This window comes from Nycticebus coucang, chromosome 13 (genome assembly GCF_027406575.1).
Source record: "Nycticebus coucang isolate mNycCou1 chromosome 13, mNycCou1.pri, whole genome shotgun sequence".
Lineage (NCBI taxonomy): Eukaryota > Metazoa > Chordata > Mammalia > Primates > Lorisidae > Nycticebus > Nycticebus coucang.
Window position 1 is genome coordinate 66142155 of NC_069792.1, and position 144179 is coordinate 66286333.

A 144179-nucleotide genomic window follows, 5' to 3' on the forward strand; every position below is an offset into this window, starting at 1 on the left:
CAAGTGTTGGGAAAGATGTGAAGAAACTGGAACTCAATATATTATTAGTGAGAATATAAAATGGGGCACCCAGGTATCCAAAAGAACTGAGAACAACTATACAAGCAAAATCTTGAACATTAATGTGCATGGCAGCACTATTCACAATAGCCAAAAGAGCAAAACAATCCAAATGCCCAAACTGAAAAAAAATTGATAAACAAAATGTACTATACAAATACAAAGGAGTATTATTCAGCCATAGAAAGGAGTGAAGTGATGACACATTCTTTTGGCATGTATAAATCTTGAAAATATTACATTAAGTGAAAGAAGCCAGACACTAAAGACTTTACATTATATAATTACATTTATGTGAAATACACAGAGGCGGCAAATTCATAGAGCTAGAAAGCAGATTAGTGGTTGCTAGGGGTTGGGGGTGGGGAAGGAATGGGAAAAATTGGTCATTAGGAATGAGGTTTCCTTTTGGAGCTATGAAAATATTCTGGAACCATGTAGTAGTGATGGTTACTCAACTTTGTGAATGCACTAAATGTCAATGAATTGTGCACACTCCAAAGTGGCTTAAATGGCAAATTTATGTTATGTGTATTATCCACAATAAAAAGAAGCTTTTTATTGGAATAGTATTATGGGCTTTGGTGATAACCACAGGAATAAAAGAACAGACTTGAGAAATGTCAAAGCAAAATAAAAAGACTTCCAACTAGATGTGGGAAAATGGACTAGAAGGAGAATCAAATATCACTCTAAGATTTTAATGCTGGGACACTGGGAGAAAAAGTAGGGAAGTCAGGAAGAGAAAATTTAGAGGTAAGATGGTGGCTTTGAACATGCTGAGTTTGCACCATCAACAGAACATTCTAGCAGAGCTGCCCAACAGGCAGATGGACATGAATATTTGCACATCTTTAGCACCGAAATAATAGTTAAAGCCAGGAGAAATGAGCAAATTGCAAACAAAGAAAATGAAGACAAATGCAAGAGAAAGAAAATTGCACATTAAGGAAGCTTAGTGGACAGAAGTAAAGAAATCCAAGGAGTAAAATATCACTAAAGTCAATGATGTAGGAATTTCGATACTAGATACTGTACAAATGTTGAAGAGGTTGAAGACGGAGGCAACTACCGGTACGCGTTACAGCTGGCTGGTGTCTGCTGATGAAAGCTGACTGTGCATATCTCTTCCCAACTTCACATTCAGTAGCATTACATTGGTGGCTTCAAATAATGGACAGCAAGGGGAATAGTCACACTGTAGAAACCAGAAATAAACAAACACTATACACTAATTGTTAAATCCCACCAACGGCCGACTATTAAATGTTTACCAACACACCACTGGACAACACCGTTGCTTTGTTGATTAGCAGGCCTCTGGCATTTGATGAGTAAACAGACAAATAAATGAATGGCCTCGTCTACTCTATAATAAAAATTTCTAGGCCTGAATAATCCGTACTAGTTGCTTTCTTCACTGTTGCCACCAACCTGCAGCAGAATATATGAATCACACTGACTCAAATTCATTATGGATTCACCGTGTCCAACTTCATCACGTCACTCTTTACCACCAGAAGACATTCCACAGTAGCAATTCTAGTCTGTTCCTTGAATTTATAATTGCTTCTCCTAATCTAGGGCTTCTCAGCCTTAGCTGTATATTAAATAACAATCACTTGGGGGAAGTGGAGAAGGCATTTCTAATTATAACTCAAAATCTAGAAGTCATTAAAGAGAAGTGTGATCAACCAACTATGCCAATGACATAAAAATAAATTCTGCAAGGTGAAAAAGATCACAAGAAAACCTGAAATACAAAAGAAAAACTGTCACAATATTTGCAACTCATATTGCAGCCCCAGGGCTCATCTCTCTTATTTGTAAAGAGCTCCAGAAATAAAGAAACCAAACAGAAAAAATGAGCAAAAAACATGTAAAGATAGTTTTTAGACATATATGAACTAGAGGGTGGAAAATAAATGGTACAAAAATTCAGAGTCCTGCCACCTCAGTGAAGTTTCTAGAAGGTTATTAATCTGAAGTATGTCGATATATATTCTTCAAGGTAAAAGGTAGATCGTCGTACCTTTTGCTACCTACCATGAAAAAAAGGCCTAACACTTGCTAGGTTTTCATGGATTTTAGAGAAAATACATAGACATCTGAGTGTGCTATTTCAACCCATGTGTCCAGTCACCCCTAGAGCTGCCAGTTTTGGGTGAGAACCGGAGCAAGAGGAGTTTCTGAAGCAAATTCAGGTCACAGTACAAGATGTACTACCAATGGGTACTTATGATACAATAATAATTGTGTTTATGGCAATAGGGATGTTGAATGACAACACTGGCAAGCCCCAGTAAGAGAATCAGACAGGACCTGTAGAATTTGGGGAGAAAACTATTTCATCCTCTGAAGATAACTATTTTTCTTTTGAGAAACAGTATCTAGTTTGCACGGAGCCTTGGTAGAGACATCAGATGACCATGTGGTCTGGGTTTCCTATCACGGCCTGAGCGGCATTAAACCTACCCAACATAAGGTTGGGTGTGTGCAGCAGCAATCTATCATTAATTGAAAATGGTATATGAGAAAGGGAGCTTGTGAAGGTCCAGAAGATTTAATTCAGAAGCATGAGAAGTTGGCTCAGATTCTTTCAAAACCAACTTCTTTTTTTCTTCCCCCTATGGTCTAGGCCTGTGGCATCCTGGGGTGTTCCTTACAAAAGTTACTGAAGAAAAAACTTAGGGCTTAGTTTACAGATAGGTTTGTATATGATGATACCAGCCTGAAGTGCTGATAAAAGTCCAAAGCTGTGCACTATAGACCCACTCACAGAGGACCATTAAGGATGATGGTGAAGAAAATTTTCCCACTGGAGAGAAACTCAATCAAGCAGTAGATTTAACTGTTCTCTAAGCCTGCAGTGGTAGGTGGTCAGAGTATCATACTGTACTAATTCACTTAAAACATAACTTTATCTCAGTTTCTGTGGGTCAAGGGTCTGAGTACAGGTTATCTGAGTCCTCTGCTCAGGGTGTCACCAGGCTGACATCAAAGTGTTGGGTGGGCTGTGATTTCATCTGAGACTTAAGATCCTATTCCCAGATCGTATGGTTGTTAGCTAGGTTCAGCTCCCTGCAGCTGCAAGATTAAGCTCTCCATTTTCTCACTGTCAATTGAGGACTGCTCTCAGCTCCACCTAGAGGCTACCCTCAAGTCCTTGTCACATGGCCCCTACTCTCATAACAGGGCTGTTTTTCTTCCAGACCAGCAAAACTCTTCTGCTTTTAAAAGACTTGCCTGATTAGGTCATACCCACCCAGGATAATTTCCTTCTGGATTAGTCAACTGATTAGGAACCTTAATTATACCTGCAAAATCCCTTTTGCCTTACAGCATAATCATGGAGATGATGTTTACAGGTCTCAACCACATTAAGGGGAAATTATATACAGGGTAAATACAACAGGGGTAAGGAATCACGTGGTCCATCTGAGAATTCTGCCTATCATAGACCATCACCTTTTTACACTTCTTGGCTGTACTGATTGATCCCAGTTTCCAAGGGAAATTGGTTTGCTGCTGCAGTGGAAGCAAGGACTAAGTTTGGAACCTAGAAGACCTCTGAGGTGACTCTTAGTATTTCTATGTCCAACAGTAACCAGAAACCACAGGAGCCAGAGAAAGGCAAGATTGAGGATTCAGACCTTTCAGGAAGGAAGGTTTGGATCACTGCACAAGGTAAATAACAGCTGAGATTCTGGCTATGGGAAAGGAAACATGGAATAGGTAGTTGGAGGTGAAAGCTATAGATATCAACTATGACCTTGTGTGACCAATTACAGAAACAAAGACAGTAGTAACTATGCATATTTTCTCTTTGCTTGTTATATGCATGTATTTCTATTTTCCTCTCCTTTCTATTTTTATTTCATATAAAATGAAATATAGGGTGCTGCCTGTGGCTCAGTGAGTAGGGTGCTGATCCCATATACCGAGGATGGCGGGTTCCAACCAGCCCCGGCCAATCTGCAACAAAAAAATATCTGGGTGTTGTGGTGGGCTCCTGTACTTCCAGCTCCTCGGGAGGCTGAGGACTGCCTAAGCCCAAGAGCTGGAGGTTGCTGTGAACTGTGATGCCACAGCACTCTACCGAGAGTGACAAAGTGAGACTCTGTCTCCAAAAAAAAATATATATATAAAAAAAAAAATGAAATATACAAGTTGTTGAAGGTCAACTTCACAATTTAGTTAACAGAATAATAGGTGTGCAATGGCTGAATTTGAGAATACAGCCAGCCATGGATTGATTCAGTGACTGCTGAGACTTTGTGTCTTCTCATTTTGGGAAAAGGAAAAAACTTCACTTATCAGCAGGTAACTATCTTGTCAGACTGAAATATAGTTAGTTGCTTTGCTGTGCATGAGTTTGAATGTGTGTAGGAGTGTGCATGTGCAAGCTGAGTAGTCAAAGGGACTGGTTGGGCCCCTTTTATCAATAGGTTTATTACCTGTCAGCTCCAAATTTATCCTTTAGTATCCACTCTGTAATAAAGAACTGGATGATAGCAACTCTTCTTTAGAATGAATGTATTAAGTAGAAGATGCTAGAGGGACATTGCAGAAAGAAGTTTCCTGTCCTGGTTTCAGTGTGTTAAAATTTGCTTTGTCTTGCCCCTGCTGCCTGGTCTATTCATGGTGTGTCTATCTTGTGGTGCTTAACGCAGTCTACCTGGCAGTCCCAACCCAGGCCGCCTGGTGTCCACCTTGCTGCAGCCCTTTTTGGATGGATCCCTCCTTGCTTCCTGCCTGTGGCAGTGCCCCAACTCCCTCTGCACAACCACCCATCAGCCTCAGCTTTCCCTTTTCCGTACAGCAGTGTTCTTCAACCTTTTTTTTTTTTTTAATCTCATGGCACTCTTGAGCCTAGTTAATCTTCCATGGCACACTTAAATTATGTTGATCAAAATAAAGACTAAAAAAAGAACATACTTACTGTGCTTTGAACTTCAAAAATAATTTAATAAATGATCTTTAAAATTTTTCATGGCACACCCTATTGAAAAATCACTGCCTTATAGGTTCCCAACACCCTTTCAATGTGAACAAAGACTGCCCCTGGCTTTTCATTTGCAGAAACATCCTAACTCCCCATGTAAGAGATAATTCTAAACCAGCTCTGGCCCTGGAAAGCCAACAAACTTCCTCACCATCCAGTGGTCTGCAACCACAACTTTTCCAATGAAGTCTGAATTCCAGGGGAGACTCTCTTTCAAGACTGTCCATCTTTGGGTACTCTCTCTCAGCCTTAGAGCACCATTTGGAGTTCTCTTAACATATTTATATTATTCTATCATAGCATAGCAATTCTTTAAACTTCACCTGTTTAAATTACTGTGTGTTCTGTCTCCCAGTAGGACCTAAGATTGACAGAGGATTGATTCTACTTGATTGATAAATCTGGTATAAAGAAGCAAGCATGAGTAGCACTTGTTTTCCCCTCCTCTCTCTTCAGGAGTAAGCTGCCTTGCCAGGCATAGTACACACACCTGTTAATCCCAACTACTCATGAGGCAGAGGCAAATTCAAGCCCACCAGGGCAAAAGCAAGACCTATCTCCAACAAAGACAAAAAGAAAGAAACAAACAAAGACTTGAAAGTCACTCTTATTGGACCAACTTAAGTAACCGCACCAATTCCAAACCATTCTTTATGAACACAGATGGCGCATTCAGATTGGTTCTGCATTTCTGGGGCAGGTGAGGCTGATCCCATCTAAATCACAAAGCTGAGCACGGAGGGAGAGGGTAGGTTCCCCAAAGAAATCCAGGCTACTACTCCAAGAAAGAAGAGAAATGGTCACTGGGCATCCAGTAAGAGGTATTCATTGCACATATTTCTAGAGTCTATTTCCTACTTACTCCTTTAGAAAGAAATTTAAGACTTTATCCCAAAACTTTGCACATTTTCTGCATATTACCTAACACATTTTTTTTTCTTTTTTTTTTTTTTGTAGAGACAGTCTCACCCTATGGCCCTCGGTAGAGTGCCGTGGCCTCACACAGCTCACAGCAACCTCCAACTCCTGGGCTTAAGCAATTCTCTTGCCTCAGCCTCCCGAGTAGCTGGGACTACAGACGCCCGCCACAACGCCCGGCTATTTTTTGGTTGCAGTTTGGCCGGAGCCGAGTTTGAACCCGCCACCCTCGGTATATGGGCCAACAGGCGCCGCCCTACCTAACACATTTTTAGAAAACAAAGTAAGTAAGTTATTTCACAGTATTTCTTTTACCTTCCTTTTTTTTTTTTTTTTGAGACAAGAGTCTCACTTGGGTAGCGTGCCATGGCATCTTAGATCACAGCAACCTCAAACTCTTTGGACTCAAGGGATCCTCTTGCCTCAGCCTCCACCCAGCTATTTTTAGAGACGGGGTCTTACACTTGTTCAGGCTATTCCTGAACTCCTGAGCTAAGGCAATCCATCCGCCTTGGCCTCCCAGAGTGCTAGGATTATAGGCATGAGCCACTACGCCTGGCCTAGTATTTTTGTTTTGATATTATTGTCTCACTAAGGAAAACTTGCTATGAAAGTGGTAATAATATGTGCTTTATCTGGAAGATTTTATTCAATAAAATGTCCACATTCAAAGAAAATCCTAACTCTGATAACTCAAACTCAAGCATACTTTTTAGTTGACATCCCTTTTGTAGTGTGGTGTTTAAAAAGTGTAACTTCCTAAGAATACTGTCAGACTATAAAAATCACTAAATGTCACAGCCTTCTTTTCACAAGGCATGGCACCATCATTATCTTTGATCATGTTCTCTGGTGCACAGCTCTACCAATTCACAAATTTTTGTTCTGGGTTTTTTTTTTGGGGGGTGGGGTGGGGGGAAGCTTGTATCTTTAAGAGTTCTCCTGGCTCGGTGCCTGTGGCTCAAGCAGCTAAGGCGTCAGCCACATACACCTGAGCTGGTGGGTTGGCATCCAGACCAAGCCTGCAAAACAACAATGACGGCTGCAACCAAAAAAAATAGCTGGGCGTTGTGGTGGGTGCCTGTAGTCCCAGCTACTTGGGAGGCAGAGGCAGGAGAATCGCTTGAGTGCAGGAGTTGGAGGTTGCCGTGAGCTGTGATGCCATGGCACTCTACCCAGGGCGACAGCTTGAGGCTCTGTCTCAAAAAAAAAAAGAGTTCTCCTTATAGTTCTAGTTTTCCTTTTGCCAACCTCCCCCACTTCCACCACTTCCTAGACTTGCAGTACTTTTTCAAGCTAAAGTTCTTTACCTTTCTTTCATCTGCCAAAATCCAGGAATGAAATGAATACTTATAGTTGCCCTACCTCCTAAGCTGCCTGCAATCTGTCTTCAGCCTCTATAATTTGAATCTGCTTAAAGTTATCAATGGCATCAATCTTCATCCTACTGAAATATTTACATGGTTGATAACAACCTGTTGTTTGAGTTTGCTCTTCTTATCTGATTGTCTTCCTCTGTTACCCCTAAGAAGCAGCCATGTCTCTCTGTTCTAATCACTCTCCCTTCTACCCAGTAAAACCCAGACAAGTTTTGAAAGGCTCTGAGAGTTCTCATGTTCTGGCCCCGATCCTGCAGCTCTCTCATCTATTTCCATTCCATCCATTCATTCATTACCAGGTTGACTGACAAAGTCACTGCAGCACAGGTCGCCTGTGCTTTCTTTTTTTCCATGGTCCCCTCAAGATTCCCTTTGGAATCTCTTCTTTCAATACCCAGCTTAAATGTTTTTCCCTCCATGAACTCTGCTCTAGTTCCTCCCAAGCTATAAATCACTACTTCAAATTCCATCAGCCAGGTCCAAGTTACCATTAGCTCTTGACTAGACTTTTTAACAAAAGATTCTTAACTAGCATCTCTGCTTCCCGCCTGTTCCCTAATTGTTTCTCCATACAAATTACCAGAACATCTAAACTCCGCATTATGGCCTTTCAGGCCTGACAGGACATGACTTTTGCTAATATTTGACCCAGGAGCTGTGCTAAACTCGTTATTTAAATTAATTCATTTAATCCTCTCAATAACCCTACCACTATGTACTTTTAATATTCTCATTTGCAGCAGATGCTGTTGGGTGACTCACCCAGTCAGATCCCTTTTATAGAGCTAGCACCCCTACCCTAGCTGCTCTAGGGTTGGTTGCTAATAGCTTACACTTCCCCTTATTTAGACTACCCTTGGCTAAGGAGAGGCACCTAGACACTCAGCTAGCCCTTCTTCTCCCCAGGCCAGCAGTCAATGACTTCACAAGGTGAGAACCTAATGGCCCAGCCCCCTGACCTCTGGGCAGGAAAACTACTCTAATCCAATTATTCTGAGAATGTCCTATGGGGTCAGCCCCAGGAGGCATTACTCTTCAAACTCTTCCTATTGGTGCCTTTCTTGTTTTTCAAACTCAACAGATTTCTCCTAAAAGCACTCCCTTAACCGTTTGTCCAATAATCCCCATCTTAGAGATTGCTATAGAGGAATTGCACTGATACTATTTTACAGATGAAAAACTTTAACTCAAAGAGAAGAAAAATGATGTCTCAGGTGGGAAAGCTGAAATTTGAAGCCAGGCAGTCTTTCCCACCAGACTGGAGTGGCCACTTCTTCAATTTCCTCTCCCCCCTCACTCACCCCCTCCAGCCAAGTTAATTCCTGCTCCAGGGCCTTTGTTCTCCCTATTCTCTCCGCCTAGAATGTTTCTTCTATCTCATAGTGGCTTGCTTCCTCACTTCTTTCAAAATATTTCAAATATGCCCTCCTCAAAGAGACTTTTCCTGACCCAAGTAGGAAACTCTTCCTCACCTAAGATAGCAACGTTATCCCCAACTCTGCTTTAGTTTTGTTTATAGCATTTAACACCTGAAACTATTAATATGCATTTATTCTTCTGTCACTCACACCAAAATGAAAATTCCCTGAGGGCAGAAATGCCTGGCTCATTTTGTGCCATATCCTCAATGCCTGGTAACATATTTGGCATACAGCAGAAGTTCAGTTTCTCAAAGAGTAAAGTGAGTTCTCTTTCCTCAGAATTTACAGGGCTTTGTAAATGTACAGACAGAATTTACAGAAGCTTTCTTGAATGTTTTTAATACAGAACTGCAGTTATTTAATGCATAGTTATTTATTATGCAAGGACAATAATTATGTTTTATTAATTTGGGAGTATAGAAAAGGCATTCAAATAATGGTACTATCTCTAAAATTCCAAATATTAACAGCAATTTGTCTTTATGTATGGGAATTAATATCAGGATTTCATTTGAATTATAGTATAATACAGAAGTATGAAAAAAATACATCATATTTAATATATAAAGCCTTCCTGGGCAGCGCCTGTGGCTCAAAGGAGTAGGGCGCTGGCCCCATATACCGGAGGCAGCGGATTCAAACCCGGCCCCGGCCCAAAAAAAAAATACATATATAAAATACATATATATATGTATGTATGTATGTATAAAGCCTTCCTATGCATGTTACAAGATATAGTAAATAAAATTAGGTATTTATTATTTCGTCTTTATTTTAAAAACAATGCCATTTGCAAAATATAAAAAAAAGACTATTTTCAAAGACCTACTTAAATACGGCCTTGAAAACCATGTTTTATTTACACTAAGTAGATGATAATTTAACAGTACTCATAGATGTGTATGATAAATAAAAATACTAGTATTATTCTGGCATCCCCTTGGGGTAGGCCTGTAAATTTATAGATATCTACAATTTCTCTTGAAAGTGAAATCAACAATGGTCATTAATGTAATTTGCCTTTTAATCTGAATTTGGGCAACCAATGTACATTTATCATTTATTTGGAATCTAGGCCCACATGTGTGAAAATTTAAGTAGAAAGTAAAGTCTCTCATTTCTAGTTTGTCAGCAAACAAATCCCAAACATTCAAGCATCTCTAAAAGGTAATCTATTTAGCATCTTCAATAAATGATTTATAGACATGTATGTTAAATAAAGGCCAATATAGCTGGATTCTAGAAGTCCAGATTTTAAAAATTTAAAGTATACTAAGTACTACCTCTCCCTCCCCCCCAAAAAACTGGATTCAGGATTACATTTTAAATTATGGAAGTTCCTGAAAAAAAATTTAACAATAATGATAATAGATGTCACATTTCTCAGAGAAGTACTTAACTTCTCAAGTTTCTGTAATTAGTGCATCCCAATCAAATTAAAACTAAAGCACATTTAAGTCATTTTTTTCTCACTAAAAACTCTCAATTCTAAAATGGTCTGGAGGAGCAACATCTTATCTAGTAAATCCTGAAAGTTTAATTTACCCTGGAAACAGACAACGCATTTCTTGTAAGAAGCTATTTTCTTGCTATTGCACAAAGGTTAATTTTAAAGCCAACTTGGGCAAATAAGTTCAGAAAAAGTAGCATATTCATCTAATCCATTTAGCAAATGTTACAAGTCAACTTCTAGTTGAATAATGAAATGAAGAGATTTGTGAAACTACACTTGATGTCAGTTTTGGCATTGGGTTGATGGCAGTCATTTCAGGCAGAGGTATCCAAGTCCCATATACATGGGGAAGGCAAAAAGCAGAAAAACATCGTGAAGCCTTGGCAGTTCTTAGACTTCTAACAATTATGGACTAATTTTGATTATAAGCCATGTTACTATGCAGCATTCTTCAGAGTTTACACCTTAAACATAAAAAACCTTGTGGCCACCTTGAGCAGATACATTGGAATTATTTTCTTTTAGCTTACTTTCTCTTTTCTCTCAGGTCAAGTAAAAAATGTGAGACATTTTCATATACCACAAAGGTAATACAGCAGGCAGGAGTCACTCTAATCAAATTGGGGGCAATTCCTTTGTAAAATCCACCGATGCCTTCTTTCCTGTAGAGAGAAAAACAGATATATGCTTAATTTCCTAACAGCTAGCTTGAAAACACAAAAGTTTAACTGACATAAGACATAGAGCAAGCAATCAGTACTTCGCTGATTTAATTCTAGGTTTTCAGTGTCCTAAAAAATGTAGTTTATTAGTTATTTGCAGGGGCTTATGTTCCTTTTATGGACTGAGGAAGAAGAAAGGGTAGGAACATCTGAAAATTGAACTAAATAGTGCTTTAAATTAATCATCTTTCAAATGCTTTTAAATGTATGACATATAAGAGTTTTAACTGATTTAATAGAGGGATTGAAAATGCCTAGTTAGGTAGGCACAGTTGTTTATGTCTGTAATCCCAGCACTTTGGGAGGCTGAGGTGGGAGGATCACTTGAAGCCAGCAGTTTGAACCAGCCTAAGCCACAGAGTGAGACGCTGTCTCTAAAAAAAAAAAAAAAAAAAAAAAATTGAAGGTAGCTGGACAAGGGGGTGTATGCCTATAGTCCCACCTACTCGGGAGGCTAAGATTGAGAGGATAACTTGAGCCCAGGAGTTTGAGCCAAGTGAGTTGTGCTTGCACCACTGCATTCCAGCCTGTGCAACAGAGTGAGATCCTGTCTCTAAAAATAAACTGAAATAAAAATTTTATTGCGTATATAAATGCTTGACAACACTAAATAAAGCACACACACAAAAAAACTTTTATTTTCTTAATGCCTAGAATAGGGATACCATTTAGAAATTTGTCTTTTAGGTTCTCATTAAATATTGAATTAAATCTAGATTTAAACATTCTAAATATTCTGCTTTGGCCTTTAAGAATTAAAGGGAAATATGATGATGTCTACCTATAGTAGTTTAGTCTCATATTGAAGAACAAGCACCTCTTCCATATATAGAAACAAATATTTGCAAAAGTTACGGTGTTAATAGCAGGTGTAGGGCCTTCTCACATGTAATAAACTAGGTTTATACTTCTTATATTCAATGCCATTCAAGTATTTTATAACCTATATTTTGTTTAATTTTTCAAAACATTTTCACATCTCATTGAATTTTATAACAACTTTTTTAGCCCAGAGAGTCTTATTTTACAAATGATGGAGTTAAGCCTCAGACAGATTATGTCCATGGTCATAATTGAGGAAATGAGAAAGCAGGAACCACCAGCCATATTTTTGCCACAGCAAACAGGATAGTCTAATATACTTGACGCACCTTACCAGAGCAATTTTGATATATCGCATGCTCTCACCTCCATGTCTTTGCGATAACATCCATTACGCCATTGTAACACATGTGTTGATCCTGAAGACGAGCTCTCACAACTTGATATGGGTATGTTGCTGCTACAGCAAATATTTTGGATAGTGCTGCAACAGATATATATTCTACTGTACTCTGAAATGACAACACAAAATATTTATATTTTTCTTTAGATAAGATTTCTTTAAAACTGTAGAAGTAAAAATTATATGGAAAAACCATTTAAATGGATTTTTAAGGGATTCTATTTTTAACATTTGTGTGGCTTTTGCTTGTGAAATAGTTACTTACTTAGTGGCAGTCAGTACTCATCATCATAGCAATACTACCTACCAACATAGGAATGACAAAATTTCTACCTATTAAATGTACATAACAGTAAATAACATTTTTACAAGAATCATCTTACCAACTGTGCTTCTGGTAATCTATTGATATGCTGGTTATACTTCAACTTCAACAGTTCATATGCCATAAACTGAAGGGCACCATGGGATGTTCCAAACAGCCCAGGAATAAATCCCTACAAGGGAATGGTTATATGGTTTAGATTTTCATAATAGGTTTTCTGTAAATAATATATATATATATATATATATATGTATGGAAGAACTGGAGTGTGAATGGGAGATTAAATTCTGGAAAGCCAAGAACATAAAGTTTACAGTAATTCAATAGACTGAGCATAGGTATTCTCAAAGAATAAGGCAAGAAGTGATGAAAAAGAACACAGAATTACATGATACATTTTGAAAGTTTCTGCCCATATGTCAATAATCCATAACACCAAAACCTATCACACAATTCTTAGAAAACAAACTAAAATTCCATGTACCTAATTTTGATTTTAAACTATGCATGCCGAAAAAATTGTCATGGAGATAAACAAGAGGTGGGAATGGAAAGTGAAGAAGGGGGAAATAAAGAGAAAAGGAGTTATAAAATCAGAAAACATATATGTTGTTGCTACGAGGAAGAAAATGATACTCGACTAAAGTTTTAAATAGTTGTCACACCTGTCACTATCATGATGCTACATCTTACGGTAATGAAAGAAAACAGCTTCAAGTACTATAAACTAGATTTCAGTTTTCATTAAACTGTTTTGTACTAAGTTCGGCTTCTTTTTTGAATTTTCTTTCTTTCTTTCTTTCTTTTTTTTTTTTTTGGAGGCGGAGTCTCACTTTATTGCCCTTGGTACAGTGCCGTGGCGTCAGAGCTCACAGCAACCCCCAACTCCTAGGCTAACGCGATTCTCCTGCCTCAGCCTCCAGAGTAGCTGGGACTACAGGCACATGCCACAATGCCCGGCTATTTGAATTTTCATTGAGTCAATGGAAATTACTATTTTTAGTTATTCAAAATATATTGATAATGACTTGTTACCTTATACAATCCACGTACACCTTCATATTTATATATTTTCACAAGTGTATCAAACATTCCTTTATATTGCTGCTGTGGGGAATTAACAACACCATCATACTGTAACATCAGGCGAGTTTTTGTTACCCATAATGGGTTTGTAATGCAGAGGGTCATGGCTCCTAAAACAAGATTTAAATAAGATTACCCAGCATACAGGTACTTTCTCACAGTAATCCAAATTAAGAACTGTCTATTTATATAAAGAATAAGATTACACAGGGCCTGTATCTGAAACAGCATTTTTAGACAGTATTTCTTTAAAAATAAAAAAGTAAAAATTATATAGAAAAAACATTTAAGTAGATCTGTAAAAAGTTCTATATTATTTGCCTTTTTTCTTTGAATACTCGAGTTTAAACTTATCTAACCATATTAATCAGTTATTACATGGAATTTATTAGAAAGCAGATATTCTTATTAAAGTACAATTTGAGTTTTAAAATTATACAATTTAGTGGCCATTTTTGATTGGCTCATGTATGTATACTATCCAGAAGGAAAAACAAAGTTAGTCTTTTTAGTCCTATTTTGATACCTGTAACGTATTTTATATTTCATACATTCTCTTACCAGCTTCAGCAGCTGAGATAAGGTATTCTGTTGCCTCTAAACGTTCAGCTCTTCCCTCAGTCTTATATGATTTGATTGCATTGTAACTAAAAGAATTAAAAATAAGCAGTTTAATTTGAATAGGTGTCATAAAGCAGTGAAGTCTATTTTAAAGTGTGCATAACGACAGTACCACACAAGTAAAAGAAAACGCCAAAGGCACACGCAAAAATGAGAACTTTTTCAAGAATAGAAATGAGTCACTGAAAGATCATACTGTTCCCTCCCTCCAAATGTACGTGGCTAGAAACACATATGTAAAATGTTTTAATCAATTAATAAGAAAAGACAGGAAAACTGGGAAGAAGGAAGTGTGGAGGGGTGGTGCAGAGAACGAGGCAGAAAAGGCAAAAAAAAACCAACCTAACACATACGTGCTTAACCCCTGTGTTCACATACTACAGCTGGCTTCCTATCTTTTTATAGCTAAAAGAGATAAACCTGTGATGAATTTTTCTTAATGGGCTAACTAATAAGGACTGTTAAGTGGTGCACAAATAATCATAATAAAAAACACAGAGTCACACAGATTCAGAAGCTATGCTCGAGATCCAGAAGTCTTTGTATAAACACGGGAGGTGGTACTGAGCTAGGTGTGAGGGATAGTTTCAACAGGGAAAGAGAAGAACATGGGTAAAAGTAATGAGCGTGTATGGGAAGATGGAAAATTGAGTCACACATGAGCAATAGACAGGGTTTTACTCATCAGAAAATAGCTGCCAAATGCTTCTGGACAGGAAGTCAAATTAGCCTATTTTCTCTAACACTAAATCCACTTTCCCCTTAGAAGAAGACTTCAGTTGAATAAATCTTTTCAAACTTTACCAATACCATTCTAATATGTAAGAAGTAAACTCCTTTATTATACAAAATTCTTCACATAACCTTATATTCATATGGCATATCCTTAGAAACTCTCTTGGAGGGGCGGCGCCTGTGGCTCAGTGAGTAGGGCACCGGCCCCATATGCCGAGGGTGGCGGGTTCAAACCCAGCCCTGGCCAAACTGTAACAAAAAAATAGTCGGGCGTTGTGGCGGGCACCTGTAGTCCCAGCTGCTCGGGAGACTGAGGCAAGAGAATCGTGTAAGCCCAAGAGTTAGAGGTTGCTATGAGCCGTGTGACGCCACGGCACTCTACCCGAGGGCGGTACAGTGAGACTCTGTCTCTACCAAAAAAAGAAAAAAAAGAAACTCTCTTGCAAAATCTATTCAACTGAAATTCATAAAGCATTTTGCATATAAAGCATATATCTGTATATACACAAAACAAAAATATGTGTGTTGTAAATGTAGTTTCACCCATTTAAGTATGTTTTAGGACTGAAAATAATAAAATATGTAACAACACTAAGTCTGAATTTTATTTTGCTTTTACTTAAAAGTTTCTTTTTATACTTCTTTATTGCCCTTGGTAGAGTGCTGTGCCATCACAGCTCACAGCAACCTCCAGCTCCTGGGCTTAGGCGATCTCTTGCCTCAGCCTCCTCAGTAGCTGGGACCACAGGCGCCTGCCATAACGCCCGGCTATTTTTTGTTGCAGTTTGGCTGGGGCCGAGTTTGAACCTACCACCCTCAGTATATGGGGTTGGCGCCCTACTCACTGAGCCACAGGTGCCGCCCAAGATATTTTAAGACTGGTTTGGATACTGCATAAACTTAAAGGAGACTGAGTAAGATACATGACACAAGTGTGCTAGGTATTGGTTTTCCTAAAAATGCTATTGGTTAAAACAAAAGCTTCCCTATTCATGGCTTCAGTTTCAAATATCAGAGGCCTGCTCAGAGCAGCCCAGGCTCCTCCAATGCAGTGCCGTGATGCTTTGTGACATGCTCTCATACACTCAGTGAGCTGAATGGGCCTCCCTTAGACACTTGCTGTAGCTTCTTCAGGAGGCAAGAGTAGTTATGTCAAATGGGGTGATGAAATCTGACAGGGGAAGGAGAAAAGACATGAATGAGCTAGGAAGATGATGGTAGGTCAGGTAAAACAAAAGAAGCAATATGGTTCAAACCTTTTCAGCCATACCCTGGTTTTTGCTTTCTGTTCTCCATAGGGATATCTCTTGTGGTACATATTCACAGGAGAACTCCAAGGTCTGTCTTCTCCTGCTTTTCCAACTTCATTATTCATGAAATATATTTTTGTAAGCCATCTCAAATATTTTGAGAATCTGCTTGAGGATTAATAAGTAACTATCTAGTGATACTTTAGCATTCATAAAATTTTCTATTTTGGAGGCACTCTGGAACTAATCTCTATAAATGGAGAAAATGACTTATTTATTTAAACAATCTTCCTTTATCAAAACTGGATACCAAAGAGAACTGAAATTCATAGGATTCATTTTAGGCAACAATTTCAGGTTCCTCCAGTCTCTACAATACTTTACAAAGCTACTAATAAATAACAAACCAGCTGATACAACTTTTTTTAATCTATTTTGACTGTTAGAAATGCTCAAGAATATGTACTTATATGCAAAAACACCTCAAAAATAAATACCGAAGTGGCTCTACAATTTCATTAATAATTATCTGGGACTCTTTTTTTAATAAGTGAGTGTTCAGTTTACAAAAGTAATCAGTTAAACATTTCACCTTCCTTAATTCATCTCATAGAAATGGCTTCTGTAAAACTATTTCGCCATTTCATCCCTTCACCTTTTCCCAATTAACAATTTTCTTCAAGACCAAATGCTTCTGATAATAGCTGATGAGAAATGAAACCAATAAGCCATTTTGCTCTTTCTGATCCTTCCAATTCAGAGAAAAGACTCATCTTGTTTCATCATCTGATATGTAAAAATCACTAAAAACAAAAATTCCTTTTTACTTACTATTATAAAATCTCCCAGTTGTACTCACAAGAAAAAGTAGAGTCCCCAGGATAAGCCTGCACCCCAGACATTTGGAGTTACTCCTTGATAAAGTCCCCGTAGTCCATTAAGTTTCCAAATGGTAGTCAAGCAATGCAAAATTCCTTTATATTTCGGTCTCAGTTCCAACCCATCACTCACTGTATTAAAGGATACACAAAGTTAGGTTGAGAACGAAGTTCTAGTTCTGAACCACCTATAAGCATAGATTTCACACTATCAGTTATACAAAGGAAATAAACTCAGAAAACCCTTTTTAGGCAGAGAAAATTATTTTCCAGGATTACTTAATACTTTGAATTAATATACTCATGAATTAATCCAAGTTTTATTGAGGGCATACTGGACACCCAAGTAATATTTTAGGAAGTGTTAGATTAGCTCTTAAATAATCCAAGTCTCTTAGGTAAACAGTTTCAACACTTAAGTTTTATCTTAGTTTCAAGATTGAGGATTCCAATGTTCAAAAATATTACTCAAAAATAAACTAGCCAGGAGTTCAATGACATCAGAAATGCTGGCAAGACGATACATGAGCAGACCCAGTTCTCTGTCCCCTTGCCACTGTTTCATGACATACAATAGAGCCTGGTAAAGAATAACCACTGATTGTTTAACATGCCAGGCAAAGGGGGAAAAGTCGATTTCTTTCATCATTAACTTGCCAATGTTACAGCATGAAGTGAGATTAAAGTACACTAGGTTTGGCCAGGTGAGGTGGCTCACCCTTATTCTTCTAGCACTCTGGGAGGCTGAGGCAGGAGTATCAATTGAGCTCAGGAGTCATTTAATTTTCTAAGTAGAGTATTAAACATTTTAGAAACAGCAAAAATGATTAGGAACATTCAGAAGAGAAAGATTTATATCTAGACAGGTGAAACAGTTGGTGCTGTTCCCATGGCAGCAGCATGGCTCCTGGCCCCGTCGGGGTGTGGGAGGTAGAAACAGCACTGGGGACTGGGTATAGCTGAAGTACCAGACTGGTGGAGGGAAGAGATGTAAGGCAATTAAGCTGGGAAGAAAGGCAAAGGCCTACTGTGGACTGAACTGTCTCTCTCCAAAATTCTTATGTTGAAGTACCAACTCTCAATGTGACCATCTGCAAACAAGGCTTTTAAAGTAATACAGGTCAAATGAGGGCCTAGATCAGATAGGACTGATGTGCTTATAAGAAGAGGAAGAGACATCAGGAGAACACAAGCACAGAGAAAAGGCCATCTGTAAGCCAAGGGGAGAGGTCGTGTTAGAAACCAACTCTATCAGCACCTTTATTTTAGACTTCCCAACTCCTAGAACTGGGAAAATAAATTTCGTATATTTAACGCGCACTGTCTATGGTGTTTTGTTATGGCAAGACTAATTGCGAAGGTTCTTGAGAAATCACACCTAAGTTTGGCTATGATCTCAAAGCCTCAAATTTCTCAAACTTGGGTCCAAGTATATGTAAGATAATCAAATATGTGCGTAAGAAAGGAAATTCAGGTGGCCCCAAGGAGAATGACTTTGGAGGTGGAAACCTGAAAGGAAGAAACAGTAACCATTGAGATGAAGAGGACTTAAACTTGGACCTCCCCAGGCTGAAATTAAAATAGCTCTCTAGGCTGGGTGTTCACACCTGTAATCCTATCACTTTGGGAGGCTGAGGCAGGATTGGTTGAGGCCACAAGTTCGAGACCAACCTGAGCAAGAATGAGACCCTGTTTGGTCAAAAAATAGTTCCAGGTACTTGGCAGGCTGAGGCAGGAGAACTGCGTGAGCCCAGGAGTTTGAGGGTGCAATGAGCTATGATGATACACCAATGAACTCTAACCCAGGCAACAGAGGGAGACCCAGTCTAGGGGAAAAAATGCTTTATAAATAAAATACAACGACTTCTGGGGGGTCTAAATGACCTCATAATTATCCTAAAAACATTTTCCACTAAAGAATTAGTATGCAGATCTAAGTAACTTTCAAATAACTTGTTCCAACAGTCTGTAATAGGACTAAATGATGCTTGGTGTATGGGAGGGAGCCAAGACAAAGGATGCTAACTTGAAATTCATTGTCAAGGAAAGACAACAAAAACTTCTTTAAAAATCACCACCTAGCACTATCACACTAATATAACCAGCTTCGTTTTTTACCCCTCCTTTCATCTGTTACAACTGAAGCATTTGTTTCTCTTAATTTTAATCCCCTCTACCTATGCTCTACATTGGTATTTTTAAAACCACCGATGAGTCAAGAAATAGATTCAGCACATTGCTAGTATCATTTCTTAAAAAAACTAGAGTAGAAATACATAAATTACATCATAAGTATTAAGGATAAATACTGTTTCCTGAAACTCGTGTTTTCATAATGTAAATATGTATATACCCTGGATGGCAAAGTTAAAATTTATTTCCTATAAGGGTTCTGGTCAAAAAAGCTTCTGTTCCCTTAGTCCAGTGATTCTCAATCTTCCTAATGCTGCAACCCTTTAATACAGTTGGATGGCAACCCAAAGGTTGAGAATTGCTGCCCTTAGTCTCCTTTCTCCCCACTTTAGAAACCTCACTGATATTTTCCAGCCCCCCATCTCCAATCTCTCCCTTGCTTTCAGCTATTTCCCATTAGAATTTCAATAGGCTTAATCTCTCTCACATATTTCTCTCCTCCTTGATCCCAGTGCCTCCCTGCGGGTTAAACTTCTGCAATGAGACAACCCAACAATCTCAGCAGGAGTTTCTCTCCATTGCAAGCTGAGCCTAACCCATAACTTTGAGGGCTCTAGGTAAGGACTTCCAAGTACACTTTGGGATTCTTCTTTCTTACTAACTCCTTATTGGCACCTGACATTGTTTGCCTACTAAAGCACTCTCTTCTTTTTAACCCCACACTTTCCTATTTTGCTTTTTATTTTTGCCACAAAATTTCTTTGACCAGCTCTTCCTCTACTCATTCCTTAAATGTTGGTTTTTATAGGCACTCTTTCACCCCAACTGGGGTGGTCTCTCAACCACTAGCAGGCTTCAATTGCCATTCCTGTGCTAGGGTTTCTTCATTTCCAGTCCTGATCTCATTCCTATCAACCAGACCCATGGCATAGTTGTGTCAATCTGGCCACTTAATTGATTTTCTGGAATAATTATTTTCATCTCTAGGATTTTAATTTACTCATTAGCTAGACCCAACTACCTATTCATGGTTTGGTTTGAAACCCAATTATAACAATTACTGGGAGACCCTGAGTAAGTCTCTTAATTACTCTGTGCCTGAGTTTTCTCATCCATAAAACAGGAAAAATAATAAAACCAATCTCTAAAAATTACAAAAGATTAAATGAAACAATACATATAAAACCCTTAGAATCATGCCTGGCATATTGCAAGCATTCACTAATCATTAGTTTATTTATGCCATTGGGTCTTGGAATACCATACAAATATAACACAATACTTTACTGTATGTTATTCTCACTGAATTTTACATTTTGGTTCCTTGATTAATTTTTCAGATGTAGTTACACTCTCTTTTCTTTCTACATTCTGCATACAAATTCACACTTAACTTTAACTCGTAGATTATTAGGTTTTTGGGTTACTTTAGAAAATTAGTCTTTTTATACCTCATTTGTCATTCTTCTTTGTTGAGGCTGGCTCTCTCTTACTCTTAAAGATTTAAAATTACCTCCTAAAGTAAGAAGAGACCTCACTGATTACCTAATCCAACCTTTCCACCCAAGACAAGAATATCCTCTGAGCTCTGTCACCCAATCACTTCCAGTCATCACCAATTTCATTCTGAGCACCATCACTTTGCCAGGATAAAAGTGCTTCCCTCTAATTTTCACTCAACCTATGTCTGACTTCAGGATCAACTCACATGGAAGTTCTCAAAATATCTTTTTTCCCTACTCCAAGTTAAATTAGTTCCTCTAGAATGACTAGTTCCTCTAGTCATTCCTCATATGAAATAATTTCTAAATCTTTCTACCCACTCTGGACACTTCTGAGTTACAATTCACTCTTGCACTCACTGAAAAATTCCAAGTTTGGTTTAACAGTACATGTGCTCAGGACTAAACCTTCCCCTACTCTCATGACTAGATATTACTATTACAAAATCCTGCTTTGAACTACTAGATCTTTAATTTAGGCCTCCCATTCAGTTTCGATCCCCTTACCTGTCACCTTTACTCTACTAGTCTCCCAATACTCTCCCCAGTTCATCAATACAACCAATCTTCTCAGGTACCATCCCTTTCCTCAGGCATGATCTGCTTCACAGCACTCCTTAAATTTACCAAGCCAACCACACTACTCCTTGATGATCATGGCCCTGTCTTCTGCCCCCAGACAAAGGCTGCTTAAGAGACATCAACTCACACAGGCCTATACCTGCAGCCAAGTCTAAAATTCTTCTCTTCATGTTTAAGACACTAGATAACAGGGATTCATAAAAGTAGTATGGTGAGTAGTTAAGTGCCAGAGGATTTTAAAATTACACTGCCTGGGTTCAAATCCCACATCCATGTTTATAAACTGGGACTTGGGTAAGTTAGTCAATTTCTGTCATTTGTATCCCCATTTGTATAGTAGGGATCATAAATTCACAAGGATAGCAAATGAAATATTTCATCTAAGTTCTTAGCTCATTGCCCCTGCTCCTAGTAAATGCTCAATAAAGGTTACTTGTTCCCAGTGTTCATAATTATTATTCGTGCATGCATCATAAACTTCATGAAATCATATGCCTTTGTGGTGTTGTTCCTAGGGATAATTAATCATAATTTTCAATAATTTTCCTTCATGGAGTGGTTTCTTGCCTCCTCTCTGGGCATCAAATACTAGTCCTTCAAATACTAAGTCTATAGAGAACCTCAAGATCTAATCTACTGTGTAACCTTTACAGATACATATGACCATAAGCAATCTATAATTTTCTTGAAGTCTATCTATACTTATATTTTGTATTTGGATTTATTCCACTTTGCTCTTGATTTTATGTTATCTGGAATTGCCTTTTATATGACTAAGTCTCAAGCCTACAGTTAGATTGTAAGTTTCCCGAGTGAAAGACCTTTATTACTAGATACTTCTGTAGCCCATACAGGAGTCTACAAATATTGAGAACATACATCAAGTGAATTGAATAGACTTATCTAAGATAAACCATTTCTAGAGATTTAATTCTCAAGGCAGTACTTGTAATCATAATGGAAATGCCACCACAAAAGTTTCCAAATAAAGTTAATCAAATATCATCTTTGTAAGCTGTGGTGGCACATGCCTGTAATCCTAGCACTTTGGAAGACTGAAGCAGGTGGATTGCTTGAGCTCAGGAGTTCAAGACAGACCCCCACCTCTAAAAAAAACAAAACAAAACAAACTAGCTGGGCATTGTTGTGGGCGTCTGGAGTCCATGATACTTGGGAGGCTGGGGCAAGAGGATCTCTTGAGGCCGAGAGTTTGAGGTTGGTGTGACCCAGGACATCATGGTACTCTACCAAGGGTGACAGAGTGAGAGTCCGTCTCAAAATAATAATAATATTAATAATAATAATAATAATAACAACAGTAGTAATAAGCATCTTTGAAACTTTCCAGACGTTAGTGTTGAGTTGAGTCCTTTAAGTTAACGTACTTATTTCAGTCAATGTGCTTAAAACGGTATTTAGATTCTAACCACCTATTCCTTCACAGGACTTAGTACCACACTATAAATACCAAAAACCCAAGGAAACCTTTATGAAAACTATTCCAAACCTAATTACTTGCAACCATCCGCTGAGGATTAGGCACCAACCCAAGCACCTGCATTTTGCTTTCTGTGGGGCAGCCAAACACGTGGCTACCCTAAGATTTCAAAGTACCTCCTAGGTGAAGAATTTGCACGTGTTAGGCCTAAATCCTAAAATGTGATAATCCTTTCAGGCTTTTAATCTCACTTACACCAATGACATTTTTTTCTCATACTTTCTACCCACAGGCGCCAACCCTTCGTCTTGGGGAGCGGAGCGGGAAAGACCGTGGCCGGACCCTCTGACCAAGTCCCCTCCTTTCTCGAATCTAGTTTCAGATGAGCCAGGGCAGACAGCATCTCCTTCAAAGCGCTCCTCCTTTATAGTACGGAAAAAGCAAAGGAGACCAAGGCCTCTTTGGGGGTCTTTACCGCCTACTTTGGGCTGACAGTGAAAGGAAGCAGCCCGTTATCCAGGCAGGCTCTTACCGGCGAAGCGGATCTTCACCAGGTCGAGCGGGTGCAGCGCGAGGTTGGACAATACCCCTCCACTCACGCCCGCTACCAGGTTCTCATACCGGACATGGCGGAAGACTGTGCTCCACGCCGACGACCCGGACGCCGACTGGCCCTGGCCCGTCATAGGCTCTGGGGTCGCCGACACCACGGCGCCGAGGGCCGCGGAGGTGGGACGAGATGCAGTAGCCGCCACCGTGGCGACGATCGCCGCCCAGGAGCTGGAACCGCAGGGCGCGAGCTCACTTCCGGGACGGGCAATAAGACCTGGGCGCCGGGGCGAAGCCGAGGGACCCTGGCACAGAAGGGGTGTGACAGGGTTGGGGGCGCAGCGCGAAGGAAGCCGGTTGCCCGCCTCTGCCAATATTCTGCCCTGCCCTGCCCCGCCCACCACTGCTGCCGGCTCAGACCAAAAGACATGGAAGCGAACCCACGCCGAGGATCCGCCTTCTGCCAACCTTTGCACGCAGAACTAGGGAACGCCTCCGGGCGACTGCCGCTCCGTGGGTCACGTGACAGGAAGCAGTCTGAGAGAGGCGGAAGTCGCATGTGCGGAGGGAGGCGGCGGGGTACCTACCGAAGCTGAGGGAGAGGATTGTGGAGTCAGGGAGGAGGAGTAGCCAAGATGAAGGTGAAGATGCTGAGCCGGAATCCGGACAGCTATGTCCGCGAAACCAAGTTGGACTTACAGAGAGGTAGGGCAACTTGGTATGGGGAAAGGGACGCCTTCCGTAAGTCTTTCGGTCTGGCCTGGACTCCACGGAGAAAGTCGGCGGAGAGTCTCCTTGTCCTGTCTGGTTTTTCCCATTTTCCATTGGCCAAGGCAAACTTTGCGAGGTAGGGTCATCGCGGAACTGGGTAGCAGGTAACGAACGTCTCTTCCACCTTCCCCCTTCCAGCTGCTGCTCTTGGACTGTCCTCAGGTTTTCCTGTGGGAATATGAAACTTGAATGAGCCCTTTTGAAGGGGTTGAAGGGTTAAAAGGTTAAATAGACTTTTTAAACCATCCTGCTGTTGTAACTTTTGGCCACTTTACTACTTCATATTACGTACTTTCGTATGTGAGAAGAGATAAAGGTAAAACTTAAAGCCATCACTTTTCTCTTATTAACTGTTGTGGAGAAATTCGGCGGGAGAATGCTTAAAATAAAATTAATGAGTTTTATTCTTCCTTACTGGTCTGTTTTCCCCCTTAACTTAATGATCATTTATGAATTATAGTTAGTGATACCTAAATGACAAGGGACCAATCGTGTGTGAACAGAACAGGTGCCAAAAGCCTTACAGCAGGAATAAACTAAAGCAAAGAGAGATTGCCGATGTCATCAAAGTTTGAGCGAGGGGTAAGGATACAAGATGAGGCCGAAACAGTATTTCACTATTCTGTGTTACAGAGTATCAACGTATATATATATGAGCACTACTACAAAGTAAATATATGATCTCTGCTCACAGGGTGTTTACAGGCTAAGTAACAAGGCCTGTTTCTAAAAGGCAAATTAAATTTGTTACTTGGCCCTGACATCATTCCTAATCCTTGAACCTCTGGTCCCATCTTCCTCTCCATCTTCACCTGTCACTTATTTTCCCCTAAGTAACTTACCATTCATCCTTGCCAACTTAAAGTGCATTTCAAGCATTCTCTCCCAGGCTTCCTTAGGCACAGACCCTTACCCAGTTTAGCACTTTCTCTGGCAAGATTTCACTGAACATTTAATCTCTCCCACATTTATCATTTGCATGCCCCCCCACACCAGCACCCTTCTTCTGTGCTTCCATCACATATTTTTATACTTTTATCAGAGTGTTTATCACATTGTCCTGTGATTATTATTTTGATTAACATTATTTTCCATCAGAAAGTTTAGCTTGGGCAGCGCCTGTGGCTCAGTCGGTGGGGCGCCGGCCCCATATACCGAGGGCGGCGGGTTCAAACCCGGCCCCGGCCAAACTGCAACAACAACAAAAAAAAATAGCCGGGCGTTGTGGCGCGCGCCTGTAGTCCCAGCTGCTCGGGAGGCTGAGGCAAGAGAATCGCTTAAGCCCAGGAGTTGAAGGTTGCTGTGAGCTGTGTGAGGCCACGGCACTCTACCGAGGGACATAAAGTGAGACTCTGTCTCTACAAAAAAAAAAAAAAAAGAAAGTTTAGCTTGCGGAGACAAGGAACCATGTTCGTGTGTGTAATGTGTTTAGACAACACATGGCACATACTAGTTGCTTTATAAATGTCTGAATGAAGGAATGAGTTGGGTGACGTTCAGTGTTAGAAGGTTATTATCCAATTTTGTTAATATGATCTCTTTTCTACCACGTCTCCCTAGTTCATTGTACATTCTGATGTAAATTTTAATAGATAGCAAAATAGAAAAATAGAGGTTTGGGAGTTCTGTGTAACATGAAATTAGGAAGACATTTGTTTTCCTCCTTTATTCCTTTTTTTATTTTGTATGTTATTTCCTTGTAAATTTTGTGCAGTGTTCAATTGGTGGGATGGGCACCCAAGAATCTGGTAATTCTGATGCAGCTGGTTAACGTACAGATGTTGAGAGCACCTTATGTAAATATATGCCATGGATTTATTAGCTGTGATATCCTCAGTGCTTGTGGTATATGGCAGGTACTTCACCAATATTTGTTGAATGTTTGCTATTGGCTGGATGTGTGAATTTAGAGTGGACCTGATTATAGTGATCTGAAAAACTTTATAGAAGATGTAAGATTTAAACAGTCTTTTTAAAGGTTACATAAGGTATAGATAAGGTGAAAGTTGCGGTACGTTCTTGGTGGAAGAAAGGGCATATATAGGGACTCAAAAAGTGAAAAAGGGGCAAGGCAAACCATTTTGGCTAAAGCTGAGTTTCAAAAAGAACTTGAAGCTGAAGAGTTAGGTTGGGATTAGATTGTGGAAGACCACAAAGGAGCTTGAACTTTATTCCTTAAATCAGAGGTCTCTAAAATGGGTGTGCTGGGCTAGCCATTGTAATGTGGGAAAAACAATTAGAACTTCAATTTATATTGCTTATCTTAAAAAATAAATTAATATTTTTTATATGATGCTTTGACACTGACATTCTCATTTTAGCATGTTAGTAACATGCTATACGTGTTAATTCAAGTGTCCTAAGGATAAAATGAAGGATTGACAGAGGTGCACTTCCTTCCACCTTCAGAATATTGCAGCACATTATAGTTTACATTTATTGAAGAATTATATTATCTTAAATAATAATATCTTTATAAATTTGTAAAGTAATGGAGAGGACCAAAAAAGTCATTTTTCTTGTGAAAGTTCCTTGGTTATGTCATGGCAAAGTTCTTAGAAGAGTTGTGGAACATAAGAGTGAATTAAACATTTTTAAAATTTGCCAAACTTCTGTGGCTATGAATATTAACTAAGAGCTTTTGGTTTTGATTTTTTCTTTTTTTAGAAAAAATAAAGCACATAATCTGCTTCTTCAAAGTCCATTTTAATGATGAGTGAGGAAGTGATTGCTAAAGAGATTGTTTTAAAAATGTATGCTTGGAAATGTTTCTATCATTTAAAAAATTTTTGTATTATTTAAAAATAATGATAAAAGTGTCAGTTATAAAAATTCATATTTGCCTATCTGAAAAGATTTAGAAACAGAATGGTTTACCTTATGTTTTATTTACTGTTAAAATTGTTAAATACCAATTTTAATTGTAGGAATAGACATTGACATCAGAGTAGATGGAACTTTTCTAGTCATAACATCAAAAATAATCTTTGCAAAATTGGTGCATGGGACTAAAAATAAAACATTAAATATAGTTTAGTATGGATTATCTGTTTGACTCTGCTTATCTTTGTGAAGTAGAAACAGTCCTCACTTTGCACAGTGCCATAGTAACTGAACCAATCCCACTCTTTTAGAGGTTCATAGTGACTGAAGTCACATCCGTTACCACAGAATTGTGCAAAGCAAGGAATTTATTCCAGTATGCATGTGATCCTGTTGACATAGTACCATGCAAAAGTGAGTACTGCCTAAATCTTTATCAGGAGCCATTAAAACCAAAAGTTTAATTAAACTGAAATTAGAACTTTTGAATATCTCTAACACAGTGTTAAGTCAAGATTTTTTTTTTTTAAGGCATCTTTAATTACATATTCTCCATAAATACATGGTTAATGTATTATGGGGCAGTGACCTGCTCAAAAATCTCTGTTACTAATGGGGCACATAATCAAAAGAATTTGAAGACTGCTACTATAAAGGAGCCTTTGAAAGTTTTGAGCATGAGAATGACAATGTAAAACTGTGTTTTAGGACGACTGATCTGATGATAGTGTAAACTGCCACAAATTGAATAGGTATAGTGTTACAGTAGTTCAGGTACAAAGTATTAAAGTCCAAAACTAAGTTACTACGCATAGGGAGAGAAAAGGGAAGAAGGAATACGTATTTCTAAGAGAAGATGAATAAACTTTTGAGTTTTCTTAGTTGGGAATGTGGAAGATGGAATATAAGTAAAGGACCTAAATGTGCACTTTATTGAATGTTAGGTATAATACCATTAACAGGGAGTCAGGAAGAAAAGACTACAGGGTGAAGTCATGGGGTAAGAAGATGCATTTACTTTTATATATACATTGAGGGTTGTTTTTTTTTTTTATTTTTAGGCATGTAGACTCATCTCCTAAGCATAATTATTAACTGAGATAATGTGTTTAGGGCAGCATATCAGAATAGTTAAAAACATAGATTCTGGAGCCACATTGCCCTGGTTTGAATTCTGGGTCCATCAATGGGCAAGTTATTTAACAGAGGTTAAGTAACCTGTGCCTCAGTGAGATAGTAATAGAACTTAACATATATGGTGCTGAGGAGATTAAATGATTAACATAAGGTGTTATATTAATGACACCTGTGAACTCCGTGTGTTTTTTAAGTAAATAAACATGGAAAGTGCTCAATAAATAGTAGCTATATACAGTGCAATCATAATTACAACCTTGTGTGCCTATCAGTACACTACTTAACCAGAGATTAATAGTGTTCCCTGCCACACAAGGAACCTAGAGTTCGGTTGAGCAAACATTCACCATGCTTTTGTTTTGGGCCCAACACTGTTATAGACATAAGATATACAAATGAAAAATATATTAGAAGCCCTGCCTATGTGAAAACTTACAACCTGGTTAAAGAGTATAGTAGGACATACACAAGAAAAAGCTATTAGGGTCTAATTATTTTGCAAGATGTATGGATGTATGCATTCCATGAGTTCCCAGTAATTTCAGAAAGCTTCATGGACAGCATGTCCTCTACTTCTGTATTTTTCAAAGCTCTAGGTATAAACAATGTCCTTAACTAAATGTTTATTGAATAGTAAATCGGGTGATTAGCTGAGGAAGACTGCAGGAAATATTAAATGTGAATTATTAAGAGGAATCATTCTTATTTCAGTTCCAAGAAACTATGATCCTACCTTACATCCTTTTGAGGTCTCACGAGAATATGTAAGAGCTTTAAATGCTACCAAACTGGAACGGGTATTTGCAAAACCATTCCTTGCTTCCCTGGATGGTCACCGAGATGGAGTCAATTGCTTGGCAAAGCATCCAAAGAGCCTGGCTACTGTCCTTTCTGGGGCATGTGATGGAGAGGCAAGTGTCATTCTAAACATTGATATTTTGAACTAAAAATTATTATATTACAAATATTTTCCTTCAGTTTTTTAGTTACTGAAGGTTTTGCTTTGATTTCAATTTAATTCTCAAGACTAAATTTTGTTTGAAATATTAAGTTCAGTAGTTTCTTATCTAAATCTAAGAAATAATTAATGTAGTAGCTTAAGTGCCATAGTAACTGAACCAATCCCACTCTTTTAGAGGTTCACAGTGACTGAAGTCACAGCTTAAGGTTCAATTTGCCAGTAAATAAAATACTAAATCATGTTTAAAGTTAAAATATTAAGGCTAAGTTTCTTTCACAGAGGATGTCACAACAGTTTCCCACTCTGGCAAGGAAAAGTTTTGAAACTCTTTAAGCTAGAATTGACTACTTGACAGATTTCTGCTTGTTTATATACTTACCCATATGCATTGCCTTATTTTCATCCAAAGGATTTTGGTTTTAGCTGCCTAGTAGAATGATTCATAGCCTTTTCAATGTTAATTTTTTTTTTTTTTTCAAACGTGGTACTCCTATGTCTGAACATTTTACATTTATAGTTCACTGAACTTTCCTGGTATGGTTTATCATAGGTTAGAATTTGGAACCTCACTAAACAAAAATGTATCCGTACAATACAAGCACATGAAGGTTTTGTAAGAGGAATATGTACTCGCTTTTGTGGGACTTCTTTTTTTACTGTAAGTATAATGCCATTAAGTTTTAAATCATTAAATTTTGTCAACATGTATAAGAATGATCTAATTTAATAAATTATTTTCAGGTTTATTTATTTGTTTCAAGGCCCTTTTGGAGTTTCACAATGCAAAATAGCTTATTAAATCTTGAAAAGCTCTAGTTTTCTTTATTTAATCCAGCCTTCCTCGTGCTTTGACTTTTTATGAATAATTACTTAATTACTGAACATTATTCAACTATTATAGAACATTATTGAACTAATAATGTTCAGTAGAACTCAGTGTTCTAGTGAACACTAAAAAGTGGGATTAATGGAAGGTCAAGCTACAAAGGTCGTTTGGCTTACTCTGGAGGATTTTAAGTGCTAAGGTGAGTAATTTGTACTTCATTTGTAAGAAATCGTTGAAGTTTTGTTTTGGGGGAATAAGATATACAGAACATAAACCTTACCATTTAACTGTTTTAAGTACACATTTTTGGCATTAAGTACATTCACGTTGTGCAGCCATCACCACCAGCCATCTCTAGAACATTTTGTCCTCTGAAACTAAAATTATATTCATTAAACAATAACTCCTCATTCCCCTCAGTCTCATTCCCCTCACTTCCCTCAAGAGGTTCCAGTCTTGACTTCAGTAGTTCAGGACCAGCCTGAGCAAGAGCGAGACCCCATCTCTAAACATACTCAGGTATTGTGGCAGGCACCTATAGTCCCATCTACTCAAGAGGCTAAGGCAAGAGGATCACTTGAGCGCAAGAGTTTGACACTGCTATGAGCTATGATGAAGCTATGGCACTACCCAAGGTGGCAAAATGAGACTATCTCTAAACAAACAAACAACAACAACAACAAAAGAACAGGTTGCCTAGGTGCAAGAGCTAGTTTACAAGGAAATAATAAAGGAAAAAAGATGACAGCTGGGGAACCTTTGTTGAAAGATTGTCATATGAAAAAGGAAATAGACTAATCTGCTACTCCATTAAGGAGAATTAGAAATAGGTGTTAATATTCAAAGATTTGATTTGGGTGTAAAGAAAAACTTATTTGCTATCAAAAAAACAGAATAGGTTTTAGCATTTAGCTACTTTTCACTAAAAGGGTGCAGACAAGCTATATGATCACTTTCGCTATATGTTGTAGAAGAAATTGGGTGGTAAGTTGGAACATACAACAACCAAGGGTTCTTCCAGTTGGTCATTCTTCTGGATATATTGATTAATGTCCCAGCCAGAGGGTTTACTATATTTTTTTAAATGCTTAAAATAAATAAAGGTTGATTTGCAATATTATCCACAGTGGCCAAGTTTGGGCAATCAACCTAAGTGTTCAGCAATAGATGAATGGATAAAGAAAACGTGGTATATATACACTATAGAACACTATTCAGCCTTTTAGTAAAAAAGAAATCCTTTCATTTGGATGAAACTGAAAGACAGACACAGAAAGACAAATACTTTGAGATCTCACTTTTATATAGAATTGAAAGAGGCAAACTTGTAGAGACAGAGTATAATGGTGGTTAGCTGGGGCTTTGCAGGAGGATTGGAGAAATCCTCAAAAGGTAGCAAAATTTCAGGTAGACAGGAAGAATAAGTTCAGGAGATCTATTGCACAATGTGGTGATTAAAGCTAATAACAATGTACTATATTCTTGGAAATTGCCAGGAGAGTAGATTAAATTTAGTTCTCACCACAAAAAAATGGTAAGTATGTGAGGTAATGGGTATGTTAATTGGCTTGATTTAGTCATTCCACAATGTACATGTATATCAAAACATGTTATATCAAAACAAAATACCATAAATACGTACAATTTTTTTGGTTAAAAAGTTATATAGTTAAAATTTTAAAAATGAATTAAGTCTGAAAATGTTTTTTTTTTTTTTTTGTTTTGTTTTTTTTTTTTTTTTGTGGTTTTTGGCCGGGGCTGGGTTTGAACCCGCCACCTCTGGCATATGGGACCGGCGCCCTACTCCTTGAGCCACAGGCACCGCCCTAGTCTGAAAATGTTTTATATTCACTATTTGTTTTTCCCTTTTTAAAAGTAACGCTTGGTTTATCAGAGATAAGACAGGTGAAAACTACTTGGTGTAATTTTAATACTTAATGTTTTTTTAAAAATGTAGATGTTGCAAAATGTAGCTTGCATTTCCTAAATTTTATGGTGTCTAGGATAATCCCAGTTTCTGTTTTTGTTTTTTTTTTGGGAGTGGGGGTGAGACAGCATCTCCGTCTGCTGCCCAGGCTAGAGTACCACAGCAACCTCAAACTCCTGAGGTCAAAGGATCCTCCTCCCTCAGCCTCTTAAGTAGCTGGAACTACAGGTACCTGCCACAATGCCCAGCTAATTTTTTTTTTATTTTTAGTAGAGATAGGGTCTCTTTCTGTTCAGGCTGGTCTCAAATTCCTGAGCTCAAGAGATCCTTCCGCGTTGGCCTCCCAGAATGTTAAGATCACTGGTGTGAGCCACTGCGCAGGCTCTGTGGCTCAGTGAGTAGGGTGCTGGCCCCATATACCGAGGGAGGTGAGTTCAAACCCAACCCCAGCCAAAACTGCAACAATAAAAAAAAAAAAAAAAAAGATAATCCCAATTTGTAATAACCAACAGGCCCTTCTTTAGTTTAGCCAGCCTGAAAATGATGTTGTTCTAGCCAGACTCATACTCTCCTTTGGCTACTCATTTATACAAAATGTTAAACTTTTCTCAAGGTTGATGGTCAGATCAGTTGTTTGTAAGGAAGTTTATTCTTGAGTTTGCAGACACTATTTATCAGAAACTTGGTTGAGAGATACTGTCCCAAGGGAAGAGGTGCTCAGGACACAGTTTATCCTGTTTTTGTATAAATGCTGAAATATCTCATTATGTGAATCCAGGTCAGCTAAGACCTGGGTACCCAGATTGTATCTTACTAGCTCCAGCAGAATCAAGTTTCTAGAATTGAGTTTTAGTACAGTACTAGGAGCTCAGGTTGTTAATAAAATGTAGCTCATTGTTAATAATACTTTTTGCTTATTATAAGGATGTTAAGGATTCTATTGATTAGCATCCTCAACAAAAGAAATTCCTATCTAATCTTAGTACTAAACTAACACTTCTCTACTAAATCCTTTCTTCTAATAGCTTATCTATTCTAATCTCATGAGCACTATAAAGCATTTGGCAGGAAGTGTTTCCCTTTTTGAATTTGCCACAAGAAAAGAACTAAATTCATAGTCCTTCCATACATAGATATGTGTCTTTGCTAATATTTGTATTAAAAGTGGATATAGAGGGACTTTGCCTAACAGTTGCAATCAGGTAAGCTGGCTTATTGTACCCTCAATGAATCCCCAACAATAAAAAAAAAAAAAAAAGTGGATATGGATTTCTATTTAATATAGAAATGTCAAGTTAAAATTAGCAATTTGGTATATATATGTACTAGATTTATGATTATTTTATGTTATCAACCCCAAACCACATTATATTATACATTCTGTTCTGCAGTTTATTTCACATGGTGCCTTGAATATGCTTGCCAAATACTCATGTCTAAATTACCATAGTTTGTTGCTTCTCCTTGATTTGAGCTAATCTGCCAACAGTTCTACTCATCATTGCTTTACGATCTGTGCACCTGTCAGCACAATGAGAAGTCGTAGGTAGTTGTCTTTACTAACGCTGTGAAAATAGTTTTAACCTTGTGGGCCCCCAAAAAAGTCCTCAGGGTTCTCCAAAGGCCTGTAGTTTGTGATTTGAAAACCACTGACTTTAATAACTCTTTCTGGAGTTCTGTGTCATGCAGAGAAGTACTTTGTCTGTTCTCTAGTATTTTCATGTTATTTAATTTTTTACATTGAAAACTGGAGTTTTATTTTCATGTAAGAAAGACATCACATTGGCTCAAACATTTTAAATAAATAACCTGATAATACAATACCATTTTATTATGATCCATTTTTCTCCCTAGTTTGAAATGCCATCCTTATAATATGCATGACCTAACTTTGCTTCTTTTGTTTCTTCTTTTGTTCTACTTATACTGTTTTAAATTTTATGTACTTTATGTATTTGTCACTAATCTTTACTATAACAAGGTGAGATATAAGTGCATCATTAAATGTTGGGAGAATATATGGTATATGTAAGATTTTTTAGCAGATGCTTATAATTTGATATATATGTTAGCACGTTTTAATTTATAAGTTATTTGCTGTCATCATAATAAAACAAATATTTCTAGGTCGGTGATGACAAAACTGTGAAGCAGTGGAAAATGGATGCCCCAGGCTATGGAGAAGAGGAAGAGCCATTGCATACAATATTAGGAAAGGTATAAAATACATTGACTCATACTTTGCCTCTTAAAATTCTTCTCTTGTATAGGAAATTATTTTCATAGTTATAATTTCCAAAAAAAAATATGTAAGTAATAAAAGACTTTAGGCTGTAATCATTGACAACATTTAAGAAATATTTAAGGCAATGAGGGGCTTTCAAAGCTAAAGAATTTTAACAGTTTTTGGTGTTCTATGCTTTTAGCTAGAGAATGCAATGAAACATTCCTTATAGCAAGGCCATGAAGGAAAATCTGTAAGGTAGAAATTCAGAAAAAATATTTCAGCTTCTTCCTGGTTTATATCATCTTACACAAAACTCAGAACTTTTGAAAGAATCCTTTAGGAAATGAAGAAATGTAATAATATGATGCTTCTTATATAAATCTTATTTACATTTCTGTGAATTTTTTCTGTAAATCAGATGATATGATTTAGTTATAGCTTAAGTATAATTCAGAGCATTTAGCCTATTCATGTTTTATATTACTTACATTTTTATATTAGACAAAATTCTAAAGTTAGATTTAATCTTAAACATGCATTTAAAAAATCACTTTGTCATTTTAGATTATGGTTAGCATATATTTAGGCATATACACAGAGGGTGCCCCAAAAATGTATACACATTTTAAGAAAGGAAAAGACTATATTAAAATTGTAATATTCGAGTCATGTTTGACTTCTACAATTATAAGAGATACAAAATACAGCATTCAAGGTAATGAATGTTACTGGTATATATTGAATATTACAATTTTTTAATACAGTCTTTTTCTTTCTTTAAATATGTATACATTTTTTTGGTACCCTTTGTATATATTTAGAATGAAATTCCCCAAAATTGGTTTCATTCTTATAAAAGGTCTTATCTCCTTATGGTACTGTTTCCCCTTTAAATAAGGGCTTCAAAGTAGTTTTATGGTGAACAGGGGTTTTCTCTTAAAAAAAGGAAGAAAAGTTTAAATAAATATATTTAAAACATTATTCTGCAGATTTGAAATAGTAATGAAAAAACCTATCATAACAATCTCTTTACTTTTAAAGACAGTGTATACTGGAATTGATCATCACTGGAAAGAAGCTGTTTTTGTCACATGTGGACAGCAAGTAGACATTTGGGATGAGCAAAGAACCAGTCCAATATGTTCAATGACCTGGGGATTTGACAGTATAAGTAGTGTTAAATTTAACCCAATTGAGGTAATATTTCTTTTTAAAATGTGTTCTGCTTATTGTTTGTGTACTGTTTAATAATCCCTGTTTAAGAAACTTTTGAATGTGTGACATAAGAATTTTCTAAATTTAATAGTATTTCGTCAGTTTTCCAGATTGTATCTGAGTTCTCTTACCCTTGGTTGAAACTCAACTTGTCTACTTGTGTTTAGTCTCAGATATAAGCACCATTAGAGGAGGAGTGTGTGCATGTGCTCATGGAGGTGGAATCCAAGCAAATATAGAACTATTGAACTTTACTTATACTCATGCCTTCAACACTCACGTTCCACATGCTATATCGTTGTACATTTAGGAAGACATTAATTTTTCTTAACCATCTTGGAGGTCAGAGGAAGCAACATTGAACATGGTTTTGTCTACTTATAATTGATAAGGATATCAGTGCTTCATAATAACATGTATGATTATTTTACTGCCTGACAATTAGTTAAGAGTTGTGTTTTTCTGTGCTCAGTAGTCTGAATTGTGATTTCTAGTTCCTTCTAGATCTAAGGAAAGAGTTGGAGATTGGCCCCTACTATTGTCTACTAAGGTCTGGACTTAAGAATTGAGGCTGCCCCAAAGACTAAGCCTCCTGCCTGGACTCCAGATCTTTCTCTAAGCTTTCTCTGAGTTTATAACAATAAATGAATCCATTATCCAGAAGTCTGAAAAGAGTTGCCTTTTCCTGCAGAAAGAAAATGAAGTCACTGCATGTATGAGCAGATTTTAGAAGTTTATCAGGAGGCTGTCATTTTATGTTTTTTTTTTTTTTTTTTTTTTTTTGTAGAGACAGAGTCTCACTGTACCGCCCTCGGGTAGAGTGCCGTGGCGTCACACGGCTCACAGCAACCTCTTAACTCTTGGGCTTACGCGATTCTCCTGCCTCAGCCTCCCGAGCAGCTGGGACTACAGGCGCCCGCCACAACGCCCGGCTATTTTTTGGTTGCAGTTTGGCCGGGGCTGGGTTTGAACCCACCACCCTCGGCATATGGGGCTGGCGCCCTACTCACTGAGCCACAGGCGCCGCCCCATTTTATGTTTTATAAAAGAAAATCCTAATATGCCAATTTTATACTTTCAGAGATCAAACCTGATAAAAGGAGGAAAGGAAAGGTAAAGTCTAGGTAGCAGGGTATAAAAAGTTTATATGATGAAGATGAAGTGCTTCATTGCGATATGAGCTTGGCCTTGAGGTATTTCTAAGAAGTCAGATAATCAGAGGACACTATTCCTGCTGCCAGTGTGTACCTACATACTCACTTCTTGGAGTGGCTGCAGGTCTACGATAGGGGTTGACAGGCTACACACTGTGAGCTAAATGTGGCCCACTGCCTGTTTTTATAAATAAAGTTCTAGTGGAATATAGCTAAACTCTTATCTATAGCTGTTTTTGCTGTATAATGGCAGAGCCAAGTAATTACTACACAGAACCTAAAATACTTACTCTCTGGCCCTTTACAGAAAGGTTTTTGGTATTTTGTTTGCTTTTTGAGACAGGATCTTGCTCTATCACCCATGCTGGAATGCAGTGATTTCATCATAGCTCACTGCAACCTCAGACTCCTAGCTCAAGTGATCCTCCTGACTTGGTTTCCTAAGTAGGTGAGACAAGCATGTGCCATCTTACCCAGCTAACTTTTTTAGTTTCTGTAGGGACAGATCCTCACTGTTTGCCTAGACTGTCTCGAACCTGGGGCCTCAACTAATCCTCCTGCCTTGGCCTCCCAATGGTGAGATTATATGTGTAAGCCACCATGCCTAGCCCAAGACAAGGTTTTGATCCCTGGTCTGGAGTGTCTGTCTCTATTATATCTTCCTAATTTCATCCTCCATCTCCTTTCTCCGTGTTCTCCATGGCTGTGGTAAGGTGTGGCCTACAGGGACAAGCCAGCTTTGCAGAGCAGAACTAAGGTGACACTGAGCAGAAGCAGACTACAAACATGAGCCACTTACAGGAACATTGTACGTCCTACTTTGTGTGGAGCTAAGGCAAAATTCTATTTCCTGCCAGTGTGCCTTTGCTGGCCATGTACAAGTCACAGTTCTTCTCTATATTTGTTTATCTTTAACATGAGATTTATTATCTCTCCTTGTGTATTTCATAAGTTTGTAGTGAGTATAAAAGTTGATAATATTTGTGAATATTTCTTAAAAGACCTATACAAATTTAAGATGGTGATATTATTACTGTAAAAAAAAGAAAGAAAAGAAAACCCAGGCAGATATTGATTCCTACTTTTTTAAGACACCAGCAACATCTTCTGTGTCTCTACTTTGGCTTACACTATGCCAGAAGAGCTGATGACCAATTCAAAAATCAAAATTAATTGCTATTTTCAAACTTGCTTGTGTAACAGCTGTATTTGTTGAGTTGTGGGTATTATTATTATTATTACCCTTATGAGCTGACATAGTGGTAAAAGCAAATGGTGTTCATGTCTTTTATCCAGTATTAAACTTAATGGAAAGAACATGTTGCTGTGAACAAGTGTAGTGTATTTGTCTCTTCCAATCATTAGTAATTAATTTTCTGTTAAAATATTGAAGCCTAGAATTCTGTTAAAGCCAAAAGTTTATGCTGGCCATTGCCATATTTTATAGTGTGAAAGTTGGCATTTGGTCTAGGTAGGAGTTTTGGCTTTGCTTAGATCAAAGTCTTTGTTTTTAGAAATAGAACGTGGTCAGCCCCTGGAGTGACATAATCAGAAGCCAAGAATGGTTGAGAGGCATCACTGGGGAAGTCTCAGAGTCAACAATTAAGACAGCAGGCTTTCAGAAAGGCCTACTATTGTGATGGTAACATTAGCTTTATTTGAACTGTGTATAGGCAGCAGTAGGAGTTAGCTAGCTATGCAGCTATTTAGTAAATAATTCTTCTTCTTCCTCCTATACTTGCAATAAGAAGTAATAGCAGGCAGAAGCCAAGAGTTGTGAAGGTCAGGAACTATGAGTTAGGAGAAATGGTGCTGTAAAGAGTGGGATTCAGGGATCCACTGGATGGTAGAGGGCTTATCTTTGCTTAATGCTGAGGGTTATGTAAGTACCTCACACATGTATAACTGACTTAGAAATACATTAAATATTTGCAACACCTTAAAACAGCTGGCCAAAGACAGGCCTGATTTATGCAGAATTAACATATGTAAGGAAATGTTTAACTATTAAGCAATAAATCTGTGTAATTAGAAACTGTTGTCACACGGATATTAACTTTTAAATGACATTACATAGTGTCCAGTTGCATCAAAATTGACACTCTCACATTATAATGTATATTGTTACAAATCTTTGGAAAATACTGCCCTAAATATCAGAAACTATAAAATTATTCATACCCTGTGATTCAGTAGGGTAAAAATTTTATCGTAAGAAAATAATTCAGAACAAGAGCTAAGTGTATGAAAATGTTTATTGAAGTATTGCTTCCATAGTAAAAAACTGGAAGCAAGTCTAAGTTGGAGAATGGATAAAGTAGTTTTATTATAAATTAAAAGACAGTTATCTATACACTATCATCACTAACATCTAAAACACATGCATGGGGATTTAACAGGGTAAAAACTTGACTAAGGTTGCTGGGATTATGGATTATTGTACCCTCTTTTTTTTTTTTTTTTATTGTACCCTCTTAAAAATGGACTTTAATGGTACAACTGTTGTTTAACATAAATATTAAGAGTAATTAAATCATTTGTTCACTGAATGAATATGGTTTGAATATGAATATGGTATACTTATTTTTAGACATTTCTTTTGGGAAGCTGTGCTTCTGACAGGAATATAGTACTATATGATATGAGACAATCTACTCCTCTGAAAAAGGTGAGTTTCAGTTTTGTAATTTGCCTTACACAATTGGTAATACATTCCTCTATAAATCAAGTGCCTAAAAATATGGATCAAATGTTTTTTCAGAATTAAAGATCTTTTTCTCATAGGATATTTTTTTGACCAAAGTAATGATGATAACATTCTCTCAGCTCTCCTTGCTCTTTAGTGACTGAATTTTCACTAGGTATTGTATCCTTGTCATCTTTGTGTCCACATGATGCTGGTAAATTTTAGGCATCTAATTAGTACTTTGCGTTAGAAGTTCTTAAATGAATGGTATTGTGTCCACTACTTAACAATGTAATAATTCTTCAGGCCCTGTGATTATTATATGGCATATATAGTATTTTATTCCAGAAAATTTTAGAACTCATTCACATAACCAGCTTTGTTTAGTTACATGTTGATGGATACTAGTTTGACATTTTGTTTAGAGAAGCACTGTCCTGTTCAAGGTAACAGATTTCCCAACAGTTCTAAAGTGGCCATTCTAGGACTTACATATCAAAGCTAAATCAAGCTAACTTTCAAGAGGGAGAGAAATACTATCTATAGGTAAAGAGAGGAGTGCTGTTTTAGGTAAAAGAGTATAAAGTTAATTCAAGGGCACAGAAAGCGTCAGATATTCATGTACCACCGGTTCATTGTCTGATAGTTCACATATAAAAGAAATGCTTTTAATGCTTGCTTTGTTATTCCTAAATCATTTTATAGCCTGTAATAAACTCAGAAATATTAGAAGTAGAGTACATTCATTAAAGTTTGGAATAGATAAATATGATTATCTTTCCAAAGTACCACTTTAATCATTTCATTCATTCATGTGATGTAATGGGAAGATCCTATATAAACTTAGGTCTTAGACTTTAAACAGATAACATAATCTATTTTTCTCCAGTAAAATGGTGATGGTAGTAACTACCGTGCAGCATATTGGTGAGAATAAAACATGATTCTTTAAGCATTTAGCAGAGTGCTGGCATGAAGTACTATTTTAATAAATCGTAATCTGTGCCTTACCACCTCCACTTCCCCTCCTCTGCTTCTCAGCTTTGATGGTGCTCTATTACTTTTGGGTTGAAGAAAAGATCTATAGCCTGGCTTTGAAAGCCCTCCAAAATCTGGTTCCAGTTGGAAGTACATTTATTTATTTCATTCAGTAAGACAACATTTAATTGGGTTTATTACATGCAGGTTGCTTGATTGATGGAGAGATTATTAGATATTGCTACTTTCCGTTGTATCTTTGTTCTGTCCACTAGACCAATGATCCCCAACCTTTTTGGGACCAGTTTTCATGGAAGATAATTTTTCTACAGACTGTGGGGAGTGAGGATGGGGATGAGTTTGGGGATGATTCAAAAATAAGTGTACAACTCAGCATATTGCAGAATCAGTGGGAGTTCTGAGCTTGTTTTTCTATAACTAGACAGTCTCATTTGGGGGTTATGGGACAGAGTGACAGCTGAAGCTTCAATCGCTCTCCTGCCCATCCCCTCCCACTGTGCAACCTCCCACTGTGCAGCCAGATCCTAACAGGCCGTGGACTGGTACTGGTCTACAGCCTGGGGGTTGGGATCGTAGTACTAGATTATCAGTGTTTCTTCTATCTTTTCTCTCTTAAATATAGTCATTCTCAGTCAGGGATTGTACTCCCCAGCCAGGGCAGTTTGGGGAATGTAAGAGGGTAATTTAGTATGAAGGTACCTGAGAGGCTAACCATCCTACAGTGGACAGTCGCACACAAAATAAAGTATTAACTCTGCCTAAAATGCCAGTAGTGTTTCTTAAATTACTGGTCCTTCACCGGTCATTCCAAATCATGTTTGTCTTCTTTTCTACTTTAATCCTAAACTTACCATTAATTTTATCCCTAGTTTGATACTTAGTCATTTATAACTTTATTGTTTATATTTCAAATTTTCTTACATATATCTTATTTTGCTGACCAAACGACAAGTTGTTTGTGGTCCAGGGACCAGGAATTAAGCATTTTTCTATTTTTTTCTATTTCTCATTCTTGTATGTATGTATACAGGAAACACAGATTGTGCAGTACTAGGATCTGATAGTCGTTACTAAATATTGCGTAAGTCAGTGAAAAAGAAAAGAAAGGGAGTAAGAAATTAACCCATTTTAGAGATAATTCATTTTATGGCAGTTTCATAGTATATGCTTCCTTTCTCAGGTTATCTTAGATATGAGAACAAATACAATCTGTTGGAACCCTATGGAAGCTTTCATTTTTACTGCAGCAAATGAAGATTACAAGTAAGTTTCCCTCTTTTAAAAACTTATCTCTGTCAGGAATGGCTTAATTGTGTAAGTCTTACTTATAAAATATATATCACTAGATAAGGTATACTTATTGATATATAAGTTAAAAAAAACCGTCATTTGTTTAGCTTAAAGTAGTTTTCAAAATTGGAGAAGAACTTCTTAGAAAAGTACTTATTTTCACAATTTTCAGAATGATGTAAACCAGGAACAGTAAATGACAACCAGTGGGCCAAATCTTGTCTACTGCATGTTTTTTTTTTTTATTGTTGGGGATTCATTGAGGGTCTACTGCATGTTTTTATAAAGTTTTATTTAAATATTGCCACACTCATTTATTTATATATTGGATGTGGCTGCTTTTGTGCTGTGATGCCTGAGTTAAATAGTTGCAACAGAGCCCTTACAGCCCATTTGGCCAAAAATATTTACTATTTGGCCCTTTACAGAAGAAGTTGGCTAATCTCTGGGGTAAATCTTACAAACAATGGCTGAACATATGTGTTTTAATGGAAATGAAAGTGCCTGCCATTATTGTGGCTTTTCAGATAGTTGATACTCATGTAGACATGTTAGCAATTATCACTGTTGCTTCAGTAAGACAAAAGGAAAATTATGGCTATATTTTTAGTATCCTTATAAGTTGGGCAGGACATGTATATTATCCCCTTTGTAAGATATTGAATCAGGGAGATTAATCTATAGTGAGGAGACAGCATCTTATTCATCTTTATTTTAATCCAAAGTGTTTATTATAGTACTATGCAGATGGCATAGTCTTAATATATGTTCTTTTGAGAAGGCAGAAATTTATTGGTGGATTGAACTTTAGATCTGTATTTAATTTCTGTGTTCTGCTATATAGATCCGATAGCATAAATAGTAGTGGTAGTACCTCATGAAAGCATTTATTACATAATGTTTTAGTGGTACCAACTAAAACCATTTCTTATGGTTTTCTGTACTAAAAAGAAGCTCAATTGGACTCTGGTTAACTAGCAATACTATACCACATTAATTGAAGCCCTTTTTGGCCTTTATTGATTGATCTTTTGAAATTAAATAGCATTTAATTCCAGGTAAAGGCAATAAAAGAAAAGATAAGAGTAACATAGCATTATTGTGATCAACCTTACTAGGTTTCTAAAGTATATTCTGTTCAGCTATTTTAGCAAGATAACTTTTATCAGAGTGTCCCTGAAATTTCTCATTTCTTGCTTTGGGAATAATTATGTATGGCACCTGAGCATATACCTTGTAAGAAGTCACTTTTAGAATACTGTATTGCTCTAAATTAAAAATGATCTTGCTTTGGTATCCCCTTTTTATATTTGTAAATGTTTTCTTTCTTTTATTGACCTTTAAATATTTTAATCATTCTGAATCAGAAATCCAAGTTCAAGTCTAGGCCAACAAGTAATTACTGTCAAAGGTGGGCAAGTCATTTAAGGTAACTCTGTGCTAAGGATTTGTCATCTGTAAGATAAAATGGTTAGAATAGATGATCTCTAATGAATCCTATACCTTGAAATTTTATTTACTTAAAATTTCCATCCAAATGAATCAATTTGCTTTGAATTTGAATACCTAATTTTTTCCCTATGTAAAAATAAAGCAATTTACTAAAAACAAATATGCTAAAATAAAACAAACCTGGTTAAGAACCACTGCTCTGGGCAGGGACTATAAAGCAGTTGTCATTATATCTTACCGCCAATAATGTTAACCTTGATCATTTGTTTAAAGAGGTGTCTACCAGGTATGTCCACTATAATTAGTTATAATTTTTACATATCTTAGGAGAGATACTTTGAAACTGTGTAGAAACCCTCTTTCTCCTCAAACTTCCACTCATTAATTTTAGCATTTTGAAGTATTTTGATGTTAGGAAAATAACTTCAAAAGGATGTTAATATCCTTAATGAATATTACAAGAAACTTTATTCTCAGAAATATGAAAATCTGAAGGAAATTGACCAGTACTTGGAAGCACTTCGCCTTCCAAGACTTAGCCAGAATCAAGTGGAAATGTTGAACATGCCAGTATCAAATTCTGAAATAGCATCAACCATACGAGATCTCCCTAAAAAGGAAAGCCCAGGACCAGATGGCTTCATGTCAGAATTCTACCAAACCTTTAAAGAGGAACTAGTACCTATACTACTCAACCTGTTCAAACATGTAGAAAAAGAAGGAAGACTACCCAACACATTCTGTGAAGCAAACATCACCCTGATCCCCAAACCAGGAAGAGACCCAACAAGAAAAGAAAATCATAGACCAATATCACTAATGAATATAGATGCAAAAATATTCAACAAGATCCTAACAAACAGAATCCAGCAACACATCAAACAAATTATACATCATGACCAAGTCGGTTTTATTCCAGGGTCTCAAGGCTGGTTTAACATATGTAAATCTATAAGTATAATTCAGCACATAAACAAATTAAAAAACAAAGAACATATGATTCTCTCAGTTGACGCAGAAAAAGCTTTTGATAATATCCAGCATCCCTTCTTGATCAGAACACTTAAGAAAATTGGTATAGAAGGGACATTTCTTAAACTGATAGAAGCCATCTACAGCAAACCCACAGCCAATATCGTATTGAATGGAGTTAAATTGAAATCATTTCCACTCAGATCAGGAACTAAACAAGGCTGTCCATTGTCTCCATTGCTCTTTAACATTGTGATGGAAGTTTTAGCCATCGCAAGTAGGGAAGAAAAGGCAATCAAGGATATCCATATAGGGTCAGAAGAGACCAAACTTTTGCTCTTCGCAGATGATATGATTGTATATCTGGAAAACACCAGGAATTCTACTACAAAACTTTTAGAAGTGATCAAGGAATACAGCAGCATCTCAGGTTACAAAATCAACATTCATAAATCAGTAGCCTTTATATATACCAACAATAGTCAAGCTGAAAAAACAGTTAAGGACTCTATTCTGTTCACAGTAGTGCCAAAGAAGATGAAATATTTGGGAGTATATCTAACAAAAGACGTGAAAGATCTCTATAAAGAGAACTATGAAACTCTTAAGAAAAGAAATAGCTGAAAACGTCAACAAATGGAAAAACATACCATGCTCATGGCTGGGAAGAATCAACATTGTTAAAATGTCCATACTACCCAAAGCAATATACAATTTTAATGCAATACCTATTAAAGCTCCACTGTCATACTTTAAAGATCTTGAAAAAATAATACTTTGTTTTATATGGAATCAGAAAAAAACTCGAATAGCCAAGACATTACTCAGAAATAAAAACAGAGCAGGAGGAATTATGCTACCAGACCTCAGACTATACTATAAATCAATAGTGATCAAAACAGCATGGTACTGGCACAAAAACAGAGAAGTAGATGTCTGAATAGAGAACCAAGAGATGAATCCAGCTACTTACCATTGTCTGATTTTTGACAAGCCAATTAAAAACATTCAGTGGGGAAAAGATTCCCTATTTAACAAATGGTGCTGGGTGAACTGGCTGACAACCTGTACAAGACTGAAACTGGACCCACACCTTTCACCATTAACTAAGATAGATTCTCACTGGATTAAAGATTTAAACTTAAGACATGAGACTATAAAAATACTAGAAGAGAGTGCAGGGAAAACCCTTGAAGAAATCAAGGGTTTTGGGCAAGTATTTTATGAAGAGGACCCCCTGGGCAATTGAAGCAGCTTCAAAAATACACTACTGTGACCTGATCAAACTAAAAAGCTTCTGCATAGCCAAGAACACAGTAAGTAAAGCAAGCAGACAGCCCTCAGAATGGGAGAAGATATTTGCAGGTTATGTCTCCAACAAAGGTTTAATAACCAGAATCCACAGAGAAGCATATAAGCAAGAGAAGAACAAGTGATCCCATTGCAGGCTGGGCAAGGTACTTGAAGAGAAACTTCTCTGAAGAAGACAGGTGCACGGCCTACAGACATATGAAAAAATGCTCATCATCTTTAATCATCAGAGATATGCAAATCAAAACTACCTTGAGATGCTGTCTAACTCCAGTAAGATTAGCCCATATCACAAAATCCCAAGACCAGAGATGTTGGCATGGATGTGGAGAAAAGGGAACACTTCTGTACTGCTAGTGGGAATGCAAATTAATACATTCCTTTTGGAAAGATGTTTGGAGAACACTTAGAGATCTAAAAATAGACCTGCCATTCAATCCTATAATTCCTCTACTAGGTATATAACCAGAAGACCAACAATCACATTACAACAAGATATTTGTACCAGAATGTCTATTGCAGCCCAATTCACAATTGCTTTTTTTTTTGTAGAGACAGAGTCTCACTGTACCGCCCTTGGTAGAGTGCTGTGGCGTCACACGGCTCACAGCAACCTCTAAGTCTTGGGCTTACGCCATTCTCTTGCCTCAGCTTCCCGAGCAGCTGGGACTACAGGCGCCCGCCACAACGCCCGGCTATTTTTTGGTTGCAGTTTGGCCGGGGCTGGGTTTGAACCCGCCACCCTCGGTATATGGGGCTGGCGCCCTACTCACTGAGCCACAGGCGCCGCCCCCAATTCACAATTGCTAAGTCATGGAAAAAGCCCAAGTGCCCATCAGTCCACGAATGGATTAATAAATTGTGGTATATGTACACCATGGAATATTATGCAGTCTTAAAGAAAGATGGAGACTTTACCTCTTTCATGTTTACATGGATGGAGCTGGAACATATTCTTCTTAGTGAAGTATCTCAAGAATGGAAGAAAAAGTATCCAATGTACTCAGCCCTACTATGAAACTGATTTTTGGCTTTCATATGAAAGCTATAACCCAATTATAAACTAAGAATTTGGGGAATGGGGAGAGGGAAGGGAGGGAAGGGGGAGGATGGGCGGAGGGAGGGTGATAGGTAGGATTACACCTGCGGTGCATCTTACAAGGGTACCTGTGAAACCTAGTAAATGTAGACTATAACTCTCACAACACAATAACTAAGAAAATGCCAGGAAGGCTATATTAACCAGTGTGATGAAAATGTGTCAAACTGTTTATAAAACCAATGTATGGTGCCCCATGATCGCATTGATGTACACAGCTATGATTTAAAATTAATTAAAAAAAGAAAAAAATTATCATACCAAAAAAAATAAGAAAGGATGTTAATAATGTTGATGATAATGTTATATTTCTCTGTCCATTGTTCATTTTGGATCATTTGGAGCACTATGTTGTTAGCTGTTAGAGAAGAATTTTAAATCTTGAAACTCACAAAAATTGTTTTTACCAATTGTGCATAAAGTATAGTTTTCTAATTTTGTTATACCCCTTGAATAGGAATATAAATTAATACAACTCTGTTGGAAGTGATTTGGCTGCTTAAATCAAGCCTTAAAATACTTGTGCCTTTGGACTTTTTGTTTTTAAGAGACAGGTTCTCACTGGGTCATCCAGGCTTATGTTTCCCAAGCTAGTCTCAAACTCCTGGCCTCAAGTGATCCTCCTTGTCTCAACCTCCCAAAGTGTTGGGATTACAGGCATGAAGCACCCAACCAAAAATGCTTAAACCTTTGGACTTAACTATCCTACTTGTAGGAATCTGTCCAGATTTAATTGAATCTATACCATTTAATTCAAGAGTGAATATCAAAAATTCAAGTATCCAGATTTTATTTAATCATCGTTTATAATAATGAAATGTTGGAAACTGTATTAAAGAATAGGGAAATAAATTTTTTGAACTCATTTAAATATGAAGCCATTAAAATCTTTTGAGGGATTATTTAATGATATAGGTAAGTGCTTATAATATACTATATAAAATCAGAATATAAAAAATTATGTAGTATTATTTCAGTTTTATTAAAAGTATGTATTTAAATAGCATGGTGAAAACATCTTTGAAGAATTACACTGTTAACTGACTTTCTCTAGCAATTGAATTAAAGGTAATTTTTGTACTTTTTTGAAATTTCCACATTTTCTATAATGAGATTTATATTTATAAGGATGAAAGAGTGTGTGCGAGAGAGAGTGTAATCTTAGGAATAATAAAAACTTGATATTTTCCTATCCTTCACCTGCCTGTGTACAGAGTTGATGTTTATTTAGATGTTTATTCAGCGTTATTGAGCTACTGGGTCTTATTTTCACAAGTATCTTTTGGTATTACATGTGACTTTTTTCTAGAAATTTGTATTGATTGTATACAATTCTTTTGTATGTAAAATTCTTGTGCAGTTTATATACTTTCGATATGCGTGCACTGGACACTCCTATGATGGTTCATATGGATCATGTATCTGCAGTGCTTGATGTGGATTACTCTCCCACTGGGAAGGAGTTTGTGTCTGCTAGTTTTGATAAATCTATTCGAATCTTTCCTGTGGACAAGAGTCGAAGCAGGTATGTGACTTATAAGCCATTTACAATCATGTGTCAATAATGGGGGTACATTCTGAGAAATGGGTTGATAGGCAAATTTGTTGTATGTGAACATCATGGAGTGTACTTACACAAACCTAGATAGTATGTAGCCTGCTACACATGTAGGCTTATGGTATAGTCTACTGTTCCTGACTATGAAACTGTATAGCATAATTGCTGTGCTGAACACTGTAGCAATTGTAACACTTGGTATTTGTGTATGTAAACATAGAAAAGGTACAGTAAAAGTATTGTTACAATTTTATGAGAACACTATTGTATATGTCATCATTATTAACTGAAATATATTTATATGATGTATGATTATAGTTTTGTTTGATTTTTCTTTGTCCTGATCATTATTTATCTTTTCTGAGACAGTGACTCATTACGTGTGTATAATGGGAACTCATGCCCAGGGCATTGTTATTTGGAAATACTGATTTTCACTGTATCATGTATATGTCTGGGCAAAGTATTTGCCTACAGGAGGTTTCTTTCATTGAACAGGATATTTATATAATTTGTTGTTGTGAAATCTCGATGTTTGCTTTACAGCAGGGCCTTTTTATTAGAATATTTTTTAATGTTTCATAATAAACTTTAGAAAATTTTTAACTTGATAATGAAAAGGTTGATAAACTTTTTGCCCTCTTACAGTTTAAGAAAATGATAATACTTAGTATTTGTTATTTTTTTATTCAAGTCCAACTTTGTGCAGCAAGGCAAAAATAAAAAAGAGAAAAAAACAAGTTTTCAATTGTAATGACTATTCTCCCTCAGTTAGTTCCATTTTAGTGGGTATATATGCTGTGGTTGATTGGGAGGTGGAAGATTTGAATACTTAATCTGTTTCATAGTTTCATTTGTGTGTCTTTCATTCTGTAAGGACACTGGGTGTGACTCTAGTGTTTAAGATTTGTGTTGTTTCATATACTTTGGTCCTCTAATACTATGTTACTAAATATAGTATATATTTATACATCTATGTTTTATTCCATTATATCATGTGTTTCTTATTGAGGTAGTTTATAGAAAACCATAGCAGGATGGTGCCTGTGGCTCAGTGAATAGGGCACCAGCCCCATATACCAGAGGTGGTGGGTTCAAACCTGGCCCTGGCCAAAAACTGCAAAACAAAAAAACCATAGCATTTTAAGGGTTTTGGAAGGGTAATTTGGTACTCAATTTTTTGCTTTACATGCTGACTTTAAATCCTAACTCCTGTGTAAGATACAGCCTCCTTTTTAGTGTGGTATGGTTTACAAAACACTTTCATTATTTCTTAGTAAAGCCTTAAATATGTTTCTAGAAGCATTCATAAAGCAAGGAAGTTAAAGTAATTTATTAAGATTATGCTAATTAAAGGATTATTTATGGTCATAACCAATCTTATCTAACTCTTTGGTGGTTTTAGTTGTAATATTCATCTTTCTCTAATTTAAGGAAGTCATATTGATTCCTAATCATTGTATCATCATTGATTGCCAGCAGGTAATTGTCATCATCATTGTTTATCTGAATACAAAGGTCCTTGCATCAAAAACATACTGACAGGAGTGTTCTGATGTCTTTGATCTTTATTTCATTATTTCTGTTGTAGAACTCCTGATGTTTATTCCTTTGTGGCTGTAGCTTTCTTTGGAACTGCCTTGATATTCTTCCAGTTGTCATAGTTTATTCGAATCATCGGTAAACTTAAGGAAAGGCTAATAGTTTCTTTTCTTCTCACACCTCTGGAAAATACTAAGAATCAAGAGAATGTAGCCCTCTGTTATTTCTTGACACCAGAACTTCTGAAGGTGGTAGAACAGTACTTTTCTAATAACTTGGTGCCTAAGCAGACACAAAGAATAGAAAGAGAATAAAGAAAAAAGAAAAGAAATGGGAATGTGCAGGTACCTATGATTTCACGGGGTCAGCAGCTGAGTTCAGGCTGAATTATTCCAAAGCTGGTGTGAACAACTGAATGCAGGACCAACTAGAAAGCTCTGGTTGTTCCATAATTGTATAGAAGAGTTCTTACATTTTATGTTCGGGGAATTGTGTCCTGGTGTCATATATAGGGTTTGCAGCACAGGCTTAGTGTTACTTCCTGTTTGTTCAGATATAAATGGTATTCCCTCTGACCTTTGCCTTCATCTGCTTTGTAGCTAGTTCTAGTTTGTTTCCATGGGGTTTTTCCTGTTACTTATTGTTACAAACATCAATTAATCCGTGCTTGATTGAAAACAATGTAATTTAAACATTTGTACCGTCATATTAATCTGAAATTAGAAAAAAAGAAAATTACTAAAAAACCCACCGTGCTTGGGCAGTGCTTTGAATAATCTGTATTTTTAAAATATTTCCTTTGAAAAAATCTTAAAAGGGTTAAAGTATATTTTTAAAGTAAATTTTTATTACATTTTTAAAAACTACCATTAAATCAATATTTGAAAGTAGGCTCCTATGGGGGTTTCATTCAATATTTATTAAGCAAACAAGTAAATCATTAGCATGTATGTGAGAAAGACTGTGCATATAAAGAATTTAAGTTTTTAAAATGTATTTATCTCCTATAGTATAACTTTTAGTGAACGGTAGAAATTTAGCATATATGCAAACACAAACATATCTAGAACGCTGCATAGTTGACCATTAAAGAGGATTCTAAGTTGGTTAAGTAACTATCAATTGGATTTGCCTGGTCTACTGCAGGAACAGGTTATTTTTCATAGTTATGGAAGCCTGGCTGGAATCCTTACATTTAAACTCATATTGCTTTGGGGAAAGGAGCCTCTTAAGAATGTGGATATTGTAAGAACTGAGTCTTTAAAGGGAAGCATTGATAAGGAGAAGAAAGTATGTGTTTCCTCTAGTTTTTATTTTAATAGGATGTTCTTTCTAATCATTCTGTTCCTTTTAAAAATAAATCTTATGGTTTATTTAAGTGTTTAAAGCATATTTGTCAGAAACAATGTAAAACACCAGTTTTGTGAGTATACTTTCAAGATGTTTTATAGATATGAATTATATATGTTTTAGTCAGCTTGTATGGATTTTCTTTTACTGTGTATAGTTTCTTGAGCCTATTTCCTTTCTCTCATGGAGTCTACATTTTTTTTCTATTTTCACTAATCGCATGACAGCCTAGATATTTTGAATCATTTAATCCAGGTGCAAAAAATTTATTTCTCCAGAAATTTCATCTGCTTAATTTTTCTAACCTTGTCTTTCACTTGCTTTTTAGTGCTTTTCTTAACACTTCCCAATATAGTATCTTCTGTGAATTCACTTAGCATGTTCACAGCCTTTCCAAATAGGTATGATGTTTGACATCTTCATTTATTAAATGATTCTTACCTCAACTTATCAGACACTTCTGTGCCCTTCCTTTCTTTTCACACATAAAAGTCATCTACTCTCACATCAATTAATTAAGCTTTTTAAACAGTTTGACCAAAACAAAATTCAGACATTAGGAATAACATATCAGGATGTAATCTTTGAAGGCTATTGTGTTTATTTTATTTTCCAGTAAACTGAAGGGGTTAGTGTACTGATCTGAATTGATTTGGGGGTGAGGGAAGGAGCTGCTTAAAAGCAAGCCATTTCTTATTTCCACAAAGGTGCTCCAGTTTTAACATTATATTTTATTTGCATTTTATGCTTTTAGTTATTTTATGAACTTTTCTATACATCTGGTTTTGCTTAGTTCATTTATATTTATTTCTCTTACTGAGGGCAGGAATTTAATTCCCCAGCCCTTAACATGGAACCTTGCTAGTGGGTTCAATAAAAATACACAGAAATGGATTTGAATTTCCCTCTGATACTGCCTTAGTACTAAAAAATTTTCTATCCTGATAATTTAAATAGACAGTTGTTAGTTAAGGAAAATCTGTACTAAAATCCAAAGGGTTTTAACTTAATTCCTCTCCTATAGGGAAGTCTACCACACAAAGAGAATGCAACATGTTATTTGTGTAAAATGGACTTCTGACAGCAAGTATATTATGTGTGGATCTGATGAAATGAACATTCGTCTGTGGAAAGCCAATGCTTCTGAAAAATTGGGTGTGGTAAGAACCCATTTTCGTTCATTGTCATAAAGCTAGTTTCTAATTTTATTGGCTATCATATTATAAAAATTTCTTTGAAGTACTTTTAGGTATTTTGATCAAATTGACATTGATGTGATAAAAAGAAATAAATTAGCAACAAAACAGGCAAGGCTGTCTGATAATGATTTGTTTCGTGTCAAGAGTGTCTCCAGAGTGCCTTTGTTAATTCATATGTTTGATAATATATGATCTCGCCTTCTTGGTTCTTTGTTTTCCTTGAGGAAGGGACAGAAGAGGTAGGAACGAGAACTTAGAACCTGCTCATCTCTTCTGTTGAAGGAACAGTCATCAGGTAGATGAAATGCTGCAAGTCCCTGTGAGGTCTTTTATTATCAAAGACACACTGAAATACTTAATGAATACTTAAATAAAAAATAAGTACAGGAAGCTTCAAACTCAGTGGCTATAGGCACCGAGCCAGCAGTTCTCGGTTAAGTTTAATGATTGCTAAGTACTGCATTATGCCTAGGTTCATTATTAAATGTTCCTGTAACATCCTTAACATTTGTTAGACAAAGGCTAGTTCTTATGGAATCAGTCGATTTTAATACATTTCAAAATTTTCTGTTTCACTGGTTATTTTTATCTTCCCAAAATTTAAGTGATTGTTTCAGGTGCTTCCCTATGTTACTTACACCTAGGGAAGGTCCAACTCAGTGGTCCACACAGCCCCCCTCCTTCAGCACCGCTGGTTCCCACTTGGTGGCATCTAATCTGCATGGTGGGTGTGATGTCTGAAGGAAATTTGGTGCTTACAGAGCTAATGTTACTAATATAATTTTGTACAAGGCAGAATTGCCTTGGCAGTTTTGGTTGACTGTCATGGAAATTTAGTTTTGGGGGGGAAAGGGTGCTTTCTAGCTTTGTTCTACTGAAGCAAAACAATACACTATTCATTAAGATACCAAAATGCCTATTTTCAGCTTACATCACGAGAGAAAGCAGCCAAGAATTATAATCAGAAGTTGAAGGAGAAGTTTCGACATCATCCCCATATAAAACGTATAGCTCGTCATCGACACCTACCAAAATCTATCTACAGCCAGATTCAGGAACAGCGCATCATGAAAGAAGCGCGTCGACGAAAGTATGTTTTGAGACATTTGATTCTATCTCAGTACTCTTTTCTGACTTCCCTTCTCGAAACCTGACCACAAACAGACAAAAAACTGCCATTGAAGGGAGTAGTTTGTGCACATTAGAGATCTGTTTGACGACTTCTCCAGGGGAGTTTTTTTCTCCCACTTTTCCCAGTATAGGGGGAAACAGTGATCACCTGAGACTGAGAATTTCTGTTACCTGTTTTTGAGAATATATTTAAAGGACAAACAATGACAATGAATTATCACTTATGCTCATATTTAAAAACTATTGTAAATAGATAATGTTTAAAAATGATTTTCAGTGTAGCTGGAGGTAAAAGATACTATGCATTTTCCAAGTTAAAGAATGCAAAGAACTTGTTCAGTAGTATCCGTTTCTTTAGTAAAAATTTTTCTAATATGCTTTATCATAACATTCAACATCTAACATTTTGGATTTAGAGCAGAGTACCCCCACCACCATTTCCTTTGTGGAATATCCTTCTGTTTGAAACACTTGAATTTCTGCATGAAATGCTAAGACAGGTCTTTTAAAAAATTTCTTCAATTAGATATTAAAATGACTTATTTTGCTACCTTTGGATAGATGTGAATCACTTTTATAAAAACTGCCAGGTTTTTAAAGTTACTAACGGACACTCAGATAAGAAGAAATTAATTAAATTTGATTTCTAGTTACTACCCACTTTTTACCTAGACTCATTGTGAAAATGTATTTTGCAATAGGTTTGTTTTCCCAGTAAAAGAAAATGCTTTGATTTTTCTGAGAAAGTTTTCTTTGGTTAAGATGATTTCTTATATTTTGCTTATATTTTGTGTATTTTATTTATTTCTAGGGAAATGAATCGTCTTAAACACAGCAAACCTGGATCTGTACCAGTTGTGTCAGAGAAGAAGAAACATGTAGTGGCAGTTGTAAAATAATATTTGATATTCCTAATAATTCTGATATATAATTATCTGTTACTTTTGATTTTGATAACTCTACAAATAAAAGTACTAGGTTTGGTTTTATTACAGACATTTTAGTTACATGTGTAGAGCTTTATTGTTGCTCATTTTACCTATGCTGAAAAATTATCCTGAAAGGTAGCTTAGTTGATAAGACTGTTTTATCCTTAATATGCTTTCTTCTTTCATCGAAGAATACAACATTTGCAACTAATTTATATTTTCCTGTTAGAAATTACAGATGTTTTCTGTCTTATCTATTATTATAGACACTGTACATTTGAAGACCAAACATTTTTTGTAATATCTTTAATATTACTTTGGATAATGATTGCAAAAATGTTTCTTTCTATGATGCCACATAACATTTAGAACTGTCAGAACTTTCTTTAATTGAATTTATTTCTAGTGCTTTATTTATATTTTAAGTAAAGAAGAGATGTGAAAATCCAAAGAAAAGAATGTGTTGTTTAATATTATAGTCATCCAATGCAGTGCCTGTGGCTCAAAGTAGTAGGGCGCCGGCCCCTATACCAGAGGTGGCAGGTTCAAACCTGGCCCCGGCCAAAAAAAAAAAAAAAAAAGAATATAGTCATTTTCTGTTTCCATGGGTGATTGGTTTCAGGACCTCCATAAATACCAAAATGCAAGGATGCTTAAGTTCTTGATATAAATGCCAAAACTATTCACATACTTCCATATACTTTAAATCATGTTGAAAGTACTGAAATAGTTGTATTGTTTAGGGAATAATGACCAAAAGAGTCTGTGTGTATTCAGTATAGATACAATTTCTTTTTTCCAAATGTTTTTGGTCCACCTTTGGTTAAATCCATGAATGAGGAACCCAGAGGTACAGGTACAGAGGGCTGACTGTACATAATATTTGTAGTAAAAATGTAAAGTGTTCTTAGAAACAATAAAGATTAAAATCTGGAGAGTGGGAGGAGGATGGAGTCAAGATAGAGTACACAGGAGATTTCAACTACTTTGGTAACATTTTATTTCCTCTTTTTTTTTTAAGACAGAGTCTCACTTTGTCACCCTCAGTAGAATGCTGTGGTGTCATAGCTCTTGGCCTCCAGTGATTCTCTTGCCTCAGCCTTCCAAGTAGCTGGGACTATAGGTGCCCACCACAACACTCAGTTATTTTTAGAGACAAAGTCTTGCTCTGGATCAGGCTGGTCTGTCAACTCTTGAGCTCAGGCACTCCACCCACCTCTACCTCCCAGAGCGCTAGGATTACAGGCGTGAAGGCGTGAAACACCGTGCCCAGCCTTGGGTGGATTTTTTTAAAAAATGGATTTGGGGCTCACTTCCTGTCTCCCATCATGGCATAGGATCAAGGTGAAAAGGACACCCCCATGCAGGAACTTTGTATCCACAAGCTCTGCCCCAACATCTGTGTAGGGGAGAGTAGAGACAGACTGACGCTGGCAGCCACAGTGTTGGAGCAGCTCCCAGGCCAGACCCCTGTATTTTCCAAAGCTAGATATACTGTCAGATCCTTTGATATCAGGAGAAATGAGAATATTGTGGTCCACAGCACAGTCAGAGGGGCCAAGGCAGAAGAAATCCTGGAGAAAGGTCTGAAGGTATGAGAGTATCAATTAAGAAGATAACTTCTCAGATACTGGAAACTTTGGCTTTGGGATCCAGGAGCACATGGATCTGGGTATCAAATATGATCCAAACATTGGTACCTACAGCCTGGACTTCCATGTGGTGCTCAGTAGGCCAGGTTTCAGAATTACAGATAAGAAGCACAGGACAGGCTGCATTGGGGTCAAACACAGAATCAGCAAAGAGGAGGCCCATGCACTGGTTCCAGCTGAAGTTGATGAGATCATACTTCCTGGCAAATAAATTCCCATGTTTATCCAAAAGACCAATAAAAATGTTTTCAGTGAAAAATAAAATGGATTTGGGGGTAGCATAATTTGAATTGGAAGTAAATTCCTGGAGTCTAATGTGAGATGATACATCAAAAATATGATGATACATCATATTTATACATCATATTTTTCTTAAGACTGTTAGGTGATCAACTGTCCGTCTTTTAATTCTAATGATCAAATTACTTGATTTTTAAGGTGAACCAGTTCTCCTTTGCCCCTGCATTGCTGCTAGTTTGGGTATAGTTTCAAAGAAAATATGCAAATACTGATCCATAACATGAGCATCTACATCAGTTTGAGTCCTTCAAGAAGCAGAGGCCTAGGTGGCATTGGATGTGAGAGACTTATTGGAGAGAATCACTTAGGAAGGAGAAAAGGGGAGGGGGAGTAGGTAGGGAGAGCCTTCAGACTGTACTGTAGGGCTAACACCTGTGATAAGAGAGCCAAGGAAGGAGAGTTGGGCAGGAAGAATCTGACTTCAATGCAATTCTAGAAAAGTTTGGTCCAGGCTGATAGGGAGTCCTGAAGCCATTGTACAAGGATGGACCAGCAGTAATGTGCTCAGTGACAATGAGCAGCCGTGGGCCCTTGTAGTGAAAGCAGTGGTGAATCTGGAGGGGTAGCAGTCATTCTCTTGACAGCACCCTGAGCAGGGCGCTCTTTGCACCACACAAGTTCACCTTGCACGTTTGGGGAGCACCTATTCATGATATCCATGTAGGCCTTTTAGAAGGTACCAGTTAGTCATCTGATCAATAGCCCTTTGAAGGGCCACAAGAGATACTCATCATCTTCTTTGTCTTCCACTGCAGATTTTGAGCAGTTTATGATTAGGTGGAGAGATACCCTGTAGGAAAGCTGTTTCATTAGCTAGCAATGTGACCTTTACAGGCACTGAGAGTGAGCCTAACAAAAAAGCTTACAGCCTTTCCCTGCATAGTCAATTGTAGTTACTACGGCCAATTTTTAGTGATTTACAAAGTGGAGAAGAAATTTACTTTTTTTTTTCCTTCCTCTTTCACCACTTGACTCTAATCTTCCTCTCTTTCTATATTTTCTGCTCATTTTGCTTGGTCTAAAATCTGTTTGTACCTTAACCCAGTGAATTCTCAATGTATACAGCACCCCCAAAATAAAACAATCATAGGATGGTTATTTACCTGACATCTTATCAGGGCATTTGGTTGCACTGCCTTGAAAAGCAGTACTACCTGCTGAGTCACTGGCACTACCTCCTGCTACAACCTGTGGTTGCCATAGTGACATTTCAGTGACACAATAGAACCTGACTGGTTTAAGACATGAGCAATTTTCTATAATTCAGGCCTTTTACTCATCTAGAAATGGAAGCATGATTTTGACCATTTTCAAATGTAACTTTGCCAGTCAAAATCTCACAATAAAATGCACAGATGTGTTTTAAGTACTGAGGTTGTTAGGGCAGAACCTAAAGAAGGATATAAGGATGGTGGCAATGTGAAAAGGTTATTTAAGGAAATAAACGTAAGTAGATATGAAGGATTTATCATAGCCCCTCGGAAGAAAAGTTGTATCAAACACCTTGCTTTTCTGTCTTGCCACTTGGTCCCTGTTTTGACCCTTTGATGGAACCAGAGAAAGCAGACTGCTATTCAATCTATTCTTTTATAATCCCCATTCATCATCTTATTTTCAGAAAAAAGGGAAAGGAAAAGATTTAAGGACTATCGTGGGTAAGATGGAATAATCAGGAAACCAAGACATCTTAACTTTTGAGAACTTCCACAGTCTGCTTGGATGTTTGAGCAATTAATTCAAAACTGGTTGCAACCCAGCAAACATTGGTGATTCATACAGAGCCTTAAAGTCCTGTATTAGAAAGTAGGATGACAGGGATTCTGCAATATAATGGGTTGGTGATTTTCCGTTTTTTAGTATCATTGTACTCCTCATAGTGTTAATGGTACATACACTTTATTCTTTTTACATTTTAAAATAAACACGTAAGTTGGTTCTGATCCCTTCCTTTAAAGTTATTAATTAGCTAGGGTTGAGTCAAGGCCAAGAACTCTTTCACTGAACCTGTGAATAAATGAGTGATTTATTGAATGCGCATTTTTTCATTTAGTTAACTTGTATTGAGTCCTAGCTATGTGTATATATTAAGTCAAAGGCAGTACCAGCATCATGCATGGGTCTTTCACAAGCACTGAAGCCAATGTCTGGAAATGAAATTATTTTGCTCCAACACCCAAATTTTAGCTCCTTTATTTCCGATCTCTGAATGTTACACCACCTACAGAGATACACAAGATAGAAACCTGGGTGTAGAGGTATAAGTTTTATTAAATCAATAATACTAGTAATAATAACTGGTGTTTATTGAATACTCACTGCATGCAAATGCTTTGCACACTTATGTTAATTCTCATAAGAACCCTCAAAGGCAGGCCCTATTATAATCCATATTTAGTCTCTGTACTCTGCAATCTATAAAAGATTCTAAAAGAGTTCAGCCTCAAAGGAAATAAACATGAAACAAGTAATTAAAGTATATTATGATGTCTTAGCGGGATACTACAGTAGCACCCAAGAGGAAAAGCCTGACTTCCTGCTAGGGAATGAAGCAGCCCTTTGGAAGTGAACAGCATTTATCAAACACCATTTGATTCTAGAATATTACATGAGTGAGTAGAAATTCAGTGGGGCTGTTTGCAAAACAAATGTTTGATCCCTCATTTAGGTATGGCATTTTTAATAAACCATTTCAGCAATGCTGTATTATCACAAACATATTAATCTAGGACAAATAGTATACAGTCTTTCCTCAGTGTACATGGGGGATTAGTTCCAGGACCCCCGTACACACACCAAAATCTTCATATACTCAAGTTCCCACAGCCACCCCTACAAAACCCATGTATAAAAAAAGTTGGGTGCTTGTTGAAACAAGTAGATTGACAACTACCGGCCCACATGACAGAAAAACAATTCAAGAACGGGGGGAAGGGGTTCAGTAAGTTCTCATCTAACAGGTACAATGTAGGAGTATGTGGCGTACCTCCTTGGTGAAGGACTCAACTACAACTTGGACTTTACCTTACAAATGCAAATAATGTAACCTAATTGTATGTACCCTTCTTTATATTAATACGAATTTTATTAATAATAGAAGAAAGAGAGAAAGGAAAGACAGGGAAGGAAGGAAGGGAGGGAGGGAAGGAGAGAAAGGAAGAAAAAGAGAAAAGGAAGGAAAGAGAAAAAGGAAAGGAGGAAGTTCAGCCCTCAGTTACTGGGGTTTTGCATTCTGCATATACCATATTTTTGATCTGCGTATAAGTGGACCTGTATTGTTCAAGGGTCAACTATTTAGGCTTGGGCTAATACTCACTAGAGTGATAAGAGAGTTATAGGATGTAGGTTTCATTAGGGCACTAAAGACTAATTGATAAGAAAGCACCAAATATATCTCTAGGGGTCTTAGGGCCGAAAGCAGAAAGGGCTGAAAGTGTTAGGCAGAAATGAAGGTGGGTGTGAGAAGTGGAGTCACTAACCCAGGACTGAGTGTGCTGCAAATCCCAGGGGATGGATGGACCCACAAGGTCAGCCAGCAGCCGCAGCAGCAGCAGCAGGAACCAGGCTTCCAGCAGGTGCACCATGCTCGTGCTTACACAAAGGAGCAGAGAGAAAACTAACAGCAAAAAAAAGAGAGAGAGAGAGACAACATCCCTTCTGATCTTGTACCCTGTAATTTACCCAAGCAAAGGAGAAAATCAGTTTTACTTGAGGGCCAGCTTTAAAAATAAGCCTGAATGATATGATTCTCTCTTCTGCCCCCACTAAATAAAACATTTTTACTCCAACTAAACATAAAGATTAAAAATACAATTGTTGATTGAGATAATACATTGATTTAAACACATTATATGTTTTTTTGTTTGTTTTTGTTTTGGGTTTTTTTAATAACTATTTTCTTTTTTATTAAATCATAAATTTGTACATTGATGCATTAATGGGGTTCAGGGTACTGTGTTTTTGTTTTTGATGTGGAGTCTTAACTTTGTTGCCCAGGCTAGAGTGCTATAGTGTCAGCCTAGCTCACAGCAACTTCAGACTCTTGGGCTTAAGCGATCCTCCCGCCTCAGCCTCCCATAGCCAGACTACAAGCACCCACCACAACACCTAGCTAATTTTTCTATTTGTAGTAGAGATGAGGGCTTGCTCTTGCTCAGGCTGGTCTTGAACTCTTGAGCTCAAGTGATCCTCCTGCCTTAGTCCCCAGAGTGCTAGGATTACAGGTATTGAGCCACTGCACCCAGCCCACATTATAATTTTGTTATGGACTGATGACCATTTTGTTGCAGGAGGCAGGTCAAGAATTTGTGGAAAGAGTCACAAAAATCCAAATGCAGAAACCCTAGCACAGCCGAGCCAGATATCCAGGGTTCTGGAGCTGGGCACTCTAGATAGCCACCAAAAAATGAGACTTCTTGTGCCTCAGCTGTCTCCATTATCTCTCAACTGGCTTCTTGCTAATAATTTCGTTTCTTCCATAAATTCAGTACTTCATGTCCTAAAATAACTGCGCCTTCTGGATTGACATGACTTTGCAGTTCCAGTGCTCCATCAACAGGCCACTTACCTCTCTGTCTTTGAATTTTGGTTCCTAAGAAAGGAAAAAAAACTCCTCGGCTGGAACCATCTGTTTAGGTGTGGGGCCTTTTATAGCAGAGTCCCTTTAGAGGCACTGGTTAGCTGCTTTTGGATGTCTGCCCTTGACCTCTGTCTTGGCATGGGCTGGAGTTGCAGTGTCTTCATATTGAGGCAAGCCCCTAAAATGCTGAGTTCATTTCTATAAATCATCAAAATAACTAGCAATATCATATCCATATTTTGATATGGGGAAGGAGGTGAAGAAAGGAGGAAGGACTTGGGACATGTTGCTAATGAGTTACCCTGTTTTAAGGTGTGCTCCCAAAGATGCGCTAGGTCTTATTTTCAGGGGACGTCTTATCTTTCCTGTAAGTAGGTCTTACTTTTGGAGGATGTCTTATTTTCGGGGAAACAGGGTAGTAACAGGGCTTGGGAAGAGGAGGTAAAATGTCAACCTTAACTCATTCTGACTGCCTGTCTTCCTAGCTCCACAATCCTGAGGTCTCCCCCAAATCCTCCTAGACTCAGTCTTGCCTCTGTTGCTCCTGACTGAAGTAGGAAGAAATGGGGTCTGGGCTTCAGTTAAGCTCCCTAGACTTTAAGTGTGGGTACAGACACCTTTGCCTTCTTTTCTGCATGTGGCTCCCCCTTGGCTCCCTGTAGTGAATAGTAGAATCCTAACTAGCTCTGACCACATCTGCTTCCTCACAGCTGCTAGCCATTGTTAGTAGCATAATGGACACTTCGGTACATGCCTTGACTGGCTCCTGAACTGAACCACCACACAGAAACCCTCCCTCTGTGCTCTGGCCAGCCACTGATGCACCTCTGAATTCTTTCCTAGCTTGCTAAACCAGAACCCTGCAAGGAACACTGCAGCCATTCCCAGTGACTGCAGCCTTTATTTGAACAGGCAAGAGCTGAAGTCCCAGCGTACTTTGCACCCAAAAAGAACACAAACTTTTCAGACTTCATAATTATCTCAAAGGGAATTTTATCTTCACCTTAGGGATAAAATAGAAATTCTATAATAGAAGTGTTGTTGTCCAGCTAACACATTCAGGAAGCCTTGCTTTGCATCACTTATGAAGGTTTTTGTTGGCTTTTAACACCTTGAACTTTCTCATGAAGGAACTTAATTTCCTGCAAGGGTTTCTTAATCAAAATATTACATTAGATACATTTAAAAAAAGTTCCCTTAAATAATTTGAATTGGGAAGGAATATAAGCCCAAATATTGAGTTTGGTATGATGATAACACAAGCTCCTCAAAGCTATTCTCAATATTTCTAATTTTAATTTAAAAAGTTATTAGGATTTATATGTGCTATCAGAGTATATAGAATTCAAAATATAAAAGTTTCAAGCTCAAATGTAACTACTAATAACTGGAACAAATGTATTTGAGTCTAGTTTCAATTCTATGAGGAAATAGGTCAGGAAATTAATTTGTAAATGAGATCTTATTAATTATATCTCTTCCCAGAGAAATGTGAAGCTTTGAATAGTATTAGCCAATCTGATTTATAATAAATGAATTCAACTTCAACTGTGAAAAAAGAAATTTTCTATTCATTCATTTGTGACTTTTAAATCACTATCATTTATTTTCTGAGGAAAAAGTCTGAAATATTTCCTGGAAGAAATATATATTTTAAAATAATTTGACTAATCATGGTTTGCTTAAGTTAGAATAAATAAGGGAGAAGAAATTAATTGCTCTGAATCTGTTTGTACTCCATAATAACTATTATGCCTATAGTATGTGATTGTAGGCCAAAATACTTACCTCCTCTGAGATTGTCTTGTCATATGTGAAATGAGTATGTGGAGGTGGGTATACCTACACCTTTAGAGAACTGAGGATTTTTTTTTTTTACAGATTTTTTTGGCCAGGGCTGAGTTTGAAACTGCCACCTCCGGCATATGGAGCCGGCGCCCCATTCCTTTGAGCCATAGGCACCGCCCAAGAACTGAGGATTTTTAATGAGACAATGCCATACCCTAGTATCAATCTTGACAAATATGTCTGCTTTACATTTTAAGAATCAAACTCAAAGTTAGGCCTGAGCAGTGTTCGTTATTTGAGTGTTCTGTGGAGATAAGTCTTGGACGAGTTCCTTCTCTGCCCTTTCATACATTTCTGAAATCCTTGGCTGAAATTCTAGCCCTTTATTACAATAACACTTTAATAAATTATCCTAAGCAGTGTGCAGTGGACACTTGTCCTTTTCATGGCTGCCCAGGATCTATTTTGATGGAATCCACACTGTCTGATTTTATTAAGTGATGGTGTCAGATACTCCCTCTCCCCACTCCTTTATGGGCAAAGCCATTTAGATGTTCCTGCCCAAAACTTTAAAGCTGAGTTAGTGCAGGTATTGTGCAAGGACAGTTTTGAAGTGACATATGGAGGCGCATCTAGCAGCAGCCGAGGACAGCAGTGGCAATCATGTCCACCAAGACATCCCAAACAGACCATTTCTGCAGTGGGGCTTGGCCTGGTTCCTGCTCCCTCACCCTCCTTGGCACCTGTGAAATTTCCAGCCTTGGAATCCAGCCTTCCTGTACAATCTGTGAGCCATCCTATACCATTCCAACAAATTCGTTTCTGCTGAAGTTAACAAAAATCAGTTTCTGTTGCTGTAACCAAAAACAGGCATATATCTCTTGGCCAATTAATTAATTAGAAACTTACCTTTAGCGGTTACATTAGACAGGACTGTAATTTATTAGCTTTCCTTAAGTAAATCTTGCCTTCTTGAGAATTATCTTCCTTTAAAAAAATAATTGGTGAGGATCCCCGCAAAGCCCGGTAAGCCCCACATAATCTGTTATCTATCTGGGCATCATGCACATGATCTGCCTCCTCTTCTAGTTTGGATGGGAATTGTTTCCTCTTCTTGGCGCTGGACATTTCCTACTCTCTTTTCTTATAGAACCCTTTCTTGCTCTCCTCAAGATCATTTTGCCTCATCTCCCAACCCCTCTACCTCCACACATTCCTTCTGCTGAGGCACTGATTGGCCCCAGTTGGTCAAGAAAAGAGGATTCTACAGGGAGAAGGATGGCAAAGGAAGGGAGAACTTCAGTCGGCACCTGGGAAGGGGAGAAGGGGCGGGAAGGAAAGCCTATTACAATTTCATTCCCTGCCCTGTTTCTGCTTTCCACTCTTGGGACAGAGAAAGAAGAAATGGAGGAAAAGTAGAAGAGGAAAGAAACCCACCCTGCCACAACATCCTGCCCTCAGCCCCGTATTTCCTGAGCCTCCAACATGATTTATATTAACTACTATTCTAGCTACATTATGGCTTAAAATAAGTTCTTATGAACTAGTTTGGGAATTTATCCACAATTTATAACTTGTCTACTAGAAAATCTATTATAGGAGTCAAATAGTGGTCTTACAAATAAACTGGTTTAAGGCAGTTTTAGGTAGGCAGGGGCCTGCCTTTTCAGAGGAAGTTGAGCTGATAGTGCTTATATCGGCAGTGATGACTTAATAAATAAAGGAGACTTCAGCTCAAAGCTGATTGAGTTGATAAAGAAAATATTATTTAATAACTTAGCTTTCAGCTCAGCGCCTGTAGCTCAAGCAGTTAAGGCACCAGCCACATACACCAGAGCTGGAGGGTTCGAATCCAGCCTGGGCCTGCCAAACAACAACAAATACAACGAAAAAATAGCCAGGCATTGTGATGGGCGCCTGTAGTCCCAGCTACTTAGGAGGCTGAAGCAAGAGAATCGCGTAAGCTCAGGAGTTGGAAGTTGCTGTGAACTGTGACGCCATGACACTCTACCTAGGGTGATAGCTCGAGGCTCTGTCGCAAAAAAAAAAAACCTTAGTTTTCTTTTCTGTCACCTGGGGTAGAGTGCCATGATCTCAGCCTAGCTCACAGCAACCTCAGACTCCTGGGTTAGGTGATCCTCCTGCCTCAGCTGCCCAAGTAGCCTTGTTGGTGCCTGCCGCCACACCAGCTAATTTTTTCTTTTTAGAGAGGTGGGGGGGTCTCCCTCTGTTCCAGCTGGTCTTGAACTCCTGAGCTCAAGGGATCCTCCCTCCTTGCCCTCCCAGAGCACTAGGATTTACAGGTGTGAACCACTACACCCCGCCCAAAGTGATCTTTTTAAAAAAGAAAATTTCACAGTTTTCCTTTGCCAAAACATCCTTTCAATGGTTTGCTATTATTAGAATAAAATCTGAAGTTCCTAACCCCCTTACAGGGCTCTGCCTGCTCCTTTCCAGACATCACCGTTATGCTGCTCCATCTCCGGCCATGCTCCTCCTCTGTCTCCAGGCCCCACCCATGGGGGGCTTCTTGCAGTTCTCTGACCACATCCTACTTTCTCTCACCCAGAGATCTTCCATTTAATTGTCTTTTCTGCTCTCAGGGATTGTCTCACATTCTTCAGGTCTGCTTAAACATCATTTCCTCAGAGAAAACTCTCCTGACCCCACAGGGCAGGTAAGTCCCTTGGTCCTTAATCCCACAGCTCTTCTCTGATAACTGCAAGCTCCAGAGGACACCAACCGTGCCTGGCACACCCTCACTTGTACCCTCTCCATCCCTGACCTCTCTGCTTTGTCACATTCGCCCAAACTCTCACTTTCTCTTCCCCGAGGAGATGTTATCATGTTATTCTTTTCTCATTTCAAATTCTCTCTTAGAGAAATGTATCCCATTTAAAGTCCTACACACCTAGGAGGCAATGAGAGACGTCTCTAATTCACCAATTTCAACAAACCATTTCCAAGAGGTAGAAGGCTATGGTGGTTAAGAATATTGTCTCTCAAGTTAAACCTTGGGTTAAAGTCCTGACTTTGTCAAAGACCAGGGGTATAATCTTGGTTAAACTGTTCAACCTCTAGCCAGGGCAGAATTTCTTCATCTGCAAAGTAATAGTAATACTTGCCTTATGAGGTTGTTGGGAGAACTACATATATTAATATTGTCAAACAGAACAGTGCCTGCATATAATACACGCTATGCAATTATTTGCTGTTATTCTTAAACACATACTCTATGCCATAGACTAGCGAAGTTAATTCTGTGAGGATGGGGCTGGTGTTGGTCTTGTTTATTTTGGTTTGCCCAGTGATTAGCACGGTACCTAACACTAAGTAGTTGTACATTAAGTATTTATAGCATGAATACAAGGATGACTGAATGGTCATTGTTCATTAAACATCATATCATAGCAAGAGGACAGCAGAAAAAGTACCTAGCCCTTATTAAAGAATGTCTGTAAATCTCCCATCCTGAAAATATGAGGGAAATATTTTCTTCATAGGACTATTATGAGATTTCAGTGACAATAAAGTATGTAAACTACTTATGCCAGTGCCAGCACATTAACCTCATCCATTGTAGACTATTACTAGTCTCTGAATTTGGAAACCAGGTTTAACTCTTTCCTTGGGTTTCAATATTAGGGCCTCAGTTCAGCATCCTCAGCTGCCCCTTTCTTATGGCATTTGCAACAAGATGATTCGTCTTCTTAATCTCTGATCTCTATGAAAGGCCAGCAGGCCCTCTGCCTTCCTTATTAATCAACACTTTTCCTGTCCAGAGGTTATTCCATCCTTACGGATATTGAGAAAATAAATGGAAAATGATTAGAATGTACTTTCCAAACATAAAGCATTGTACTATAGGAGTTTGCCAAAGAGGATTAATATTGCCACATTATCTGTAGAAGAATTTTATGAAGCCCCGTGTATATTTCAACCTTAATGACTAAGACTATAGATGTGATAGAAATCTGTAAATATCATGTAAAAGCAAATTTATTAAATTCTAGGACTTCACCCTGCTGTACACAGTATGTTCTTTTCAGACGCTGTAATAAATGAAAAAGATGGTTGCCATAGAGATAGTTAAACTATGCCCTTTGGCTAGCAGATTAGAAGTCCATTTCAACTTATTATAAGAGAATGTTATTTTGCCCACAAGTGATATTTACAGATTATTTCCACCACAATTTAAACCCAAGTTATTAAAGCTCAAATGTTAAACCTATAAACATTGAACTTTATGAAAACTTTTGCTCCTTTGGTAAAACTTGCTTTAACATTTATGAGCTATCTTTTTGCTTTGGAAAATGTGTTTTTAAAGTTCTTACCCCTAGGATATTACAAAAATCTTCCTTGAAATCTATTCTCCTTGTAGTTAGCTTCATTTTCTTTAAAGCTCATGTTTTATTTTTTTGAATCATTTGTCAGAGGCAATATGTAGTATCTCAAAAGATCCACCAGCACAGGAAATGCTTATGAAACGTGGAAAACTCATTTAATAAAAATTCATAGTAATCTGTTAGCAGAAAGATTTGTGGATGGTAATATTCAGATTCTTATGTAGTCATTTAATCTGTTCTTCAAAATTCAGAAAGTAATTACAAATACACAGTTGGGAAAATCTGCCAGTTGCTGCAAGCATTTGCTGCAGGGAGAAAATTTGTCAAGGTTAAGCTTATTTTGTCTGGTTAGGTAAGATAGGTTCGGTGGATAACAAAGAGGAAGCTGGGGTTTTTTGTAAATTGAATGAATTTTATGTCATCGTAAATCTGACCGCTGTTCCCTGAAATATTGCTGCATTAATCCATTTTTTAGGTGTGATAACTTAAAAGAGATTTGTATTCCCCAGGGAAATAATAATTCCCTTTTTTCCTGGCATTGGGGATTCAGTCATGACTTTCCTTTGCCCAGGCCAAGGTTTAGATAATTGCTTCCTTCTCCTATACTGGTGATGGCAATTATATTTGTATCATTTGTGCATGCTTGGAAGAGTATATATGTGTATGTGTGAGCGTGTGTGTTTAATTGGGCATTTAAAGAGAATGAGAACAGTAGATTAAAAAGTACTTTGCCAGGTGTCCTAAACTCTAAACCATGACCCCTAAAAGCAGTGGGGTCTTAACCTTCCTAATTGCTGCTTTGTTACAAATGGAAAAAAGGGGTTGCGACCCACGGGTTGAGAACCGCTGCCTTAAAGTTTTAAATTTGGGGGTGGTGCCTTGGCTCAGTGAGTAGGGCGCTGGCCCCATATACCGAGGGTGGCGGGTTCAAACCCGGCCCCAGCCAAACTGCAACAAAAAAATAGCCAGGCATGTGGTGAGCGCCTGTATTCCCAGATACTCCAGAGGCTGAGGCAAGAGAATTGCCTAAGCCCAAGAGCTGGAGGTAGCTGTGAGCTGTGACACCACAGCACCCTACTGAGGGCCACATAATGAGACTCTGTCTCTAAAAAAAAAAAAAAAAGTTTTAAATTTGGGTGAGTAAATGATTATGTAGCTTGTTTCCCATCTTCCTCATATTCTTAACTTCCAAATATCTTTCTCTTAATGTAGTAAAACAGAATAAGTCACTAGGTATCAGGATTTTTAGGACCTGAAAAGAAAGGCCACAAATCATTAAGGATAGAATGTCAGTTTTCTTTTTCCTGCAACGTAGTGAAACTTAAGCCACTATACACTTCCTAGGTAGGAGAACTGAAAGAAAATTCTTACATTTTTTCATGCTCTTGCTTATTAGGCATAAAATCAATTATTTTATTTCTTCATCTAAGACTCTCTTTTAGGTTTATGCAACAAAAAGCGTGAAAAACAGTGAAAGCTGGCTTGCCTGAAATCCCTTCCCAACCCTTTTCTCCATTCCCAGCCTTTCACTAGAGAGGCTAGAAAGGCTGAGTATTTTCTTTCTACCTCTCTTGTAGCCAGGGTGGCCATGTGAACCTGTCCTGGCCAATGTGACATAAGCAAAAGTCTACTGTGAGGTTCTCGGAAAGCTTTTCTTTCCTAAAAAAAGGACAGATGTTCATGGTGCCACCTCTTCCTCTTCTCCCATTCCTTCTTTTTTTTTTTTTTGCAGTTTTTGCAGTTCTTGCAGTTTTTGGCAAGGGCTGTGTTTGAACCCGCCACCCTGGATATATGGGGCTGGCTGGCACCCTACTCCTTTGAGTCACAGGCGCTGCCCCTCCCATTCCTTCTTTATGCTTTAAATGTGAACGTAATATCTGGTACTGTGGTGGCCATATTGTGACCATGTGTCCAAACATATCAGCCTAAGGATGGTGGAAAAAAAGATAGAAAATGCCAAGGTCTTTGATAGCATCATCACAAGAGATCAAACCTCCTGTCTCCTATCTTTCAGACTGAGAAAAATAAGTTCTTTTTGGTTTAAGCCACTGTTAATTTTATTTTCTGAATATGTACAGCTAAGAAAACATCCTAATAGACACACGACTTGGTTTAATTTTCACTCCCCACTCCAAAGGATAAGTGAATATTTTCTATTTTATTTCTTGTCTATTTTAGGTAAGATTGTTTCATCTGTAGTAATCATTATAACCTTTTTTTTTTTTGCAGTTTTTGGCCAGGCCTGGGTTTGAACCCACCACCTCCAGCATATGGGGCTGGTGCCCTACTCCTCCTCTTTTTTTTATTATTCAGTAAGTAATCTGGACCTTTCTAAAGGGTGGAAGAGAAATGAGCTTGGTGTTATGGAAACATTAGCTCATCATCAAAGATGTGCACATAACAGAGTTCAAGGATAATGTTAGGGTGATAATAACTTTGTACCAGTTTGGAAATGAGGCCAATTACAGACTTAGAGAAGGGGGGAAATTTAGTTTAATACCTTTTTAATCAGGGTTCAGTGGCTTATCACACCAAAGCATTTTCTATGGAAGTTTTATTAACTTCCATAAAGTAGAAAGCTTATCCTCCCTGTAAAGATTCTTAGTTCTTCTATGTACATTTTGTATCTCCAGGAATAGAACTTGCTCTCTTAACAGACTCATTTGTTTTTAGTAGAACAACAGACAACTCAAAGCGCTTCTCCTGTGGCTCCACCTGCTCCTAATTAACACTCCACAGAACAGTAGACGTACTTCTATAGTTTCTAAACTGTCAGCTGCAGGCCATATATCTGTCTGCTTCATCATCCAGCACTATCAAGTTCCCCGTGATCTCCCAGTCACTTTAGATAGCCAGTCATGTTCAAGTTAATGTTGCCTGTTCTGAACCAATTCTCCATCAGATGCTCCACTGATTCCGGCTTCAAATTTGTATATCAGATCATTCAATAATAATCGTCAACTGCTTTTTGTCTTAAATTGAGGTTAAATTGACATAAGTTATCCAGTTTAAAGTGTACAATTCAATGACATTTTCTACGTTCACACTGCTCCACCGCCACCTTGCCAAGTTCCAAAAGAAGACCCCGTACCTATTAAGCAGCTACTCATCATTCTCTTCCTCCAGCTAGAGCTGCCTCTAATCTGCTTTCTGCCTCCATGAATTTCCCTATTCTAGCTATCTCATACAATAGGCGACCCTTTGTTTTGGCTTCTTTCACTTAGCATGACGTTTTCAAGGTTCATCTATGTCATAGCATGTATCAATACATCATTTCCTTTTCTTTTCTTTTTAAAATAAATTTTATTGTTTATATTTGAGGTTTACAACATTTTTTGTACATAGATCATAAATACATTTATGCCCATTTCAGTGTGTTGATTATTTGCACAAATTGGAGTGCTTACATCATACAAATCAGCATAGCTTTCATCTCATTTACCCAATTATAGCATTAGGACATTTGTGTTCTACACATGATAGAACCAACTTGTACTTGCAATGTGCTCCATAGTTGTGGTCCCCCTACTATCCCCTACAATCCCTCCCACCCCCTCCCCCCTCTCTCCTCCTCCTCCCTCCTTCATCATAGCCTAAAGTTGTGTTTCATTTTTCATATGCAAGTATGAGTTATTATAAATTGGTTTCACAGTTGTACTGAGTACATTGGATACTTTTTTTTCCATTCCTGAGATACTTTACTAAGAAGAATATTTTCCAGCTCCATCCATGTAAACATAAAGGAGGTAAAGTCTCCATTTTTTTTACATATTTCTTTTTATGATGGAATAATATTCCATTGCATTCATACCCTAGAATTTGTTTATCCATCTATTCATTCAAGGACACTTGGGTGGTTTTCACTTTGGGCTACTGTGAATAGTATTGTTATAGACATTTACATAGTATGTGCATGTATTTATTTGAGTACTTATTTGTTTTAAATTCTTTGGGCCATCTATCCAGGAATAGAATTGCTGGGTCATATGGTAATTTTATGTGTAGTCTTTTGAGAAACCACTACACTGTTTTACACGGTAGCTGCACCATTTTACATGCGGTATAGTGATGTATAAAGATTCCAATTTTTTTCACATCCTTACCAACACTTTTTTTCATTTTTAGAAAAAGTATAGTCATCCTAGTTAGTATAAAACTGCATCTTATAGTGGTTTTGACTTGCATTTCCCTAATGACTAATGAGGTGGAGCATCTTGTCAAAAACTATTGGCCATTTTTCTATTTTCTTTACAAAAATGTCTATACAAGTTCCTTGTCCACTTTTAATTGAGTTGTTTGTCTTTCTGTTGTTGAGTTCCTCATATATTCTACACTTAAGTCTTTCATCAGATATATTATGTGGGCTTTCTTTTCAATTTCTTTTCTTTTTTTTTTTTTTTTAGAGACAGAGTCTTACTTCATCGCCCTCGGTAGAGAGATGTGGCGTCACAGCTCACAGCAACCTCCAGCTCTTGGGCTTAGCCAATTCCCTTACCTCAGCCTCCTGAGTAGTTGGGACTACAGGTGCCCGCCACAACGCCCAGTTATATATTTTTTTGTTGGCTGGGGCTGGGTTCAAACATGCTACCCTCAGTATATGGGGCAGGTGCCCTACTCACTGAACCACAGGCACTGCCCCTCTTTTCAATTTTTTGATAATATCTCTTGAGGCACAAAAATTTTAGATTTTGATGAAGTCCAATTAATTTTTTTCTTTTTGTTGCTTGTGATTTTGATGTAATATCTAAGAATCTATTGCCAAATCCAAGGTCACAAAGACTCACCACTATGTTTTCTTCTGAGAGTTTTATGGCATCAATACTTTTGTGAAGTTAGCACAACACAACTGACTAAAAAGTTAAGAAGGAATATAGCTCATGCACTAACCTGCTCCAGAGAGAGCTCACTTAGTGCTTTTTGTTTTTAGTACTGTATAATTAGATGTTGGTCCTGGATTCTGCTACCTAGACGTCACATTGTCCTCTTAGCATCTAATTAACAGAGATTGTTAACTAATGAGCTAAGTGAGAAAAAGACAATTTAACAAGGTCAGCATGACCCTTAGAAGACAGGCAGATGGTTCAGAGATAAGATGCCAAGACTTTTACTGAACAAAGACTTACAGCACAAATAGTATCTTTGCTACTCTACCTATGACATAAACTCATTTTAATTTTTAAATAGCTCCATTAGTGAATATTTGTCACTGAATACCAAGGCAGAGCCTCCACCAGTAAGATATTAGACACACTTTGAAAATAGTAGCAGGACACTTTTATAATGCTTTCTAACAAACGAGGCCAGCCTCTGGAGAACTGGACACTAAGTTTATTTTCAGTACCAGTTGTACCTACAAAGGTTTCAAAAAAAGGATAGCCCTCTGACTAAGCTGGGCCCCAAATGTACGTAGTTTTCTTGCTGAAATAATCATTGATTTTTAGCTTTTCAGGTTGAAAAACTTTTTTTTTTTACTTCTTACAAAGTATTCAAGTGTGAGGGAACTCATTTATTCCAACTTAACTCACAAGAGGCTGCTTTCTAAGTTAGGAGGCGAATTTCAGAATTTATAGTGGGCAGAACTTATGTCTGCCCAAATCTGCCAATATTGGGAAATAAGCTTCAACTTCTCTGTCTTTGTGGTAAATCCACTTGGAAGAACAAATGGTGCTGCAATATGGTAGAAACTCAGTAAAAGTGTGTGTGATGGGTCCCAGTAGCGTGGAACTTCATCTGCCCCTTTTCGTGCACAGTATGAGCAGAGTTGCATAAGTACTAGTTGATTTTCCCCAAAGAGGTTCTGTCTTTCAACAGGTACACTGTTTATTGCCATATACAGCTTTTCTGTTTTGTAGTTTGAGTGAAATTATATTCAGATACTCCAGAATCTCTGGTGTCAAGAGACCTACAGTTCTACCCATACCAGAGAAGCTCTTGCTTTTCTCTTCATATCCTTTCAAGTCCTCTTACCCTCCAGGAGGCCGAGGTGGGTGGATTGCTTGAGCTCAAGAGTTCAAGACCTGCCTGAGCAAGAGTGAGACATCCTCTCTACTAAAAATAGAAAATCTAGCCAGGCATCATAGCAGGCACCTGTGGTCCTGGCTACTTAGGAGGCTGAGGCAAGAGAATCACTTGAGCCCAAGAATTTGAGGTTTGCTGTAAGTGATGATGCCACTTTATTCAGGGCGAGGGAGTGAGACTGTCTCAAAAAAAAAAAAATTGGTAAAGACCTCTTACTAAATGGTTACGCCTCTGGCTTACACTTCCAGTAATCCAGTAAATTTCAACAATTAACAACAATCTCCTGAACCACCCAAGTAGGAGGAAGTTAACGATACTTTATTTTCTCCTGCTTTTTTTCTCTCAAAAACCAGTCTAAAGAAAACGTGGTTCCTAAGTGCATTTAGCATTTCCCTTGTGCTCTTGAAACAACGTCACTGCAGTCAGTTACCTATCTCAGGGTTTCTCACAACGGGATCTATGTATCACTGATAGTTCATAGAATGATTTTAGCTGTTAACATATGAAGAGCTTTTATTTTCAAGCTTATGCATGTACATGTGTTTTAGAAAAATACCTAACTAGCTTATCAAACTCATGATGTCATAAGATATTATTGCTCAAGATGAAGCTAAAGTGTAAAGGTTTTTTAAAAAGTGTTGTAAAGAATTATAGTAAGCAGATAAGAATAGATGGTATAAGGATAAGGAAAAGATGACAAAACTAGTACTCTAAGACCAAAATTTGGGAACTAATTAATTTCTCATCTAAAGTAACAAAATGTTAGCAGAATTTATACATCTTGATACCTGATTTGACACATTCAACTAATCACATTCTATTCCCTATCTTCCCTTAATTTGCTTATCAATGCTCATCCCATCTATCCTTTGACATTACAAAGTATCAGCTTCACTTGGAAAAATGCTTAGTATGGCCACCTCCACATGGGACACCTTCTTCCAATTTTCCTCTCTATTCAAGCATTCAGATTCAGCATTTATCTGTAAATGTACTTGTGATTATGCCTCGTCCCAACTTTCTCTTATCAGCAGCGTCAGCCTTCCTGCCTCCTAGACTTTCTATTCACCCAATTCACTCATTTCTGAGCTGCATCTCTTTTGAAACTTCCATTTGGTAATTTATTTTTCTATCTGGCATTAAATGTACATTATTTTCCTCATCCATGACATCCCTATCCACTCCTCTTTCTAGTTCTTTCTGCCTACTACTACACTTAATGAAAATAATTACAGTACAAAGAGTCAGATGTAATTGCTGGCTATTTTTATAAAATTAAGTGTAGCTTGTCCATGCTCTATTCTAGATATATCCTAACTAAATAATAGACAGTGGTCTTCCAAAGTGAACGTGTCCTTTCATCTGGGGAGGCTGAATAAAAACACATCAGCTTGCTCTCTTGCTTTTCTGTTCTTAGGACCAAGGCCAACTTCCAATCCTATGTGACAGCAAAACAATAATCTGAGCCATTGGATGATACCATGGAGTAGGCTATAGTTTTTAAAGAAACCCAGAACTTTCTTAATTGGGCTGAGAAATAGTGGCTTCACTTAAACTCATTTATAACTGGGTTTATAACTACTTGATAACTATATAATGGGAATTATTTATAACTAGTTAATGGGAATTATTTTTGCAGATGCAGTCCTACCTAATTTTTATTAGTTTTATTATCAGAAGCTAACTTTTCCTATATCTCATTCTCATATCTTGGAGCTGTATCTTCTTTGGAGTCTTAAAGAATGACTGAACTATTCCACATAATTCCTCAGCATGTCTGTTTCCAGGCCCTGAGTCCTACAATAAGACCTTTCTACCTGAATCAGGTGCCCAATTGTAAGGCAATTGTTGTTGCTGGTTGATGCCAACCAAGTTTTGGTTGATTAAAAAAAGATAACTCAGGGCCAGGTGCAGTTGCTCACTTCTGTAATCCCAGCACTTTGAGAGGTTGAGGCAGGAGGCTTGCTTGAGTCTAGAAATTCAAGACCAGCCTGGGGAATATAGTGAGACCTTGTTTCTACAAAAATTAGAAAGAAAAAAAGCATTAGCTGGGCATGGTGGCTCATGCCTATAGTTCTACTGCACTCCAGCCTGGACAACAGAGTGAGACCCTGGCTCTAAGAAATAAATTAATTAAAAAAACAAAAAAAGACAATGTCCTCCACAACGAATGTGTGCATTTTAAAGGGCGCAGTACTCCTGTCTATATCGGATCAAGAATAATTGAAATATTTAGCCAGGCAATGTGGTGGGGGCCTGTAGTCTCAGCTACTTGAGAGGCTGAGGCAAGAGAATTGCTTAAGGCCAAGAGTTTGAGGTTGCTGTGAGCTGTGACATCACAGCACTCTACCCAGGATGACAGCTTAAGACTCTGTCTCAAAAAAGAAAAAAAAAAGAATAATTGAAATATAATTGGCCTTTATTTTGTACCAAGAGGGATAGGGAGAAAGTTTTGGACATACTGCAGGGAAAAGACCAGAGGTGCAACTGTGAGATAAAAAGATAAAATTAAGTATAGATGTTTCTTAGAGAAAAAAAATGAGGAAAGTTCAGGATACACGAGAAACTAGAAAACAAGGAGAGTAGGTTGCAAGGGTGCTCAGAGAGTCCCGTGAGAGAAGAGCATTAGCGTTATACAGATAAGTCATTTAGAAACTCCTTGAAACAGAGAAGCAGCAGCTTAAATCATTTCATCTTAAACAGACTGAAGCGAACTTGGGATGAGACATTTGATAAAGAGATTTAGGATGGAATCCAAATATAACTGCCCAAGCACAAACAGTATCTGGAGGCTGCAGAAAAAATATGTCTTCAGTTGGGATCAAGGACAGTAGCTGGTGGCGAGGGCTCAGCTGAATTATCAGCTGATCTGGCAGTGAATTTTGAGTGAAAATCTATTAAAATTGGGGTTAGTAAGTTAAGAAGTATCAAGCTGGTTTCAGTAGCCAGACTGTATTCCTCTCACCTTGGAGATTCTGGAATTTTCTCACTGCAGAAACTGTCATATTGAAACCTAAATGACTCACTGACTGGGCTAAGATAACAAGAACCAGAAACCAGGAGAAACTAGAGAAAAACAAGGAGAATAAAAGGAAAAAGCCACAGTCCACATGGCGGGTGATTGGGAAACTTACAGTGATGGAATTCTAAGGTTCTCTCTAGGGGTTGCTCTGATATGTTTTTGTCCCAAGGTATAAAAGGAATTATTTTGGGGTATGGGATATGGATATTTCTAGTACCCTTCAAATAATGGTATGTCTAGTCCTGAGAATGAACTGAAGTGGGTCAAAATCATTAAAAAAATGCACAACAGAAATGCAAAGCATGACCAAAGCGTAAGTGAAATACTTTAATAAACATTTTCATTCAAATCAGATTGTCCCTATAATAGGAGTTAAATTTAAAAAGCACATGGCTTTAAAAAAAAAATGGAGACTTTACATCCTTTGTATTAACCTGGATGGAAGTGGAAGACATTATTCTTAGTAAAGCATCACAAGAACGGAGAAGCATGAATCCTATGTACTCAATTTTGATATGAGGACAATTAATGACAATTAAGGTCACGGTGGGGGTGGGGGAAGGGGAGAGCAGAGAGAGTAAAGGAGGGAGGGGGTGGGGCCTTGGTGTGTGCCACACCTTTTGGGGGCAAGACACAATTGCAAGAGGGACTTTACCTAACATGCAATCAGTGTAACCTGGCTTATTGTACCCTCAATGAATCCCCAACAATAAGAAAAAATAAAATAAAATAAAATAAATAAAAAGCACATGGCTAAATTCTTTAGTCTTTATTTTCTACCGCGATTTCTTTGTTCTCCCTTATAAGCAAAGATTTATGTTATCATTTAGGTTTGATGAGCAATGATATATTTTTGATTGCTTATGATTTGTTACTTTTAACTTGGACTTGATAAAACTCCAAACATTTTTCTTAGATTTTTTTTACCAAAAAGATCAATTTCTTTATTTATTTATGTATTTATATATGTATGTATGTATGTATGTATTTTTATTTCACCTTAATGTGAGGATACAAACAACTAGGTTACAATGTTTGCATCTGTTAGGTAAAATCCCTCTTGTAGTTGTGTCACCACACCAAAAAGCTAAATTCTGTTGTATATTTTTTTTTCTTCTAGTTTTTAAAACCAAGCTGCTAATTGACATAGGTAATTGTTAACATAGGCAGCACAGAATGTTGATTTGGAATATGGGAAGTTTATTAAAATGAAATGACTTCAGAGGTAGAATCAGACCTCTAACAACAAAGGAGAGCCTGGCATATGACACTGTACTATCCTAGAAATGGGAGACCCATGTCAAGTGTTAGTAATAGCTTGTATTAGTGTCTCCTGGGCCCTTTATTTTGTGCTCTGACCCCATATACTGCTACGGGGTAAAAATTTGGAGGAGACAGTCAGGTAAGGGGAGAAAGAAATGATCCAAATTGTCGGTGACAAGGTGAGGATTTCATGATCATAAACTTGGTGTCAGAAGTGTAGGCAGGATTTGACATTTGCAGGTGCAAGTCTGGGGAGGAAGGTGTGGGAGAGTGATAGATAAAACTTTTTCTGAATAACCACTTTAAAAAGCTGCCATACTTTATCTTCCTTCCCTACCATTGCTTAGTCTTGATTTCATATTTCCTCTGCATCTTCCCATGATGGCATTAACAACTGCTATGTCTTGTGTTAGAAATTATTGAACAGGAGCCACACTATGGTTGACACCCCAAACTCTTCATCTTCAAGGGAAATTAAGTGAGAATTCATGTTTCCCACCTGTCTCCTTCATTGTCTTTCCCAAACACAAACAAATATGTGCCTATGATGTTCAGTGTGTGTGTAGTCCTCTGTGACTTTTTTCCCACTAAGGTGTCCCTGGTGTTCATTTGTAAATGTTTCCTATCCCTATGGAGTGCTCCTGTTTAGACACCTTATGCTCTTCACTATACATAGTTTGAGCAGCTATTTTATACACCCAGAGGATATTCATAGTGAAGAGTCTGCAACTGGGTATGATTTTCCCTTGTGTCTGTAGCTTCTAAGGATTCTAAACTCTTGCACAAGGTCATACTCAGCTTTTGGCAATTCATGAAAAGATTAGTCGTGTTCTTATCTGTTGCATGGCACCTGGGGTTTCTTCCTCATATGCTCAAATGAGTCAATATTCCAAATTTATCAGTCTTTGGAAGTTTCTATCTTTCCTTGGAATTCAGTACACCGTGTTGCCCTAAGATATCAACTCCTTGATGGGTTTAAGAAAGTTATGATTATGTTGATTGTATTTTTTTTCTTTTTTTAAGACAGAGTCTTACTCTCTTGCCCTAGGCCAGAGTGCCATGGCCTTAGCTTTCTTCACAGCAACCTCAAACTCCTTAGCTCAAGCAATCCTCCTGCCTCAACCTCTTGAGTAGCTGGGACTACAGGTGCTCACCACAACGCCTGGCTAGTTTTTCTAGTTTGAGTAGAGATGAGGTCTCACTCTTGCTCAGGCTGGTCTCAAACTCTTGAGCTCAAGGGATCCTCCTGTGTTGGCCTCCCAAAATGCTAGGATCACAGGTGTGAGCCACTGCACTGGCCTTATGTTGATTATTGGCTTTTTCTTTTTGTTGGAATAGAAGCAACATTTTCCCTAGCTTTCTACATTCTAGATGGAAGTAGAATTATGTTCACTTTTAAATAGAATTGATTTGGGCTGATAGCAGGATAAGCAACAAGCAAGTATTTCTAAGAAGTAGTTGCTTCTATTATGTGAGACACAAGATATAATCATCTACAGATGATTCAGGTATCATCTGGTAGATGTAATATTCAAAGTTGATAGAATAGGTAAGATTTTAGGAAAAAAATAAAATAGAAAGAACTAATGGTTGAAGACTCAGATTAAATCACTGAACTTACTGTAAAAAGAGTAATAGTTGTGTATGTGTTTGCTGGAAAACTGATGGTGTACAAAATAATAATTATATTTTCTTAGAATCTGCTCTCATTCCAATTTTATACTGATTTCCTGCTACCTGTGCCTTTTAGTTAAACAGAAGTATTCCTAGAGAATCATCTGAAAGTTTTTTCTCTCTTCTTCCTTAGCAAGTTAATATTGATGGATACAGGCTTTATCAGCAAAGAAAGAAATCACTATTTTTTTTCCCTCAAATTCCTTTAATTATTTCAAGTGGTGCTGCTCCAAATAGCTAAACATCAATTTAAAGCGGTGACTCATTCATTTCCTGCACTGGAGCCACATCTCAGCCTATGGGTTTAGGATGGTAGCAGCAGGAGGTTAATTCTGGAATCTTAGGCTGCTTGCTTGAGAACTGTTAGCTTCACTGTTCATCTCCTTTGGTAGACAGCTACCACTGTTTGCATTTACAGAGTAACAGATGAGAATTAGGCTTTCTATCTGGAAGGTGAGTATTTCGAGCAAAATTAAGGATGGTGGGGACAGGTCAGATTAGGTTGAAGTGATCCCCAATCTGACAAAGTACTTAAAAAATACATATATTCACACACATATAGAGAACAAAGGCAGCATACATACTCAGGTACAAACTCAATCATTAAACATCTGCAGCGTCCTACCAGTTTTCTGGCAATAGCAACATTGTGTGATAATTAAGGTAGTTTAGGCTATAGACACTGAGTTTAAATCCTGGCTAACCCACCCACTAGTTATATAACCTTGAAAAGGTATTTGATTCCTCCAAGTTTCGGTTTCCTTTAATGTGAGGTTAATACTCACAGTTAACATTCATTGAATATATACTATGCCAAGAGTGTTCATTCATTTATTTATTTTTGATTTAACAAATTGGAAGATGAGTCAGAAGGAAATATTCAGACTTAAGCACAAAAAGTGATGGAAAACACAGAAAGAAAGCTAAAGATAAATAGGTAGATTTAGCACATGTGTAGCTGGAGTCCCAGAAAAAGATGAGAAAGAATGAGGAGTTTATTATTTACTAGATTATTGTATTATATCTTATTTAATCTTCATAAAAACTATCTGAGATAGGTACTATTTTTGCCACACCCATTTTACAGATGAGGAAACCAAGGCACTGGACATATTAGATTACATGCCCAGGGCCACACAGCTAGTTAGTGTTAAGCTGGGTTATAAACCCAAGCAGTCTGCCCACATTTTAAACTAATCCTATTCTTAGGACTTCACATATATTAACTCATTAAATGCTCACCAATAGGCTCCATGAGATAAGAATTATCATTATTCTAATTTTTTTTTTTTGAAACAGAATCACAAGCTGTTGCCCTGGGTAGAAGCGCTATAGGGTCACTGCTCATAGCAAGCTCAAACTCTTGGTCTTAAGTGATTCTCTTGTCTCAGCCTCCCAAGTAGCTGGGACTACAGGTGCCTGCCACAATGCCCAGATCTGTTTTTGTTGCAGTTGTCATTGTTGTTTTAGCTGGCTCTGGCCAGGTTCAAACCCGCCAGCCTTGGTGTATGTGGCTGGCACCCTACCAACTGAGCTACAGGCACTGCCCCATTGTTCTAAATCTATAGATGAGAAAGGTTAGATAATTTGATCAAGATTACACAGCTAACTAATGATAGACCTGAGATACAATCCCAGGCAAATTTAGTTCTAAAGCCTACAAGCATAATTCATATATTATATCCTCTGCTAATAATAGTACCTATATATTAGAATTCTTTGAGAATTAAATAGGAAAGGGTTGGGGTGGAGACAAGATGGCTGACTGAAGCCAGCTTTCCACAGAGGCTCCCGTCCAAAATGAGAGTTAAAGGACAGAAATTTAGCAAGTAACCGGGTGGATTAGAGCTGCACCAAGAGAGAAGGTTGAAGAACGCACATCAACCCCACTGAGGCGAGCTGTGACCCCAATGATACAAACAAAAGGTACAAAATCCATCACCAAGCGGATGGGAGTCCACTCCACCATGAGAATGGCTCGGAGTGCCCCACAAACAAACGAGCAGAGTTCAAAGATCCTCCCACTACACTCCATGGGAGAAACCCTCTAAAAACTGGACCTGCCTCCCCTACTAGGGTGCCATGGCGCTCTCCTGCCAGGCATAAAACTGTATAAAACTGTATATATTCTCTACCTGCAATTCTGAGCTCCCAGCACTCCCCTCCACTCTCACTCTGAGGTCTGGAGGCCTGTCTCCCAGGAGTCCAGATATCTCAAGGGGTGTGGACAGGGCCTGGACTGCAGCTGGTCAGTGCTGACTCTGCAGCACGGGAGTGAGGATAGGACGGTCGGCTGAGAGGGAACCACGACAGAGCAGCAGCTGTTTTTGGCAACAATAGGGCTCACCCCCAGATATTCTGAAGCCACACCCCCTGTCTCCCTGGGCAACCAGAGGAGGCCGGGCATCTTCTCAGGTGGCAACCACAACAGATCTGGGACTGAAACACAGGCCACATGAGTAAAGGGTTTGCCTGAGGTGGTACCGGCCTGGGTGGAGCGTGGGGATAGAAAACGCACGCGCAGAGCTGGGAAATTCCCAGGGCAGGGCTGACCCAGAGGACCGCTTTACTGAGCCTAAGATGCACCTGGCCCTCAGGGGATCATCAGCCTATAGAAAAAGGAAGGCAGGAGGCTAGAACTGACAGCTAACCGCGTTGCAAATACAAACCTGCAGGAGCAAAGACAGGGCCTGAGGCACAGGTTCTGGGAACTCAAAACAGCTTCTCTTCTGCAGGGGAATTTAGCAGGGACAGAAACAAATTCTCACAAAGTTGTTCTGTTCTGTCAGTAATATCAATCAGGGGCAGGGCTGGATCTGAGTGAACACCCCCCAGCCTCCATCAAGTGCCTGAGGTTGTCAGGCCTCACCTCCCCCTGCTGGATAGAGGCAGAGAGCCGCGGCCTGGCTGAGCAGATATAGATTTCCTTGTGATTCAGGCAGGTACAAACCCCTGGACTATCTGCTCATTGGAGGCCACTGGGTCACAGCCCTGCGGGGCTATCAGTGACTGGGTGTAACACAGGAGCAAGGTGGGGAAGGAGGCATCAACCGTCCCAGACTAATCAATTTGCTGGGTGGGTCCTCCTGACTAAACGGAGCACCTGAGCAAGTCATATTAGAGTTGTCAGGTGACCCCTGCGATCTAGTTTCCAGAACTTTTAAACTCTCCCACCTGAGACAGGTGCTGACTGAGATAATTGATTTGGAGCTTTTGAACCGAGCCAATTGCCCAAGGACTATCCAAGTGGTGATATGGGTGTGTGGTTGTAGGAAGGTTTGATTTTCTTTTCCAATATTTGCCTGTGGGGGGGTGGGGTGACTTAATTGCTGGTATTTCTCCACAGCTGAGACTTCAACCCAGAGCAACTTTTTCACTAGGGTCGGACAGAGACCAGCTGAAAACAAGACAGAACCATTTAGCCCCACTACACTAAACAAGTCCCCTGTTTCTCAGGCTGTAGCACTACATGGATCCTTGAGAAAGCTCCAGAGAAAAGTCAAACAGTGTAAAATAATGGGGTGGAATCAGTGGAAAAAATCTGGTAACATGAATAACCAGAATAGGTCAACCCCCCCAAGCAAAGATATGGCAGATGTAACTGAAGATCCCATTCATAAACAGCTGGCCGAGATGTCAGAAATCGAATTCGGAATTTGGATTGCAAACAAGATTAATAGAATAGAGGAAAATTTGGAATTAGAAATTTGAGGAGCAATTCAAAAGTTGGAATTAGAAATTTGAGGAGAAATTCAAAAGTTGTCTCAAGAATTTTAGGGCGGCGCCTGTGGCTCAGTGGGTAGGGCGCCAGCCCCATATGCCGAGGGTGATAGGTTCAAACCCGGCCCCGGACAAACTGTAACAAAAAAATAGCTGGGTGTTGTGGCAGGCGCCTGTAGTCCCAGCTACTTGGGAGTCTGAGGCAAGAGAATTGCCTAAACTCACGAGTTGGAGGTTGCTGTGAGCTGTGATGCCATAGCACTCTACCGAGGGTGACAAAGTGAGACTCTGTCTCTACAAAAAAAAAAAAAAGAAGAAGAGTTTAATGAATTTAAAGACAAAACCACCAAAGATTTTGATGCTTGAAGCAAGAATTTGCAGCACTCAAAGAACTGAAAAAAATAGTAGAATCCCTCAGTAACAGAGTGGAGCAAGCAGAAGAAAGGATTTCTGACATTGAAAAGCTTTTGAATGCTCCCAATCCCTCAAAGAGGAAGAGAAATGGAGAGCAAAAACGAATCATTCTCTCAGAGAGCTCTGGGATAATTCGAAGAAGGCTAATATCTCCCTCATTGGAATTCCTGAAAGTGATGAAATGGCCTTTCTCCATTATGAAATTATGAATGAGAATTTTCCAGACATGCCAAGAGATTCTGAAATTCAGATAGCAGACAGTTTCAGAGCCCCAGAAAAACTCAATCTGAATAAGACATCCCCCAGGCATATCATAATTAACTTCACTAAAGTTAATATGAAGGAGAAAATTCTGAAAGCAGCCAGATGTAAGAAATCCATTACCTACAAAGGGAAGAATATTAGAATGACTGCAGATCTCTCTGCTGGAACTTTTCAAGCCAGAAGAAGGTGGTCATCAACTTTTAATCTCCTAAAACAAAATAACTTTCACCCCCAGATCCTCTATCCAGCTAAACTGAGTTTCATTTGTGATGGAGAAATTAAATATTAAATTAAATTAAATTAAATGACATTCATATGTTGAAGAAATTTGCCATAACCAAACCAGCTGTTCAGGATACTCTCAGACCTCTCCTCCATAATGACCAGCCTAATCCTCTACCACGAAAGTAAACTCACTCAGAAACTTTTGATCAAACTTCAACTTCCACAATAGCAAAAGGATTAAAAATGTCCACTGGACATTCAAAAAACTCTATACCCAAAATTTTACCTGACTTATCAATATTCTCCATTAATGTGAATGGCTTAAACTGTCCTCTAAAGAGACACAGGTTAGCTGACTGGATACAAAAACTCAGGCCAGATATTTGCTGCATACAAGAGTCACATCTTACCTTAAAAGATAAATATAGACTCAGGGTGAAAGGATGGTCGTCCATATTTCGGGCAAATGGTAATCAGAAAAAAGCAGGTGTTGCAATTCTATTTGCAGATACAATAGGCTTTAAACCAACAAAGGTAAGGAAGGATAAGTATGGTCACTTCATATTTGTTAAGGGTAAAACTCAATATCATGAGATTTCAATTACTAATATTTATACACCCAACCAGAATGCACCTCAATTTATAAGAGAAACTCTAACAGACATGAGCAACTTGATTTCCTCCAGCTCCATAACAGTTAGAGATCTCAACACTCCTTTGGCAATATTGGATAGATTCTGCAATAAGAAGCTGAGCAAAGAAATTTTAGATTTAAACCTAACCATCCAACATTTGGATTTAGCAGACATCTACAGAACATTTCATCCCAACAAAACTGAATACACATACTTCTCATCAGGCCACGGAACATACTCCAAAATCGATCACATCTTAGGTCACAAGTCTAACGTCAGTAAATTTAAAGAAATAGAAATTATTCCTTGCATCTTCTCGGACCATCATGGAATACTGAACTCAGTAACAACAGGAATCTGCATACTCATACAAAAACATGGAAGGTAAATAATCTTATGCTGAATGATAGCTGGGTCAGAGATGAGATTAAGAAGGAAATTGCCAAATTTTTGGAACAAAATGACAATGAAGACACGAATTATGAGAACCTCTGGGATATCGCAAAGGCAGTCCTATCAGGGAAATTTATAGCACTGCAAGCCTTCCTCAAGAGAACAGAAAGAGAGGAAGTTAACAACTTAATGGGACATCTCAAGCAACTGGAAAAGGAAGAACATTCCAACCCCAAACCCAGTAGAAGAAAAGAAATAACCAAATTTAGAGCAGAATTAAATGAAATTGAAAACAAAAGAATTATAACAACAGATCAATAAATCAAAAAGTTGGTTTTTTGTAAAGGTCAATAAAATAGATAAACCTTTGGCTAACCTACCAGGAAAAAAAAAAAGTAAAATCTCTAATTTCATCAATCAGAAATGACAAAGATGAAATAACAACAGACTCCTCAGAAATTAAAAAAATCCTTAATGAATATTACAAGAAACTTTATTCTCAGAAATATGAAAATCTGAAGGAAATTGATCAATACTTGGAAGCACGTCACCTTCCAAGACTTAGCCACAATCAAGTGGAAATGTTAAACAGGCCAATATCAAGTTCTGAAATAGCATCAACCAAACAAAATCTCCCTAAAAAGCAAAGCCCGGGACCAGATGGCTTCACATCAGAATTCTACCAAGCCTTTAAAGAGGAACTAGTACCTATACTACTCAATCTGTTCCAAAATGTAGAAAAAGAAGGAAGACTACCCAACACATTCTATGAAGCAAATATCACCCTGATCCCCAAACCAGGAAAAGACCCAACAAGAAAAGAAAATTATAGACCAATATCACTAATGAATATAGATGCAAAAATATTCAACAAGATACTAACAAACAGAATCCAGCAACATGTCAAACAAATTATACATCACGACCAAGTCAGTTTTATCCCAGGGTCTCAAGGCTAGTTCAATATACGTAAATCTATAATAATAATTCAGCACATAAACAAATTAAAAACCAAAGACCATATGATTCTCTCAATTGATGCAGAAAAAGCTTTTGATAATATTCAGCATCTCTTCATGATCAGAACACTTAATAAAATTGGTATGGAAGGGACATTTCTTAAACTGATAGAGGCCATCTACAGCAAACCCACAGCCTATATTGTATTGAATGGAGTTAAATTGAAATCATTTCCACTCAGATCAGGAACCAGACAAGGCTGCCCATTGTCTCCACTGCTCTTTAACATTGTTATGGAAGTTTTAGCCACCACTATTAGGGAAGAAAAGGCGATCAAGGTTATCAATATAGGGTCAGAAGAGATCAAACTTTCACTCTTTGCAAATTGTATATCTGGAAAACACAGGGATTCTACTACAAAACTCTTAGAAGTGATCAAGGAATACAGCAGCATCTCAGGTTACAAAATCAACATTCATAAATTGGTAGCATTTATATATACCAAAAATAGTCAAGCTGAAAAAACAGTTAAGGACTCTATTCCATTCACAGTAGTGCCAAAGAAGATGAAATATTTGGGAGTTTATCTAACAAAGGACGTGAAAGATCTCTATAAAGAGAACTATGAAACTCTAAAAAAAGAAATAGCTGAAAATGTTAACAAATGGAAAAACATACCATGCTCATGGCTGGGAAGGATCAACTTTGTTAAAATGTCCATACTACCCAAAGCAATATACAATTTTAATGCAATCCCTATTAAAGCTCCACTGTCATACTTTAACAATCTTGAAAAAAAAATACTTCGTTTTATATGGAATCAGAAAAAACCTCAAATAGCCAAGACATTACTCAGAAATAAAAACAAAGCAGGAGGAATCACACTATCAGACCTCAGACTATACTATAAATCAATAGTGATCAAAACGCATGGTACTGGCACAAAAACAGAGAAGTAGATGTCTGGAACAGAATAGAGAACTAAGAGATGAATCCAGCTACTTACTGTTATCTGATCTTTGACAAGCCAATTAAAAACATTCAGTGGGGAAAAGATTCCCTATTTAACAAATGGCGCTGGGTGAACTGGCTGGCAACCTGTAGAAGACTGAAACCGGACCCACACCTTTCACCATTAACTAAGATAGACTCTCACTGGATTAAAGATTCAAACTTAAGACATGAGACTATAAAAATACTAGAAGAGAGTGCAGGGAAAACCCTTGAAGAAATCGGTCTGGGCGAGTATTTTATGAGGAGGACCCCTTGGGCAATTGAAGCAGCTTCAAAAATACACTACTGGGACCTGATCAAACTAAAAAGCTTCTGCACAGCCAAGAACACAGTAAGTAAAGCAAGCAAACAGCCCTCAGAATGGGAGAAGATATTTGCAGGTTATGTCTCTGACAAAGGTTTAATAACCAGAATCCACAGAGAACTCAAACGTATAAGCAAGAAAAGAACAAGTGATCCCATTGCAGGCTGGGCAAGGGACTCAAAGAGAAACTTCTCTGAAGAAGACAGGCGCACGGCCTACAGACATATAAAAAAATGCTCATCATCTTTAATCATCAGAGACATGCAAATCAAAACTACTTTGAGATATCATCTAACTCCAGTAAGATTAGCCGAAGACCAGAGATGTTGGAGTGGATGTGGAGAAAAGGGAACACTTCTACACTGCTGGTGGGAATGCAAATTAGTACATTCCTTTTGGAAAGATGTTTGGAGAACACTTGGAAATCTAAAAATAGATCTGCCATTCAATCCTATAATTCCTCTACTAGGTATATACCCAGAAGACCAAAAATCACATTATAACAAAGATATTTGTACCAGAATGTTTATTGCAGCCCAATTCATAATTGCTAATTCATGGAAAAAGCCCAAGTGCCCCTCGATCCACAAATGGATTAATAAATTGTGGGCAGTGCCTGTGGCTCAAGGAGTAGGGCACTGGTCCCATATGCCAGAGGTGGCGGGTTCAAATCCAGCCCCGGCGAAAAAAAAAAAAAAAGAAAAAAAGAAAGAAATTGTGTTATATGTTGTATGTACACCATGGAATATTATGCAGCCTTAAAGAAAGATGGAGACTTTACCTCTTTCATGTTTACATGGATGAGCTGGAACATATTCTTCTTAGTAAAGTATCTCAAGAATGGAAGATAAAATATCCAATGTACTCAGCCCTACTATGAAACTAATTTATGGCTTTCATATGAAAGCTATAACCCAGTTATAACCTAAGAATATGGGGAAGGGGGAGAGGGAGGGAAGGGAGGGGGGATGATGGGTGGAGGGAGGGTGATTGGTGGGATTACACTTACCGTGTATCTTACAAGGGTAAATGTGAAACTTAGTAAATGTAGAATATAATTGTCTTAACACAATAACTAAGAAAATGCCAGGAAGGCTATGTTAACCAGTGTGATGAAAATGTGTCAAACGATCTATAAAACCAGTGTATGGTACCCCATGATCGCATTAATGTACACAGCTATGATTTAATAATAAAAAAGTAAAAAAATTAAATAAGAAAGGGTAGTTAAAGCACTTAGCCCAGTACGTACCATACACTCCGATATTACTATTCTTGTTATTTATTACTATGACTATGACTATTACCAGTTGTCCTCTGATGGCCGTAGCTACGTAAGAGCTAAAGTAGCAATTGCGGTGAGATGGGAACAAGAATGTACAGACCACTGCCTGAAATGACATCTGCTCTCAGAGAGTTCCTAAGAAGTGGATCCTTGCTAGAGATTACTTGTATCCCCGTTCATTTACTCCCATTGCCTAACTGTAATATAAAAGGTAACCAAATACAAAAAACAAAAAAAAAATTATAGGGAGAGAGCAAGCCATAAATCCTCTGCTGGAAGTTTTAAAATTCGATAGAATTCCAATTTGTCTTAACTTAGGCAGGCTAGCACAGAATAGCACATCACACTCCCCAAATAATGCTAAGGCATTTAAAATAATGGGAGATATTTTTTTTTTGGCCGGGGCTGGGTTTGAACCCGGCACCTCCAGCATATGGGACCGGCGCCCTACTCCTTGAGCTACAGGCACCGCCCTGATGGGAGATATTTTTATAAACCTTACTTTATGCCAACTACTTTTCTAAGTGACATGTTCACTTGTATATTCCTCCAAAAAGCTCTAGGATCTGAGTACTATTACGCTACCTACTTTATAGATAAGAAAAGTGAGGTCCAGTGCCCAAGGTCACACAGTCCTGTACTCTACCACAGTAAGTGGTGGAGTTGGAATTTGAATGGTTTTGCTCCAGAATCCAAGATTTTACTTTCTTCTCACATCTATACTAGATCTAACACTCTACCCACATTACTGATTGCTCATATACCTTGTGGATGAAACAAAGGATTAAATATACAATTTTAAAGTACAAGGTAGGTATTTTTTATGAAATTAAATAGTTCATGCATTTCTCTCAATGCATTAAATCATACATTGATTCTTTTGCCTGCAGTATGTTCAACCCTTTGCCAAAGGTGAGATTCTTGATAATATACAAGTTCTGGATCCTTATTGCAGGGCTTTCTTGTCAACAGCATGGATAGAGGTGTTTACTGGCTGCCCACTGCCAAGACCTGTGAGGACAGTCACATAGTAGGAGGTAGTAGGATGGTATCCCCTGTGTCTCTTAAGCTTTTCCTGGAGCAGAAATTGTTGGCAATCATTGACAACTTTGTTTAACCTCAGGGGATCCTAAGAGATCAATTTCTCTTTCTCTCTCTCTTTTTTTTGGAGACAGAGTCTTATTCTGTCACCCTGGCTAGAGTATAGTGGCATCATCGTGGCTCAAAGCAACCTCATACTTCTGAGCTCAAGAGACTCTCCTGCCTCAGTCTCCCAAGTAGCTGGGACTTCAGGCCCATTCCACCACATCCAGCTAATTTTTTCTGTTTTTAGTAGAGAAGGGGGTCTCATTCTTGCTCAGGATGGTCTTGAGCTCCCGACCTCAAGGCATCGTCCCACCTTGGCATCCCAGTGTGCTAGGATTACAGGTGTGAGCCACCACATCCAGCCTTAATTTCTCATTTGTTTATTAATTTCATTAGTTAGTAGAATCTATTTTTTATTCAGGAAGACAAAAACAAAAACAAAAGGTTGGGTGTGATGGCTCATGCCTGTCAGCCTAGAACTCTGGGAGGCCAAGGCAGTGGATTGCCTGAGCTCAGGGGTTTGAGACCAGCCTGACCCAGAGAAAGACCTCATCTCTAAGAACAGCTGGGTGTTGTGGCAGGTGACTGTAGTTCCAGCTACTTGGGAGGCTGAGGCAAGGGAATTGCTTAAGCCCAAGAGTTTGAGGTTGCTGAGCTGTGACAGCACGGTACTCTACCCAGGGCAACAAAGTAAGACTCTGTCTAAAAAGACAAAACAAAACAAAACAAATGTTTTTCAACCACATACAGCAAGGGTATATGTAAGGGAAGGTGTCTGTCTAAAAAGCCCTGGTACCCAAATTATGTGGTTTTGGCAGCAATAATTGGTGTGGGGTAATGGCCTTCCAAAATAAAAATGATGTGTGTATGGTAAGGAGAAGGGTACAAAAGCTGTGGGCAGTGGTGAGGAAGAGGGACAAATGAGGTCAGCACTGGGAACCCTGAAGGCTAGAGACCGTTTCTTAACATTTCTTGTTGACTCTACAGCCAAGGCCTACCTTCTTTGGCCATTAGCAGAACTAGCGTCTTGGCAGTCATGATGACAGTGACATTGAAGGTGGGGGATCTGCCTGTGCTCTTGGTACTAGATCTATGGTCCCCATCCTGCAGCTATGAGCTCCAGATGATAGAACATTTCTTGCCCCCAAGTGTTAGCCCATTCACCAAAAAACTTTGACTGAAATTTGCCAGCCAGAACGCCAACTTCAGGTGGTGTGATTTTGGCAAAGGTTTTCCTGGGGATGGTGGCCCAGACAGGGAAGTTGGAGAGGTGAGTCTTTGTAGCTCATGACGATGGCTGTGTCCTGACAGATCCTGCTGCCAGGAGGTCATAGGTATAGGCACTCCACCCTCCAGGGTGCTGCTCAGGCTGTGGACTGGGCTTGGAGGGCATGCTCCCTCCCATCCTCAATTTATGTATGAAGTTTATATACCAAAAGACCAAGCAAGCAGTATTTGTAAACAAAGAAGATTTAGGGGATTTGTAGGCCTTACGTATTTATTTATCTCAGTCAGATATTTAGCTTATGTTTTTGGAAAGACCACAGAAAAACTTAGTCTATCTTGCTTGCTAAATAGTAGGTGACAATAGTGAACGGTCTGCTAATCTCATCTGCTTCTCATAGGAGATTTTCCTGAGGGTTTTACATAATCCAGTGTTTTACTCATCTACTACTTTAGGGTGCCGGATTCAATAATCTATGTTGATATGTAATGTACATGTATTTATTAATCCATTTACTAAATTCATGCCATCTTGAAATATTCTGGGGTGGCGCCTGTGGCTCAGTCGGTAAGGCGCCGGCCCCATATACCGAGGGTGGCGGGTTCTAGCCTGGCCCCGGCCAAACTGCAACCAAAAAATAGCCAGGCGTTGTGGTGGGCGCCTGTAGTCCCAGCTACTTGGGAGGCTGAGGCAAGAGAATCGCTTAAGCCCAGGAGTTGGAGGTTGCTGTGAGCTGTGTGAGGCCACAGCACTCTACCGAGGGCCATAAAGTGAAACTCTGTCTCTAAAAAAAAAAAAAAAAAGAAAAAAAAAGAAATATTCTTATAATCTATAAATATAAATTTTAATATTTTACAATTTTAGAGATATTACTAAGGATTTTAAAAATAAGAGATGTAAAAATATGATATTAAAATTTTTCTCTTGGGATAGTTGTTGTTACCAATGTAAATTTATTGATACTACCACAATGCTAACAGTGAATTCTTTGAGGGCGACATATTTATTTTTTAGCTCAAGTGAACTTGAATATAGAAGATACTTTTCATTAATATTTGTCAAACATATAAATAATTAAATAAATGTATTTAGTATTATCATCATGTATAAGTTCCCAATAAATGTTAAATCATAAAAACCTAAGTAACACCATGAAAATAGTTTCAGCTGAAGAGGTGAAATATTTTAAATTGTGTTTGGCCTCTGTAATAAATAGGATTATGAATATACTTGGATTAATATTAGTAACAAGAATTGAGACATTTTAATATGATGAATTATCACTGGAAGCATGTTATTTGTATGCTTACTTTACATAAAGTAACAAAACATAAGAAGAACAAACAAGAGAGCGAAAGAAGTAAACATGAAGAATTGGAAGTTCTATCCACCATTTTATGACTAAATAGTAGCCCTCGGAATATGCATTGACAAAAGGCATGAATTTGCTGTCTCCATTAGTCAGCTTAGCATCCATGTGCCTCCTGCAGGGCGTGCATCCAGGTTTGGTGTTTGAAGAAACCTTTTCTTTGTACAAGGTGATCCCTATCTAAACCAACTATTTCATTTGGTTCTCAACCAAGGCAACACTGGAGAATAAAACCGGCAGTGTCCTTTTTTGGAAATGTCAGCCTGTTTTAGATAGGATTAGACAGGCTCAGCTGGAACAGAGAAACCCTAAATAACAGTGACTTAAACAAGATAGAAAGTTAATTTTTCTCCCACGTAAAAGTACAGAGGTATGAAGTCCAGGGCTGGACTTCACATCTCTCTCCTATGAAAACCCTACAGGTCCAGTCTCTCTACAGATGCAGTCTCTTTACAGCTCAAAGTTTGGCTGACTTTGGGATGCCACGGTAGCTCCCATCCTCAGGTTCTGAGGGGCATCCATATCCATGTACATCTACAGGATGCAGAAAGGATTTTAGGAAAAGAAGCCAAGGGCAAGCTCCAGCTCTTTCATTGAAGAAATGTTCCCAGAGGCTGCCATGCAACATTTTTACTTACATTTTATTGGCAAGAACCTAGCCATACTGGTCACTGAATTTGAAAATGAGGCTTGAAAACATGGTCTTTATTCTGGTAGGCTATGTGTCTAGCTGAATATTCTAATATCCTTTAAATAAGAAAAATGGATGGTGGGATTGGAGTACAAATGACGATCTCTTCCACAGTCTCCAAAGTGGCAACTTCAGAGGCATTTTAATTAAAAATTTTCTTTTTATGCTGACTTTAGATCTTAATACTCATTCAAAATAAAATAAATTGCTTAAAGTGGAAAACTGCTTGGTAAACATATTTTCATTACTACATTGCATTAATATTCTTCTTTTTAAAAATATTCTTCTAATATATAAGAATGAGAACCCCAGTTATGTCTTTTCTAGCATAATTATCTTTTCTCCAAGTAATATTTAAATGAAAATACAAAGTATTAAATTTATTTGTAAAAATACAGTAAAATGCAAAATCATCAGATTTTAACTGTGTCTCATTTTCTTAATAATGAAATTGAGAAAGAGACTTATTGGAAATAGAACAGGAAAAACATTAGGTGAATTTCATTTTCCAAAAATTTATGATATTAAAAAATTGTGCAGAGGAATGGAAGGAAGAAGAGATCAATAGGTGTAGCACAGAGGATTTTTAGGGCAGTGAAACTATTCTATCTGATCCCACAGTGCTCCCCATATACATGGTCCATGTATACTGTATACACTGTACATGTCCTTATACATTTATCCAAGCTCATAGAATATACAACACCAGTAGTGAACTCTAATGTGAACTATAGACTTCAGGTAATAACGACATGACAATGTAGGTTTATTGATTATAACAAACAAACCCTGCTGGTCTGGGATGTGGACATTGTGGGGGTGGTGGGAATGTCTATATAGCTATTATGTGTACTTTCTGTTTGTGATACCCTAAACCTAACACAGCACTGAAAAATAAGGTCTATTAAACAAAAAGTTATGCATAGTGCCAAGTTAACTTTTGTGAATCAAATAGTTTTTCATTTAGTTAACAGATATTTATTGATCTCCTACTATGCTCCAATTGTGGTAGAAGATATAAGCATCCTTAGGGACTTACAGAAATGCCAGGGAAAGTAATCTGTTAAAGATAAAATTTCCTATAATTAAACAGACTGAAGGCTCATATTATTAACTGGAAACCGAAAGATATACATTACTCACTCCTTGAAGATAGGAGATACACCTTTTATTAAAGAATTTTTTAAGTCAATATTTCTTTTTAAAATTAACTTTTATTTCTATCAAAGTAATTTTTAAAAGGCAAATAGTACTATATACAAGGAGAAAAGCCAATTTATTGTAACAACAATAACCCCAAGTACAATGGCTCAAGTAAAATAGAAATTTATTCTCTTATTTAACAATCCAGGAGATCAGACAGCTCTGCTCCAAAGGATCATCCAGGGACCCAATTACTTCTATAATTTCACTCCCATGTCCCTGAAGCTGTTTTCCTTTTCAACATTGTTGAAACTGGCCACCAATTAACCCATATTCCAGCCTGAAGGAAGAGGAAAAGAGGAAATAAACACTAACCAGCTTCCTTTCAAGAACATAAATTAGGTAGCAATGCCTCCCTTTTTACATCTCATTGAACCATTTTAGCTAGGGGAGAAGTTGGTAAACTTAGTCTTTAGCTGAACAGCCACAGACAGCAAAAATTCCAGAGGTTCTAATACCAAAAGGAAAAATGGGAGAATGTATATTAAAGGCAGCTATTATATTTCTCAGGTACTTGAAGGCTTTCCTTAAGCCTTATGATTCTTACTTAGTTGAGGATTCTTATTTAAGAATGAGGCACTAAGAAATGAATTTGCCTAGCCCCGGCCAAAAAAAAAAAAAAAAAAAAAAATAGATTCTCTGGGCGGCGCCTGTGGCTCAGTGAGTAGGGCCCCGGCCCCATATGCCGAGGGTGGCGTGTTCGGACCCAGCCCCGGCCAAATTGCAACAGAAAAATAGCTGGGCGTTGTGGCGCGTGCCTGTAGTCCCAGCTGCTCTGGAGGCTGAGGCAAGAGAATCGCGTAAGCCCAAGAGTTAGAGGTTGCTGTGAGCAGTGTGACGCCACGGCACTCTACCTGAGGGTGGTACAGTGAAACTCTGTCTCTACAAAAAAAAAAAAAAAAAAAAAGAAATGAATTTGAAGATTAATTTGGAGACAATCAGTCTTCCCTGTTGGTTCATTGGGACAGTCATTTTTTTCATCAAAATTCCTGAATATCAATATTCATAGTTCTTTTTTCTGGGAATGTTAAGTTGTTCCAGAAAATAGTCCCCCAATTCTGCCTAAGAACAAGGATATTATTTTTCCTAGGGCTGCTGTAACAAAGTATCACAAACTGTATGGCTTACAACATCAGAAATTTGTTCTCTCATAAATCTGAAGTTCAGAAGTCTGAAGTCAAGATGTTGGTGGGGCCATGCTCTGAGGCTGTGGAGGCTGAAGCTCTTCCTAGCTTCTCTGTCCCCCAGCAATCCGTCACTCCTTGTCTGTAGTTGCCTTTACTCCAGGTTCTGCCTCTGTCTTTACATGGCCTTCTTTGTGTATCCCTGTGTATGTCCTTTCCTCGTATAAGGACACTTATCACCGATTTAGGGTTCACCCTAATCCAATATTATGTCTTTAAAAAAATTATTTATTTTAGTTGGCAAGTAAAAATGGTCAACTATATATTTATTAATATTATGCACAATATGATGTTTTGAAATATATATACATTACAGAATGGCTAAATTAAGCCAATTAATATATACATTACCTCACATATTTATTTTTTGTTTTTTGTGGTAAGAATCCTTAAAATAGACTCTTAGCAACTTTCAAGAATATAATATATTATTATTATTATTTTTTTTTCTGAGACAGAGTCTCCCTCTGTCACCCTTGGTAGAGTGCCAGGGCATCACAGCTCACAGCAACCTACAACTTTTGGGCTTAAGCGATTCTCTTGCCTCAGCCTCCCAAGTAGCTGGGATTACAGATGCCTGCCACAATGCCCGGCTATTTTTTTTTGCAGTTGCCACTGCTGTTTTAGCTGGCCAAGGCCGGGTTCGAACCCACCATCCTTGGTATATGGAGCTGGGATCGAACCCGCCACCCTTGGTATATGGGGCTGGCGCCCTACCCACTGAGCCACAGGCACCACCCCAATATATTGTTAACTATAGTTATCATGGTTTGTAATAGATTTCTTGAAATTATTACTCCTAAATGAAACTTTGTATTCTTTGACCAACATCTCCACTTAACCTCCCCAGTATGTGTTAAACACCACTCTACTCTCAACTATCATGAATTCAACATTTTAAGATTCCACATACAAGTGAGATCATGTGGCGTTTGTCTTTCTGTGCCTGGCTAATTTCACTTAGCATAATGTCCCCCAGATTCATTCATGTTGTTTTAAATGATTTCCTTCTTTCTTAAGGCTGAATAATATGCATATATGCCACATTTTCTTTTCTTTTTTTTTTTTTTTCTCTTGAGACAAGGTCTGGCTCTGTCGTCCAGGGTAGAATGCAGTGACATGATCACTGCTCACTACAACCGGCACAAGCAATCCTCTCAGCTTAGCCTCCCGCAGTTTTCTTTTATCCATTCATCGTTATCCATTCACCTATTTATTGTTATCTAGGTTTATTATATGTGTGGGCTATTGTGAATAATGCTACAATGAATATGGGAGTGCAGATGTTTCTTCAACATACTAATTTCATTTTCTTTGGATATGTACCCAGTAGTTGAATTGCTTGATCATATGGTAGTTTTATTTTTTATTTTTTTGAGGAACCTCCCCACTATTTTCTATAATGCTTATTCTAATTCATATTCCCTCCAATAATGTGCAAGGGCACACTTTCTTCACATATCATCTTTTTGATAATAGTCATTTCAACAGGTATGAAGTGAAATCTCCATTCTAAAATTATATGGAACCACAAAAGACTTTGCATAGTAAAGTGATCTTGAACAAAAACAACTAAGCTGGAGGTTTTAATTTGCATATTTTCATGTACCTGTTTGTCATCTCTGTATTTTGTTTTGAGAAATATATATTTATGTCTTTTGCCCATATTTTAATTGGGTTGTTTGTTCACCTGCTTTTGATTTTCTTTCTTTTTTTTTAAAGTGATAACTAATATTTATTGAGCACTTACTATGTGACAGTCACTAAGTTCTTCCATCTATAAATATATTGAATAATATGATCTTTCTTTCTCTTTTTGTTTTTATTGAGACAGAGTCTCATTTTGTCACCTTGGTAGAGTGCTGTGGCATTACAGCTCACAGCAACCTCCTCAAACTCTTGGGCTTAAGCGATTTTCTTGGCTCAGCCTCTCAAGTAGCTGGGACTATGGGTGCTAACTACATGCCTGGCTATTTTTAGAGATAAGTTCTCGCTGTGGCTCAGGCAATCCACTAGCTTTGTCCTCCCAGAGTGCTAGAATTACAGGCATGAGCCACCACACCCAGCCTGAGTTTCTTATATACATTTTTTCTTTCTTATATATTTTTGATATTAATTGCTTATCAGTTACGTGGTTTGCAAAAATTTTTCCCATTCTGTAGGCTGTATTTTCACTCTGCTAATTATTTCCTTTGTTGTGAAGAAAGTTTTTGTTTGACATAATCCTGTTTATCTTTGTTAAGCCTGCCTTTGTGGTTATATCCCAAAACTGTCAGCCAGACCAACATCATGGAACTTTTCCCCTGTGTTGTCCTCTAGTGGTTTTAGAGTTTCAGATCCTATGTTAAATCTTTAGTCCATTTTGAGTTTATTTTTGTATATGGTGTAAGAGTCTAATTTCATTCTTTTGAATGTGGATATTCAGTTGTCTCATTTATTGAAGACACTGTTCGTTTTGTGTATGTTCTTGGTACTGTTGTAAAAAAATCACCTCACCATAAATGCGTAGGTTTTTTCTAGGCTCTTTATTCTGTTCCATTGGTCTTGGTATCAGTTTTTTTGCCAGTACCATATAGCTTTGTATGTTTTTAAGTCAGGTAGTGTAAAACCTCCAGCTTTGTTCTTTTTGTTCAAGATTGCTTTACTATACAAAGTATCATGTGGTTCCATATATTAGAATTGTTTTTTCTGTTGTGGAAAATGTCATTGGAATTTTAATAAGAATTACATTGAATCTATAAATCACTTTGGGTAGTATAGAAATTACAACATTAATTCTTCCAATCCATGAATATGGTATGTCTTTTCATGTATTTTCATCAATATTTTATTGTTTTCAGTATATAAATCTTTCACCTTCCTGGTTAAATTTAGTCCTGAGTTATCTATCTATTTATTTATTTTAGCTAATGTGAATGAAATAGTTTTTTGATTTCTTTTTCAGACAGTTCAGTGTTAGTGTACAGAAATGCTGTTTTGTATGTTTATTTTGTATCCTGCAACTTTACTGCATCTGTTTATTAGTTTTAACAGTTTTATGATGAAGTCTTTAGGTTTTTTTTTTAATTAAATCATAGTTGTGTACATTAAAGCAATCATGGGGTACAGTGTGCTGGTTTTATATACAATTTGAAATATTTTCATCAAACTGGTTAACATAGCCTTCATGTCATTTTCTTAGTTATTGTGTTAAGACATTTATATTCTACATTTAGTAAATTTCACATGTACCCTTGTAAGATGCACATAGGTGTGGTCCCACCGATTACCCTACCTTCATCCATCCTCCCCCTCCCTCAATCTTCCCCCTTTCCTCCTCTCCTTTTCCCCTTTCTCCATATTCTTGGGCTATAATTGGGTTATAGCTTTCATATGAAAGCTATAAATTGGTTTCATAGTAGGGCTAAGTACATTGGATACTTCCTCTTCAATTCTTGAGATACTTTGCTAAGAATATGTTCCAAGGGTTTTCTATATATAAGATCATGTTTTGTACAACAGGGATGATTTAACTTCTATCTATCCAATTTGGATGTCTTTATTTCTCTCTCTTGCCTAATTGCTCTGGCTAAGACTTCCAGTACTATGTTGATTAGATATGATGACAGTGCCCATCCTTGAAAGGCTTTACACATTTCAGTTTACTATGCTGCTAGCTGTGTTTGTCATATATGCCCTTTATTATACCGAAGTACCTTACTTCTATACCTAATGAGAGTTTTTATCATGAAATGATATGGGGTTTTGTCAATTTTTTTTCTGCAGCTATGGAAATGACTATATGACTTTTGTCTTTCACTAGGTTAATGTAGTGTATCATATTTATTGATTTGTGTATATTGAGCCACCTTTGCCTCCCTAGGATAAATACCACTTAATCATGAACAATAAATACTTTTAACGTGCCATGGATTTTGTTTCTTTGGTATTTTGTTGATAATTTCTGCATCTATGTTCATCAGGAATTTCCTGTGGTGTCCTTGACTGGCATTCGTATCAGGGTAATGCTGACCTCAAACTCAATGCTGAGTTTGGAAGTATTCCCTCTTCTTCAAGTTTCTGGAAAAATTTGAGAAGAATTGGTATAATTTTGTCTTTAAATGTCTGGAAGAATTAAGTACTGAAGCTATCAGGTTCTGAGCTTTTCTTTCATGGGAGACTTTTTATTTCTGATTCAATCTCCTTACTCATTACTAGAATATTCAGATTTTTTTTCTTCCTGATTCAGTCATAGTAAAGTATATATGTCTAGGAACTTATTAATTTCTTCTAGGTTATCCAGTTTGTTGATGTATAATTATTTTAGTAGTCTCTTATGATCCTTTGTATTTCTGTGATATCAGTTGAACTATCTCCTCTTTAATTTCTGATTTTATTTATTTGAGCCTTCTTCCTTTTTGGTCTTAGTCTAGCTAAAGGTTTACGAAAAACCTAGTCTTAGTTTCATTGATCTTTTCTACTTCTTTTCTAATCTCTATCAATATAGTGTCTTAATTTAATTATGTCTGCAAAGATTCTATTTCCAAATAAGGTCATTTTCTGAGTTTATAGGTGGCTAACAAATTTTTTTTTTTTTTTTTTGTAGAGACAGAGTCTCACTGTACCGCCCTCGGGTAGAGTGCCGTGGCGTCACACGGCTCACAGCAACCTCTAACTCTTGGGCTTACGCGATTCTCTTGCCTCAGCCTCCCGAGCAGCTGGGACTACAGGCGCCCGCCACAACGCCCGGCTATTTTTTGGTTTCAGTTTGGCCGGGGATGGGTTTGAACCCACCACCCTCGGCATATGGGGCTGGCGCCCTACTCACTGAGCCACAGGCGCCGCCCTATGGTGGCTAACAAATTTTTGAAGGACACTTTTTCACTACAACAGACATTGGTGCCTATATGCTGGAACCAGGGAAGAAGAGCTTCATTAGATTTTTTAAATCTCTTTTTGACCTTTGTCTTCCTACTTCACCCCCAGGTCTGGGAAACCAGTCCAGAACCCCTCTGTTCTGTGTCCTCATATGTCTATTTGTCTTGACGGATGTGTTCTGGTATATGGTTGGGGTCGAGGGTTGTGGAGTGAAATTACTAATTGCATGGGGTTGAGAAGGGATCCTATGTATCTAATCATCTTCTGTCCAGATTTTTCATCCTCTTCTTTCAGCTCTAAATCTCACCTTGGGGGAGATTTGCTGTGCCTTCGGGTTTCAAGGTGAAGCCTTTCCATGGTTCTGGGGTTATGTCTGCTTTCTTTGCTTTAATATTTCCCCTCAGCTCCACCTTCAGAAAGCACTTAAGTTTTTGGTCTAATCCAGTCTTTTAATCCTGTTACCATTTTTCTATTCTTCATTTCTCTGTTACTTTCTCTGCTTAGGTCAAAATATTCTTAATCATATTATACAAATCTCTCTCAAATTTTAGTTGCCTATTTTGGGGTCATTAATTCTATATATTGGGGCTCTGGGTTTCATATGGCAACAATAAGAATGGACTAACAGTTGTAGAAGAACAGCTCCATGCTGACTCTTGATGACCTTGCATATATTCACATACGCCAAGTAGGTAAGATTGAACCAGAGCTAACTTCACAGAATACTTATGATTTTCCCAGAACATGGGAGCATAGGAGGCTTGTGAGTTGTTACAAGGCCACTGTCCATTCATCTCCCTTCCAATCTACAAAAAAGATGTCATGAGACAGTTTCTCATTACCTCCTACATTCTGATGAGGTTGTGAGGGTTTCTGCCTTGTCTTTACTTCTATAAAACTGCATAGCTGTAGCATGGCAATAGCATCTGAGCAACAGGTTGTCCTGCCATTTGTATGGCAGTCATCTGGCTTCTTATGTTTTGGTGTTGTTGCCATGCCCAAGGGCCACAAGGAGCTGGCACCTTTGGATACTCTTCCTTTTGTTATCTATGTAAGTAATAAACTTTCTGAGTCTGAAAAGAGCTTATTGTTTCTTTTCTTTCTTTTTTTTGTAGAGACAGAGTATCACTTTATCGCCCTTGGTAGTGCCATGGGGTCACACAGCTCACAGCAACCTCCAACTCCTGGGCTTAGGTGATTCTCTTGTCTCAGCCTTCCGAGTAGCTGGGACTACAGACGCCCACCACAACACCCGGCTATTTTTTTGTTGCAGTTCAGCTGGGGCTGGGTTTGAACCGCCACCCTCTGTATATGGGGCCAGCGCCCTATCCCCTGAGCCATAGGTGCCACCCCTTATTGTTTCTTTATTGGACAAATCTGTCATTCAGAACTTGCTTTGTGCTTGACAATAATAAAACAACTAATAACAAAGGCTGTTAATCTATATATACATCTTTAATAAGCCAGGAAAAGCTAGGTTAATCAATAAATCATTTTGGAAAAACTGGCTAGGTGTCTGGGAAAAAAAAACTTACTTGTCTGCCTCCTTTTTTTTTTTTGCAGTTTTTGGCCTGGGCTGGGTTTGAACCCTCCACCTCAGGCATATGGAGTCAGCGCTCTACTCCTTTGAGCCACAGGCACCGCCCTGTCTGCCTCATTTGTTACAATGTCTCCTTCTCCAGTTCAGATGTATAAAATATTTAATTAAAAAAAAACAAAAGAAATGAAACAGTGAAAAGGTCAGTACGAAAATGGATATATTTTCAAAAATACTTCCAGAGATGAAAAGGCCCCCCACCCATAGCCGGGCGTTGTGGCGGGCGCCTGTAGTCCCAGCTACTTGGGAGGCTGAGGCAAGAGAATCGCTTAAGCCCAGGAGTTGGAGGTTGCTGTGAGCTGTGTGATGCCACAGCACTCTACCGAGGGCCATAAAGTGAAACTCTGTCTTTACAAAAAAAAAAAAGAATTCAAAAGAAAAGGCCCCCCACCCCCTTTTTTTTTTAGAGACAGAGTTTCACTTTGTCACACTTGGTAGAGTGCCATGGCGTCACAGGTCACAGCAACCTCCAGCTCTTGGGCGTCAGTGGTTCTCTTCCCACAGCCTCCAGAGTACCTGGGACGATAGGCGCCCGCCACAACACCCAGCTACTTTGGTTGTTGTTGTTGCAGTTTGGCTGGGGCTGGGTTCAAACCCACCACCCTTGGTATATTGGACTTGCACCCTACTCACTGAGCCACAGGCGTCGCCCCCAAAGACCTTTTAAAGTATGATGCAAGTTGCAGAACTTACAAGCAAGAGAATAATGATAAAGTTGACAACATACAAAATTTAAATATTTACATGGAAAAAAACCTCCATAAAAATGGTCAAAAATGAAAAAAAAAAAAACCAAACTGGAAAATAAATTCTCAATACATATGACAAAAGACCAATTTCCACCAAATACAAAGAACTTCTAGAAAACAGTAAGAAAAAGGCAATAAAGGAGAGGAACAGATATTTTGCAGTAATCCCTTCCCCTACAATAAATATTTGTAATTCACAATTAAATCACTAAACATTAAAATAGCAAGAAGATACTATTGTTGAAATTGTGAAAAATGACTAGATTCAGAATACATTTTGAAGATAGAGTAGGTGAGTCTTGCTGATAGATTAGATGTGGGATGTAAGAGAAACCTTTCTTATCAACAAATATAAAATAGTCGCTAAAATTTAGCATAAGAATATGTTCTATTGGGATACCCATCCCTACCCCAATATTAAGGTGAACAATAGAGTCAAAAATTTTCAAACAACTGCTTAACCTCAAGCAATCAATTAATGACTGAATTCAATCATTGGTTGCCAAAAATTTTTTGTTTAATTGATTCTAAAATAAAATGTTCATCGTAGCATTGTTTTTAATAGTAAGAAAACTGGAAACAACTTTAATGACTATCAGTAGGGGATTGGTTAAATAAACTAAGGTACAATGATATATAAATGACAAAGTATGCAAAACAATTAGGAACAATGTAATACTACAGTACTAATATGAGAAAGAGTTCCAAGGTCTGACAATTAAGTTCATGAACTTGTACTAGAAAAAATACTATATACCTCATTTCTGAGTATCATTACAGTCACTTTCAAAGTACTCCCTTGGGAGTCCACCTTTCAAAGCAATTTTGGAACTCTTTTTCTGGAACGGCCATAAGAGCTATTGTCAGATCACCCTTGATATCCTGAATGTCCTTAGAATGTCTTCCTTTCAATAATTCCTTTACCTTCAGGTAAAGAAAAAAGTCAGTTGAGTAGGGAGGATGTCCCAATAACAGTTACTTGTTTACTGGATAAAAACTCCCTCACATACAGAGCCAGTGTAAGCTGGTGCACTGTGGTGATCCAAGAGCCAAATCTCTCTAATGCCAAGGTATTCAGGTAAGATTTTCCTATTTTGGGAGGGCGGTGGGTCGATAGAGGGAGGGTTAGTAGGGGAACCACACCTATGGAGCATATTGCAAGTATGAGTTGGATCTATCACGTGCAGAACACAAATGTCTTAATGCTGCAATTGGGTAAATGAGGTGAAGGCGATGTTGATTAGTAGGATGTAAGCACTCCAATTTGTACAAATAATGAACACACTGAATCCCATAATGGCATAAATGTATTCATGATCCATGTACAAATGACTAAAAAAAATAAAAGGCAAATAAAAAGATTTAAAAAAAGGATTTCCCTATTTCTTTATCAATGTTTACTTGGTCTGCTATGGTTTTCATACTTAGTGGATGACTTCGATGCACAATTTGACAAATTTTGCAATGTTTTCATCAGTTCTGTTTATTACTGGCCACCCTGACCTGTCTTCTTCAGTGACACTCCGTTTAATCCATTTGTACACTTTTTTCATGGCATTATCCCCATAAACTTGGACTAACATGTCCCTGATTTTACTTCCACTCTTGCCAGATTTAACGAGAAATTTAATGTTTGTTCATTGCTCTAATTCAAGCAACACCAATAATGAATGCTGCTCAGCAATGCACTGCCACGTGAGCACAGCTGTAAGAGTCTGATATACCAAAGTTACGAAACCTTATCAGGTTGTTTGTTCAGTGCTGCTAACATAAGCACACGATGGTAAGTTCACAAGGTGAATTGTCAGACTTTATATATTTTAAAGTAAAAATGCAAATTGGTAGAAGCGTGTGTATATTACGATCTCATTTGACCTAAAAATTATATGTTGTATATACAAGACAAATTTCTGAATGATTTTGGAAGAAACTATTAACTGCTACCTCGGGAAAGTGGAACCTGGGATAGGATTTCCAGAGATAAAGAGAAAACTTTTGAATTTTTTAATTTTGCCATGAAAATAGTTTATTTTAAAGGGCTGAGCATGGTGGCTCATACCTGTAATCCGAGCACTTTGGGAGGTGGATTACCTGAACTCACAGGTTGGAGACCAGCCTGAGCCAAAGTGAGATGCTGTCTCAAAAAACAGCCAGGCATTGTGGCAGGCACCTGTAGTTCCAGCTACTTGGACCCCAGAGTTTGAGGTTGTGAGACAAGAGAATGACTTGGACCCCAGAGTTTGAGGTTGTGAGCTATGATGCCAAGAGACAAGAGAATGACTTGGACCCCAGAATTTGAGGTTGTGAGCTATGATGCCACAGCACTTTACCAAAGGTGACAAAATGAGACTCTGTCTCAAAAAAACAAACAACAACGAAAAAAAAAAGAAGGAAAGAAAGAAAATAGTTTATTTAAAAAAAAATCTATCTTATACAAATGGTAAAAACTTATATCATATAAATTTCTAAATTTGCACAAATCCCTAAAGAGTTTTTCTAAATCATAGTCTTCGAACTTAAATTTCAGGTTTTTTTTTTTTTTTTCCTGTGAGTCAAAGCACTAAAACTAAGCAAAGGCCCAGACACACCTTTGGAGAAAAAAGAAGTTAAGAACATGTCCCATGTCATCAAGTAGTTTATAATCTTCCTAGCAAAAGCATTTCTAAAAAGTAGTTCTCTGTATTAACTTTAAGGCCAGAATGATTTCAGGAATAGAAAGGAATAGAAGGCATATATTATTTTAAGAGCTGGAGTAACTGGAAAGCATCTGGGGGAAGAGGGACTTGAATTGAACTTCTGTTAAAAAAAAAATAAAGTTTAATTTTTTAATTCTTTTTTTTTTTTTATTTAAAGAGATAGGATTGGGCTAAGAACCGTGGCTCATACCTGTAATCCTAGCATTCTGGGAGGCCTAGGTGGGCAGACAGCTTGAGCTCAGAAGTTTAACACCAGTGTGAGCACGAGTGAGACCTCGTCTTTACTAAAAAGAGAAAAACTAGCCTGGCATTGTGGCAGGCACATATAGCCCCAGCTACTCAGGAGGCTGATACAAGAGGATTGGTTGAGCTTAAGAGTTTGAGTTTGCTGTTAGCTTTGACACTATTGTGCTCTACTGAGGGCAACAAATTGAGACTCTGTCTCAAAATAAATAAATACATAAAATAAATAAATTTAAAAGAGACAGGATCTCCCTTTGTCATCCAGACTGAACCCTTGGCTCAAGCAATTCTCTTGCCTCAGCCCCCAGAATAGCTATAACTATAGGAATGTGCCATCGTAGCTAATTTTTTTTTTTTTTTTGAGACACAGTCTCTCTTTGTCATCCTAGGGTAGAGTGCCGTGGCATCGCAGATCACAGCAACCTCAAACTCCTGGGCTCAAGTGATCTTCTTGCCTCAGCCTCCCTAGTAGCTGGGACTACAGGCGCCTGCCACAATGCCAGGCTACATTTTTGAGACAGTGTCTCTCTCTTGCTCAGGCTGGTCTCAAATTCCTGAGCTCAGGCAATCTATCTGCCTCCGCCTCCCAGAATTACAATTGAGCCACCGAGGCCAGCCACTTTTTTTTTTTGCAGTTTTTGGCCGGGGTTGGGTTTGAACCCGCCACCTCTGGTATATGGGGCCACAGGCACACCCCCCAGCCACTAATTTTTTTAAAAAAATTTTTGTGAGATGATGTCTTACTCTGTTGCTGAGGCTGAATACCTAGCCTCAATTTGGTCTCCCAAAGCACAGAGATTACAGCCATGAGCCACTGTGCCAGGTCTGAATTTTGACGATGAGAAAACTTAAAAGGAAGCGAAGGGTCAAGGTTCTTTCAGCAATGTGCTGGCACTTGTGCAGTCATTAAAGCAAGAATGTGCTAAGTATTGTGGGGAAAGTGCCTACATAGATGTCTTTGCCTGTATTAAGACTATGTTCTAGGCAGCAATGGGAGATAAAATTTATACAAGTAGAATGGCATTGGATTGTGTAGAGATCTAGCTTCTCAGAAAGAGAAGCTTGGCCTTGATATGTCAGTGGTTCTCAACCTTCTTAATGCTGCAGCCCTTTAATACAGTTCTTGTGGGTCGTTACCCACAGGTTGAGAACTGCTGCTCTAAGCAGATTCTTGAACAGAATGAGTAGTGACATGATAAAAATTATATATTTCTAAATTATTAGAAACATTAATCTTGTAGGCATATATGAAATAGATTAGAGTAGGGTGACCTGTACTGGAGTAATAACAGTGCAGAAAGAAAGAAAAAAGGTGAAAATAGAGAACATGGTTAAGATAAAAGGATTTGGAATAGTATTTGTTTTTTAGCCTACAAGCCAAAAAGATTTGATAAACTTGATAATGCTCTGTAAGACTGTTAATTTGTTGACTGAAGCTAGTGAGAACATATTTCTCTACCCTATAAGTACTTCCTGGGTATCCTCCTCCCTTCAATTATAGGAACATTTTATATACATTAGGAGTTTTTCCATAGCCATTTATCTTGTCTTTCCCCCCCCACCCTCACTTATATTTGTCAATAGGCAACACTAAATTGCCCTGGATCTCAATGCTGTTTCTCTTTTATTTTTAACTTCTCTAAACTTTCCACTAATTAAATTTTTATATCTTCTTTTTCTATCTGCCAATATTATTTTAACTCTGTTAAATCTCATACTGCCAATTATTACTAAATACTTGAAGCCATTAGGGAGTTATCTTTGTACCAACCCAGCACAGCACCATGTGGAGAAGTTTATCATCAGGCACCATGGGGATCTGTAATTAAATTGATCATGACGATAATAGTGAAAGATGTCCCCCAAACTTTAGTCTTGTTTTTCTGAGATTTTCCTCATTATTTCTGCCACATCTGTCTCTTAAGATAACCACATGAGTTTACATGCTTAAGAATTATCTTATAAACTTTGTAAAAATATTACATGCTGAGCCACAATGCAGTGTTCTTTTCTTATAAAAGGTAACACATAAAATCCCCTGGGGTTTACCCAGTGAAAATTCTAGAAGGAAAATCTCTAGGAGGAGAAGCTAACTAAATTACTCTAATTTTTCCACCTTTATTCATCTTCCCTTGGGAAGATCCTTCTGTCCCACTTCGAATTAAACTGGCTACTAAAGTCTGGTCCAAATACGAATAATATTCTCTTCAATGCTTCCCTTAGAACAAAAGAAATAGATGCTCATTTTGAAAACTTTACTAAATATAGAAATGGAACAAAAATCAAAGAAAGTAGAAAAAGTAGGAACAAATATTTGATAATGAGATAATTATAACCATACAGCAAACCAAAAGGATTTGCTCAATTTTGCAATCATGGTTGCTTCCCTTTCATTTCCTTGCCTCCATTTGACTTCCCACCTCCTATACCATTACCCAAGAGCTGTTTTCTTAACATACTGACTCATTCTTGGTTTAAGAGCCTGGTTTAAATTTCTCAAACTAACTAGGGTCCTCTCACTCTGTTCAGGTTTCTAGCCTGAAGTATATACCTCAGCCATAGTGGATCACTAAAATTATGATAATTGAAATAGTAAGTTATCTAAAACTTTTGCACCGAGTTTAAGAAATCTGTCAACTTTTCGAGCATTCTGTGAGACAGTGATCTAAAGGACTATTATCATCATCATTGCCACCACAAAATGACTTGGAATCATATTATTACCCTAACACGCAGCAACAACAGAGTAGTCTTCTCATAGAAACACATAAAGAATGAAGAAGAAGAAAATGTTACCAATCCTGGGGTAGAAAATCATTACTTCCTACTAAGTTAGAAAAGTAATCATGTTTCATTTTTTTCTAAAAAAAAGTTAAATTAAAATATTTGTTTGCAGGTGAGGTAGTATGGAAGTAACGTTTCATCAATTTACCTAACCGGATATATTTAAACATTTTTCAATACTTATGTTAACAGTAAAAGCTAAAAGAAAAAGGAAAAAATACTCTTTGAAATTTTAAATGAAGGAAATTACATTCCTATGCTGAGATAATTTTTTTTTCTAGTGTCAAGATTTCAGAGTCAAAACATTGCCCGTCAACTGTTGGTTTATTATCAGGGCTTATTGATTTTAAATTAAATTCAAGAAATAGTGGAGTAGAACACACTATGTTAGAGAAGAGGTGAATAAAAGAATATGGCATTTCACATACTTTTAATGAGTTAATAATAATCCATTGGGCAAGACAGAATAACTATCAGAACTATTACCTTGGAATGCATTTTTTTTTTTTTTTTTTTGAGATAGTCTCACTGTTGCTAGGCTGGAGTGCCATGGCATCAGCCTAGCTCACAGCAACCTCCAACTTTTGGATTCAAGTGATCCTCCTGCCTCAGCCTCCTGAATAGCGGGGACTACAGGTATCTGCCACAATGACTGGCTACTTCTTTTATTTTTAGTAGAGACAGGGTCTTGTTCTTGCTCAGTCTGGTCTCAAACTCCTGAGCTTAAGAAATTCTCCTGCCTTGGGCTCCCAGAGTCCCAGGATTACAGGCATAAGCCCCTGTACCCAACCCTAGGAATGTATTTTTAAGGTTTAAGAAAGAGAAACTGTAGTAATTATGTACCCACTTATTGTTTATTGAATTTCTTTTTAGAGATTAGTTTTTCCCCTTAATGTTAATAAGTCTCATCTCTATACTTTGTTATGTCGTTCTAATGAATTTAATTTTATAAAGAGCCTTCCCTTCATTTAGCATTGTTAGGAATATATGTAATAGAGAGAAAAAAGTAATAGGTAAGTGCTAATGATCTCAATTTACAAATAAAAGATTACATCATAGGTAGCTGGTTTTGCTTTTTTGTTTTGCAGTCCAATGGTAAAAAAGAAATTTTTCTTAATGTTTCAGATCAATCATATTTGAATTTAAAAAATGTGGGGTTTTTAAGTTAAAGTGCCAGCCAGATGCAAATCTACAAATAACAGTTGCACTGTGAAATCTTTATTATTAGAGACATATCAGATACCCAAATTTCAAGTCATAACATTTCAGTAAAATACATAATGTGTGGTTTCCATTAATAAAATATTTTGAATAGAAGTAGTGAAATATTTTTTATACAAAATATTAAATCTGTCATCACTTCCATTTGCAAAGGATGAAGACTGTCAATATTAAGTCTTATTTGCAACAGCATATTGGGTTGTAATTGTTAGAAAAGCAATAAACAGGTCAAAGGAGCAATTATGAAAGACATGAATAGAATATGTTTTCCCAGGTGCCACTGAGGAAAAACACTTTGATAGATCCAAAGGAAATAAGAAACTGAAATCGAGACTGTTAAAGATGGTGGTGCCTGTGGCTCAGGGAGTAGGACATCGGCCCCGTATACCGAGGGTGGCCGGTTCAAATTGCAACAAAAAATAGCCAGGTGTTGTGGCGGGTGCCTGTAGTCCCAGGTACTCAGGAGGCTGAGGCAAGAGAATCGCCTAAGCCCAAGAGCTGGAGGTTGCTGTGAGCTGTGACACCATCGCACTCTACCCAGGGTGACAAAGTGAGACTCTGTCGCTAAAAAAAAAAAAAGAGAGAGAGAGATTATGAGAAAGCCACCTATGGAGGCATAAAGATAATCATCAAACACAGCTATTAGAAAATCACATTGGTTTCAAACTCATTCTGAAGGCAGAAATAGGGTTCTGTGGGCTCCTCTTGTAGGGACTGAAGTTACTTTAGTGAACCTAGAGATTCATTGCCTAACTTGTTACTCTCTCCCTAGGTAAGTTCTAAGAGCTATGATATTCTTTCCCCCTCACCCCAGTTCTTTCAACCACCTAGTTTCACTTTCCAGATACTGTGCATAGCACTGAATTCATGATAAAAGTATTTCATTCTTCATTGCGTTCTCTCTGAATACAGCTCAGTACTGAGTAGGAATATAATGTCTTTAACTTCAAAGAACTTTAAATTTACTTAGGGAGGCAAGACATACATGTATATGTACAAAAAATAGTGTGAAGCAAACCAAGGCACTATTTATAGAAACCAATGTTGCCAAAGAGTTTGTCTTTAGTTGGGCCTTGAGGATAAAGGAGTGGATATCATTTGCTGGGTAGCCAACATTCATTACCTGCTTTCCCATTACTAACAGTATCCAGTCTTTAACTTGGATAACATATATGTTTTGGTATAAGCTCTAGTACTTTCAGGGAAACCATGGTTAGCTTAATCCAACCATTGGTACATTCCATTTCCCTTGCTCACTTCACTGCTCAATTGGGGCTGAGAATAGGGGATAGAAGAGGAGAATATGGGCCAATCAGGGTGAATTTCAGTACTTTTTGTTGAAATGCTAGGAACAATCTCACTCTTCCTTCACCATCATGTTGCATGGATGTGAAGCCTGGCACCTCTAAAGTCATTTTGCCACATGTAAGCCTGAGGGCACAATATACAGAGGAGGGTGCCAAGATACTTGCAGAGAAACAGAGGTAGAGCCACAGGATTGAGTCAATGTGAAGCCTGTTTTACGGCCAGACTAATGCATTTTCTTATTGTTTAACCCTGTAGTCCCCAATCCTCGAGCTGAGGACTGGTACTGGTTGGTGGCCTTTTAGGAACCACACTGCCTTGTCACACCTTGTCACATCCTACCCCCCAACTTCCACAATCCCTCTCTCCAGTCCATCGAGAATTATCTTCCCTGGTGCCAAAAAAGTTGGGACCGCTGGTTTAACTAAGTTTAGGTTGTTTTTTGTTCATGTAGCTGAAAGCCTTCTTATTTAGATGAGTACATTTCAAATAAAGAAGCTAGGGTGTTCCAAACACAGTAATATTGAAGACATGCATATGTCATAGCCCTTGGAAGATAAAGAGTAGACCAATATTTGGGGGTGGAGAGTATACATGAGGTCAAGTATAAAAAAGTGGTTAGAGGCAGATATAGAAAATGTAAAACTTGGGCCATGGATTTTGGATGTTTTGTAGGCAGGGTCAATAAATGGGTTTTGACTGGTGAATGTAAGGATAATAAACATTTATTGGGCAGTTATTATGTGATGGCATTATACATATGTTATTTCATTTAATTATTAAACTCTTTAACCAAGCACTGTCGTTTTTCCTGTTTTACAGATAAGAAACATGCTTAGTAACATGGTTAGTAAGTGGGAGAGCTGAGATTAAAATCTTTGCATTCTGACCTCATAGCAGGCACTCTTAACTAATGCTTGAGTCTGCCTTCTTCATATCATAATAAAAGTGGTGTTTTAAAAAGGTTAATTTGGTAGTAGTGTACAGAACAATTTGGAAGGGAAGAATAAGCAAGGGAAAATAGTTTTGATACAAAATTTTAGTATGTCTGAGATATTATAAAGAAGTAATTGATTGTATTGATATTTGATAATTTATAGTACACAGGGGCTGATTAGAAGTGAGGAAAACATAAGGAATAATCATAAATGTTTTTGACATTCCTGTGCTGGAAGATTTGTGGGAAATGATGATGCCAATGACAGAAAAATGGAAGTCGGAGAAAGAATACTTTTTGTTGTTGTTGTTGTTGCTGGAGAAGGGGATAGTGGATAAACTCTGTGTCAGATATTTGGTTTGAGGTAATAGCAAAACCTTCAAGTATAGATGATATATGGGCAACTGGAAATGAAGGTATAAAACTGGATATACGATTTTAGATATGAGTTTCATTGAAGTGATAGTTGATTTTAAAACCATGATTTTATCATTAATCTTAGAGTAAAACCAAGTGAGGGCATCATTATTATTACTTTTAAAAATTTATGGGGGCAAGACATGATTGCAAGAGGGACTTTACCTAACAATTGCAATCAGTGTAACCTGGCTTATTGTACCCTCAATGAATCCCCAACAATAAAAAAAAAAGGAAAATACATCTCGGCATTAGCAAGGTTGAGAACCACTGTCTAGATCAATAAGTTGTTATGTAATGCATGTACACATAAATTACTTTTACAGATTAAAAAAAAAAATTTTCTGCTCCCACTTAAGTCCCTCAGGGGGTGTGGTATACCTTTTGGGGGGGACACAAATCTAAGAGGGTTCTTATTTAACAAAAGCAATCAGTGTAACCTTAAACATTTAGGGGGTGCTGGGTGCGATGGCTCATGCCTATAATCCTAGCACTGAGGGAGGCTGAGGTGGACAGGATTTAGGGGGATAAACTTTCAGTCATTTGAAAAAACTTTTTTTTTTTTTTAAGGCAGAGACTCACTTTGTTGCCCCCGGTAGAGGGTCATGGTGTCAAAGCTCACGTCAACCTCAAACTCAAGCAATTCTCTTGTCTCGCTTGAAAAAACTTTCATAATGCTGATATTGGACTTGGATAAAAATCCTCTAATAAACTCTCAGGAGTGAAGAAAAGAAAAAATATAACATGTTTAAGATTGCTCTTAATCATGGTCATCAATTCAATACACATTTGTATATTAAAAACTTTATTTATAAAGTAATTAATTCCTGTGGATATATTTTTTAACAATGGGGTGGCCAAATTTCTGCTATATCAATTTTGGTACTGCTTCCATTTTGTCAATGATTCTCAGGTATAGTTTTAGGGTAAAATATAGATATATCCCAATCATCTTTTTATAACATCAATTATTTCTGAGTTTATTTCCCCTCATCTTTTTATAAAATCAATTACTTCTGAGTCTATTTCCCTTCACTTTTTGGAATTGGAAATCAACATTATTTGCTGACTTTTTCATTTCACAGTATATTTCTTATCATGAAAAAAACAATAAAAAATATAAAGATTTCAAAAATTAGTTGACATTAATGAAAGCTAAAGAATAGTCAATATTCTTTTTCCACTTACATGGTAAATTTATGGTTATTTCCCAACCTCTATTTCACCCATACCTCATTAAGAGCAACTATGTGGTTTTGTTGGGCTGAAACTATCAGGAAATCGGCTCTCTTGGTACAGTGATACAGTTAGACCTAAGGGATCAGAGCTTGGCCTGCCCTGGCGACCACAGGAACGAAGAAAAGGTGCTCCAATTAGTGCACACAGTTCAGGACTTCTGTTGAATGGATACAAGAGGAGACCAGCTCAGATAAGAAAAGGTCTTAACTGTTTTTGTAAGCCATATTATCTCAGTGAAAGAAATTATTAAGTCAACACCATTGACAGTGAAGCATAGATCCAGAAGGAAACCGAGTTTCTGACAAAACAACTAGGCAATTAGATCAACCAACTGTAAAATCTTATGTTTCTGGACTTTGTGCTTACATGAGCCAATAAATTTCCTATGGTTTGTCTTTTTATGTTCAGTTTTTAAAAATACATTACTGTAGGTAGAGGCAGAGCTTTCTTCGTCTATTATTAAGTTAGCAGTTGTTACAGGGAAAAATCCTACCTACTCCATCTTTACACCTCTGTATTCATCTCTTCCTTCTTGACTAAACTACTTGTGACAATAGCATGAGCCTTTAAAATTGAATCTTATTTATCCATTGCTTACATAGAGTGTCTGTTGCCATTCTCACAGACTTACTTACAAATGACCTCATTCCCTCAGGGGTGTTATGATCTTCAGGGATTTCTAAACCTCAAAGGAAAATGATGTTGTTGAGCCTACCAAGATATCCCCACTTTGAATATGGTTTATAAAGACACCCACTTTTTAATTCATTGACTAGCCCATTAAAAAAAACCCTTAAAATCTTATAAAAAGAAAAATATACAGTTTCTAAAAAGTAAGCAAAGAAAAAAGGCAATAGGATATCTTTTATAATGTTGGCTTCTTGCAAACAGATACCTAACTGATCCTTTATCAATGCTGTGCAATAGAAATTCCTTTCAAGATAGAAATGTTCTATAATCACGCTGTACAAAATGGTAGCTGCTAGCCACATTAGCTATTGAACACTTGAAATGTGACTAGTGTAACAAAGTCACTAGTCTTACTAGTGTAAGAAACTGAATTTTTGTATCTGAAGTCCCAGCTACTTGGGAGGCTGAGGCAAGAGAACCACTTAAGCCCAAGAGTTGTAACAAACTGATAGAAATTTAAAATCAAACAGCCACATATGGCTAGTGCGTTAGTCACATGTGGCTGTTAGATTTTAAATTTCTATCAGTTTATTACAACTCTTGAGAAGACAACACAGCAGTAGATCAACCTTAGAATATTATAGGGCTACATAGAACAAATGGCAAAAGAATGCTTTAGCCAGACAAGTTTACTTTTTTTTTTTTTTTTGTAGAGACAGAGTCTCACTTTATCGCCCTTGGTAGTGTGCTGTGGCGTCATGCAGCTCACAGTAACCTCCAACTCCTGGGCTCAGGCGATTTTCTTGCCTCAGCCTCCAGAGTAGCTGGACTACAGGCATCTGCCACAGCACCCAGCTATTTTTTTGTTGCAGTTTGGCTGGGGCCAGGTTTGAACCTGCCACCTTCGGTATATGGGGCTGGCGCTCTTCCTACTGAGCCACAGGCGCTGCCACCCTGGACAAGTTTACTTTTATAGCCTCTTCTTATCCTTTTCTTAAAGTTCAACATTTATTTAATGAGTTTCTTTTTTTAAGAGATGGAGTCTTATTATGTTGCCCAGGTTGAACTCTTAACTCCTAGGTTTAAGTGATCCTTCCATGTTGGCCTCCCAAGTATCTGGTACTACAGGTGGGCAGTATATCCATTTTATTTAATAACATTTTATTCATTTAAATCATATTAAGGGAGACCACTGGATATTTTTTTTTCAAGATAGCATTTTTCTCTGTTGCCCAGGCTGGAGTGCAGTAGCATGTTCACAGCTCACTGTAACATGGCCTGGGCTCAAGGTATCCTCCTGCCTCAGCTTCCTGAGTAGCTAGGACTACACACATACATCACTACACTTCCAAAGTGCTGGGATTATGGGCATGAGCACTGTGCCTGGCCTACTGGATTATCGTGTGGATTCTTCTCTCTTCTTCACTCATCATAGCTAACTGGTCGCCAAGTTCTATTCACTCTACATCTTATATCTTAAAGATATCCCTTGCTTTCCATCTTGATTACCACCACTTAGGTCCCATTTATCTATATTATTTTAATAGCTTCCTAATTTTCCTCTTTATTAACACTCTTACTTCTTTCTGTTTCACTTTCCACCTGTTCCTGGAGTGACTATTACTAAAACAATCTCACCATATCACTTCTTTGCTATAGAATATACTTCTCACTAAAAATGTGGACAAGGATCAGCATTATAGGCCTCATTTCAACTTCATAAGAAATCTATTATCATCACAAGAATGGAGAAGTAAGAATCCAATGTACTCAATTCTGATATGAGGACAATTGATGCTCGTACATGTCAGGGGGTGGGGGAATGGGGGAGCAAAGAGAGGGGGATAAAGATGTGTCACTTGGGGGTGACACATCTCTCAGGGGTGGGACACAATTATAAAAGGGACCTTACCTAACAAATGAAAGCAGTGTAACCTGGTTCTTTGTACCCTCAACGAATCCCCACAATTAAAAAAAAAAAAAAAAAGCATTGTGTCTTGGCTGGGTGCAATGGCTCATGCCTATAATCCTAGCACTCTGGGAGACTGAGACAGGTGGATTGCTTGAGCTCATGAGTTTGAGACCAGCTTGAGCAAGAGTAAGACCCCATCTCTACTAAAAAAAAATAGAAAAAAAAAAAAAGCCAAAACAACTAGCTGGGCATGGCGGTGGGCGCCTGTAGTCCCAGCTACTTAGGAGGCTAAGGGAAGAGGACCACTTGAGCCTAAGAGTGTGAGGTTGCTGTGAGCTATGATGATGCTATGGCATTCTACCCAGAGTCACCACAGAGTGTGACTCTGTCCTTCCCCCCCCCAAATAAATGCAGTATCTTAGGCTGTATCCCAAACTAACTGAAACAAATCTGTGCTTTGTTTAATGGTATCTACAAAAGCAATTTTTATGCACATTCAAGTTTGAGAAGTACTGTTGCAGGATGAAATCCAAATTCATTAGGATATCTTGGAAAGTCTACATGACTTGGTTGAGCTCAGTTGCCAGCCTAGTCTCTAGCATCTGATTCTTTTGAACCCCTTAAAACCTACACTCCAAGTCATAAAATAATTTGCAATTCTGTGTATCCATCTTTATTTCTCTGTCTTAATAAGCTTTTCCCCCAGGTCATCAAGATCCAGTTAAAAACTTATCTGCTGGGCAGTGCCATGGCTCAAGGAGTAGGGCGCCGGTCCCATATGCCGGAGGTGGTGGGTTCAAACCCAGCCCTGGCCAAAAAAAAAAACATAAAAAAAAAAAAAAAAAACTTATCTGCTATATTTCTTCATAAGTTAAGTACATCCTCTTTGTACTTATATAGACTTTTTACAGATACCTCTCTTATAGCAAGTACCACAATGGATTGTAAGCATTTGTCTGTCTCTCATACTAGATTGTGAGCTTTTGAGCAGAGACTTTTTTTTTTTTTGTAGAGACAGAGTCTCTCACTTTATGGCCCTCGGTAGAGTGCCATGGCCTCACACAGCTCACAGCAACCTCCAACTCATGGGCTTAAGCGATTCTCTTGCCTCAGCCTCCCAAGTAGCTGGGACTACAGGCGCCCACCACAATGCCTGACTATTTTTTGGGGTTTTTTGCAGTTCAGCCGGGGCCGGGTTTGAATCCGTCACCCTCGGTATATGGGGCCGGCGCCTTACCGACTGAGCCGCAGGCGCCGCCCTTGAGCAGACTTTTTAATTTATTTTGTTATTATTTTCTTCTGCCAAAATTCTTTTTATTTTATTGTTGGGGATTCACTGAGCATTTTTTTGAGACAGAGTCTCATTTTGTTGCCCTCAGTAGAGTGCTGTGGCATCACAGCACACAGCAACCTGGAACTCTTGCACTCAAGTGTTTCTCTTCCCTAAGCCTCCTGAGTAGCTGGGACTACAGGTGCCCACCACAATGCCCAGCTATATTTTAGAGACAGGGTCTTGCTCTTGCTCAGGCTGGTCTCAAACCTGTGAGCTCAGGCAATCCACCTGCCTCAGCCTCCCAGAGTGCTAGGATTACAGGCTTGAGCCATGGTGCTCAGCCTGAGAGGCATTATTCTGATTACAGTTGTGTTGTTCTCAACAGTCCCCAATGCATGCTTGCTAGATGAACAATGTTTCAGAAGTGCATGTTAGATAACGGCAGTATTTCATACAGTCATTACATTTGAAAGGTAAAAGAATCTTACTGATCTCCTTGTGGAAGATTTTTTATTTTACAAGTGCAAAAGTAAAACTGAAGCTTCCAAAATTGAATGACTTCCAAAATTATTGGCATGGTAACATTTTCTCTGTATACACTAGGCAGCCCATAAAATATGCAGCTAATAAACACAATGAACTTACTTTTCTCCCCCTGATAGTGAGATGGACTAAATTTCCCTCCACTAGTAATATAAAGACTTTAATAAACTTGAGGTATTCTTGATTTCTTCTGCTAATCCTTTCTTTACCTTTCCCTTGTGGGAAATGATGAGGCTCTTTTCTATCTTCCTTTCAGTTTAGTGTTATATGACACTAATCAGAAAGATAGTGAAGTAATTAGGGATGCAGTACCATCAGTACACAGCTGATAGTAAGCTCTGCATCTCCTTTCATCAGATCTAGGATGTGGTTTCTTGAATTTCACAGTGTCTGGCAGAATAAAGAATGTGAATGAAAGCAGTTGGATCAGGCACCATCTAGATAAGACTAAAGCAATCCTCGCACATAGAGGAAGTCATTTGAACTATAGAGCAGCCAGTTACATTGAGGAAAATAAACCCACAATTTGTCTCTGAAAGTCACAATTTTGTGGGAAATACTAGATTGCAGGTTATTCCTAATTTCCTATGTTTTGGCCAAAACTTCTATAGTCACTTCCTACATGCTTTAAAATAAATAGGTATTATCTTTTCTTCCATTTGGGAATCTAACTATGACTTTATCTTCTTGCACTGTGCTTTTAGACCTATGTTGATGACTTCTATACCAATTTTAATGCTTGTTTTACACATTCTTGAGCAGTTTAATCCTTTTTTGCTACAAATCTTCATTAGAAGATGGTCTTTACATTTCTATTAGTTATTTCTGGATTCTAGCTGTTGTCAAAATCTCGTTTGAAGGGAGAAGATAATCTAAAGTGATTCATTCTTTTCTCTTGGGGAATTCATTAACTTAGTTTCAAACAACATTTAATAATTATTTAACATACGAGATCACAATTACAGGATGGTTATGACAGACCTTCACTTTAGGAACACGGTTTAAATTATAAAGATTTCCAATATCCATTACATATTGTGCATCTGAGCATAATTCATGTTACCCTAAATTCAGCATGATTATATAATGCGAGATGCAAATTGGGATATTTTGGGTCTGAAAGGAGTTGTAATTTATCACACCTGATCGACAGGTTAAACAAGGACTATCTTGGGAAAACTGGGATAATGTGAGGCAAACTGGAACATATGGTCACCTTAATTAAATATCAGATTTTGTTGCATTTGTATGTTCACATTTTTAACTATGATAGTTATCAGGGAGCAAGTTGGATTAAATATCATTTTGTGATGCCTAGTGATTTTAATTAGGGAAACAGAATAAGCAAATATGTATAGTGGAATGAATGGACAGGAAGCCAGGAGACCAGGATTTAAAAATTAGCCTTGAAATTCAATCACTTTCTTTGGTCAAATCATTTAACCACTCTGAGTCTCAGTTTTCTTACCTATAAAATGGAAATATATTAATTTTTCACATGATAGTGTTAGAAGATGGTAAAAAATGTGAAGCTGAGAGTGGTGGCCCTGACCTGTAGTCCCCCCTACTTGGGATGCTGAGGGTAGGAGGATAATTTGAGCCCAGGAGTTGGACACCAGCCTGAGCAACATAGTGAGATTTTGTTTGTAAAAATAAACTGTCAAAGCACCTAACATAGTATCTGTCAAATAATGAATGCTTGATAAAAGGTTATCTGAGTTTGCCAATATTCCAGTTAATTGAAAGGCAACCAAAATGGAAGTTAGAGACTTATTCTCTTTGTAAAAATTTAAAAGATTTTTGGCCCAGTGCAGTGGCTCATACCAGTAATCCCAGCACCCTGGGAGGCAGAGGTGGGAAGATCACTTCAACTCAGGAGTTCAAGACCAGCCTGAGCAAGAGGGTGACCCTGTCTCTATTAAAAATAGATAAATTAGTTGGCCAAACTGCAACCAAAAAATAGTCGGTCGTTGTGGCAGGTGCCTGTAGTCCCAGCTGCTTGGGAGGCTGAGGCAAGAGAATCGCGTAAGCCCAAGAGTTAGTGGTTGCTGTGAGCCGTGTGATGTCATGGCACTCTACCCGAGGGCAGTACAGTGAGACTCTGTCTCTACAAAAAAAAAAAAAAAAAAGAAAAATTAGTTGGGCATTGTGGTAGGTGCCTGTAGTCCCAGCTATTTGGGAGGCTGAGTCAGAAGGATCCCTCGAACCTGGGAGTTTGAAGTTGCTGTGAACTAGGACTCTAGACTGTGACAAAAGAATGTGACTCTGTCCAAAAAAAAGAAAAAATTTTTTTTTCTGATCTTCCATGGCCAACCCTATTATTATTTTTTACAATGCTAGTTGAGTGAAGCTGTGAAGTGAAGGCAGAACAAAGATTAGTTATAAACACCATTGCACTTGCACCAGTCTCATACTGTTTTGAAGTGAATATCAAATTTTACATTATTTCACCCAGAAATATTTCAGTATGTATCATTATGGATTCCTTATTTTTTAATATCATACCATTGTTATCCTAAAAATAACAAAGGTAATTCCTTTATGCTCAAATACCCACTATCCAAATTTCTAATTCTATTATAATAGTTTGTTCTTAATCTTTTTTTTTTTTTTTTTAAATTTAGGGTCAAATGGAAGTTTAGTAATCATTTGTACTTGGTTGATACCTTTTCAGTTTTGTTTAAACTAAAGATCATTCCCCCAGGTATTTATTTTTTCATTATATTTGCTAAAAAAAAAAAAATGGATTTCTTCCTGTATAATGTTTAGTGTTCTGTAGATTACAAACCCATGGTGCAGTTTAATATGTTCCTCTGTCCTCACTACTGCCTGTAAATGAATAGGTGAAACTAGAAGATGTTCAAATTCAGATTTGCTTTTGCTTTGCTTTGTTTCTGACAAGACAATTTCACAGGTAATGCTGTGTTCTTCGGTCAGGAAGCACATACTGCTCGGTTGACTATTTTTATGATGTTAGCAGCTGTTGCTATTTAATTGGTATTCAATGAGGAGATCCATTTGTTTATTAGGGGTTTTAAATTTACTCCTGATCACATAAAATTCATTTTTTTTCTTTTTTTATAAAATTCACTTTTTAAAAACTTTTCTAAGTGGTCAGAGTTGTAAGATAAAGATATAATTAAGAAGAGTAACAGGGCCGGCTGCAGCGGCTCACGCCTATAATCCTAGAACTCCAGGAGGCCATGCCAGCAGATCACCTGAGGTTGGGAGTTCAAGACCAGCCTAAGCAAGAGTGAGACCCCATCTCTAAACAAAATAGCTGGGCGTTGTGGTGGGTGTCTGTATTCCTAGCTGCTCCGGAGGCTAAGGCAAGAGAATCACTTGAGTCCAAGAGTGTGAGGTTGTTGTGAGCTGTGACCATAACTCTCTACTGAGGATGACAAAGTGAGACTCTGTCACGTAAGCCCAAGAGTTAGAGGTTGCTGTGAGCCGTGTGACGCCACTGCACTCTACCCGAGGGCAGTATAGTGAGACTCTGTCTCTACAAAAAAAAAAAAAGAAAAAAAGAAAAGAAAAAAAGAGTAACATCAGTTATGCCTATATATTCCAACATCTAATGTGCTATCTCACATTATAGATGTGGTTATTGATTGCTAGGATGGAGCAAAAATAGAAACTTTATAATGATATAAATGAAGGATGATTATAATATTATTTTCAGAGGCTCTTTTAATATAAATAGCTCTATGAGTTTTATTGCATAATAATTAATAACCTCCTATATTGCTAAATACACAAAGGGTAATAAAGCTTATCTACACTAACATTCACTAAATTTTTCATTACTTCTTGCCCTTGAATTCCAATAATTAAATTGTACTACATCTATAGCTTCTTTTCCAGGAACAAACAATGTATTCTTCCTCTGATGCTGTGCCCTTTGGTCATCACTAATGCAATACTATTATTTTAAAATGAAATTATGGTCCTATAACCAGTAGCCAAGCACTTTGAGTTGCTTCTACAATAATAGTGATTAACTTTGGATGAACCAGTCATACCCTCCCGTCCAATTTGTGGTCAAGAAATAACATGTTGTCATTTGACAACTGGCAAAGATTAACAGTCAGCTGTGGCCACTGCACTGCCTGACTCATTCAGGGATTTATACCATGACCTTGGCCTCATTATCGTGCTGTTATAATCTATTGAGGAAAATAGCTACAAAAATAAATTCTGAAAACAGGGAGTAAAAAATAGTGCTATTTGTGTCTACAAGACTAAACCACTGTGCATCTGTGCCCTTTGAGTAATTCTATTAGCAGGTGTTTTAGACATGGATGCACTGAAGGCAGGATATCTTCCTGAAAATCAAAGTTGATCATTATCAGTTCTCTGGCTAAAAAATCTCTACTTCCTGTCTAATGATTATAGACAAGTTCAAATTCTTTAGCATCACATATAAGGTTGAAACATATGCTGTATTCTCTACCTTTATTCATGCTTTCTACTCTTTCTTCATGCTTCATAATCTTCACCGTTTTTCTCATTATTTTGTGGCTGTTCATATATTCAGTATGTACTTGTTAAGCCTTTATAATATACATAGGATACCAAAAAATGTATACACATTTTAAGAAAGGAAGAAAACTATATTAAAATTATGATACTTGTTTGACTTCTTGAGCAGTAACAAGAGGTGCTCAAATGTGACTTGTATTTATCCTTTATTAACAGTATATTTTGAGTATTATAATTTTAATACAGTTTTTTCCTTTCTTTAAATGTGTATACATTTTTTTGGCATCCTCTGATGAGATACTCTGATAGGCCCTAGGGAAACTGGAGTGAAAGGCACATTCTTTGATCTTAAAAAATTCATAGTCCTGTTGAGAAGACAGACAAGGAAATAAATGGCTACAACACACTGTGCGCCAAGTGCTATGAGCAATGTCTGTACCGTGGTAAAAGAACCTGGGGGAAAACAGGTAGGTGGAATAAGGAAGAGATGAGGATATGGTGAAGACAATGAAGAAGTTAACTGACTGAAAAGAAGGTTATGGGAGAGAGGTGATACAAGCTAAGGGAATATTAAATCACTGAGATGAGAAACTGCGTATTCAGTGAAGTACAAGCAGATTGTTATGGCTGAAGAGGGGGATGCATTTGTAGGCTAGGTTGGAGGCAAGGCTAGGAGCAGGAAGGAGCTGAATCCTAAAGGAATCAGTTTAGCCTGGTGAAGAGTTTAGATCTTACTTTGTTGCACCCAATTTTCCCTCTCTTGAGAATGCCTTTTCCTTTTTCCTGTTCAACTAAAACCAGTAATAATGACGAATCCTCTTCCCAGAAATTCATTGAACAAATATTTCTTGGAACACCTGCTATGTGCTGTGTACTGTTTTAGGTGCTTGGGATACTTGAGTACAATTCTTGCTGTGTCCTTGTGTTTCTATTCTACTAAGGGGAAACAGACGATCAATGATAAACATAACAAACTGGTATATTATTTAACTTGGAGTAAGAATATAATTGTCAGAGAGTGGCAAATGCTATGGAAAAAAGTAGAGTAAGGTAAGGAAGACTGAAGTAATCATGGAGGGTGTTGGACAGGCTAGAATATTAAATAGGATAGAAAAATTGAGCAAAAATTTGAAGCAGGGGGAGTTAGCCAGGTGAGTATCTTAGTGAAGAATGTATTAGGTGGAGGGAATAGCTTGAGGAAAGCCCAAAACAGCGATTATCAACCTGTGGGTCGTGACCCACAGGAACTTTATTAAAGGGTTGCGGTATTAGGAAGTTTGAAAACCACTGGCCTAAAACAAAGTAGCATGTGGGACTTATAAGCCCAAAAGGAGTTTAACTCTTACAAATAAAGTAGGAAGCCACCTTGAGATTTTCGCCAGTTTTATGATCCAATGTTTTAGGAGGCTTATTTTATTTTATTTGTGTTTTTTTGAGATAGGGTTTTACTCTGTTGCCCTGGCTAAAGCGCAGTAGTGTTTTCATAGCTCATTGCAACCTCAGACTCCTAGCCTCAAGGGATCCTCCTGTCTCAGCCTCCTGAGTAGTTGGAATTACAGGTGTGTGCCACTCTGCTCAGCTAATTTTTCTATATTTTTACAGAGACAGGTCTCTCTGAGTTGTTCAGTCTGGTCTGTGATTCTTTGGCCTTGGCCTCCCAAAGTGTTAGGATTACAAGCATGAGCCACTGCACCTAGCCAAGGCTTGGTTTTAATGCTGTGGTGAGAAAAGACTGTAGAGCCATAAGCATAGAAACTTGAAGATTTATTAGGAAAAACTGCATAAATGCCAACTGTCCAAGTATATTCATGTGCAGTGAATATTATTATTTTTTCTTTTTTTGAGACAGTTTCAAGCTGTTGCCCTGGGTAGAGTGCCGGGCATCACAGCTCACAGCAACCTCAAACTCTTGGGCTTAAGCAACTCTCTTGCCTCAATCTCCCAAGTAGCTGGGACTACAGGCACCTGCTACAATGTCCAGCCATTTTTTTTTTGTTGTTGTTGTTGCAGTTGTCATTGTTGTTAGCAGGCCTGGGCTGGGTTCAAACCTGCCTGCCTCGGTGTATGTGGCCAGAGCCCTAACCACTGAGCTACAAGCGCCGAACCTGGTTTTTGACTTTAGATATCCAATATTTAGAAGATTATAAGTAGCCCTTACATGTAAAAATGAAAGTTCACAAACTCGTATGCTTCACAAGCCTATGTGACTACAAAAAGGACTTGCATTTTAGGATTAGTTTATGGCCTGTAAATTTGAAAATTCAATGATGAAGATGGCAAGTTATTTGTAAAGTTAAACATGATATTGTAGTTTTGACTCAACTTCAAATGTGTTCATACACTGAGGGACATGTCCAAGAAAAATATGCCATACAGGATATAGGGAGATGTGATAAACATTTTAAGTAAGATGCCAAGCCAGACAAACAAAACAGAACACCTCTAAGATCTGTGTTGTGTAAAGACTAAAAGATAGAGAGCTTGTGAAGTTATTTCACTTTCTTTAGTTCTGAGCCTAGCAATTAGGCTATATTTATTTAGTTATAATATATTTAATTATATTAAATTGGGGTGACTATTTTGAAAAGTAGCTCATTTAGGCTAACGTCCATTAAAAAATTCAATATGGGGCGACGCCTGTGGCTCAAGGAGTAGGGCACCGGTCCCATATGCTGGAGGTGGCAGGTTCAAACCCAGCCCCGGCCAAAAATCACAAAAAAAAAAAAAAAAAAAAAGACTAATTTTTATTTTGTAAAGGTCTGTGAATAACCATGGAAGATGATTTTAATATACTTCCCCTCCCAGATTTCTCTTTAACTGCAAAACATTTCTAGTTGTAGTGAAGACTGTAAAAAGCAATCAGTAAGCCTACTCACTTCTGCTTGAATCCTGTAAAAAGTCAGGTATCTCCCTGATAGGGCTTATGCCCATTATATTTCATTAGCTGACACTGATAGGCAAGGTGTTAGGGGATGGTGGTTTGCAGGGAGAAAACAGCCTCAGGTTCTCAGCATGTCAAGTATGACAGGTAGAAAACAGTGCATGGTCCCAGGAGGTGACCTTTTACTAAAAAAGAAAAAAATTGTCCAGTTTGGACAACTACTTTTAAATTCACATTTTATGTATCAGAATAACTGACCTATTTTAACATTGAAGTTTCAACCTCAAAGCAGAGTGTGTATTCTGGTTTCTAATTCTGCTTGGGTTGATGGCTGGGGGTGGGAGGTGGCACTATTTTCAAATTTGGCTCAGAAATAGTTGAATAAGGTAGAGTGTTCCACTCATTCCTTTTGATTATTTTTAGTTCTGCTCTCTTCGCATTTAAAGAGGTTCTTGGTATAGTTTAGTAGCATTTAGGGTTTCCTAAGCTAAAATTGAAGATTTGGTATTTACTGGGTACCTGTCATTGCATATTAGAGGAAAGGAAAGTGTGCATAGTAAAAGTCAATATTTCAATTTTAGGTAATTCAATTCAAAATTCCCCAATTCTCTTTTTGAGTGTTTGTTGTTGTTGTTGTTGCTGCAGTTTTTGGCCGGGGCCAGGTTTGAACCTGCCACCTCTGGTATATGGGGCCAATGCCCTACTCCTTGAGCCACAGCCACCACCCTGTAAGTATTCTTTTTGCTAGTTTTCTACTTCTTAGTTGTAATGTTTTTCCTCCTCCATTACCTATTTTGCAACGCACATACAGTAGTTCTCAAACTTGGTATACCTTAGTCACTGGAAGAACTTTCAAACTATGTCCATAGCCAGGGGTCCTAACCTTAGAGATTGATTCATTTGATCTAGGGTTGAGCCCAGATGGTATTTTTAAAAAGTGACCCAGGTAATTTTAATGTACAATTAGGGATGAAAATCATCATGGTTTTGAACTGGAGTAAAAATATCTAGGTTCTAGTTTCATCTCTGTAGTATACTATACTAGTTGGCTGTTCTTCCTCTTCGAATTTCCACAGGATAATGAGGTTGGATTATAGATTTATAAAATTTCTCTAACTCTAAAATGAAATTAAATAAATTGAGATTCATATGGTTTCACCTGGCTTGCTCTGAAGAGATGAAAACCCAATTATTTGGAGTATGAGTCTTGTTTGAGACAGGTAGGTAATAATATTAATAATTAAAAAAGCACTAAGTAAACTTTTTCTTCTTCCCAATCACAAGGCAAGGGAGAAAAGAAAAATAGAAATTTAAGCTTAGAAATCACAAGAGACTTCTAGGTGTGCTCTCTCTGTCCCCAGGTCTCTTAAATTGGGACCAAGTAAGATGGTACCTGGGGAACAGAGCGGGGAGGGAGAAGGCTTACTGTTCACCAGAGGTAAATATAATACAACCCCCAAAGACTCTGCATTACTCATTAGACTATAATCCGGCCTGCTACTATACTGCGCGAGTGTGGAAGGCTGGGTGAGGGTGTGCACACCTTCCTGTCAGCCACAGCGCTGGCTCAGAGAGCCCGGAGGAAGGGCTGATCCCCGGCGATCCTCCGCAGCCCGGGCCGCCCCGCCCGGAGAGTTGTCTGGGAGGCGCCCAGTCCCCGGCAGAGCAGAAGGCGGCGGCGGGGCCACTTCACTCTCCAGGAGCTGGTTTTCGGTGTACCTTCGTCCTCTTTCGCTGAGCCCATCTTTGTGCTAACTCGCTCTCCTCGCACCTCTGCCTCTTCTTTCTAGAGGGAGCGCCATAAGGGACCCAACAGACGGAAGCCCCTGGCCCCAGCGGATGGCGCTCGGGACGGTTCCTAGTCCTTTCACCCGCACAGCCTCCCGTAGTCTTCATTTTCACACCCCTCCGGGACAAGCCTGTCTTTCCCAATCTCTCCTCCACGCTCTCTTTTCGCTCCCCGCTCCCGCATCTCTCCGCACGTTCTCTGCCACTTGCACGGTCTCCCAAAACTTCCTCACTCGCGGGCTTCTCGCCGGGTCCCAGCCCCGGCCCTACCTGCGCTCCCCACTCTCACACTTCCCTTCCCCTTCCGGTAATCCCTAGGGGCCCCTCTGCGCTCTTCCCCGCCCCCATCCCAGACACCCCAGGGACCCCGCCCCCGCGGACCCCTTCAGCACCCTGCCCCGCCCCCTGTGCGCTCACTCTCTAGCCTGAGGGCTGACGCTCGGCCGTTCTCCCCCAACCCCAGTCACACTCCTCAGTCTCCAGACCTGACACTCTGGCGCTTCACTACTCTCAGGCTCCCCGCCCCGCCGCGATGCCTCAGGCGCCCCCACACTCACACACCTTTACCTCCCCACCTGGCACCCCTCCCCCGTCCTAGAACACCGCCGGCGCCCGGCGTTGTTGTCCAGGAGAACTCGGGCGCCCCTCCCCCCCACTAACATTTCCCCGGCGCCCGCGCCCGGCCCCGCCCGGCCCCAGCCCTCAGACTGTGCTCGGGAGGGGTGGCCGCCGCCCGTGGGGCGGCTGTCGTGCCTTGCCAGGGAGGCTGGGAGGTGACGTGGCCCCCACGGGAAGAGCCCGCTAGGCGGAGGGGCAGAGAAGGAGCAGGCGACGGCACAGAGCGGCGGCGGCGCGGGGAGCGCGGGCCCGCCGCGCCGACTCCATGGACCCAAGAGGCGGAGGCGGCGGCGGCTGTGCGACCCCGGGCGCGTGATGAGGCGGGGCGGGCGCCGGACCCTGCTAGGGGTTGGACCTCGCTAGGATCCCGACTTTGGCAGCGTTAGGGGCCCTGGCCCTGGGGCTCTTGCCACTAGCCCTAGTCCTGCTTCCCGGCTTTCGCTTCTCCACTCTGAACGCCGGGTGGGGGTGGGGTGGGGGCGCGGTCCCCCGCGGCTGTCACAGACCCAAGGACCCTCTCTGGGGCGTTTCTCTAGGAGTGCTCCCTCTGCGGAGCGCGGGAGCCCTGTGACGCGGTAGCCGGCGGGACGGCTGGGCTGCTTCCCCACTACCCTCCCGGTTCCCGCCTGGGTACCTCTTTGGCCAGCGGGACGGTCGCCTACGGGCGTTCGAAGCGAGTTCCCGGGACTCCTCCGGGGGGCTTATTCCCAGGACCCCCCTTTCCCCTCAGAGGCGGCGCGCGCCCCCCACCCCCGGGGGACACACTCGCGTCCCAGCCCGCGCGCCGCCCTCCTGCCTGCTCTCCAGTCACCCCACCCTTAGTTTGTCCCCGCTACCTTACTCCACCACCCTCCCCCGCCGCTCCGCGTACTCCGCGTCCGGGCCTCCAGCTCCTCTCTCTTCCCAACAGCTCACTTGCCAGCCCTTCGCCCCCGGGAAGAAGAAACATTTCCCGGAGCGCACTCCTCGGCCCTCCTCCCCCCGCACTCGCCCTCCCCTCCCCCCGCTTTCTTGGGGGAGGGGGGCTGTCGCCTCGGATTGAAGGCCATTGATTTGTATGTATTTGTCCCAGCGCCGGTGCCGCCGCTGCTAGTGGAGTTGCCGCCCTGCTTCCCCAGGGTGGTTCGGTTCCACCAAACATGTCGGCTCCTGTCGGGCCCCGGGGCCGCCCGGCTCCCACCCCGGCGGCCTGTCAGCCGCCCCTGCAGCCCGAGATGCCGGACCTCAGCCACCTCACGGAAGAGGAGAGGAACATCATCTTGGCCGTCATGGATCGACAGAAGAAAGAAGAGGAGAAGGAGCAGTCCGTGCTCAAGTAAGGACACGGCTCCATATTCCCGCCTCTCTCCCTGCCCTCCGCCCCCCTCGACCGCTGCCTGGCGGCCGCCCGCACACCCGGGATCGCCGCCCTTCCTCCCGCTGGAGGCGCCGGGGCCACGAGGGCTGCGGCCGGCGCCGGCCGCCGGGGCTGTTTTCTGGGCGTTTGAGCACGGGGGTGTGTGTCCGGGCGGGAGGGCGCCGAGGCCGGCTGAGGGGAGGGTGGCGAGCCCTTGGCCGGTGTACTTTTCCCCGGCGCCCTTCCGGCTTTCCCCGCGGGTCAGCTCGGCTCCGGGATCCCGGCGGGGCTGCGGCCGAACCCGAGGTCTGCGCTTCCCTTCTCTTTTCCCGCCGCCTCCGCGCGGAGGCAGTGACTGGGGCACCGAATCCAATATGGCCGTGCACAGGTGCTCCCTGGCCGGACCTGGGCGAAGGCGCGCCGGCCCGGGTTGCGGACGCCGCCAGGGGCCCCGAGTCGGGAGCCTCCGCCGGGAGCCTCTTCCCTCGACGCGGGGAACGGCACAGCTGCCTACGGTCGCCGTGGGCAGGCGGGCGGCGGCGCGGGCGAGGGGCCTAAGCTCTGTCGCGTCTCGGGTGGGTGTGCGGCCGCCGCCATCTTCCAGCCCCTCCCCCTCGGCGGGCGCTAACACCCTGCACTCTGCCGCTCTTCCTGTTTGCAACTAGTAAATCAGTTTAATCCTGGAGACTCGGGTTCCAACTGCAGTTTGGGATGTTCCCTACCTTGTGAAGTACTACTGTTTGTGCGCACAGTCTAAGCAGCTGGGGATTTTCCAAGGGTGGGAGGAGTGAAAGCAGCACCCGGCACCGGTTTAGCAGCTGTGTAACTTCAGCACCAGGGAACTGTCCAGACGGTTTTCTTTAGCTTTGAGGACTGTTTTCAGCGTAGCAAACAGATTTGTTTCTACAGGTTTGCTCTTAAATGTTTTATGATTATTTGATTTCTCAGTTACTACGTGAAAGAGATTGTGTAGAAGATGTGTAACGTTTTTGTTTTTCGAGCGCATCTTTTTTCTCTTTATTGGAAATGAGTTATTCACCAAGAGATTAACTTGGTGAATACTTGGTACAGTATATATCGCTGAGTTCTTTTGGGTATCATCAAATATACTTTCCCTATATTCTACACAGAAACACACAATTGAAAGTGTAGATTTCCTATGAAGGAACTAATACACTGACTTCTACTAAGGTAAATTTTAAAAACAGGTTGTTGAATTTAGTATTCTTTCACGTAATTACAAAAAATTTCCTCTCTAAGTATATCTATACATACTTTCATGAAAAATATTAATTTAAATAATTTATGGTGACAAGCATATCTATAAATCTTAGAGACGTATACTAGTTCTCACAAAATATTGGAGGACTAAAAAAGCAAATGTATACCCAGCATGGTAACTGAAATTAGGAATTTCTTCTTCAAAACTAATTTCTGGGTTTACACTTATTTGGAAGTGTTATTTATTATTAGGCTTGGGATATGAATATTTATTTGGGAGTGTTACTTATTACTTATTTATTATTAGGCTTGGGTTTGAATACTTATTTGGGAGGGTTATTTATTATTAGGCTTGGGATATGAAAATGATCAAGAGATTTGAGCAATGTATTCTCACTAATGGAAGAATAAAACATTGTTTTAAAAAGCTTTTGAGCATACGCCTAACTTTGCTTAACTTTATTATGTATACTAACAATAGCAAGCTTTTGATGACTTAGAGTTTGATACTTACATGTACGAATTTATATTTTTTATCATGATTGCTAAATCCATGTTGCCAATATGATGGTGCAATAAATTGTAGTTTTACTTCCTTGACCTACACATTTAAATATAAATGTTTTAATGCTATGCTAAATCATAATGTTTATTAGCTAGTTCAGTATAGTTTATATAGTTTATAATTAGACCATAGAAAATATAGCCTGTTCACTGTTTCAATATATAGAACTTTAAAACTATTGAATTAGTATTACGCAAAATAAACAGTATATTTTATTAGAAAAGCATTAAAGTTTTTTAGTAGCTACGTGTGTATGTATTACATCTATATGTAAACCTACATACTATTCAAATATATATAGTGTTTTTGTATCCATATTTTCATAGTTTAGGTAAAAACAAACATTTTTAAAACATCTCCATATAATGTATTAAGATGACATTGATGAAAAATATATATCCGTATTGTTTTAAATATTTATTTGCATTTTTCTTAAGTTAGTCTTAGGAAGGGGTATTACCTCAAAATGGCCTGTAGTTCCAGAATTATTTTTACATTCATTCTAACAAGAAGTTATATGGAGGTTGCAGCATAATATATTTGGAATTTTAGTTTTAAATGTTCTTTAAATATTTTTTAGTAAGAGAAGTTGAGACAAGGAAAATGAGGAAAAGAATAGTTTATAATAGAATTGTGAGTAATGAGAGATAGAATTTTGAAGAATTTGATGGCTTATTAATAATTTATTATTAATATTGGTTATTAAATAATGGATATAACATATAAGAAAAGATAATACTAATATTCTTTGGTAATAACTACTTCTCATAAAGTTTTAGAGCCCATGTATCTGGTTATGAGTATGCTATCCTTTGTTTCTCTTTAGTGATGTCCCTTTTAATTGCATGTTTACTTTTCTTCTGAAAGAATGTAGTAGGTAGCAAGAAATAAATTGAAACAACTGTGTTAAAAAGTAAGTTTGATGTGTGAAGAGGTTAAAACTGTTGGATAAAAATGCTTTGGCATGATCCTGGGTTTCAGTGTTTATATTAAGTATTCATATAGTGTGGGGCATGCATGCCCAAGGGCATCACAATATGATATATTATATTGGAATACAGGAAGAAAACATTAATTTCTATTTCTGTTTTTATCTGAAAAAGAAAGAAATCAAACTTTGTTCTTATATTTAATATGTAGAGTGACAAAACTACAGTGTGTTTAATTTATGAATAAATATGCATATATTAAAAGATTCATGCCTGAGATATTTTTAATGAGAGGTATCAGGACAGAGTAAGACCAGTAATCTCTCTCCTTAGGACACTCTGAATAGTTAAAAACTATTTATACTTAATTATTAGTAGTTTCTTCAAAGCTAGCTGAACACCACTTACTCAGGGAAGTTTTCTCTCATCATTAAATACTATAATTTTGGCTGGGTGTGGTAGCTTAGGACTGTGGGAGGCCGAGACAGATAGATTGCTTAAGCTCAGGAGTTGGAGACCAGCCTGAGCAAGAGTGATTACAACCCCCCTCCTACCACGAACCATCTCAACTAAAAATAGAAAATACAAAAACTGTTGGGGCATTGTGGTAGGCTTCCATAGTCCCAGCTACTTGGGAGGCTGAGGCAAGAGGATCGCTTGAGCCCAAGAGTTTGAGGTTGCTGTAAGCTATGACAATCCGTGGAACTCTATGGGATGCAATAGAGTGAAACTGTCTCAAAAAAATGTGAGTGAGATGTTTTAATTTTGGAAGCATTTTTACATCTCAGTAGGTACCTGTCAATAATTAATTTTTTTTATCCTTATGTGAATTCTTGTAGCAGTTTTAATTTGGGTAATTCAGCATATCAGTAAAATTTATAATGTCATTTTGCTGATTAATGTTTTTAAGCTTTGTCTCTTAAGACTATAAACTTCTTGAGGGCAAGAATCAAAATAGACCTTTTATGAATTTGTTTTGCAGCACCCTTTACACCTGCATGTAATAAATAACTAATAAATAATGTTGATTTGAATTGTGGTAATGTTAATGAGATAGTATATCAATTTTGTGGGACTTTTTTTTGAAAGAAAAATATAATTTATTAAAAGTTGAATTTCCAGTGAGTTTTTTGGTGTGTGTGGTATTGTGAAAAAATGTATGAGGAAAGCAAACCCACTAAAAGCAATAGAAACACATTCACTGAGTACGTATTTATTGAGTTTCTACTGTGTATGTATTAAACTGCTTTTGTAATATAAATTAGAAATTGTGTAACAGCTTATATTACTACATATGTGAACAGTTCTAATGTTTTTAATGATTCAATTTTTGAAGTACTTTCCAAAATCAATTTATACTACATACAATTTTTTTTTTTTTTGAGACAAGAGTCTCATACTGTTGACCAGGGTAGAGTGCTGTGGCATCAGCCTAGCTCACAGCAACCTCAAACTCCTGTGTTCAAGTGATCTCTTGCTCCAGCCTCCTGAATAGCTGGGGGTACAGATGCCCACAGCAACTTCCCATCAATTGTTCTATTTTTAGTAGAGAGGGGTCTTTTGCTGGGGCTTGTCTCCAACTCCTGAGCTCAAGTGATCCTCTCACCTTGGTCTCCCAGAGAGCTGAGATTACAGGTGTGAACTACCCCACCAGGCCATCAAATTCTTTATTTAATTCGTTTTACACACACACACACACACACACACACACACACACACACACACACACACGGGTACAGAATTTCTTGGCTGCCTATTTCCCCTACCAAGTGGCAACTACTATTGCCACTACATTGTATACATCTTCAGAGATAGTCTATGCATAAGAATGGGTATTCAATATTGTATGTGCCTGTATATATGTTTATGTGTCCATATACATGTATGAATGTGTGGGTGTAAACATAACACAGATGTGCCCTGCAGTTTGCTTCTTTTGAGACATAGTTTCACTTTGTTGCCCTTGGTAGAGTGCTATGGCGTCACAGCTCACAGCAACCTCAAACTCTTGGGCCTAAGTGATTCTTTAGCCTCAGCCTCCCAAATAGCAGGGACTACAGGTGCCTGCCACAATGCCCGGCTATTTTTAGAGACAAGGTCTTGTTCTAGCTCAGGCTGGTCTAGAACTCCTGATCTCAGGCAATCCACCTGCCTCTTCCTGTCAGAGTGCTAGCACTACAGGCTGCAGTTTGCTTTTTATAAGATTGGTTCACATCTGTTAATATGTATATAGCTCATTAACTTTATTGGCTGCATTCTTGATGATTGTTCTGTAATTCCTTTAATTAGCATCATATTTATGGGTATTTGAGTTATTTCAAAAGTATTTTGTCATTAGAAACAATACTATGATGAATATTTTTGCAAGTACAATTCCCCACATGTATGAATCTTGGACCTGAATCTCAGATTCCTACAAACAAAATTGTTGGGTCAAAGGGTTGGTATATTTTAAATTTTAATAAATATTGCCAAATTTTTCTTTGTAGAGGAAGTATGTATAAGTGACACGTCTTAAGAGGAGAATTCCTAACATCCTTGCCAACTAAGTGTGTGATAATCTTTGCCAATTTTTCAGTGAAAAAGTACCACTGTACACTTAATTTGCAGTTTTCTTATTGGTGAGAGTGAGAGTCCTTTGCATTTATATTTCCTTTCAAGGTGAAATCCAATAATACAAAAAAGAAATGTTTACTTGTGTAGTAGTACCCCAGTATTATTTTTGAAATCAAATGTAATTTTTAAACATTGCCCAATTTTGCTTATTTTATCAGGAAGCAGACTATAGTATTTGTGTATGATTGCATCTCATCTTTCTTTTGGACTAAGACCATATCTTTTTGACTAGAAAATATAACAAAAGATGGAGACTTTACCTCTTTCATGTTTACATGGATGGAGCTGGAACATATTCTTCTTAGTAAAGTATCCCAAGAATGGAAGAAAAAATACCCAATGTACACAGCCCTACTATGAAACTAATTTGGGACTCTCACATGAAAGCTATAACCCAGCTACAACTTAACAATAGGGGGAAGTGGGAAAGGGGGTGGGTGGGTAGAGGGAGGGGAATCGGTGGGATCACACCTGTGGTGCATATTACAGGGGTATTTGCGAAACTTGGTAAATGTAGAATGTAAATGTTTTGGCACAGTAACTGAGATAACGCCGGAAAGGCTATGTTAACCACTGTGATAAAAATGTGTCAAATGGTTTATGAAGTGAGTGTATGATGCCCCATAATCATATCATTGTATACAGTTATGATTTAATAAAAAAAAAGAAAAAAAAGAAAATATAACAATATTGTCATATCATTTTTAAATTTAGAGAATATTAGGAACTAAGGAATATTTTGGATTAAAAATGACTAACTTTTGCAGCATTTAAAAATGTCCTTTGCGTTTAGCAGAGCTGAGTGATAAGTAATGAGTAATGCACAGAATGCTTTGGATAGAAATAGTTCATGTCCTCCAGGGGCAGATACTCCAAGGCCAACCACAATCATAGGAACACATAAAAATGTGAAGTATCATGTAAAAAAAAATACTGCAGTAGTGTTTTTAGTACATTTTAACTGTAGTAAAAATGTGGTATTATTTGAGGGTGTCATATAGTTTATTCTGTTTAACTCTGGAATATCCTAGATTATAAAGACTTTTGTATTCTCTAATCACCTAATCAACTGCAGATATCTCTGGGTGTTGAAATACTTTTAACCATTTTCAGTTTAAGGAGGTCATTGTAAGAAACATGATAAACCCCAATTAAAATATTGCATGATAAGTGCCAGGAGACCTCTGTGCGCAGTGTAGCATAAGTATATTTATGCAAGAAGAGCACCTAATTCAATCTCAGGACCATGACGTCTAGGCTGAGTCTTGAAGGAGGAGTAGATATTAGCTGGCAAATGAAGATAGTCCAAGCAAAAGTCCTAAAACTCCTGTCATCCTCTCTCTGAAAGCCCTTCATTTGTGAAAGAGACAGGGTGTTGTCCAGAAACTCACTTGAAGTGGTGCAGAAGTTTAAATGGAAGTGAGTCAGTAGAGGATACCGGAGAAGTGGCAAGGATCAGAGCTTAAAAAACCTTACATGTTGCCATTCTTTTGATTTGGATTTATTCCTGAAGGCAGTAGGGTGTCCATGAGGGATTTTAAACATAACACAATGTAATCAGAATTTTGTTGGAAGTAAAGTACTTTTGCATTAATAATGGGTTGATGAGAGGGTGTAATGCTAGAGACAAGGGCACTGGTTAGGAGATTGTTAGAATAATCCAGGTGATAAATGAAGAAGATATCAAATAAGGCAGTAGAGGTGGAGGTGGAGAGTCAAGACAAATTTTCAAAGATATTTAGGGTACCGCCCCCCCCCCCCCCAATCCCTACATTGCCCAGGTTTGACAACTGTGTTTACAGGGTTAGGTAAGCCCTTGTGATGCCTGACTTGCTCAACTAATTATTGTATGTCTGCTCATCTCACTAATGGTTAGCTCTGTGAACTCAGTGTTCTCTTGAAGGGATAGTTGTGAAGTGGCTTCTTTTATTGTTTTAGTTAATCTAGGGAGTTTTATAACATGAAGATGAGTACTAGAAGTGACTACAACTGGGATATAGAGAGGTGGGTGGAAAATAATAGAACCACAGTAAAATGGGCAAAAAGAAAAAGAAGAGGGATGAAGGAAAAGAGAGAGAAAGAGAATGCTTTCATATTTAAACCCTACTTAATAGCTTTTAAAATGTTTTCTAATGGATATATTCATACCCTGGACCTTTTCCAAACTCCTAATCTGTCATCCTTTTACTAAACATTCCTTACCTCATTGATAACTTAGTGAATTTCTTACCCTCTGGTTTTGTTTTATTCCCTAAATATTTTAAACACAATGTTTGTTTTATATGTTAGGCTTACCTAGGACTGCTTTCTGTCCTTGTATGTATTCCTGCATCACCTGTAGGGGAATTTTGGAAATGTGAGTGTATTTTAGGAAAATATAGAGAAAAGATTAGCTATGGAAATGACATGTTAAAATTGTGAAGATTCTGTGTTGCTTTATAAGAGCTTATTGAGTTATTGCAGGATTTCGGAAAGTATTTATATTATGAAAAGGAGATAAAGTTTTTTGGGTTTTGTGATAAGAAGTTCCAAAAGTAGGATTGGATGCAGGACTGTGGAAAGGGAAAAGTTAAGAAATGTTTTAGACCCAGGAGTGATACCATATTCTTTTGCCTACTTTTTTTCTAGTACTGGTACCTACAAAATTGAAGGCAAATAGATAGTATAAGTTAATTAGTCAAGAACTAAGAACTTTTGTACAGTTTTTGTATTTTGAACATTTATTTATATCTGTATTATATATACCTGTCAAAAACAATACTGTATTTTGTTGTTTGATGCAGTTTGTATATTATGTGTACCTGTTAGGCACAAGAGGAAAATGAAGTTCTCTGTGTCCTTCTACATTTTTTCCTTCCAATTAGACTTGGAAGGAGAAAATAGCTTGACAGTTCTTTACGTCTTATAACTAGGATTCCAGGTTATTAAAACTGTGAAATAAGATTATACTAAACATTATAGTTAGATAGCAGAATAACCATAATGGTGTTCGGTGCATTGGTATTATTCTTTTGGCAGATGGAGATGATGCTCACGTCTGTCTTGTTTTGTTGGTGTTGGAAGTGTCTGTTATCATTTTTTTTTTTTTTTTTTTATTTTTTTATTTTTTTATTTTTTTTTTTCAAGTTTTTTTTTTTTTTTTTTTTTTTTTTTATTGTTGGGGATTCATTGAGGGTACAATAAGCCAGGTTACACTGATTGCAATTGTTAGGTAAAGTCCCTCTTGCAATCATGTCTTGCCCCCATAAAGTGTGACACACACCAAGGCCCCACCCACCTCCCTCCATCCCTCTTTCTGTTCCCCCCCCATAACCATAATTGTCATTAATTGTCCTCATATCAAAATTGAGTACATAGGATTCATGCTTCTCCATTCTTGTGATGCTTTACTAAGAATAATATCTTCCACGTCCATCCAGGTTAATACGAAGGATGTAAAGTCTCCATTTTTTTTAATGGCTGAATAGTATTCCATGGTATACATATACCACAGCTTGTTAATCCATTCCTGGGTTGGTGGGCATTTAGGCTGTTTCCACATTTTGGCGACTGTAAATTGAGCTGCAATAAACAGTCTAGTACAAGTGTCCTTATGATAAAAGGATTTCTTTCCTTCTGGGTAGATGCCCAGTAATGGGATTGCAGGATCAAATGGGAGGTCTAGCTTGAGTGCTTTGAGGATTCTCCATACTTCCTTCCAGAAAGGTTGTACTAGTTTGCAGTCCCACCAGCAGTGTAAAAGTGTTCCCTTCTCTCCACATCCACGCCAGCATCTGCAGTTTTGAGATTTTGTGATGTGGGCCATTCTCACTGGGGTTAGATGATATCTCAGGGTTGTTTTGATTTGCATTTCTCTAATATATAGAGATGATGAACATTTTTTCATGTGTTTGTTAGCCATTCGTCTGTCGTCTTTAGAGAAAGTTCTATTCATGTCTCTTGCCCATTGATATAAGGGATTGTTGGCTTTTTTCATGTGGATTAATTTGAGTTCTCTATAGATCCTAGTTATCAAGCTTTTGTCTGATTGAAAATATGCAAATATCCTTTCCCATTGTGTAGGTTGTCTCTTTGCTTTGGTTATTGTCTCCTTAGCTGTACAGAAGCTTTTCAGTTTAATGAAGTCCCATTTGTTTATTTTTGTTGTTGTTGCAATTGCCATGGCAGTCTTCTTCATGAAGTCTTCCCCCAGGCCAATATCTTCCAGTGTTTTTCCTATGCTTTCTTGGAGGGTTTTTATTGTTTCATGCCTTAAGTTTAAGTCCTTTATCCATCTTGAATCAATTTTTGTGAGTGGGGAAAGGTGTGGGTCCAGTTTCAGTCTTTTACATGTAGACATCCAGTTCTCCCAACACCATTTATTGAATAAGGAGTCTTTCCCCCAAGGTATGTTCTTGTTTGGTTTATCAAAGATTAGGTGGTTGTAAGATGTTAGTTTCATTTCTTGGTTTTCCATTCGATTCCAAGTGTCTATGTCTCTGTTTTTGTGCCAGTACCATGCTGTCTTGAGCACTATGGCTTTGTAGTACAGACTAAAATCTGGTATGCTGATGCCCCCAGCTTTATTTTTATTACAGAGAACTGCCTTAGCTATACGGGGTTTTTTCCACTTCCATACAAAACGCAGAATCATTTTTTCCAAATCTTGAAAGTATGATGTTGGTATTTTGATAGGAATGGCATTGAATAGGTAGATTGCTTTGGGAAGTATGGACATTTTAACAATGTTGATTCTTCCCATCCATGAGCATGGTATGTTCTTCCATTTGTTAATATCCTCTGCTATTTCCTTTCTGAGGATTTCATAGTTTTCTTTATACAGGTCCTTCACCTCCTTCGTTAGGTATATTCCTAGGTATTTGATTTTCTTTGAGACTATGGTGAAGGGAGTTGTGTCCTTAATTAGCTTCTCATCTTGACTGTTATTGGTGTACACAAAGGCTACTGACTTGTGGACATTGATTTTATATCCTGAAACATGACTGTATTTTTTGATGACTTCTAGGAGTCTTGTGGTTGAGTCTTTGGGGTTCTCTAAGTATAAGATCATGTCGTCAGCAAAGAGGGAGAGTTTGACCTCCTCTGCTCCCATTTGGATTCCCTTTATTTCCTTGTCTTGCCTAATTGTATTGGCTAGAACTTCCAGCACTATGTTGAATAGTAAAGGTGACAGAGGACAACCTTGTCTGGTTCCAGTTCTAAGAGGAAAAGCTTTCAGTTTTATTCCATTCAGTAAAATATTGGCTGTGGGTTTGTCATAGATAGCTTCAATCAGTTTTAGAAATGTGCCACCTATGCCTAAACTCTTCAGAGTTCTAATTAGAAAAGGATGCTGGATTTTATCAAATGCTTTTTCTGCATCTATTGAGAGGATCATGTGATCTTTATTTTTGCCTCTGTTAATATGGTGGATAACGTTTATAGACTTGCGTATGTTAAACCAGCCTTGCATCCCTGGGATGAAGCCTACTTGATCATGATGAATGACTTTTTTGATGATAAGCTGTAATCTATTGGCTAGGATTTTGTTGAGAATTTTTGCGTCTATGTTCATGAGTGAGATTGGTCTGAAATTCTCCTTTTTGTTTGGGTCTTTTCCTGGTTTTGGTATCAGGGTGATGTTTGCTTCATAGAATGTGTTGGGGAAGATTCCTTCTTCCTCAATTTTTTGGAATAATTTCTGCAGTACAGGAATAAGCTCTTCCTTGAAGGTTTGATAGAATTCTGGGGTGAAGCCATCTGGACCAGGGCATTTTTTGGTTGGAAGCTTTTTTATTGTTTCTTTGATCTCAGTGCTTGAAATTGGTCTGTTCAGGAGCTCTATTTCTTCCTGGCTGAGTCTAGGGAGAGGGTGTGATTCCAAATATTGATCCATTTCTTTCACATTGTCAAATTTCTGGGCATAGAGTTTCTGGTAGTATTCAGAGATGATCTCTTGTATCTCTGTGGGATCAGTTGTTATTTCCCCTTTATCATTTCTGATTGAGGTTACTAGAGATTTTACTTTTCTATTCCTCGTTAGTCTGGCCAATGGTTTATCTATTTTATTTATTTTTTCAAAAAACCAACTCCTTGTTTCATTAATTTTCTGAATGATTCTTTTGTTTTCAATTTCATTGATCTCTGATTTGATTTTGGATATTTCTTTTCTTCTACTGAGTTTAGGCTTAGATTGTTCTTCTTTTTCCAATTCCATTAGATCTCTTGTGAGATTGTTGATGTGCTCTCTTTCAGTTTTTCGAATGTAGGCATCTAAAGCGATGAATTTTCCTCTCAAAACTGCTTTTGCAGTATCCCACAGGTTTTGGTAGCTTGTGTCTTCATTGTTGTTATGCTCAAGGAAGTTAATGATTTCCTGTTTTATTTCTTCCTGCACCCATCTGTTATTCAACAGAAGATTGTTTAGTTTCCATGCCTTTGGGTGGGGTCGAGCATTTTTGTTAGAGTTGAGTTCCACCTTTAGTGCCTTATGGTCTGAAAAGATACAAGGTAAAATTTCAATTCTTTTGATTCTGTTGATATTTGTTTTGTGTCCCAGGATATGATCAATTTTGGAGAATGTTCCATGGGGTGATGAGAAGAATGTATATTCTTTATCTTTGGGGTGGAGTGTTCTATATGCGTCTATCAAGCACAGTTGTTCTAGAGTCTCATTTAAGTCTCTTATATCCTTGTTTAATTTCTGTTTAGAGGATCTGTCCAGCTCTGTAAGAGGAGTGTTAAAGTCCCCTGTTATGATGGTATTATCAGATATCATATTGCTCAGACTGAGTAAGGTCTGCTTCAAGAATCTGGGAGCATTTAAATTGGGTGCATAAATATTTAGAATTGAAATGTCTTCTTGTTGTATTTTTCCCTTGACCAATATAAAGTGACCATCTTTGTCTTTTTTGACTTTAGTTGCTTTAAATCCACATGTGTCTGAAAATAAGATTGCAACTCCTCTTTTCTTCTGAATTCCATTTGCCTGAAAAATTGTCTTCCAACCCTTGACTCGGAGCTTTAATTTGTCTTTTGAAGCCAGGTGTGTTTCTTGCAGACAGCAAATGGATGGCTTGTGTTTTTTAATCCAGTCAACCAATCTATGTCTCTTCAGTGGGGAATTCAAGCCATTAACATTTATTGAGATAATTGACAAGTGTGGTAGTATTCTATTCATCTTATTTTGTGAGAGTCCATTGCTTAGTTTTGTCTTTTGCATCAGTGTGGAGGTTAGGTTCTGTCCTTTAATTTCTGAGTTCTTACTTTGCTGCTGATCCATTGTGGTGGTCAGTGTGCAGAACAGGTTGAAGTATTTCCTGTAGAGCTGGTCTTGTTGTGGCGAATTTCCTCAATGTTTGTATATCCATAAATGATTTGATTTCTCCGTCAATTTTGAAGCTTAGCTTAGCAGGGTACAGAATTCTGGGCTGAAAATTGTTCTGTTTAAGTAGATTAAAGGTAGATGACCATTGTCTTCTTGCTTGGAAGGTTTCATTAGAGAAGTCTGCGGTCAATCTGATGGATTTGCCCCTGTAGGTCAACTGGCGCTTACTCCTGGCGGCTTGCAGAATCTTTTCTTTGGTCTTGACTTTGGACAGGTTCATCACAATGTGTCTTGGAGAAGCTCGGTTAGAGTTGAGGCGACCTGGGGTCCGATATCCCTCTGAAAGCAGTGTGTCAGACTCTTTGGTGATATTTGGGAAATTTTCTTTTATAATATTCTCTAGTATGGCTTCCATTCCTCTGGGGCATTCTTCTTCCCCTTCTGGAATTCCTATAACTCGTATGTTGGAACGCTTCATAAAGTCCCATAATTCTGACAGTGAACGTTCTGCTTTCTCTCTCTTCTTTTCTGCCTCTTTTACTATCTGAGTTATCTCAAAAACTTTGTCTTCTACCTCTGAAATTCTTTCTTCTGCATGGTCTAACCTGTTGCTGATACTTTCCATTGCATCTTTAAGTTCCCTGATTGACTGTTTCATTTCCTTCAGCTCTGCTATATCCTTTTTATATTCTTCATATCGTTCATCTCTTATTTGATTCTGTTTTTGAATTTCCTTTTGGTTATTTTCCACTTTATTAGCAGTTTCCTTCATTGTTTCCATCATTTCCTTCATTGTTTTCAACATGTGTATTCTAAATTCCCTTTCTGTCATTCCTAACATTTCTGTATAGGTGGAATCCTCTGCAGTAGCTACCTCATGGTCCCTTGGCGGGGTAGTTCTGGACTGGTTCTTCATGTTGCCTGGAGTTTTCTGCTGATTCTTCCTCATGGGTGATTTCTTTTATCTGTTTACTTGCCCTAATTTTCCTTTCAATTCCTCTTGCTCTTTAAGTTCTTGTGCCTGTGGACTAAGGGTTACAGGACCAGAAGGGTGAGAAGGTTTAAGAGCAAAAAAGCAATGAAAGAAATGAGGACCGAGTGATAAGAAAAAAAAAAAAAAATGAAAAAAAAGAAAAATAGAGAAAGGAGAGTGGTTGGGTGAAAGGAATATTGACAAAAAGAAGAGAGGCACAGAAAGAGGGAGACAGAGCAATATAGGTGTACAGTAGGGTACTTTGATACAACCTTAAAAAAAAAAAAACACCTTCTGGGGGTGCCAAGTGGGGTGCTTCCCTTGAGGTCAGCAGCTCTTTGCTAACCTGATCAGACACAGTACCCCACCTCCACCAAGTAGAGAGGAAAGACAAAAATGCTATAAATCAAACCAAAACAAGCAAACAGAAAACTTTACGGGATAAAATTGGCTGGAAAAACCCAAATAATAGTGGTAGAAACACTAACAAAAATGAAGTTCTGATTATTGAAATAGGCAGCAATGGGAAATTATAATTAAACTAGAAAAATTGAGAAAGAAAATGGATCTGTATCGAAAAGGTTGAACTTAAAAAACAAAACAACAATCTAGAACGTCAAAATAAACAAAAAAAAACAACCAAACCAAAAAAAAAAAACCAAACAAACAAACAAAAAAAAAAACACACACGCAACCAAAAACAAAGCAGTATGTATATGGAATTGAATATTGTCTGGGCAACACGTGGTCTTCTGGGGTATGAGATGTTAATCACAGTTCTGATACGACTGGAGGCTGCTAGTTTCTCGAACCCCAGCAGGTAGACACCCTAAATCTCTCTTCAGCCCACTTAAAAAGCACTTTGAACTTGTTCACTTACTGAGCATAAGCTTTCTCAGGGAAGTGCTTGTTGCTGGAATCACTGCTGAAGTGGCTATCCACTTACCCTGTGTGTCAAAACTGGTCTCCCTCTGCCCCCGAGGGTTAGGGCTGCAAGGCGGCTCAGACCCCGCCCTTAGGCTACTTGGTCGCTGGGTTACCAGCTCCCACCCAATTCCAGCTCTGCGACCCTGAGGGCGGAGCTTGCCAGGGCAGATCGCTCACAATGTCTGCCTGTGACCCTGAGCCAAACTCTATTAGCTCCGTCTGGCTCAGCGGCTCAGACTGGGGCCCTAGACAAAGGCCAAAGTTCTCCGCACTCCCGCTCAGGTTCTCCCCAAGGCAGTTCAGCTGAGTGCCAAGTCCAAAGACACCAAAACAGTTCACAGGTAAGGTCTTTCTGGTTTGCAGTCTCGCTGCTACTGAACTTACAGTTGCGGGCGGGTTTAGGCGGATTGAACACACGCGACCACTTGCCGGTTTTCCACTGTTTTAGTCCTCCTCTTGGGGTCCAGAAGTCTCTCGCTGACTCCCTGTATCCTCTCAGGGGTGATGATAGGCAGATCCCACCAGCCAGAGATGCCTGGAGTCCTATATCCCCAGACTCACGGTGCCCAGATGCAAGGAAGCTGTTACTCGGCTGCCATCTTGCTCCGTCTGTTATCATTTTTTAATAGTTTGCTTCCCAGGCACATAAATTAAAAATCTGTTTCATCATACATTATTCTTTTTAACTAAAAGCTGTCTTTAGCCCGAAAGAATTAATTAATGCTTTCATTAGCACAATTTTTTTCTGTGAAAAATGAGTTTTGTAGTGGAAATGTCTAGATGTTCATCAAAGCCTTGTAGTCCTCTTTCGTAGAGATGTTGCTATGCAGCAGCTGCCTGTCCCTGGACTATCTTTTCCAGCTTCCCTTGCATCTTGATAGGTTCGTGTAATTAAATTTTGTCTGATGCTACCCTCCCAATCCCCTCATTAAACTTTACATGAATAAGAGATGCATGTATACTTAATTCTTTGTTAAGTCACTGTGATTTTCTCTTATAATTATTTTCTTTAATTTCTTTGAGTTTGAAAAAGCTTTTAAAGTTTGTATCTGTGCAATGGTCAGCTACCGAAGTACTTTGATGGTGCTGAATTTTATTACCATTCTTTAATCTCACTTTAGTGATTGTCTGATCTAAGCTAACCTAAGTCTTAACTAAGCTGTAGGATTCTTAAATACAGAATTTATCAGGAGGGATCTTTTCCATCTGCTTGGTGGTAAATGGGGTGTACCTTGTCTTTTCTTAGTCTGTTTGGGCTGCCATAACAAACTGCCATAAATTGGAGGGCTTATAAACAATAGAATTTTTTTTTTTTTTTGAGACAGAGTCTCACTGTCACCCTGTGTAGAATGCTGTGATGTCATAACTTACAGCAACTTCAAATTCTTGGGCTCAAGTGATCCCCTTGCCTTAGCCTCCTGAGTAGCTGGGACTACAGGCACCTGCTGTAATATCCAGCTAGTTGTTTTTCTATTTTTAGTAGAGATGGAGTCTCACTTGCTCAGGCTGGTTTCCAACCCCTGAGCTTAGGCAGTCCACCTGCCTCAGCCTCTCAGAATGATAGGATTACAGGTGTGAGCCACTGCACCCATCTAAACCACAGAGATTTATTTTTCATAGTTTTGGAGTTAGGGAAGACCAAGGTTGAGGTGGTAGCAAATTCAGTTTCTGGTGAGGCCCTG

The 144179-nt window shown here is 38.3% G+C and overlaps 3 protein-coding genes and 1 pseudogene across 33 annotated transcripts in view; 3 read left to right on the plus strand and 1 right to left on the minus strand.

Moving 5' to 3' along the window:
• Positions 1-10581: 10581 nt before the first annotated feature.
• Positions 10582-23696, minus strand: SLC25A32 (solute carrier family 25 member 32). Its single transcript, XM_053559656.1, has 7 exons — positions 23266-23696; positions 17060-17210; positions 14156-14241; positions 13544-13704; positions 12567-12680; positions 12147-12292; positions 10582-10898 (listed from the first exon to the last, which is right to left on the minus strand). Exons 1-7 carry the CDS (start codon positions 23417-23419, stop codon positions 10763-10765), a joined length of 948 nt encoding a protein of 315 aa, XP_053415631.1. The 5' UTR covers positions 23420-23696; the 3' UTR covers positions 10582-10762.
• A 138-nt stretch (positions 23697-23834) lies between these two features.
• On the plus strand, positions 23835-54050 carry DCAF13 (DDB1 and CUL4 associated factor 13). Its single transcript, XM_053559657.1, has 11 exons — positions 23835-23987; positions 28725-28924; positions 29525-29632; positions 33855-33944; positions 34996-35151; positions 38914-38991; positions 41189-41271; positions 47493-47657; positions 51607-51742; positions 52708-52871; positions 53724-54050. The coding sequence occupies exons 1-11, from the start codon at positions 23918-23920 to the stop codon at positions 53809-53811; spliced, it is 1338 nt and encodes a 445-aa protein (XP_053415632.1). The 5' UTR covers positions 23835-23917; the 3' UTR covers positions 53812-54050.
• Positions 54051-55169: 1119 nt separating this feature from the next.
• LOC128564057 (60S ribosomal protein L11-like) lies at positions 55170-58229 on the plus strand (annotated as a pseudogene).
• Positions 58230-126841: 68612 nt separating this feature from the next.
• RIMS2 (regulating synaptic membrane exocytosis 2) overlaps positions 126842-144179 on the plus strand; it is a 683906-nt gene continuing 666568 nt past the window's right edge. For all 31 annotated transcript variants that reach the window (XM_053559665.1, XM_053559666.1, XM_053559708.1 and 28 more), the window contains exon 1: positions 126842-127939. In XM_053559665.1, the coding sequence (XP_053415640.1) occupies positions 127764-127939 (176 nt within the window). In that variant the 5' untranslated portion in view covers positions 126842-127763. The remainder of the gene's footprint in view (positions 127940-144179) is intronic.

Coding starts and splice junctions, on each gene's coding strand:
- SLC25A32 (XM_053559656.1), bottom strand. CDS start 23,419: ATGACGGGCCAGGGCCAGTCGGCGTCCGGGTCGTCGGCGTGGAGCACA. Junction 13,705..14,155: donor TATCTCAGCTGCTGAAGCTG/GTAAGAGAATGT, acceptor ATCTTGTTTTAG/GAGCCATGACCCTCTGCATT. Junction 12,681..13,543: donor GTGTACGTGGATTGTATAAG/GTAACAAGTCAT, acceptor ATTCCCTTGTAG/GGATTTATTCCTGGGCTGTT.
- DCAF13 (XM_053559657.1), top strand. CDS start 23,918: ATGAAGGTGAAGATGCTGAGCCGGAATCCGGACAGCTATGTCCGCGAA. Junction 35,152..38,913: donor TTAAATTTAACCCAATTGAG/GTAATATTTCTT, acceptor ACTTATTTTTAG/ACATTTCTTTTGGGAAGCTG. Junction 38,992..41,188: donor AATCTACTCCTCTGAAAAAG/GTGAGTTTCAGT, acceptor TTCCTTTCTCAG/GTTATCTTAGATATGAGAAC.